We start from the raw sequence: 115,358 nt of genomic DNA, 5'->3' as shown, positions 1-115,358 counted from the left end.
GTCTGATTCAATCCTGGTTAAATTAATCTTGAATCTTTCACACAAAGTTATTTTCTAATGATTCAAGTCAACTCAAATCTGATGTGCTAAACTTTCCTCCCAGTCGTGTTTACAATCCCCTCAGTTTGAGAAGAACTGATTAAGGTCATGTCAATAATACTCATAATAAATGTGCTTTTACTGACTGTGCAAGTGTGCATTTATATATTTTTTCGAGTGGCAACATCTCAGTCCCGTTTTGTTGAGTCAGAATGTGGAAAAAATGAATATATAAATAAATAATTGTATAATAATTATAATAATAATACAATAATTCCATATCAAATTAGAAAGCAATATATTTTTTTCACACACACACAAATACCCTTCCCAAAGCCGTCTGCCTGAATCTTTCTGGCGTGAATTTTAATTAAATTCAATAAAGCTTTATTGGCGTGACTACAGGAGATCGCTGCTAAAGCCATGCACACTCAACTGCAAGCTGCACCAAATCACAGATATCAGTCTCTAAATATGTCTGATTTTTTCATCAAGATCCATGAATTATTCCTTGGGAAGAGGTGAAAATGAACTCCCTGAACCGAACTGCATCTTTCCACCAAGTTTCATGGAAATCCATCCTGTAGTTTATGTGGAATCTAGTTTACAAACCAAAAAAAACATTCTAAGCAAATGGAAGTGCAGAAACTGCTTAAACACAACCTGTCACAAGATCATACAGTTGATCAAAGTTATTTGAAAGAGAGAAAAATGTGAAGAGTCAAATTATCAGACTCTTTTATGCTTTTAATGAAGTTTTATATTCCACACGTTTTCCTGTTTAGAGGCCAAAAGGTCAACTGATCCATTTCACACTCAGATTTTTAATTTGGAGCCTTTACCATGTATATTATATAGTATATAATATTATTTAAAGGTCCAGGGTGTAAGATTTAGGTGAAATGGATTTTTGGCAGAAATTATATATATATATATAATCCTAGTTTTGTTTTCACTGGTGTGTTTCATCTAAATTGTATGAATTGTTGTTTTCTTTACCGTAGAATGGGCCCTTTATATTTAAAAACATATATTTAAAAACATATGTATATTTACATGGTGGGTGGGGGCCTTCTCTGTGGAGGCAGCCATGTTTTTCACTGTCGTCCAAACTGGACAAACTAAAACCTTTTGAGTTTTCATGACAAATAGAGTGGGGAGGGGAGGGTGAGATGAGGAGTATTCAGCTGCAACTTGTAACTTCACCTCTAGATGTCACTATATTCCACACACCTTTGACTACAGCTTATTGAAACTCTCAGCTTTGGTCATCGCCATTTGTTTTTATTCAAACTGTAGTTGGCCAATCAGAGGGCAACAGTGTGACATTAAAGCCACCTGCCTTTAAACTGTGTGGCAGCTTCTGTCTTCACAGTTTCTGTTGACACCAAAAGTGCCACTGCGAGCTAACGCTGCCACAATTTGTGCTTGCCGTTGCTAGTTTTGTGTAAATCTGCCCTGTTTTGGCTCCTTACACGTCAAACTTAAGTTAACCTGACACGTAACACGCTGTTGTTATTTCGCTTTCACACCAGGCCTGTGGGTTTTTTGTTGGCTTTCCCTGTGCCATTAATTGTCCTGAGACAATGTCGTGTGTTCATTACAGTTTTTTTTCCAAACGGGACTCCAGTGTAGTCACGTTCGATGGGCTGTACATAACCCTGCACAGACTGAGAAGGCAAATCATGGCCCAGGAGCGCCTCAAGGAGAGAAACTGCCACCTGCAGATCTCCAATGCGCAGACTCGTGAAGGTACAGTATGTTGTCAGCTGACAGGTGGATATGTGCATACATCAGCACGTGGAGGTGTTTGAGTCCCAGTCAACTATAAATCATTTCTCTAATTAGGAATAAACCTTCCTCTTGTGGGAACTCTCAGGTTAGACCTGCACTCCTGTATTTTAACGCTGGGGCCAGGGATGTAGCCATATCCGCGGTTTGATAACGTCACGAATTTCGCAACCGTTACAATTGTACAATTGTAAAAAAACCTTCCTCTCGGGAGTCACGCAATTAGTGTGTGAGAGTCACTGAGGTGAACTGGGAAGAGGGGACGGATGTCACGGCTTCATTCCCACCAACGCTGGTCGGAAAACTCCACCGCGAGAGGAGTTCACACAGCGAGAGGAGAAATCTTTGTTTACATCCGGTTTGTGACCGCAGCAACGGCTGACACACACACACACACACACACACACACACACACACACACACACACACACACACACACACACACACACACACACACACACACACACACACCTCTCCTCCTGTATGATCCATTTAAAATGGAGCCAGGAGTTTAATCCACCTACACGTGAGGTAGTAATCGTGTAATGAGGACATGGAGACTGTGGCTTGAACCAGAACAGTTCACCTGTTGATTTTATTACTCCCGAAACAGAACGACTGCCGCCCGTGACCCTTCATAATAAAGGTCCCATGCAGATACACTGCTTATGATGACAGGAAACAATATTCACTGACGAACCCCTCTACAATAAGGCAACTAAATAAAATAGCTCACATAATTTACTGTGGCACATTATGATGATAATACATATTTTAGTTCATTAGATATATTATTCACTTTATATTGTTTGTTGTGTGTCTTTTTCCTTCTATAGTATCAATAATCGTGGCACCAAAATGTCATACCATGACATCCCGTGTCATAACAGTGGTACATGGAGAGCCTAATATTTTCTGAGGTGGTACATGGTGTAGAAAGTTTGAGAACCACTGCTCTCAACAGTTTCATTTTCTTTTCAAAGTGGCTGTAGCATAGTTTACTGTCAATTGCTTGTTGAATCTCTTTACAGGGTTTCATCAAAGTTACTTATTTAATTGCTAGACACTCATGTCAAGAGAACAATACACATCTTAAATTCTGAGTATCAGCTGCTTATTTTAATTATATATATGAATAAATAAGTTTGAACAACTCTTTGCAAACCAACTTCATGCATCTGTTTAGTAACAAAGGCCTATCAATGTATTCTATTGAGCGAATGGTGATGTCATTGTAAGTGGTTGGTGTTTTTGTTTTCTAATGATTTGTTGCTTGTGTTTTGTAGAATATACAGATGATGAAGCCCACATCCCGAAACACTCCTCCGTGATTGTGCGCCGCATTCCGAGTACCAGAGTAAAGCCTGCTGGCAGGACGTTCATTGTGTATGTATTAAGTTATTACTGTTTTTTTACGATTAATCAGTAAAGTCACTGATGATTTTAAGTCACTGATTTGTTTCTATTAGATTTCCTATAGTTATACTTGTGAAGCTGGTCCTGTGTTCAGTCACAATGTTGGTAACTGATGGTTTATTTTTGTCCTGTGTGTTTTTGCAGAGATCGTTCTGACACAGCTGTGGTTGGATCATCTAGACCCGTATGTAAAACAAACCCAAAAACAACACTCTGTCCTCCTCTTCCTATCACCTCTCACTCTCTCCCCCTCTTTCTGGCTTTAGTCACCTTTCTCAAAAACATTCTGTCAACAATGATCGAGCTCTGTGTATCTTCTGTTGACCGTGTGTTGGCTACATTTGTGTTGAGATCTCAACCTCTATGTGTCTTATGATGTGTTTTTGGGGAGGGTTTCCTGGAGTCACCACAGCCAAAGTAGTTTGTTGTTTCTCTCTTTAGAAAATGGGTTTGGGTTTTGAAGTTTTAAATTCTTGCTGATTGAGATGAGGATGATAAGAGAAACAAAAGACTAGCCATTATTGTTTTTGAATGCTCTGAAATGCCAAATGTTAAACTGTTGCCACTTTATAATTGAGTGATAATTATTTATTATAATTATAATTAATAATTATAATTTAAACTTTTAGTGACTGTATTTCATATTGAAAGTCAAATGTATTTTAAAAGGTTTGTAAAAGGAAAACATGGTATTTTTGTATTGACCTTTATTGACCTGATTTTGGTGTGAAGACTTAAATGGCGTGAGGGACTGGACACAGATGTGCTGGGGAACTATCTGGGCTCTTGAGCTGTGTATAGCTTAGATGCTCTGTTAACAACTTTGTAATCTGTACTCTGATTCTCCTGCAGACGGATTCATCTCCTTCGATGTCACTCGCCCAACTCGCCAAGGTAATGTATCTGTACATGCTGGCTGAACTGCATGAAAATGTTTCCTATTTAGTTAAATAGATTTGTCTCTTTTTTAATTTTGTGGTGTTGACGTCCTACTTTTGTTGTTTTTAGACGGCCAACCTGGTCGATGCTAATGCATCAGAAGAAGACAAGATTAGAGCCATGATGTCACAATCAAACCACGAATATGAATCATTACAGTTAGTACACAAACATTTTGCTGTTGTATTTGCCCAAAGTCTTATTTTTGGAACATGAACAACATTCACTTATAGTTAGAAAAATAAGATTTACTTGTCTCTGTAGTTATTCCAAGAAGGCAGTTGGACCTCCACCTGCTCATTACACCTGCTATCGTTGTGGAAAGGCTGGTCACTACATCCGGCAGTGCCCCATGCTGATGGTAAGGATCCTGCATCATTACATTGTTTTTCTCTGTTAAGTTTATTTTTAAACATGTTAAATCTCAAATGAGTGATAATATTCTCTGTGAACCTTCAGATCCAGGACAAGAGTGTGGAGCGTGCTAAGCCAGTCAGGATAAGTAAGGGGATTCCTCTGAGTTTCATGGTGAAGGCAGAGCCTGGCACCAAAGGAGCCATGTTAACCAGCACTGGGGAATATGTCATACCTGCAATTGATGCGTACGTGAAGGATGTCCACAAATACACACTATACTACCTCCTCATGCAATGAAATTCAAACTAGTATCAACTTGTGTCATATTTATCTTTTTCCTTTTATGTCCTCTTTAAAAATATAAATATGAATGTGTTGATACAGGAAAGCATACGCACAGGGCAAGAAGGAGCGCCCTCCCTTTGTTCCACATGACCAGTCATCATCAGAGGATCATTCAGACCCTATCCCTGATGAACTCCTGTGTCCAGTCTGTAATGAACTCATGCAAGACGCAGCAATTATACCCTGCTGCGGAAACAGTTACTGCGATGATTGTAAGTCTTTTCTCTATATGCATTAGTAATAGAAAACCATCCTGGGCTATGTTGAATTGTTTCAAACTCGTTTGTGATGGTTTTCTTTGTGTTCCACTGTGTAATTGAGATATATATATATATATACACACACAGACTGGGCAGGTTGAGGGGAATTTATTGTCATCTGAAACATTTATTCTTATCATGAGAGTGTACAGACGGAGTGTGTTTTAATTTGTTAATCAAATGGATTATAGCTTTGAACTAAGGACTGTTTGTTTTCAGGTATCAGGACTGCCTTACTCGATTCAGAGGAGCACATCTGCATCACGTGCAAACAATCAGGTGTTTCACCTGACAGTCTGATTGCCAACACATTTCTTCGACAGGTAACACCCTTGAAACACATGCTTTTTGATGAATGTCATATTTGTCTGATCAGAAGTGTGAAGCAAATCTAAAACGTTTTTCTTCATGCAGGTTGTGAATAACTTCAATAATAAAACAGGATACACCAAACATGTACGCAAGCAGGTCCAACGTGCAGCACGGCCTCCACCTCGCCCCCCGTTGTCCAGACCACTGCACTCAAGACAGCAGGACCCACTGCTGGCCAATGTCACTCACCCACCCCCTGCAAGCGTACCCACTGTTGCACCTCAATCACAGGTCCAGCCTCCTGCACCTGCTCCTTCTGTTCCTGCTCCTGCTGCTGCTGCTGCTCCTACTCCTCCTCATGCTGCTGCTGTCGAAGGTCAAGATGTTTCTCCTGCACCTGTCCTGTAAGTTTAGTCCCATATAGTTTGTACTATGTCTATGGAACTATAAAATGTTTGTATTCTAATATGAATCAATGAATGTTTCTCTCCCTCTGAATCTTGTCCTACAGAGGTAGAGGAGACCACCCCCCCACCCACCTCCATACAGCTCCATCTCCTGGACCTGCTCCTCAGGTGTACCCTCCTCCATCCCTGTACCCGCCCCCACCACATCCTTACCCTCCTCCATCCCTGTACCCGCCCCCACCACAGCCCTACCCTCCTCCATCCCTGTACCCGCCCCCACCACAGCCCTACCCTCCTCCCTACATTTCTGGCCTTATCCCTCCTTCTTCAATTGGTTACCCACCCCAGCCAATTAATGCCCCTGGACCACCGGGACTTAACCCTCCCTGGATCCCTCCTGGTGTCCAGCCCCCTGTAGCCCACCTTGGACCCTCCTTTGGAGCATCTTATTCCAGGTAACTTAATTAAGAGGACATTTCCAAATTGGTTTTAGTTCTTACATTAATTACATTTGCATAATTCTTCAAGCCATTCAGTCAATTTATTACATAATCTGCTTCTTTCTTTTTTGGTTTCCTGATCATCTTCTCCATTCTTTCCTCTCCCAGGTCCCGGTCAAACAGTCGTTCTCCATTCAGCCGCTCTCCTTACACTCTCTCTAGATTAAGATCTAGATCCAGGTCTAACTCTTATTCCCCAAGTCGATCCCGCTCCCGTTCACGCTCTCATGGCCGGTCTTTTCCACGCTCCCCTTATTCCAGACACAATGGACGCAGTTACAGACGTTCACGGTCAAGGTCCCCTACCCGGTTTCATGGGTATCGCCACTCTGGCTCTGTGCAGTGTCCTCCTCCCCTCTGGGCAGGACCCTGGGAGGGAGCAGAAGGACAAGGACCCTTCAGGTACCGGTCTCGTTCCCCTGGGGGCTTCCGAAGCCGCAGCCCTGGTGGAAGGAGGCCACCTCCTCGGGAGCTGCCGCCGTATGAACTAAAGGGACACAAGTCCAGGTCCTGGAGGACATGATCACTGGGGGAGAGAAAGGTATCAACAATGGGAAAAGGAGTACACAGACTGTTACAACAAGTATTATAAAGATTATGACAACCAACATCCCTCACTACATCACAGAGGTCGTGGCAGCAGAGACAGGGGGAGGGACAGAATGTCTCCATTACCCAGAGATTACTCCCCTCAGGGCAGAGGAGGAAGAGGAAGAAAAGAGAGAGGTGCTCCCCCTCACCATCCTCCATCCTCTTCATCATCAGGGACTTTGTAAAAAAGATGTGTGCATAAATAAAAAAAGTGTTTTTGAAAAACTGCATCCATGTGAATTGTTGCTATAATCAAGGAAAAAAACAAACAAACATCAAATACGGATTTGATTGTGGTTTATTCCATATGCAGATAATTGATAAATACTATCCATGGTATGACATTTGAAAGCATCTTCATTGTTTCTGCTGGGGATGCAGCTCCTGTAAGAAAAGGCGATGACACAGTCTGACAACATGAAGAGGGGGCGTTTTATTGATCCTTTCATTCTTTACAGTTCATCAGTTACTGTAGCTATACATTCAGTGAACTCTTCTTATGGTCTCAGACTGGGTGAACTGTGTCCACACTGTGTCCACTCAGAAGATTACAGTGTCAAATTATCCTTGAAAAACAACTTCTGCCACACTTCCTTATTATTCCCCTGTGTAGTGCACATACAAAGGAATGGCTTCTGGGAAACTGAGGTGGACAGATTCATTCGTTTCACGGCCTTATTTTCTTTGATTTGGTACAAAAACCAGACTGTTCTTGCTACTTACGTACTTCATAATACAGATTCTATATGTTTATTATAACCATTCACCTTGTGCTAAAATCAATGCTGTGCTGTATTCAGTTAAAAAAATCTCAACATCAATAACATACAGGAGGATGAGTTTGCCTGTGTAGTTTATAGTTTAATGTTAACTGGTTTTACAGTGTTTTTAATGTCCCTGATTATCTCAAAACCATAGTTGTACTTTTTTATATATTACACAGAAAGAAAAGATTTGTCAGCGTGTGGTTTGTGTTACCGTGAAGTGGAAGCGTGCACTGTGTTTGTGTGTTTTTTCACTAAAGTCTGGAGAAACAGAGACATTTAAAACAGGGGATGTGATTATTTCTCATGAACAGAGCCACGTGGTAAAGATGTAAACAGCTCTTTTACACACATTATTACTCAGTCACTCGTTGGTTATATAGATGGGTGCTATGGTTTTCAATCACGTGTACGATAAAGAACGAAACACCACAGATATCAACACCAATCTCACTGCTGTCACACTACCTGCCAATTCTCCTCCTGACTGTCAGTGTGTGTGTATGTGCAGGATATCTGAACAATCTACAGGAGTATGAGGCAATCCGTTAATACATTAATAAACAACATAATCAATTAAAGTGATGATTGAAAGAGAACAAAACAAAGAAGAGACAATATATTCATTCTTTTCCTTTTTTTTCTCATCGTGGACGGGCACACAGAATGTTGAATATATTACATCGATGTGTGAACGGTCCGATCACGAACCAGACGAGCGCCTCAGAAGTTCAGTGTCTCTGACATCATCTTCCACCAGTCCATCAGCTCCTCCCGCTCCTCCTCCTTCCTCTCCATCAGAGACTCCAGCTCAAAGTCCACCTGAGACACAAGCAGAGCGACACAGACGTCAAACATTATACTGTTGTCTTACTGTGCTCTATCCAGAATACATGTAGAAATACAGAAATAAATTAATCTAAAAATATATAAATATATACATAAATAAATAATATAAGTAAATAAATAAAAACAAATATAGAAATGTATCAACAATTAAACTCAAAAATGTATGGATGAACAAACAACATATGGATGAACAAACATTTTTTGTTTGTTTATATCTCATTTCTGAATGCATTAAGCCAATGTACAAAGTTCAAGCCTCGTTCAGATTACAGCACGCGGTGTCCTCCCTGTTGGAGACGTCTCATCTCGGTGATAAAAATGCAACAAGTCGCCCTTTAGCCACATTCTGTCAGTGAGTCTTACCCTGGTTGCAGGGCTGTAGGGAACAGCCACCTTTTTGATGACAGTCAGGTATCCTGGAGCAGATGCGGCGACTTTGTAGTTTCCTGGAGCCAGCAGACGCCAATAATCTCCATCTTTGGCTGTGGAAGTGACCATAGAAAATGAGAAATAGTGCGCTACAACCAGAAGGTGGCAGTATTGCAACATCTTACACTCCAGGCCTCCTGTCCTTATAGTTTGTGTGTGTGTGTGTGTGTGTGTGTGTGTGTGTGTGTGTGTGTGTGTTTGTGTGTGTGTGTGTGTGTGTGTTACATCTTAATTTGCACTAAATGCTGATACCTGTCGTGATGTCGTGGTCGATACCCTCCACAGAGATGGTGGCATTGGAGATGGGGTTACCCTGGAGGTCACGCACGAAGCCCTTGACACCACGATGAACCTGAACAAATACACACAAAGAAAGGATTTAACTTTCAGATGCTAGGAAATTAATTTCTGACTGTTGTTTTAAAATGGTTCAGCTCTCTCTGACGATGAAACCCGTTTGGATCCTTTACTTTATTATGGTTTGACCAACTCCATTCACTGGTTTCTTGTCAAACCTCTTGCAGTGTTGACATTGTGGATTTTTACAGTTTTTTATTGAACTGCTTCCTGTTTTGGGCTCTGTGTTTCGTCTTGTCCCGTCATCGTGTTAGTTTGACTGAATCCCAGTGTTCCCCCTCAGGACTCAAACCCTGAAACCTCACAGACGTACTAAACATGAGCTGGTAAATGAGACGGCAGCAAGTTACACCATATTACATTTATATATATTTATACTTTCTTTACGTCAAAGGTGCTTGAGAGAGTGTAGATAACACTTTACTGTGTCATTGTGCAAAATTGTGAAATGAATGGGACAAATTACTATGCATATTCTTGCCATGATTCAGCTTGTTGGTAATGTTAGTTCCTCTTTCCCTTCAAGGAGATATTGCCTCAACTTCTACTAATTTGTGTCAGTTCACTAAACTTCACCAAACCTTCAGCTGCATCAAATACACCTTTATTAATGGATGACAACGTTGGAGTCTATTTTTCTAGAGCCGGTTTGCCGCCTACCTGCTCAATGTAGTTGACGAGTGAGTTGCGGTTCTGCTCCCAGTAGAGCTTGAGCGTGTCCTCGTTGGGGAACTTGTCGCAGCTGAGCTCCAGAGTGATCTCGAAGCAGTTGCTGCTGAGGTAGTTGAAATCCTGCATTCCTGTGACGGGCACAAGATGAAGGAGGAGAATGAATTTAATGAGTGGAAGCGACGAGAGCGCTGATGTTATAGAGATGACAATGATCTATTAAAAAATCAAGTCAACAGGATTAAACAAAATCAGGGAAAAATAAAATTCTTTTTACATTTTTCAACATTTTTACTAAATCCCCAGGGAAGAATTCATGGACCTCGATGAAGAAAATCAGGCACATTGAGGAGACTGATATCTGAGTGTGTGAAATTCTTTTTATCCTGTTTTTGTATTTGTATAGCACCTGCTTAACTTGTACAGCAGCTTTCAATCTGTAAAACTGCAATTCAAAGTGCTTTACAGGTGGTCGACAAAACATAGGATGTTAAAAATGAATAAATAAATTGGATTTAAATAAGTAAGGTAAGAATTGACACTAAAATGACAATAAAGCTAAATACAGTAAGATAAATAATAAGGATGAAAAATAAATATAAAACCATAAAATTATAAAACACTATATAAAAGTCAGGCTAAAAAGGCAGGTTTTTAAGTTACTTTTAAAAATATTACCTTTTTTTTTTTGACTCAGATTGGAGTCCAGTGACTCTGAGCTTAATGGCTGAAAGTGGCATCACTAAATGTTTTGGTTCTGCTTAGTGGAAATAAAAGGGCCAGAGGTTCTGAGGAGGCTTCTCGCTTCATAAACCAAGTATTTCTCATGAGTAGTCTGGCGTTAGTCCATCAATAAGCAGTGTAACATTCTAAAAGGGTTTGATTCGGAATGATTTTAGTCTCTTACCTCCTGGCACACTGTACCAGGCCCCTCCATTAGTGATGCCATCTTTGAAGCTGGAGTCGTCGTCGGTCTTGCGGCACGGGGCTCGGTGCTGGTCGGACATCACTGGGTTGTATATGGAGTAGGCTCTGGCTAGAGACTTGAACATCACATCATCCGGACTGGCGCTGTACTCGTGAGTGGATCCTTACAGGACAAACGAGGAGGAAGGGAACAAACCGTGTTTAGACAGTGGCTGCGATATAGTATTAATTAAACACCTGCAGCTGCAACACATTAAACCTGTGCTTACGCAAACACATGTTTTATTTACTTTGAGAATTGATGCACAGGAAGCCACAGCAGGAAAAAAAAATCCATCTGATTTGAATTAGAGTTACGACATTCTGGAAAAAACGGATAAATCGTTTGTTGTTTCAGTTATATGTCATTATTTCTATTGTGTAAACTGTGGAAACATTCTCATAATGGAGAACGGAACAGTTTATACACGACTGAACAAACCAAACACAGAGAGGAGGTGGGTGTGTTCGTGCGTGTGTTCATGTACCAGTGCGGGTCTCATCGTATGGGTAGTTGGCCACCACGTCTCCTCCGTGCAGGTTAGCCGACAGGACAAAAGGGATATCCATGATCCAGTGGATCACCGCCTTGGACTCTGGAGCCAGCTGGAAACACAACACTCACGTTACGAATATAGAAGAAGTCAAAGATACTTCTGCATCTAAAACTACAACTTACACACAGGGTTAGAAAAGAAAAAGAAGAAAATGCTAATAATGAGGATTTTTTCCTATTTTTTTTATCCATAGTTACCAGGAACTAATAATATGTGTTAATAAGCCCCACATATGTGACAAAAACAATACATATCAGCCTTTTGCTTTAGTCATTTAAATGTTTTTTATCTGTGATATGTCTGAGGCTCGCCTCTATTATTATTATTGGAACTATTATTAGTATTATTATTATCCAACACAATGTTTTATTTATATTATATTATATTTTTCACCCATTTATCAATGTATGAGCTGATAGCTAATTGATATTTAAGCTGTAATGTTGCAGAAAGTAATTTTGACTTTTATCACTTGAAAATCACTTTGAGATAAATATAATTATAATTATCATTATTATTATTATTATTATTATTATTCATCCATTTTCTGTACCTTGGTGTTTTCATCCACAGCCTTCTTCATGTTCTGCAGCAGGTGGTTGTTGGCTCCGCCTTCCCTCTCGTTGATGTAAATGATGCGGTCCAGATCGGGGAAGTTCCTGTTCAGATCCACACCCTGGGCGTTGCTGCGGCCCACGAACCAGTCCTTGATCTCTCCGGGCTGAGCAGGAAACAGCAGAGGACGATCACATCATGCTGGATTTGAATAATTACTATTTTTAAACGCAGTGTTTGTGCAATTTAAAGCCAGGAGCTGCAATTACTCACTGTTTTAGTCACTGTCTGTCATCTCATAATCTAAATAGGATCAGGTTTGTTTGTGTTCACCGTGTGTTTGTGTCGTGCTGTGTCATCACCTGAGATGCGGCCTTCTCGAAGCCGTCTGGGTTCATGGAGGGCATGAGGTGGATGCGGGTGTTGTGGACGAGGTCGATGATGGTCTCGTTGCCCTGCTGGTACTGGTTGCACAGGTACTGAGCCAGGTAGATCAGCAGCTCTCGGCCCACCGCCTCGTTGCCGTGCATGTTGGCGATGTACTTAAACTCGGGCTCACCTGCAGCGAACAAGGAGAAACTTGCTGTGTTACTGCGTCACACACGGCGCTGTAATTCGGCATTATGTATTCAACCTTCATCATCGAGAGGCTTGAGAGAATCTGAATGAGATTGATGAGCCAATCACACAGAGTCCTGAGGAGAAACATCCCTGTAAGCCCCCCCTATTGTACCAAGAGGTGGTTTTCATCTGTAGTCATGGAAACAACATTTCCTTTATCTCCTTTGGAACAAGAGAACGTCACTGATAACGCTTTCTGATTTGTTATGGACGTTACCCTGGACACACACACACACACACCACACACCACACACAGTGTAACAATGGACCTTCACACCTCAGCAGTGACAAACACACTGAGTCATCACATGAGGGATTAAACGGAATTGAACGCTGCAGCCCAGGACTCCATTTTGACAAAAATGAGTGGAGACGGTGGATTACTGGGCGAGACTGTCACAGACTGTTGTCACTGACTCGTGTTGGAGTGACAGGTCTAAGATCAGAGTGGACTTCATCACTGAGAGTTTAACTCCAGGACATTCTGCAACAAAATTAGGGATCCTCATTCCTCAGGGACACTGGCAGCCTATAAACCCAGCATTAGAGTAGAACAGTAGTTTATCAGTCTCTATCAGCCGTTAGGTCTGTTAGGTCAATAAAACATGATCATTAATTGTAACAATATAATTTCCATCAATAGATATAACGTAACCTCCCCTCCTTTCACATTAGGATTAGAATATTATAAGATTTAATTTAATATAAACAAGACAAATTCCCATTGCATAAATGATACCGACTCTTACTGTTGTGCAGAATGGTCACTAATTCCACAGAAGACTTTGTTTATAATTTACCAATAAAAACTCACATGCATGTGATTAAGAGATTAACAGAGAGTAGTGGATGGAAATGTATAATGTTCAGCTATTAGTGAATCATGTCTTTCAGTACATGAGCCACTCTGATTTTGGTGACTCTGGCTCTTTACTAATGGTTATGGTATTGCCCGTCACTAATGTACACCCACCCAAGGCTGGTAAATTTAGGGGAATGATATCTATGAGTCAGGGTAAGTTGATAAATTTAAGGGACTGTTGGATCTTCTATGGGCAATTTTTTACGAAAGTACTCTCACTGTTTTGTGGACAAACCTTTGTTGCCCATGTCACTGTATGGAAATAACTACTATCCATTTCCTTCATCCTGTAAATTAACGTTATATATCTCAGGTCCATTTATATCAGAATGTTTCACAGAGCTGTGTTTTAATGACTGAGGCTCCCACCGTCTGTGTCATATACTAATTAGCCTCGCTTCTCCTCTGTTCATTAGAAAACAGCACACAATGAAGACACATGCCAATAAGGAGCCATATAAAGTCTCTTCACAAAATCACAAAGAGTCTGTTCTTCTGAATAACTGCAAATCAGAGATTAGTGGCTTTGTGGCTGCACGACGACTAAGAACGTCTCTCGTCACGGAGGGGAAAAAGGCCCTTTTGTCCAGAACATGGACGAGTTATGAAATGTAGATCAAGATACACAGATGGTGAGGAATGTGTTCTGAACTCTACTTTGATTTAACTATTTTTGAGGCCTTATTTCTCCTTTTTACAGTTTAAACTTGAGCAAAACCAGTTTGTTATGTTAATGTACTGCAGAGTCATAATGTAAGTGTGCATGTGCCAATGTTTTGCATTTGCATCCTTTTTTAATTCATTTTTGCTGATTTTTGAGTTTTTGATGCATCTGTAAAAAGTCCAGTGGTTTCATAAGAAAGTAACGCATTCACACACACACACACACACACACACAAACACACACACACACTGATCAGCCCACATCTGGCAGTCAGGTTATTTTTAAACACTCAAATCTGGTTCCTCTAATGATTTCAAGACTACAATTAACTCTTTCCATCTTGACATTAGTGAATGGATTTTACAGGCTTCAGAGGCCTGACAGAGCTGTCAACCACACACACACCAGTTCAAACACACACACACACACACACACCAGTTCATATATACACACACTTTGAAGCTGGACTCTGCCAAAACGAGTAACAATGATTCAAGCTGTTACACAGATGCTCAGCATCCAGAGAATTCCTGTTCTCCCTGAAGAAACATGTTTCTGTGTTGTTGATGCTCATGTTCTTGTGGGACAGGAAACACAGCTGTACATGTTTCATACATGCAGAACAGTATGTGTGTATGGGCCAATGCATGTAGGTACCGATGATGTGTTTGAGTGAGTTTTGGTGTGTATGAGGGAGCTGATGATAATTCTCAATCATAATCAACACTTTGATTTAAATTATATAATTAATTATCATTTTTACAGAGACACACACCAGACACATTGTTGACAAGAGGATGCATGTTATGAGAAGGCGACTGTGATGTGTCACTGCAGAGCTGGAACAAATCAAAAGCTCTTTTCTCCTCTCAAGTCATCCATTGTTCTCTCCCTTCTTTTCCCAATTCAATCCTATTCTCTACAAAACTGCCTGTACCTCGCTGAGCTTTTATTCTTTAATACAGTTTCCTTTTGAAATGTAACTTTCCTATTAGCAAATTTCTGAGATTGTGTAAAAGAACATTTGAAAAGGGGTAAAAACACAAAAAGACGTTTTAGTCTATACATTCAAAGAAGAGTGACCCATGTGAGACACCAAGAGGAGATCAAGGGACGGAGCCTCGATAGCAAGTTCCTGCCAACACTCGCGCTCGACCAATCGTGACTCAGCATCATTCATGACGTTTCAACTTGTGTTTAAAGCATCAAATAACTAATGAAAACCAAATTTACTGGAAGAAGTTACAGTTCACAAACATCAGAGTGATAAGAACAACTCAAAATGAAAAATGTATTTGGCGTGTACTTAGTTTGGTCAAGTGCACCGTCACTAACATGGTGGAGGCAGGGTTTATGACCTGTACTGCTGCCAGCCACTAGGGGGAAATTGAGACACTTTGGCTTCACTTTAGAGGAGCCATCATGCAGTCCATCTTTAGATAGCATCTATGGTCGAAACAGACTGTATGCAGACACCTTTTGTAGGGCATCTTTAATATGTCCGTCTGAGTGTGTGTGACAGGCTGATGTAGCTCCTCCCTTTAACTCCAGCTGATGTCTTCTCTCCACAGGTCAATAAAACGTCTGACGTCGGCTAAACTCACTGCATCGTCCTCCACTTTGTCAGGAATGATCAAACTCGTGTGACGGGCGATCAATGCGGTCTCCGGGGCGACCACGCAATAATGACTGCAGCTGTCACGTCATCAGGGAAGCACCACATTATAGGGCTCTCTGTCGTCCTGGCAACCCTGACAGGGGCAGGTGCTCAGGCAGACGAATCCTCCGGGAGGCTGAGTAAACACACTCTCACTCTGTATATAACTAGTGTGTTAAGCTCTAAAGGACTCCCAGCTTTGTCGTCTGACATTACACCGACACAGTGAAAAGAATGGATAAATAAAACATTTCAAAATGCTGATGACATCTACAGGTGCTGTTTGGGATCATAACATTGCTGACACATGTATTATATGGAGCCAAAAAGTAATTTAGTAATTTAATCTAACATTTAATAGAGTATGTGACTTTCTAGAAATGCTATTATTGTGTTTTGTTTCTTCCAACGTTTTAAAAATATTATTTTAGATAAACACTGATATTTTTATGATTCCTTAATAAGAGGGTCTGATGATGGAGTAGTTTCTGGGATTTTATGCCACAGAACTCAAATCAGGTGAATTTTATATTCATACCACATTATGGTAGTTCACGATGCTTAACATCAGCATAAAGGCAAATCATCAACATCATACATAAATTTTAAAACAGTTAATAAAGGAATAAATAGTAAAGAATGAGCTGCTTGACTGCATTCACCATTATGATAATGTTTTAGATTCCAAAAACATATTTTCTCAATCAGCTTTTTACTATAAATGCTGTAATCCTACATGAATACACCAATTTCTACGTTCAATTCACTACTAAGTTCAAACAATTTGTGTGTTTCGTGTTCTTTTACTCATCTTGCTGGTTTGAAGTGGGCAGCTGGGTACAGGTGATGTCATGCACCAAAATCATTAAGCGTAACGTCAGACAGTGGAAAACGGCGAAGGTGATTAAATGTTTTCTTGTGTCCGTTATCTTTCGTGAGTGATCCGTCACTTGAATAATGAATTAATAGATTGATATTTCCAGCTCCGATATTGACTGAGAAGTCATTTTAACCCATAAAAAAACAACACTATTATGTTTTTTTTGGCATACAACACAAAACTTGGTGAACTGTCAAAGCCTTGTAGGAGATGAAGTTATACAGATTGTGAACACTGGAGTTACAGAAGCTGATGACAAAGAAAAGACGCAGTAATTTGACAGAAAATCTGATAAACATGTTTCAGCTTTTTCAGAAAAACGAATGAACGTGCACAAAGCAGAAGCCATTGTGCAACAGGCAAGAAAAAATGGTGAGACTTCTGCTGTCAACACACATCGTGACATGAAGACACGTCGCTCAGCGTGTTGAGGAACCAGAAGGTAACGGAGGATGTATGCGGGTGTGTGATGTATAATAAATGACTTCTGGCTGATGCCGTGGCCTTTCTCTCATCCTCTTTCCGTCTCTCTCACTCTCCCTCATTCCCTCTACATTCTTTCGCCATCCTCTCTCTCTCTCTTGTCACCCTCACGCTCCCAAACAATTCCCGTTTTTTCAATCATCATTCCTTCCTTTTTGTTTGGCCTCGTCTTTCAGCTCCTGCTTCCTCCTGAGTGACCTCTGCAGAATGGATTTCTCACAGGAAAAACTGTCCCTCCGCCAGGTTTACAATCTATTCTCCTCTATTTTCTACCTTCTATTAGAAACATGTTTCATTTTAAAGCCACTTTATATTCGATGTACCATATGTCTTTTAAAATGACATGGCCGCTGACTGCTATTCACTTTAACCAGGCATGTGTGTGCGTGCTCACTGGGGATTACACACTTCCTGTCGTCTGATAAAACAGTTCAGTGTGGAGTCTTATGACCGCATGACATAGTCTGCACCATATTGGATGGAGCAGGGCCTCATATACCGACATGATTTTTTTTTAACTTTCAGACAAAGTCAAACCCATTAGTAGAGATAGGGTTTCTCCTCCTATTAGGAATCTTGTAAATAGTTCCAGACAAGAGAGTCATAATAGTTTAGCCAGATCTCTTTTTACAGAGAAAACCCTCTTCTTTAGCTCCTGGACACTGAAATATGATCCAGCTGTGAGATGTAAACACCTCGTTCAAACGGAGAAACGTGTCACATATGGTGGAAGATGTTTTCAGGTCTTTTTCTTACTTAAGTAACATTTATGTGGCGGCTATTTTCATCAAAATGGAGCCTGAATAAAGTCTCACAAGAAAAAATACTCCAACATGTTAGTGATATGTTATTGCATATTTAACATTATTGAATAATGTGTGTAATGATAATGTGTAAGAAGCCTAACTGTGTTTTTTCATACTGCTGGCTGGTTTTAATTAGCTTCTCATGTGTTTTGTACTGTGGCCGAGGGAGCTCAACACACTGCCAATGAAGAAAAGTCACAACACATACAAATACAAAAACACATGCAAATACAAAAATGCAAACGATACAACGATGGCCTCTAAGGCGCACTCGCATCGTTATAGCTAATAAGTCGGATATCAATTTTTTGAAAGGGACAATATTTTCCACTTGGGACAAATCTGTGGCAAAATGGCTGTCTCCACTGGAAGTTGCGTCAAAACCAAATCAATTATTAACACTAATGTGATGACTTTATCTCATATTAAACAACGCTGTATACTGCTTCACATGTCAACAAACCACATACACAACAAAAGAATTTCTCCTGTTCTTTCCATTCTGCCAAGTCCATTATTAACTCTCTTTTTAGCTTTGTTTGGCTCTCCACCTGCTTGTTGCCTGCTAAATCTTCCATTTTCCTCACATACAAGTCACTAACTTTGTCCGTTATTTATTCCTGCTCCTCCCAAAGAGCTTTTTTACTATAAAGGTTTGCCTGCTGCATTATTTGAGGGAATGTCCTCAGTTACTTCCCAGCAGTCGTCCTACACAGTGAATTAATATGTAACCAGCGTGTTTACACTCTTGGCTATAGGCGTTTCCTGTGCTGCAGTGTATGACAGATGGCTGCTTACTGACAGATGCATGAGATCAAGACCGTGGTCCGCCGGCCGACCAGCCAACCACGAGCGGCCATTCAGCTCAATGCACTAAGCCGATCTGTTGTCCTGGCAACCGCTATTTTGGCTCCACCTTAAAGTTTCAACACATTTGCAGGGTCAGATCAAATATTAGGTCGGGCACCTCAGAGGGAAGCTTCGAAATGTCTCGGGCAGATTTCATTCCTCTTGTCTAACACACACTCATCCATCATTTCTCCTCCTTGCACTTAGAACCATCACCTCTTCTTTCCTTCACCCTGTCATTCTGCAGATCTCCCCTCTCTGTTGCCTTCTTGGTTTCATCCCCCCCTCCTTGCTGTGGATGTTTTGCTCAGCAGAGATGAAGGGAGACGAGGGGAGGGAGGAGGGGTGCTACCCCAGTTGGTGAGGCAGCAGCCTGGAAACTCATCTGGTAGTAATAAGGCCACTCCACATCGCTACCGTGACTCATGCCTGCGCACGCCCACCACACTATTACAGGCTTATTTAGTACGTACGCACGGTCATTAGGCCCTGTGACCATTTGAGCTGCATAACATACAAAACCTGTGGTGCACAGTGGAGACCACACAAACCAAGAGAAGAAAATACACCTTAACGAGACTTATAGTTGTTCCCACAAACTACATTGTAAACTACAGTAATTACAGGCGAAGTTTCTTCCTTCTTTTGAGGCCTCAGGATTAACTGTGATGAAATGAATCTCTTCCTGCAGCGACACGAATCACTGACCCGTTCCTGGAGGCTCCGCCATCTGAAAGGTTACATGTCCTGCAGGTCAATCCATTTAATGTTCCTCTCACTATCAGGGCTCTGGGTCGTGCTCTGATTTTTTATTGGTTTCAGAAGGATTGAGGTGATGTGATAAAGGGGCTCACAACCTGGAGAGCTGCTGGTTTGTTTACGTTTCAATATACATCGATACACAACAAATCAGACTTTGTCAAAGATTGGACAGTGAAGTTCTGGACTTATTCTCATCCCTGTCCGTGGTGTTTTAGTCTGCCGTTTATCAAGTTAGAGCGAGGTATTAAATATCAGATAGTAAGAAACAGATGCAGCTGAGAGGAAAGATTCAAAAGAAAATTCATCCATAAAACACAAAGGAGAAGAGGTGAAGGTCCCATCATCCATGGGTCCAGATGCTTTTCTTCTAAAAATGTGTATCGCCTGATGTCTTTTCAGTCTCCTGTTCTCTAGCTAACGTTTTGAATGAATTTCAAAGAAGTCTCTCTCTTAAAACAAGTGTTAAAATAACGTGTGAACTTACAAAAAGAAGAAGGTGCTGCAGAGAAAACAGCAGCAGCAGTGGTTTACCCACACATTTGCATTGCCTGTGGCCGGTGTTGAAACTGTCTCTTGAACTAAAAGGCCTCATACTTTTCGTCCCCTGTGGTTTGTTCAAGTCTGCAATCCAGTCCTGTCCCTGTGATGGAAACAGTGACAGACCCCATAAACATACAACTGACCAACACCTAGAGGTTAATTTAATATTCAGTCAAATGCTTCCTCCATGTGTGTCCCTCTGCTTATGTTGCAGCCCAACACTGCGGATGCATCTGCTTTTGCCTGGAAATGATCTTTAATTTAAAAAAAGAAAACCTGCACCCATTGAGCTGTGCCATGATGATGCCACCACCTTCGGGGTGTTTTCGCAGAAACACGAATCGAGATAAGCACGTAGAGATTCTTATCAACCAGCAAAATGGCGGCTTTGCGTGGCTGATCCCACAATCTATCATCTCGACTGCTCTGGAGAAATGCAGCAGGCCCCTGCATGCGCTCAGAGCCTTTTTTTTTACGCACGGCACGACACACCTGCGCGTCCTCCTCCGGTCATCTGAGCATCACCACTCAGGTTTCTCTGTTATCACTATTACCACCAGGCTGCTATGCGCCAAAAGTGCGTGATGTGTTTGTGTTATCTCAGCGGGTGGTGATGGAGAGAAAACTGAGGGGTGGGGGGGTGCGCGCACAACCGCCGCATTATGGAGCGGACTTTTTTTTTAATGTGTGCGTAAAAACTGACCAGCTTCGTGCGTCCCGGGGTTGTCGGACATCTCCAGCACCAGCAGCTCTCGGCCCTCGAAGCTCTCCCCGATGGTGTAGATGCGGGTGATGGTGGGACACTGCAGCCACACCGACACCAGCGCTTTCCGCAGCTCCTCGTAGCGATGGTACTCGAAGGAGATCTCACCGTCGGTACCGGCCGCGCGGACCAGGGCGACCGCCGCGGCCGTGAGGAAAAGCACCGACAGAAACAGCTTCATTTTGACGCGTCCTCTTTTCTCTCCTAAGCCCTGAGTGTGTGTCTGCCTGCGGCTCGGTCCAAGCCTTATCTCTGCTGCAGCTCCGGGCTATTAATATCTCTCCCTCTGCTCCCTCTCTCCTCCTCCTCTGTGATGCGCTGCTCCACCTGAGCCCGAGCTCCTGTCAACCTCCAACCGTGAAGCGAGAGACAAGGAGGACTCATGTCCGGGCAGGGCTTTCAAAATAGAGCAAACATATCTTTATTTATACAGAACATTTCATTCCAGGGGGGTCATGGGGATGAAATAGTAAAATATAAAATATTAGGATGGTTGGATTGAAAATAAAAAACAACCAAAAGAAGTTTTAATAAAAGATGAAATTACAATCGACACCGGTGGACCAGACATGTGAAGAGCACAGCTAAAAAAGAAGGTTTTTAGATCAGATTCAAAGATGGTAGTGTTAAAGAAAGATATTAACTGCAACAAGCTGTTGATTTCATATTTCTAAAGTCAAAGACAATAAGATCTTGTGAAGATATAGACCGTGAGTGAAAGACCGATATAGAATAATTGAACGGACTAAATTGAAGAATAATAGAATAACCATCAAATATGATATAAAGTGTTGTTTTATTCTGCTTGTTGTCACATTAATGGTTTATTGGATGTGTGTTTTTTACTTTTAAGCCTATTTTATGAAAATAAATCATTGTTCATGTTCAACTGGAGACGACCTGCAGTAAACTCTGTCATCATGAAAAGAATCAAATGTCTGTGGATATTCTACAGTTTGATTGATGATTAATAAATATATTAGTCTTATTTATTTCTTATCAGTTTAGTGTTTCATTTTCTTAATTTGATGCTCTGAGCACCAAAATAAATTCAGCTCATGCAATATGAGCTCTTGTTGTGTGGCTGCTTCCTGTTCGGTGTGGGCTGCTGCTGGTTGACTTGGTGCTGCTGTGTGCTGGATGGGGCTGGAGGGGTGTGACCACAGTGCAGCAGAGACACAGGGAACTTTGAGTGTGTGTAATCATCCACATCCTGAACAGCCCAGACCTAATGTGTGATCAGCACAAACATTCAGTGATTCAGTGAAAATGTGTCACTAATGAACAATATGATGAAACACAGTCTGATCACATACAGACAAATACATCTGCTCAACGCAACCAAACACAACCTGTTCAATGTAGTTCAAATGTTTTATTGTCATGTGACAAAAACAGAGAAACAAAACAAGCTCAAGATTTCTTTTAGTAAAAATTAAAACAGCATTTTATTGTTCTTACAGTCTTAAGAAGGCTTGATTATCCTGGAGGCTCCACATGGACAAATTTCATGTTTTTTTCTTCTTTTTCTTATGAAACGTGTCTGACTCGTTCCAGACGTCACTGAGTTTAGACAGTTCCTATTGAACTGCAGTTTTAAAGAGTTAAAAATTGTGTCATCGTGACTCAGTTCAACTCTCAGAGGAAGCGCTTAAAGTGCTGAAACATTCAGAGGTACACAGAGCAAGGTCGTGGTCAACGACAAAGCAACAAATCAAAATGAGGATGTTGATGGTTTTTATTCAGCGAGCGGCACACAACACTTGTTTTCACAGAGAGGCACAGAGGGTGGACTGAAGACAACAAGCAGTCTGATTCAGAATCAAATCACAGCAGAGAGAATTCATTTGAAGTACACCTTTAGTGTGTGTGTGTGTTTGATTTAGTGCACTGACACATACTGTGTGTGTGCTCACTGTGACTCACTCCCTCCTCCCGCCACACGAGGTGTGTGAGCAGTTTACTGCTCCTTCTTGAGTCCCTGTTTCACCAGGTGCTTGTTGTACTGGTTGTCCGTGTTCAGCAGCTTGTCCCACCACGTGAAGGTGGAGGCGTAGTTCCCCACGAAGTTCATGTGGTGGAAGTCGTGGAAACGGGTGCCGGCGTAGAATGGGATCAGGTGGAGAGGGTTCAGGGGGATGTCGTAGCCGCTGAGAGAAAAAGATGAGAAATACAGGTAAGTCACCTTTACAATCAAAAATAATAACAAAAACAAAAGACACATTACTAGCAGCTAAAATTACCGTAGGTATATATTTAGAAATTTTCCAACAGAAAAAAAGTTTGTTTAAAGTGGAAAATAATCAGAAATTTTATTTTTGAATTGACAATTTTGATAATAGTCATGAAATTCAGCACCAGTTTCTTATTGAACAAAAGGTCCAATCTTATCCTGTTCTTCTGCCTCTTTGAACACAGCTGCAGCACTGTACAATTCCACAGCCACGTGGAACAACAACATTACAGAACTGGTGTCATCGTGTAGAGCTATAGAGTTGAAGGCAGCCACTGCGGTGTCACACACAGCAGAAACGGCCTCTTGCAGTGCTACTGAGGAGTTGAACACAGCATCTGCAGCTTTGAAGAAGACTTCAGAAAGGTGGAACACAGCTGCAGTACCGGTCATATCCATGATGCTGCAATGTCTAACACAGCTGCTGCAGGTCCAATGTCCTCCTGTTCTTCTTTATTGATGAACAAAGCTGTGACAACTGGTGACCGAGGTGGAGAACTCTTTGCATCCACTGCTACTGTTACATCCGAGACACCTGCTGCATTTTCCAACAAAGTACGTTCAGGACTGCAGTGCTGCTGCATTGTACCAAGTTTCATCAGCACAGGGGAGTACAGCAGTAGATTGCGGTAATGTGATTGTGTGAAGCAGCAATGCACTGGATCAAGATCAGCACCGACACTGACCTTATTCAGTAGATGGTCAATATTATACAGTCAAGTGTTTCTGCTAAATTCCTTAAGTCATTGCAAGCTGCCGACTCGGGACTTCTTAAATGTAAAACATGACATCTGCTACAGCTGTAATGGAAGTTTTGTTGCCTGTGGATGTGATATTGCAGGAGCAGACGTGTATGTGGAAGACTGACCAAATTATTTATCTAAAAGGGCAACTTGAGGTTTGGCATATGTTTGGGATCTCACATCTGGGGTCTCACTCCAGGGGTCTTCCATACTGATAACAACTGATACAACCTGTGACTGTTGAGTCACTGTCCAAGTGATTTAACCAGTGATGCCCCCTCCTCTGTGTGAAAGCCCTGTGTGTGTGGGAAGAGACAGACCTAAGCTCTGGTGCAGCCCTCAAACAAATGGCTTTAAGTCCTATCAGTGACCGTGAGAATCCCTAGACTGTGCCTCTGCAATGCATTGCAGGCACACATAATAATAATTTCATACATCAGTGATAAAATATAAAAGCACAGAAAGACTCACTATTGAGTGGTTTAATTAATAAAGATAAGATAAATCCAAAACAATGTGTTAAATATACACATACTCAAATATCAAGTCTGATATTATCACACAATCAGAATCTGTGAACTTGGCCCGTGTCTTGTATGATTTTATAAAATTATATTTAATGTTGAATCAAATTTAAATCTCCAATATACATTTGTGCTATATTTATCAAAAAATACACCTAAATATAGTAACAATTATAAAAGGTCCATATTATGATAAAGCGACTCAATGTCCACCGATGGTACAATATATAATAACATCTGGTGTTCTCTAGCGCCCTCATGTGGTTGATATCACAAGCTACTGGCAAGAGCTTACAGGAACATGCAGGTTGGTGCAGGTTAAACGCAGTGATGCAACTGCTACTCTGTTTCTCGAGTGTTTTAAGTCACTTGTGTTACCATTTTGTTCCCCAGGGCAAATTCTATACTTTGTTGATCTTTCAGGTGGATAAAAGTAAACACAGCTCCTGCAGCAATCAGCCATTCAAAAGTTTAAATATGAAAACACACTGTGACAGAAAACTAACAGTGATCGTAGCTGTGAAAATGTTTGGACACCCTGGGTTGCTAAGCTGGACAGCTGCATGTTTCAATAAAATTCGGATGTGTCAGTGCACATGTGAGTGGAAACTTTTTTGGAACATACCTGTGGACGTCAATAGTCTCCAGCAGGCGGAAAGACACCCAGGCCCAGAGGAAGAACACGTGGTTACAGAAGATCATGATGCCGATGAAGAAACCAGCTCCCAGGATGAGGGTCTCAGCAGGATGGGCGTATTCGGCCTGCATTCCAAACGGAGCCTGAACGATGGAGGAGAGACTGTTGAGTACCATGATGTGTTTGCACTCACTGGTTGAAGCCGCTTGTCTAATAAATAACTGTACTGTTGAGAGATAAACCAGAAGGGGGGGTGTTTTTGTGTATTCATCTTATCACTTGTGCAGTTCACTCACAGTGAACTCATGGTGGACTTTGTGGATGTATTTGTAGATCCGGCGGTGATGCAGCAGGCGATGGAGGAAGTAGTGCCAGGTGTCTTCAACCATAGCGCAACCGAAGCACTGAGCCAGGACGTACGGCCTGGAGACAGAGGGAGGGAACGGAAAAACTCAATGAAATATTCTAAGAAAATATACAATATGATTCAAACAATAAGAGTTAGAAATATATGTAATAAACAAATTACGTATATTTATATACAAATATATAAACAGTCTCTATATCATAAATAAGTGCATTTTGAAACGTCCACAGAACACTAATATAACATAATATAACATATAACACAGAAAATGTGTACATTCACTGTTAATAGTATTTATTTTTAGATTTGAGCTATGCAGGAGCTCTTAGTGTTTTGCCGCTATTTCTAAAGGTTGGCAAATCTCAACACATATTTAAAGTTATATTCATTTATGTCTTTTACTTTTATTTTTCAAGATTGTTTTTGTTGATGTGGACCTTGCTTGAAAACGTTCTTGTTCTTTTTGTACACAGATCTCTATATTTTTCCAATTAAGTTGAAAATATATATATAAATATATAATTATATATATAAACACTGACCAGCGTGGCATGGAGTCCCAGTCATATGGGATGTTGAAGAATTCAGTGAAGTAGTACGTCCCACAGATCAGTGGCAGCTGGATGCAGAAGTGGTTGAACAGTAGCATCTTAAAACATCTCCACTGCTTCTCCCAGGTCTCTGGTTTGTCCTGCACACACAGTGGAGAGGCTTATTTAGACCAACCTCACACAGAGGAAATAACATTACCTCCAACAACCACACAAAACACACACCAACCTGCTGGATCTTGTATTTCTGCATGAAGGGCAAGAACTGGAAGATGAAACCAGGCATGCAAAAGAGGAAGTAGATGAACTCGTGGACGATGAGTGACCCCCAGGTGGCAATCTGAAACTTGGTGTAGTTGTCCAGCATGTAGCCCCACGCATGTTCCAGGGACGGCTGCAACGGGTTTTTAGGTAACACTGCGTCGACATACTCCACTGCGAGGTAGGCAGAGCTCAAGATGTCTGCCGAGCCGTTCACCATCATGATGGACAAAGGAAGGTGACTGCAGGTCTGGAGAGAAGACTGGAAAACAGGAACACATACACGTTACATACATGGAATGAAACACGCAACTCCACTGTGGTTTTCTCTATTAAACTCACATAAACAATGTAAAGAACAGACAAGCTACAGCAAGCTTTATATCTTTATCATATTAAGGCTAAAATAGAGGAAAAATCAAACACAAAATAAATTACATGAACTTCTCCAGAACAAAGAAATAAGTGAAAGGTATTTGGAAATACACATTATTAATTTAACATTTCATATTTCTGCCTTACAATAAATAATACAGACAGGTGTATCGCAATAATCATAAAAATCGACAGATGTGGAACGTGTTTAATCACTGAGCCCTTAAATGATTTAAAGTTCAAGTATAAACTCAGCTCCATCATGCAGAACTACATGTATCTATCTTCATCTCTTGTTACCACATCTCAACATCAGTATTTACACTTTTATTTTAGCATTTTCAACCATTAATTTCAAGCAGAATTAACGTGGTTCAATTTCCTGTAACACAATGTTGCCTAGAATATCAACTGCAACTACATTTAAATTCACAAGAATCTGAAACGACACTTACAACAGACTACTGGTGTAAATACTTTAACATTTCAATGCAACATGGTGATAAAAGACTTAAACAGCTGTTTTGTTGTCGTCTTCAGCAACGTAACCTGTCTGTGTCTCAGCCACGTTACATTAAAGTCATTAATAATTCCACCAGCGTCTCTTCTTCTTCTTCTTCTTCTTGCACATTTGTTTAATGGAGTGTTCATTAATTGAACTCCTCACAGGCCTGAAGATCTTTTACACGAGGCTGCACAGCAGCGTCCTGCCTCCATTACTGCTCAACAACAAGTTAGCATTAGCCTTCGCATGAGTTGTTCATGGATAGAATAGATAAAACAATAGAAGACGTTATTAAATCAAACTGAAATGATTAAAGTGTGTCCGAGGACATCGTCGGTGTCTCACCTTCCCGAGGAACCGTCCCGTTCACCTGAGCCAGAGGCGGAAGACCGGGCGTAATGTACAGGGAGATCCAACGCTGTGATTGGCCGAGCGGAGAGGAGACTGACGTCGCGGGGGCCGAGCGGCCTCTCTGATTGGTCCGCGGTGTGGAGCGATGATAGTGAGACTGCAGGTCTCCACAGCAACAGCCAATCAGCGGGCGAGCTGTGCTTTCATAACCTCCGCGGTGTTACATGATGAAGAGATGAGGTGGTTCCACAGCTTTGACTCACGCGCGTCCTGCAGCTGGAGTTTACTCTGCACCTTCAACTGTTGACTTACTTTCAATACTTTTCAACTATTATAATGTTCTGCACTCGCCCCGGACTGCTTCTGTCTATGTAAAGCAAAAGTAAATACGTCACTGTGTATTATAACTTATTAAACATTTTATATCTCAGACTTTGTAACTTGAGAAATTCAGTCATGACTTGGGCTGAATCTGAAATTTGGTAATAAATGCAATCAAAACAATCATTTTATGTGCTCCACAAAAGTAGTAGTAGTAGTTGAAGTACTTAATACGTTGAAGTACTTAATATGTGACATACTTATATGTTTCTGTCTACTTCTATATGTTTACACAAGGGATCAGAGAGAGACAGCATTTCACTCCTGTCTATTTCCTGTACATATGGCAGAATGGACTTTTTCTTTAACTTCACACAAAGTGCAGAAAAAAGCTTTTCCGAGCGAGAGAACTTCCCTCTGGTTCTCCCGTGGGTTTAAAGTGTCATAGTTTCTTTTGTCTCTTCATGTGATCCCAAACTGAGACTCTGTGGAGGCCCCACCATCTGTCGCAGGACTCTTTGTCCTTCTTGTTTCTGAAGATAGTTTATTCTTAATATGTCTGTGTTGTTGGGGTTCCTTGTCTCCCTGGTGGTTTAAGTTTAGGCTGGTTAATCGATGACAGTACATCATTTTGATTATTATTATTGATTATTAGTAAAGATGGGACATCGGCCAAGAAAACCTTTAGCATGGATCTAGACAAAAGGGTGGATCCATGTTTTCTTTTTTAACTCTTTCTTTATCATTGTTTTTTCACTAACTTCCCAGCGAACAATTCATGGACTGCTAGGCCTTGGCGGAGGTATGTGCTTTACTGAGAGGCATTCTAGTTGTGTCTAAAATAATACTCTGCTAAGTAACTTGTTAACTATAGCTGTCAAATAAATGTGCAAGAATAGACTAGCATAAAACAGAAGCACATCAAATTTCTACTTGAATACAGAACTTGTAAATGTGCTTAGCTGCGTTCTGAATGCAAGAAATTAAAAAAACTCCAATGTCAAAGGTCTAAACGTCGGCAGAAGAACAGCAGCTTTGCACAGATAAACACATAAAAACAGGCACATTTTAGATTTTGAAGTATAATTAGTGGATTAAAGTCTTGGCTGAGACAAGTATAAACTTGAGCAAACTAATGATGCCAGCGTTTGAAAAATTGTAACCAAGGACATGCAGAGGTTAAATAAGCTATGGTAAAATTATTAAAATATCACACACACAGATTCCATTTCAATGTTTTACTGATTTGGCAAAGTTTTAAAAACAGATTATATCATTTCACAGCTTTAAATACAAGAAGCATATTTATTAATGATAATATATAAAACAGGTAATGAAACGTTTTCAAAGTCATTAGCCTACATGACATTCCTCAATACACTGACAAGAAACAGCAGTACCAGTTACTATTATAGCAAGTTTTCAATAGTAGGAGGAAGAAGGAAGAGAAAGAGACTGAAGAGAAAAATCAAGAGTAGGTTTGGTCACTTTCCAGAAAGAGAGAACAGATCAGTAGAGTAATAAAGAGAGACAGAAAAAACAGAAAAAACATTGAAATTGGCACATTCATAGTACGTCAGGGTGTGCAGTAGTTTATAGGGTTGCTACACCAAAAGGAGAAGAGGATACTGTCGAAGGATACAAGGTTTAGGGACAGGGACCATGCAGTGAGTTCAGGCTGTTGTTGTCTTTAGTGGTTACAACCACGGTAAAGACGGCCGCCAGGTGACGGCAAAGCCCTCCTACATCCAACTGTGTGTCAGCTTCTCCCTCTGTCTGTCACTGCAAAAATCAAAACAAGGCTTCTCCATTTTCAGAAGAGTTCCAGTGAAAATCTTGGTTTTTCTTTCCTTTTATTTGTTTTAGAAGAAGAATAGTACATTTTCTGCATCTGCCTCTCAAATGGCTGTTCTGGATTCATGCGCACTAATGCAACCGCCACACCGACACTTTAAGTCTGCTCCCCAAATGTGTTTCTTTGTCGCAGAACAGGGGCCGAGTCCAGCTGCGCTCTGTCCGGTAACAGCGCTCGAGGCTAAACAACAGAGAAGAGAGGGGACTGGGGGGGGGCGTAATTTGACATTCAGGCACTCTTGAACAGCAACACTGCAAAACTGTAAAAGGTCAGAGGTCAGACGGAGTGCGCTCATGCGGCTTCACCACACAGATGCACACAAACACACACATGCTCACATGTGCAAGCAGTGGAGCACCTTTAAATGCAAGCACGCACACACACTCAAACACACGTCTCAGGAGGATAAAAAAACGAAGGAGAAACAAAGATTCTAGAGCCAAATGTTCGTTCTCTGCCTTCCTCTCCCTCGGATCAGATCAGTGGTCTTCCTCAGAGCCGGTCAGCATTAACATTCGTCATGTTAAAGTCACTTTGCTTGATTTCAGGAGCGTTTCAATGGCACTGCATTGGTACAGTGGTGCTTCAAACTGCTTTGTCCTGTCGCTGCTGCAGTCCTGCCAGGAGGGGATTAAAACATGGGTTCCACCCCCCTGTTAGTTACAGCTCCCCGCCGTTCAGGTAAGTGCAAAGATCTTTATCATCATCATCTTCTTCTTCATCATCATCTTCAACAACAACATTCTTGTCATTTCCTTCATCTGCGTCAGTGCCTGCCCAAATATCCAAGCATTGGCATCATAAACAGATCCAAGATCAGTATTCAGCAGAAGAATAGATTCTGCTCCGAGTCAGCGGCAGGTGTCAAGAGCAGTCATAAGGGCTTGTCAATCACAGTCACACCTGCAGGTTAAAACATTAATATTTATTATGATGGTCCATCACTGAAGCCACACATAACAAAGTTTTCATACATACCACACAAGGAATGTGTTCACACCTGCATAACTGCGTCCTGTGCTCATGCAGGTCGGCAGCAGCGTCCACTTGTCCGAGTTCGGATTGTAGAACTCCACAGAGGCCAAATTACAGCTGCCGTCATCTCCTCCCACCACATACAGCACGTTGTTCACGGCACACACACCTGGAAACACACACGTACACAGAACAAGGTTAAACAGGGGAGGAACATCTCACACCTCAGGACGTCTGATGGACAGACCGTCGTACTGACCTGCGTTACGTCGACACATGTTCATGTCTGCTACCTGTCGCCAGCTGTTGGAGGCCGGATCATACACTTCACAACTCTTTCTCACCAATGGACCGTCGTGTCCGCCCACAGCATAGAGTAAACCTTTTAACACACCTACACCTGACGACGCATTGGAAATATGGTCAATGGCACAATATACATCTTCTTCCCCTGTTTCCTTAATGTTGTTTAAATACGTAACTGTTACAGTATTTTTGTAATGTTTGGATAATATTTGAATCCGAATGTTTTACAACCCACCTGCTCCACTGCGTCTTGTGCCCATCTCAGCGATGTAGTTCCACGTGTTACTTTTTGGATTATAAGCTTCTACTGTACTAAGACACTGTCTGGTCGCTCCATCATAACCTCCGACTGCGTAGAGGACCCCTGACAATCACACACAGAAGATATGTAATATGTCAGAATGAGGCGGTGGGCTAAATACCAGAAATAAGTTAGAACAACAGCCACGAGGGGATTTACACTTTGTGGAGTTGTTGATGCCATAATGTTTGTTTTGACACAAGGTACTAAGGAAAGTCTTTACTTACACAAGGTAAGTATTTTGGTATTTGAGTTTTTCCTTTATGGATTATACATTTATTTCTCCTCATCTTATACTATATTGTCTGACACTTTTATGTTTAGGCTTTCCATTTTCTTCTGTAAAACCCCTCTGTAAATATCTGTTTTGAACAAAGCAAAAAAAAAAGTTACTCAGTGAAGTGTTTCCCCTTCTGTGTGTATGAATGTCCAGTTGGGATCATTTTTCTTGCAAATCTTTTGATTTACATACTGTTTTAATGTTTTTGTATTTGTGTAAAAATATACCTGCAATATAGACAAGGGAAACACAATGATAACTAAACACAGTAATCACAAGTTCACCAACATGAACAACATAATATTTTGGATAAAGTACTAGAAGGGGAGACCAAAGAAATCAATCCAATTAAGATTTGGAATTTTACTAAGTGTATAAATTATAGAGAAAAGTATACCCTATCATTATATTAGCAGAATTCCATCAACATCTCTGTGTCAAATAAAAAAAACACGATCTTACGCTTTAAGTTGTATTTATTAAAGTACTACAGTCCTATACCATCTCTATCTTTGTCTAAATGCTGACTGTAAAACCAAACCAGGAATCATACTCACCATTTACAACTCCCACTCCCACACTGCTGCGTCGGGTGCTCATGGGTAACACATGGAACCATTCGTCTGTCTTAGCGTTGTACGCCTCGATGGTGGACAGACCTGTAAAACCAGAGAAAACGACCACGTCTTCTATGATCCTCTGCCGTTACACACCTGGTTTAACATCACGTTTCAACATCACAGCCACACACTGACACAATCATACCTGTGCTGCCATCAAAGCCTCCCACAGCGTACAGGAGTCCGTTGAGCACCGCAGCACCGAGCGTTGATCGACGGTCTTGCATGCTGCTCACGCTGGTCCAGCGGTCAATCATCGGGTCGTAACAGTCGACTGTCCGTACACGTAAAGAACCGTTGAAACCACCGACTGCGTACACACAGCCACCCACGTACACCACACCTGAAGACACCAGCGGAAACATTAACCATTAACACAAATGTCTACAGACACACATTAACAGCCTGATTTAATAAGAGCAGAAGGAGCCTCGGTTACACAAATCATTATTAATGCCACCAGGTTATCAGGAAGAAGGTTCCCGGGTTGAATCCCAGCTTGAGTTTTCCTGTGTGGAGTTTGCATGTTCTCTGCGTGTCTGTGTGGGTTTTCTCTGACTTCCTCTCACAGTCCAAACACATGCAGATGGGAGTTAGTTGAATTGGAGACTAAACTGTCCGAAGGTGTGAATGTGAATAGTTGCATGTCTCTGATTGTGGGTCCTGAGATAAAATCTGTCCAGGGTGAACCCCGCCTCCCGCTCGTGTTCTAGATATTGGATGGATGGAAACGATCGGGTGATGCACCTAGAATCATGATTTAAAGGCTGATGAGAAACTGAAGAAGCAGCATTACTTTTGGTGAAGCCAAGGCGTGTTGTTTGGATGAAGGTAGCTAAAGCTTGAAGATCTTCTGATGGTTCCTCATCTATCTGTGATGTAACTTATATTATCGTTACTTAGGCTTTCCTACCTGCTCTGCACCTTCTGGTGGGGAGTTCAGCCACCTGGTACCATCGCTGCTCCTCAAAATCGAAACATTCAACACTGCGTATCGCCTTGGGAGCCTGGCCTCCGACCACCACCATCACCTAAAACAACCGAGAACACCAGTGACAATAATATGAGGGACTGTGGATCAGTTACCGCTTGGTTTCAGTCCTCTGCTCAGTAAGTGACTGTGTTGGTACCTTCGGACAGCAAGCTGGAGTCCTCATGCGTGTGCGTGCCGTCTTCATCAGAGCTCTCTGGTCGGCCGGCAGCAGGTGATACTTCATGGCCTCGATCAGGTAATCTTTACAGGCACTGCTATTCTTAATCAGACACTCCTCCTCCACCCGCTGACACAACCACACAGTGAGACAGGAACCAATCAGACAGCAGCGTTAACAAGGACATTCTGACTCTGCAGCTTTATTGCAATTGTGACACTTGAACTATAAGAAAATGAAACTCTGAACAGGATATAAACTGATTCTGTCTTTAGATTTTACCTGAACATAGTTGATGGTAAATGTTAGATTTTTATAAGACAAAGCATCCGGTGGTGCATTTGTGTTTGTAGAAGTGGAACTGGAAATAGATGAGGATATAGATGTCATGTAAAACACTCAACAGACAAACATCCACAACAAGGATTAAAGCTCGCACTCTTCTCCAACACCCATCCACTAACAATTGAATCAGACTCTTCAGGCCGACATGACACAAATAAAGATCACTGAGCACATGAAGAAGAGCTATATACTCTTCTTCATGTGTTCTTGATGCAGCTAAAAACTAAATTCCCCTGCAAGCAGTGAAGTTGTTGCCACAATGCTTCAACATGAATGTTGCTGCAAAAAAAAGTAACAAACACCAAAGCCAGGCAGCACAGAAGATCTGTATAGTTATTACAGTTCTGAATTATGGGTTTTGGAATAATGTGCAGAAAAGAAAGTGAACATTATATTGCCACAGTGAAGGTGACCTTTGACCCTTTAGGAAATGGAAAAGTAATCACTTCTCTGTCTGATGCTAATATCTGGTATCTATCTATTACTGAAATATCACCTTCACCAGAATGGGACAAAAAGACATAAAACTCAGAATGCCTCCGCCCACCACTGGCGACAGCATAAAAAGCTGACATGAGTTAAATAAGAGCTGCGGCAAAATCAGACGTAGCCTCTCGTACCTGCACCAGGTATTCTCTGGAGAGGAGCGGCAGGCGGACGTGCTCCATCAGGTGAGCCAAGTGTTCCTGGCGGACGTCCTTGTCATGGTTGACCCAGGCTATGACTGCTTCAAAAACCTGCACAAGAATGAAAACCCGTTCACCTTCAGCACATCAGAGACAGAAACAATAATTGTGGTCCATGGTGGTTAGGACACGCTGAGCAGGGTGGATGTGTGTGTACCTTCTCTTCCGTGGGGATGGTGAGTTTGTCGCTGGCGATCAGGCTGGACACTTGCTCCATTCCCAAATTAAGGAACTCTTCGCTCCCCACCACCTCAGTGAAATGTTGCTCTGTCAGCAATAGCATGAGATGGAAAAGAAATCTTCACGATTACAGATTTTGACTCCAGGTCACACACACACACACACACACACACACACACAAACCTCAGTGGAGCAATGAAAAGCAGTTATACACACAGACCTGCGTAGCTGTTGGCCTGTGCGAGCAGCTGAGAGCAGGCGTGCAGGTCAGCGAAGGCTCGAATTCCCAGACAGTTGGACGGATGAAGCTGAGAGCTCAGGAACTCACAACAGGCCTTTTTCACCTCGTTCAGCTGGAGCAGGCTCGCAGCAGGCAGCAACGCCTGACACACACACACACACACACACACACACACACACACACACACACACACACACACACACACACACACACACACACACACACACACACATTAAGTGGTAGTTATGGTACCGTATAGAGCAGATGATTTAAGTCAGTTGATCAAAGGTTCGATCGGGCCTCTACAGATTTCCTAAGCAAGACACAGAACTGTTCAACTCAAGGCTGCTGCTGTTGTCAAACCTGTTTTATAAAATACAGGTGGGGATCAGAGTAGGTCTGCGTCTGTACATGAAAATAACAAGAGTCTAACCCTGAAAGGACTTTTTGGTTTTGTCTTATTAACTTTCCAAAAAGACATTAGACAAGGAAAGAGTTCAAAAAGTAGAAGAGAGGTGCGTCAAACATCATCACTTAATTTTTAAGCAGCAACCTGATGTCAGTGCACTCACTTCTGCAGGAAACGCCCGATGACTTCACCACATACGCAACAGGTTTGGAAAGTCTGTTCAGGAAAAATTCCTCTATCATGCTGAAAATTGTTGTCTACTCCGACCAACCCTACATTGCAGATGGCTGCGATGGAATGAAATTAAACTAGCAGGAATAAAAATCCTGAAATTGAACAAGCCCAATATTTCGTTATTTAACGTGACACAGTTTGGGTTGTTCAGGAGTTCAGGAGATAAAGGTTTGATTCAATTATACAGGCAGATTTAGATTTTTTATAATGACATCATTTTGTGGAGTTATTTGTTAAACCTACTAATATTGAATTAGGTCACCACTTACGATGCACTGCTTTCCAGGAGGTTTAAATACCGGTTTCTTTTCTCATAACTGACCAGCTACAGGTCAATTACGAAGGTTTTAGCATCATGACAAGTAAATATTTTTAGACCTTGACCTCATGATGTTATATGCTCATTCTTTGTGTGCATGTAAACACAGCCATTAATGTGACAGAGCCTTGATGTAACAGCATTAATTCTAGGAAACCCAAAAAAAGGGGATCTGGAGTTAATTTATTATTCTGATATTTGTGTTCAAATAAATGACTGTGTGTCGATTGAGAGAGAGAGAGGTTTTGTGTGTGTGTGTGTGTGTGTGTGTGTGTGTGTGTGTGTGTTTACCTGCACGTTATCCTCTGTGACCTGTATCTCTGCTGTGTAGATGTAGTCGACCAGCAGGCCCAGGGTCCAACCATCCATCTCCTTTATCCTCACTCGTTTCGCCCTGCTCTCCGCCATCTCCCCTGTTAGTGCACAAGCAGACACACACATGCTTGTCATCTATTGCCACAAACATAATAACAGTGTACTGTGCTAATCATTGTTATAGGAACTAAAAACAACAGCGAGGACAGAAGCTCGTACTTACCCGTGAACATAGCGTGGAAGTAAGGGCTCCCGGCAGCCAGAACCACTCTGTGAGCAGCGATCTCTACGTCCTCCGCCACTATGGTCACATCACACAATAGATTCTGGCTGTGTTCACATGCAGGAGATAGAGACAGAGGGAGGAAACATGTCCAGTTAAAGTTCAGACAGAGGGACACAAAGGATCTGAGGACGACGAGACAAGAGACAGAATTGAAGATGGAGTTTGTCTCACCTGCGCAGCTCGTTCATGACTTTGAACGCCTTCCTCATGTGCCGGTGGTTGAACGTGATGGGACCTTGCCTCTCGACTCCTTCTTCTTTGTCCAGACTGTGTGGACAAAGTCTAGTGCACCTGGGAGGGACAGTGCAGACATGAAGCAAACACACAAACACGCACAAGAAGAGAATCAGTGCACACAGAGGTGATTGTGTTGCTACAGGACAAAGCAATAACACTGCTGAGCAACCATGGGTCACTCGAGATCTCCTGATACATGAAAAAAGGACATCTCAGAGTGTTTTGTTGTGTTTACAGCAGAAACTGTGTTTAAATTGTCGTCCTTTTTTCTGAATTATGTTTGTAATCATTTTAACTCTGCTTATATCTGCTTCTTTATTGTGAGCAGGTTGATCTGTCAGCAGCTGCAGCTCTGGATTCCTACAGTTCAATATTTGCTGTCTCTGATTTACAACAGTGGTTAAAGGGTTTTTCCCCCAAGTGACATCAAAAAAAAAAAACATGCGCACAGTGGCCACTTCATGGATTATCAATCAGACAGAGCCAGGAAGCTGCCTGGGAAACACAGACCCTCAGGTTAACTGTGTTTCAACTGGATTTGGTCCTTTGAATACTTATGGATCTAAAATCAACTAGAACTGTAAAATATCATGCCTCAATTATATTTCTTTGTCCTAAGGTTCTGATAATGACATTTAAGGAATCGTTGACAATTTTTTAAAATATCTTTTTATTTTCCAATATCGGCATCAGCCCCAAAAATCCATATTGGTCAGGCTGTAACTTAAACACATAAAACTGTCTTTGGGCATATAAAACGCCTGAAAAGATGCTCTGACTGACTGATTTAAATGTTCCAGAGAGGTTCGGCCCAAACAAGATAAATCAGCATGAAGTTCTGCGATACAGATTATTTTATATATTTATATATATATATATTTATTATTTTTAAGATTCTCTAATCTTAGATTTATTTTGTGGGTTACAGGTATGGATTTTTTTTTCATCATCATATCACATTTAATTTAGAAATGCCTGAAAACATGAAAACTGTCGAACTCACTTCCCAAGAGTCCAAGTTTACATGTTAAAAAACCTAATGTTTCTTTCTGACAACCCCAGAGACCCAAAGATATTGATTTTACTGTGGCATTCAAAAAGAAAAGTAGAAAAACTTTAAATCCGAGGGGCTGAAAACAGACATCTGTGGTCATTTCAGGTTGAAAGATGATTCCAAATGGTCACAGATAGCGTTTTGATTTATCGAATAATTGTTGCAGCTCTACACTGGATCATTTCAGCGTCATGAACACAGAGTTTAAATCTTTGAACTATTTAAAATACACCGCAGCACCTCGTGGGACAGTCTGTCTCTGATGAAGCAGCTTTCAGTGTGTGTGGGTCTGACTGAAAACAACCTTGACATATTACACATTGTTTCCATCTGTGAAAATCATGAATCCTCACAACTGCCACAGCTGTTGACACAGAACTGGATCAAATATTTAGCTGTGAAGGCTCTGAAGGGTTTTACCTTCCAAAATGAACACGTGACACATTCATCAAATTTAAAGGTTCGGTGTGTAGAATGTAGTGACTTCTATTAGTGAAGTTGCATGTTGCAGATGAACACCCCTCACCTCACCCTCCCCTTCCAAACATCAATGAGAACCTGTGGTAGACTTCAGTTGTTTAGTTTGTTCAGTCTGGGCAACTGTAAAGATCTCTTTCACCTGAATCTTACACGCTGGACCTTTAAAAGACTTTTTTATTTATTTATATTTACAATATATTGACTTGATGGGTTGTGATGTGATCTGCTCTTGGACTGAACGCAGGCTTACACTCATCCTGATTGACTCATTCAATGTGTGATTCTTGTTAGATGTGAGAAATGTGGGTATCTCTCACATTAACTACAAAGATAAAAAAAGAAGGGGTATATATGAGATTAGATTTTTTTTTTAAATGTTCTTCCTTTTCAAGCATGGATTTCCTTATTTTAATCTAAGGACTTATATGTCTGCTATGTTCTGCTCTTAGTGTATTCTGACTGTCAGGTGGCACAAAAGAGTTCCCTTTTACCTAGCGCGTGTATGATAATGTATGATTTCAAATATGCGCTGTATGTGGAGTTTAAATCTGAAAACTTCAGTCAAATTAGGACTTGACAATAAAACAATATCGGTAATTATCGCAGTTCAATTTTATGTTATCAAGTGTTTGTCATTCTCTCTCTATAAAGAAGTTTATAACCACAGCCTTCACCCAGGAGCAAAAATACGTCTTTAAACTTTAAAGAAATAACAACGTAATATCTGTCATGATAATTATTGATATCAACTGATGTGAACGTTTATATCTTAACATGGTTTGAGGTCAAATCACTAATATGTCAACTTAAAGAGTCAATAAAGATTAAGAATAATTAGATAAATATAAATGAAGTTAGGTAGAAGTGCAACATGGTAGAAAATGTAAATACTCAAGTAAAGTGCAAGTAACTCAATATTGTAAATGAACTATATTCCACCACTGTTCAGCACACACACACACACACACACACACAATAAAATCATTCATTTAATTATGTTGTTCATGTCAAAATCACGTGGCCCTTATGTTCTGCCACAAACACACAAACACACACACACATGGGCTTCATAGCTGTGAACACACATCCTCTCTACCGCAAACAAAACACCTCCAATGTCCCCAACAAACACCAGACACCCTCCAGCCTGCTGCAGCCTCCTCCTGGAGCCTGGAGCCTGGAGCCTGCACCGGCCAGGCTCAGTCCCCGGTCCCCGGTCCCCACCCCCGGGCAGGGAGCAGCCACACCGGCTGTCCGCTGTCTCTGTCAATGCGGCACCATCAGTCACAAGCAGCCACTGGGAAACGTCAACACACAACCAACACACACACACAGACACACACACACACTTACAGCGGATGACTGTCCATGATTCCGGTGTTGTTCAGAGGCTGCACACTTGGCCCAGCGGCATGCACCATTCCATATCCACCGTGTCGTCAGTGACCGGATCCGAACTCAGGCGTGAATCACGGGGACCATCTGTCCAGAGGCGGCGGCAGCGGCGGCGGCGAGACGGGCTGACTGCAGCCGCGATCACAGCGCTGCAGCCCGGCTCAGAGCAACACGCAGCCCGGTGATCACTGCGGTGACTCTCCGCACCAGCACGTTGCGATCCAACCCGGCTGCTGTACCCGGAGGACTGCTGCCTCTGCCCGCCACACACACACACAAACCACCGCTGCGAGGACGGAGCCAGCCGCCGAGAGACACCGGGTTTATTTTGATTCTGCTGCGGCGCCCCCACCTCTGTCCTCCCGGGTGTGTGTCTGTGTGTGTGTCTGTGTGTGTGTGCGGGAGACGGACAGACGAGGATACCTGTTATTTTCCAATCGCTGATTAAAACGCACAAACAAGGACATGACGGCAAAGACAAGAGCGGACAAGGTGTCCCACAAGAAACACTGTCTCCCTCTAGCTGTGGAAGACTGGCCGGAGAGGAGGCCAATAATAATACTACTAGTACTAATAATACTAATAATACTAATAATACTAATGTGACCACAATTAATAAGAATAAGTCCCAAAATATGTTCTATCTCTATCTTAGTGACTTATATGTTGAGGTAATATACTATAATTTTTTGCTTTATCAAATTTTGTTTACTGATTTTTAGTAAATCATTTCGACTCTTCTCATAATCTAATAACTTCTAATATACGTATATAGTTTGCATATACTGTATATTTGAAATAGGCCAAAATTATTTTATATATTTTTTAATAAATTGGACTAATTTTTATTTATTTGTTTAAAATCTTCTATCTTAGATTTATCTCATAATTACATTTTTTTTAAAACCATGCTTTTAATTTTCAACAATCTAACCATACAATGAACTATAAGATGGGTGTCAATATTCACACTATATATAATTGTGTTATCATAACTCCTAATAACTTATAAGTAATAATTTTGAGTTAGTGAAACAAATTCTACACATATATTGTGAATCAATAACATTTTTACTTAATATCTGACAATCTTGTGCCATGGACTCATGATTTTTTATATTGCAGGTCATTATTTCGATGTCTCTCAGCTTTTCACTTCACCTCTATTACAATTCCAAATCCAAACTTTATCATAACCCTGCCTCCAGAACATATTATTTTGGAGTCTGCTAATAAAAATGGTAATCTGTCAGGTCCCAGTTGGTTTCGTGTGAAGAATGTCGTTGTGTAGAAAACTTTGTCCGCAGAGTCAGTCTGTTATGATTTGTGTCTGGCTGTACTGTCAGCGTGGACAGGCGAGAGCTGTGAAGCTGGAGGAACAAGTCTGTTAGGGTGTGAAGACACTGACTGTATCAGAGACACCAGGCTGTCATAGGACCCAGTCATGGCTTCACTCAAGTCAAACATCTGTCATGGAATTAAAGCTACAAGCAGGTAGTTGTTTTTACTCACATGTGCAAATAAAGTTATCATTAAAAAAACATGCCTCTTAGTTATAATACTCAGTGACGCTTTTGCAGATATTTAGGAACAAGCCTTTGTGATTAGACATGTTTTTTTCAGTAAGTTAAAGCATATTTGGAAAAATCCAAATACACAGATTAAAAAATAAATCCATATATGGTTCAAGCTCTATAAAAAAGCACTACTTCCCATGATACACTATGATCCAGCATCCATTTCCTTCTAAGTGGCTGTGTCAGGATTTATTTTTAACCATACTTAAGAAAGGAGTTCCAGACCTTTTTCACAGTCTGGTAAACTGATCTTCATGTGTGAAATCGTTGGAATGCCCCTTTAAGAATCTACAGCCAGAGTTAGATCCTGTTTTCAGAGATAAAACTGTCAAAGAGTAGAAACAAGAAAACACCATTAAAGCTTTAGTCAAGATTCAAAATACTCACAATTTGTATTTTATTTTTACAGTATAAAAAAAATGTTGACAGCAGAAATATTTACATGGATCAAAATACTGAAGAAATGTTGAAGTAAAACAATGTGTGTGAATGAGTTCCCTGCACAGTAAACACCTCTTTAGTTTCCTCACAGGTTGACAGAGGGCATCACACGATGTTCATGGTGCTGAGTTCTTTCCTTGAGGTATTAGTTTGGCTTCAGAGGGGCGGGGGGCAGACTGGCAGAGGCCTGCTCCAGAAAGGCCAGTGGTCCAGGGGGAGGAAGGTCTGAGGGTTTGCGGTGTTGAACGCTCACATCCTCAAGCACTTGTTGCCAGTGGTGCAATTTGGACAAGTGCTTCTGAACCAGCAATTCTTTTCTCTGTAGCTCGTTACGTAACTCTGACACATCCTGAAGTGAGAAAAAAAATGGACATGTGAAGAGACAGATGATAATTGATAAACACTGAGAGCAGGTCTAAGAAATGAAGGCCACTAAAATCTAGATTTGACGCAGGTTGTGGACGTCAGTGAGGGTTTGAGAGTTTGTTTTGTGATTCGAAAATAGTTGGACAATCTTATGTAGTTTTTTTCAAAACCCAGGAGGAGGTTGAAAGGACCAAATCATAGAATGTCAGTCCAATTATTTACCTCTTTCACCACCTGCTCTGGTTTCTGCACAGATAACTGGAGCCGTTTCTGTAGGAAGAAGCACTCTGTCTGTCGAGCCACGTCCAGAAACTTTTGTATGCACTGATCAACACCTGCAGTCAACAGACACATACACAGTATTCAACAAAACTAAGTACAGCACTCTGCAATATCTTGGTTGAATGAAAACAGTTTTTCTTAATTATTGGTATTCAATTCAAGTTTAGGGTATTAGATCTTAGCGCATAATTAAAAAAAATTAACATAGCCTGAAAAACAGCTGCAGGGATGTTTGGGAGGAATAGGAAGAATCTATTTACATATTTGTTTATTGAATTGTATTAAATGGATGGCATTGTGTGATTGCACTTATATAATTATAAGTTACAAATATATATATATAAACTGAGCAGGGGTGTAAATAACTTTTTGTATATTGTAAACCTATATAACAAACAGAACCTTCAGGGCTTCACTCACCAGTTCGAATCTCCTCTTGGTCTGTTCCATTAACGTAGTCCTGACTCACCAGAGATGCAAAACATGCCTGTAGAAAAACCCCAGAGAGCAACGGTAGTAAATGTACCTTTTTCAGTCCTGCTGGCTGAGCACAGTCCTACAGTTAACTGACATTTGAGGACAGATGTCAAAAGATGTTTAGCTATGAGAATCTTTGCCCCCTTGAATAAAACTGGCTTAAAATATCCTTAAAGCATCCAAGATGTTAATGTGCTGCTATAACAGACCTCACTCTAATGGAGAAGGTTTTCCACAAGATTTTAAAACAGGACCAAAGAAATCTACAAGAGTGTACGTGATACTGAGACTGATGGGCTCAGTTTACATACATGTAGAGTTCCACAACTGCATGTGAGGAACCAGTGACTGTGACCTCGTCTGGCTATTCGCCCTTTTGTCTTTTGTTCTGCATCAATCACAAACAATCAGTCGTCAATTTGGTTCATTCCATTAGTTAAGGTCAGGGCTCTGGGCAGACCTATGAGGATCTTCTACACTAGCACTGCAGCTGACAATTATGACTGATCTTCTGTTTGATTTCTTAAATAACTGATTGATCATATTGTCAATAGTCAAACATTATACGAGGGACAGTGACCCATTGTTCAAGATGTTTTTAAAAGAAATTTGTACAAATCTTGTGATGAGTCATAAACACCAAAATATTCAGTTCACGCTTTTAGATAAAAAGAAATCCAGACTGTGGCTCTGACTCACAGAAATCAATTGTAGCAGATGTATTTTGCATACAGTGCTAATTCATAACCTTCATCATCTCATGGCACTTTGCATAGTGAGGCCCAGACCTTAAACAGGGGAGAGGAGGCTGGAAAAGAAAGTAAAAGTAATAGATGTTTGTTGACTTTACTTCTGTGGAAATGGGAAACATCTTGAAGAAACTTGAACACTGAACGCTATTGTGCAAAGTGTAAGAAACCAGAGGCAGCTGTGTTGGTATATTATATTTGTCTATGTAATAATAATAATAACGTCATCTGACAGTTATCATCCTAAATTTCCCTCAGGATCAATAAAGTATCCATCCATCCATCCATACATCCACCCACCCACAACCTGTGTGAGAGTCGTGTTGTGTTTATGCTAGCAGGGTTTAAGGAGGGCTACAATGTTTTGATGGCTGAAAATAAAAGGGGTAAAGCCTGGTGGTGACAGTAACTTAGCATTAATGCTAAAAACACGTAACATCTCGTTATGTGAGTATAAGTAGATGTGGAATAAGCTCAGATGTTTCCTAGCCCTGCATCAACACTGGGTAATCTGATTATCTGGCTAACAACAGTTAGCACACGCAGCTAACAGAAGCTACCACACAACAGTCTCCCACCTCGAACGAAGCCTCCAGTTCATCCACCAGCGTGTTGTTGCCCTGAGGCCGGGCAGCGGGCGCGGGGAAGCCCGGTTGGCCCGGTCCACCCGGACCCCCGACGGGATGAGCACCTGGCGGCTGCTGACCGGGAAACATCCCACTCATGGAGGACGCCATCTTGATCTGAGGGGGCTTCTTGCTGCTGCCCGGCTGCACATGCGCACTGGAGTCTAGTAGACTACGGAAGCCCATTGATGATTTAGTATCTCAAAATAAAAATGTGGGTATTTTCTTTAATTAATCTCTTTTAATTTCGGGGACAAACGTGACTTCCTGATTTCATAGAATTAATCTTTATTTTCTAAACCCAGAGAAGTTGAATGCATCACAGTGAAAAACAATGATTGTTCAAGCCTCAGTGAGTTTAAAGGCTGTCGGCCTAGTCACACCATATTTATCACAATTTAAAAAGTTGACCTTAGTGAGTCAGAGACTCTTTTTCAACATGTAGAAACTTTTCTTTAACGTTGACTCAACTTCAACCACAAAGAAACTTTTCATGTTAAATTAACAAAGATTTCTGTCTGTAAAAAAACAGAATTACAATATAAAGTCATGAGAAAAGTAAAAGTCTGAATGATAAAATAAAGAATCCAGAGATCAACAAAGAGACAATAACACTTTCAGGGATAAACCTACATCAGTTCAAATCTTTCTATTTCTCAGACTTTGAGCAGAGTGAACACAAAACAACACAAACAAGCTTTTCCTCCACTTGTGAAACATCTTCTCAAATATAAATATCTAGAAGAAGAAGAAGTAAAGAGACTGTTGGACTCAATGAATGTCCTCAGGAGAGAAGAGACTGAGATCAGCTGTTTGGAGACAGAGCTGCTTCTGGACCAGCTGCTGTGAGGCCATCTGTCCACAGGGAGGCGCCACCATGACTTCTGACAGGCTGCATAAGTGTATTTCTGTTTTACACACTTTCATCTAAAATTTTGTGTTAATTTAAGCACATTTCAACAAGAGTGGAGGCTTTTACAGCAACGTGTCAATACCTATTTGTTTTAGAATGATTGTCCAATGATCACATACTGTATGTTATGCTTGAGTCCAGGTACGTACTTACCTGGTGGTGAAAAACCATTGTGCATTGAGCCAAAGAATCAACAATCATAAAGACACACAGGCTCATATGCTTAAAGACATACAGAGTTTATTTATACAACATATAAATTATATTTAGTCAATACAGAGCTTCAACGTTTTTTCAGCTGAAGTTACAAGAGCCTGAAGAAGAAAATGTGCATTAAACAAAAGTCTAAAAATATCTTGTACTGATGAATCCGATGGATGTAGAAATTCAAAGATCCATCAAACCTTTATAAAATATTGGTATTATATATGTCTATAATTACTTCCAGCAGCAAAATTATACTGTTTAATTCTGTGTGAACTTTGACCCTTGGCTAGAGTGTCTCAGCCGTGATGTGCCAGCCCGGCAGCAAACTCCACCAGTGTACGTGTTGGTCTCCCGGACATGCCTTTCCTCAGATAAGGAACTTCATCTTTGTTACTCATCACACCAGCGATGTCCAGATGAGCCCAATGTGGAGCTGTGACAAACTCTCTCAGGAATGCAGCTGCTGTGCATGCGCCGCCAGAACTAGAAAAATATTGATGAGATTCAGTTAAATAAAGCCATGAATGGACTCCTCTGATCCTCTGATCCTCTGATGCCTCCAGCAGGAGCAGCGGGCGCTAACTGTGTGTGCTGTGAGATACGTACCGGCTGTACTTGCCAACGTTGTTGAGGTCTGCCAGCTGGCTGTCAGTCACCTGTCTGGTGTAGTGCTGGAACAGAGGCATCCGCCACACTCTGTCACCCGTCACAACGCTGGCCTGCAACACACCATTAGTCAACAGTGGAGCTGAGAGACAAAGACGTGTATGTGTCTATTGTGTTTAGTTTGCATTCGCTGGCTGCACCTTCTGCAGCTGCTCCCAGAGCCAGTCAGAATTTGTGAATACTCCAGTCGCTGCTGAGCCGAGCGCTACATCCATCGCACCTTGAAAACACAAGACGACACATTTCAACATGTACTCATTACACCTGCATACGTTGGATTTTATCATGCAGCGCTGCGGTGGAAGTACATTGTGAGGTATTAGTAGAGTGTTACCATCAGCCGGAACCAAATTTCTTGTGTGTGGTGACCCACTTGGCCAAATAAACATGAATCTGAAAATCATATTAACCGTAAAATTCGGTTTCAGCTTTGTTTTTGCACCAGAAAAACAAACAGCACCAGTCAGACAAGAACCAGCTCAAATAAACACCCAGACAGTATTTAATACATGAAATCCCCACCTGTTAGTGTAGCAACATTGACGATAGCTCTGGGGTTGAAGGTGTGTCCATAAGTGAGGGCGTCTGCTAGAATCAGTCTGCCCTCTGCATCTGTATTATCTACCTGAATGTGGAGAGAACAGTCAACTCATCTGTGACACACACACACAGACACACACAGCTTCTCATCAGGGCCTCACCTGGATTGTTTTTCCATTCTTGGCTGTGACAACATCACCTGGTTTAGTGGCCTTCCCACTGGGCATGTTCTCACACAGAGGAGCCAGACCTGATTTAATAAAATGAAACAGAGAGGCAGGGCGAGCGATTCAGTTTCACTTTAACAATGACAGAATTTCCTTTTGGGTCTCAGGTGTATGTAAATGACTAGAGCCTGGATGATATAGATTTTTTGGGGGGCTGATACCAATACTGATATAAGCAGGTAAAAAAAAAACTCACCAACAATGTTGACCGGCAGCTTCAGAGCTGCTGCTGTGACAATGGATGAACACACTGTGGCGGCACCGCCCATGTCAGCTCTCATTGCATCCATAGAAGCAGATGGCTTCAGAGAAATACCTCCACTACACACACAGACAGACACACACACACAGACAGACACACACACACACACACACACACACACACACACAGACACACACACACGGGACAGGTGAGCACAATGACAACACTGTATAGTATAAATGAAGCAGTAAGTGTGGTACATTACATAGAGAGTCTAATATTATGGTTTACGTGTCAAAGGTGATGCCTTTGCCCACTAAGAGCAGCGGGGCCTCTATGCTCTCTGGTGCACCATTGTAATGAAGCTCCAGGAAGACAGGGGGCTCCTCTGAGCCTTTGGACACGCTGAGGAAGGCTCCCATCTGTTGCTCCTCAATCCAGGCCTGTGATCTGCATAAAGACATAGAATATTAGATTATTAGATAACTCCTCTTTCACCACAGCCACTCTCTGGACATTGAGAGGGATATATTTATGTTCCCATCAAAAGGTGTAATGGAAGTAGCCCAACATCTGACGACAAAAACTTTTAAAAGTTTCCATATCTCAAATGTCCTTTAACAACGTGACAAAAGAATAATGTCTATACCTGAATACTGTCTAACATATTGCCAGAGATGATGAGTAATGATGATGAAGGTTTCACTAACCTCTTCTTTATTGTGACTCGTCCAGCATGTCCTGCTAGTTTCTCTTCAATGGTGCTGGCAAATACAGTCGGCGTTATGTGATTGGCCGGAGCTTCCATTAGCAGCCGTGCCAGGTTTTGGCCTTCGGCATAAACAACTCCTTTCTCCCACTCGACCGAGTCCGCACTGAGAGTAATAACACACACAAATACACAGTGATGTGAAACTGCGTCGATGTGAATTTCAGAAAGTCCCAGTTTTAGCTTACAGCTGTGGGTCTACCTTCCATGGAGCTGCGTTGTCACTTTCGTCTTCTTCTTGGATTTGAGTTGGTCGTAGTGAAACAGACCCAGAACAGCACCTTCAGCTGCCGACTGAGCGTCACCGCAGCCGTCAACCTCCACGTGGTTCACCTCCAGATCCTGAAGCGACCGGCAGCCAGCTGAGCACGTGCAGAAAACAGACATCAGCCAACTGCAGCCGATCCTTCACTGAGAGGAGCGGAGGTGACGCGTCTTACCTGACACTGCCTGTCTGATGTTCTCCTTGCCAGTGTCCCAGTTCTCTGCCCCACACACTCCTGCACTGTTCTTACCCAGTCCTACTACTGCTACACAGGGGAAGTCCTGGAGAGGACACAGAATAGATACTCAGATACTGTCATGTTATTTATTTTATTTAAATCTGATATCACACTTACCGTGTGGACTCCATAGAATATTCTGCTTCTGCCTTTCTTCAGCGCAGGTCCAGAGCTGGACAAGGAAACAAAAGTTAAATTAACAACAGACAAAAGAGACACAACAATTATTTTGTCTTGGTAAGACCTAAGTTGCGTCTTCATAAAGATCTTTATACTGAATAACCAGTTACTTACAGTGGATATTTCTTATTATTTGTGTTTTGTTGCTGGTTTTAAGTGTCGAAAAATAGCCTGTGTCCAAAACTTTGTCACACCGATTTGTATTTATTTATTCAGCTCGAAAGTGACAATGTTTGAATTTACAGTTTTTATGTTTTAACTTTCTCTAAACTTTTGCCAAAAACTGTATTTGATCAGTTTATAGTTGGGCTGGACGACACAGGCAGAAACGATATCTTTTATTACGTCTGATTTTCATTGATACTGATAATGTCACATTTTTATTTCTTTTAAGTTTAAAGAGAATCACTTGATAAACAGCAAAATATTTTGATAAATCTCAGGTAGATCAATTACATTATGAACCTCCTCACTGTGTTTGCACAATGCATAAGTAATATATATATATATCAGACTTTTGTTGTACAACTATTGATGGAGATTATAATGTGATAACTTTTGCTGTTGTTGTATAGCCGAGCCCCGGTGTGCAGATGATGGAGACTCACATGGTCAGCAGCTCAGAGAGTTTTCCTGACACTGTTTGGTCAAAGCCTGTCGCTGCCTCTGTCAGATGAAGACCACCCTCCTCTCCCTCCTTCTCAAACACCCCCAACACCAGACCCTGCACACACACACACACACACACACACACACACACACACAATGAGAAAAACACTCAAAGAAAAAACACTGTTGCTCACATGAACAAAATCAACAAACACAGCTCCCAGAGATGCACAGACTGAAACTTCTGACAGTCACTAATGTAGCTGTCTCTCTTTCTGCCAGATGTTAGCCAGGTGATGTTAGCCAGGTGCTGTTAGATGTTAGCCAGGTGATATTAGCCAGGTGATGTTGTGCAGGTGATGTTGTGCAGGCTTCTCACCTTCCTGTGGCTCAGGTGAGTGTGTGAAGCAGAAAACGATCTGCGGTGGCTCGTCCTCTGCACAGCTCTCCTCACAAGAAGCATCGTCACCTGCTGCACAAACACAAACTGACAGAACTGGAACAGCTTATCGTCTCATTCAGAGAAGTAAAGGTCGCACACATGTGCAGGACGAAGCCGAACGACTGGACACGGTCGCGTTTTTCCGACGTCACCAACAAGCGACGAACACGCGTCCTTGTCGCCACCTAGAGGCCGCTGTGGGTTAAAGCAGTAAATAATTGACTGGACGCTGGTTTCTTCTCTAAACAGTTGAATCATTAGTTTTCTGCTTAATAGAGAAATATCACAAGGAAAAAAATTATAATTTTAATTTTAAACCAAGAGACAAACCAATTAAAAAGATTAAGTGACGGTGAGTTCCTACAGAGAAAAGTTATTGTTGTTTGAGAGGTCTTTAAAAGATCATTGATAATATCCAGTAACTTTCCATCTGAAAAATAACTAAAAAAGTAACTAATATGAAGACATGTCAATTTACTGCAGCTTTTGAAACTACAAATCTTAAAGAAATTCAAACTGACGTCCGAGTTGAAATCTCAAAATTCAACTTCAGCTGAGATCTGCTTATTTTTTAAAGAACAGACAATATTATGTACTGTACAGATATGGTGTATATAAAATATCAATGAGCAAAGCCAATGCTCATGGCCCCAGAGGGTCATACATCTAATCAAACACACTAATAAGAAAAAATGTGCTGTGTAAATAATTGTTTATTTGTTTGTTTCACAGTTCATTATTGTTTGACAGAGATTTGTTCATTTCCAGCTCGTTTCCCTGAATATGAGAAAAATCTTGAAGAAAATACATGAAGACATTAATTGGACTCATCACAGGAGAGTGCATTTTTTCCATAGAAACAACAACACAACTGATTATTTGCACAGATTTTTAGAATGTGCACAAAATCTGTCTTCAGATGTGAGCAACTCTTACGACCAAGTTAAATTAAATGAAAACTCAAAGATCTTTACTTGGACAGTTTCATCTAAACATGATTAAATATATACACCCTTCTCTCACTATGAAATGTATGTTCAAGCCTTACAACCAAGTTCCTGTAAAGATTATTACTCAAACACTGACTTCTGACTTTATTCTAAGAAATGTGACAAATCTGTTACTGACATTTTGAACATATGAAGAAAAACTAATCGTGTATTTACACATGCAGCTATAAACAGAATATACAGCACAGGATGCTCAGACACTTTGAATCCAGTAATGCAGACGAGGATCATTCAGTTCATTTATAACTCCTGCAAAAAAGAAAGAGTTCTGTATTGTTTGAGACTGCAAAGCCATAACTGTATAATTGTTGCAATTGGTCATAAATAGTGTAAAATCCGTACACAGGTGCTCTGGCACAGTGTTTGTTTCCACATGGAAAACATCATACGTGATGCTGACATGATGCTCCTTGTTTGGTTCTTTAGTAGAGCAGGTCCAGAGCAGAGATGGTGGGCTCCTCCGGTTTCTTGACTTCTGGTTTGGGCAGCTTGATCCGACTCATGGCGACGACTCCGCAGACAGCGAAGTGAGTCGCGATGCTCCCCACACCCAGCCAGAAGGACCAGTCCAGGCCGTCGTCCAGGACAACCAGGACGAAGAGGTTCTCCTGGTAGTTTGCCACCCGCTCTGTCAGACTGTGGTGTCTCAGGGCCGCCAGGAAACACAAAACACCTAGGGCACCGAAAAGAGCTGGAAAATACAGAACATGGGGAGGAAATGCAAAGAGAGAGATAAAAACGCCCAAGAGGAAAAATTTAATGCAAAATGAAAAGCAAACCAATATTTGATGGAAGTCTTGAGGAAAGACAGAATCCACTCCCATACCAGCTATTAAGTTCCACAGGTAGAGTCCTTTGTGCCCCTTGATGCTCTGGTAGGGAACCTTGCGTGCGTTGTAAATACAGAAAGAAAGACTGACCAGAGCAAAGCCGATGGCCACCAGCAGGAAGAGGATCACCATCATGTGAAGGCCGCTGTTCAATGTTCGCACAAGCTTTGGGAAAACTGAGACAGAGGAACAGACACATAATCAGCTCAGACAGGATGAGGAAAGAAAACAACACATTCTGCAGCCACCAGACGTTCGTCATTCTGTACTGAATATTCTGGATTAAACAGAGATGTTGGGTGGTTTACATGCAGTCTTAAACTTTATTGAATATTCTGGATTAAACAGAGATGTTGGGTGGTTTACATGCAGTCTCTGACTTTACTGAATATTCTGGATTAAACAGATGTTTGATGGTTTACATGCAGTCTCTGACTTTACTGAATATTCTGGATTAGACAGATGTTTGATGGTTCACATGCAGTACTACATTTTACTGAATATTCTGGATAAGACAGATGTTAGATGGTTTACATGCATCTTTTGACCTTACTGAATATTTTGGAGCGCCTCCTCCCGAGCCCGCACCTCTTGCTCTTCCCTCCCTGGAACAAACCGAAGTAAATGTCCCCAACGAACTGCTCCAGCTCCGGGTGGGATGCGTTCACTATTTCCGCCCCTGTTTTACACAGGATCCGCCCGATGACCCAGCGCTCCGTGGCCAGGGCCACGACCAGGAGGACCACCGAGCCGACACAGAGCACCGAGGCCACCGAGAACGTTATCCGTTTCCACAGAGAAGGCATTTTACGAGCCCATGGTGCCCCGGGGAAGGTAACACGACGCCGGGCAGCGACCGCGGTGCGCACCTGACAATCACCATGAGTTTACTATATAGATTGAAAAGTAAAAATAAATCATGATCCCACAGAAGAGTGTTGTTCCTCTTGGTGAAATGTTGCGTGTATAGTGTCACAGGGGAGGAGAAACAGAATCTATGGTGGTCAGAGAGATCTCTTACAGGGAGAAACCCAATCCCTTCCCTGCTGTGCTGCTGCTCCTCTCTCTCCCTCTCTCTCTCTCTCACACACACACACACACACACACACACACACACACACACACACACACACACACACACACACACACACACACACACTTTAATCAGGGGTTGAATTAACCTTTTAGACTTGGCATTTGGATCTGGAAAAGTAACATTTAATTGGTGACCTTAATGCAGCAGTAAAAATCATGTAAGAAGAATTAATTGTGTTAGAATGACATGTGGTTCATTTTAACACACACACCAAAGGTCACTCCATGTCAGCAATCAGTTTAGCCTTCAGTGTTTAGGCCTTGTGGTCCCAAATCTCATTTCCTGCTCCATACATGGTCCTAAATCTTATATCCCGCTCCATGCATGGTCCCTTATCTCATGTCCTGCTCCATGCATGGTCCTAAATCTCATGTCCTGCTCCATGCATGGTCCCTTATCTCATGTCCTGCTCCATGCATGGTCCTAAATCTCATGTCCTGCTCCATGCATGGTCCCTTATCTCATGTCCTGCTCCATGCATGGTCCTAAATCTCATGTCCTGCTCCATGCATGGTCCCTTATCTCATGTCCTGCTCCATGCATGGTCCTAAATCTCATGTCCTGCTCCATGCATGGTCCTAAATCTCATGTCCTGCTCCATGCATGGTCCCTTATCTCATGTCCTGCTCCATGCATGGTCCTAAATCTCATGTCCTGCTCCATGCATGGTCCCTTATCTCATGTCCTGCTCCATGCATGGTCCTAAATCTCATGTCCTGCTCAATGCATGGTCCCTTATTTCATGTCCTGCTCCATGCATGGTCCTAAATCTCATATCCTGCTCCATGCATGGTCCTAAATCTCATATCCTGCTCCATGCATGGTCCTTAATCCGAATTTGTAGTCAGGAAGTGAACATCAAACACCAAAATTTTTAACAACACACAAGATTTCATTATTTTATCTTGTTATCTTAAACAATGTCTAATACTGTATTTTAAGTCTAATGTGTGCTTGGTAATATAAACATGTTTATGTGTAATTTATATAACCGTATATATTCATTTTTTATATATTTTTTTAAATAGCATGTATTTGCATGTGTAAGACATAAGACAGAAACACATAAGGGCCCACAATGTTTAATATTTTATTATATTATTTTTTAAAGAATGAACAGAAATGTACGCATCATAACAGTAATTAATAATAACACAGTTATCAAAACCTTTAATAAAAAACTTGAAGGTTTAAACTTTGATTAAGTTTTAGTTTAAAACTGCAGTTCCCCTCCACACCAGTTGGTGGTGGTAGTTTATGCACGCTGTTTTTACTAGAAGAAGAAGAAACTGAATATGTTACCCGGAAGTTAAACTTCACAACAAAAAAATTGCCGGGAAATCTGCTCCGAGAAACCGAGTGAAGCAGCGGATGGACTTTTTACTTTAGTTGAAAGTGTGTTTGTCTCCAGACTTGTGTCAAACCACAGTGTCTCTCATCGCGTCTCTAACATGGACGAGTATGACGAACTGTTCGAGGTCCAGGATGATTTCGAGGATCAGTTCGCAGACGAGCTGGAGGTTCTGGCTCAGATGGAGGGTGAGTCCCCAACAGGCTGCTCCCATGTTTTTATCCACATCCTCAACAGTTAACGATAAATAACCGAGCAGATGTACATCCTAAATATAAAATATAATATATACTTTATTTTCAAAACCATCCATTTAAGGTCACACGCGTTTTATTGCTGTTTCTGGTTGAATGTGTTTATGAGTCTTTACTCTGTGCAATAGAAATTATTGTTTTTTAATTAAATCAATCATTTTAATTATTGACTCATCTCATGATTAGATTTTCTAATAAATCCATAAAAGCATTAACACACTCATAAATATCAGTCCCTGGTATTTATGAGTCAGGTTTTTTTCATCAGGATCTCTGCATTATCTCTCTCAGTAGTTTGTGCATAATTCTACTAAAAGACAAACAGCAATGGAAACATAACCTCCATGACAGAGGTAATGACTCTGTAGGGTGGGAAAATACTGGTTAAAGTTTCCCTGATTAAAGTTAATGCATCCAAATTACTTATTTTAATACATATTAAAACAGCACATTTACACATGGGAGAAGATGGAATCTGCAAATGTTTGAAAAATGAATTTGTTCTCAAACGTGTAGTTAGTTTTGTTGTTAGTGTTTCATCAGCTGAGCATGTCTAGCAGTAATAACCATTATATAAATGTGTATGTGAATGGCCCAGAGGAACCTTCCAAGGCGAGCAAACACCAGACTCAGGCTCAAGGAGAAGACATTTCAGACATAGAGCACCTGCTGGATGATCAGCCCATCAGTGAGTTCACTCTGTTCATGTGCGTTGCTGTGTGCACTTGTTTTTCTTTGTCGTTACTTTGTACTTTAAATCGCATCTTTTCCTTTTAGCTCCAAAGTCAAAGCGGCAGAAGCAGGATCAGGGTGTGGTCAAGCGACTTTTCAACACGTCACAAACTCAAGAGAACAAAGTCCCATCGCAGAATGCTGACGTCACACCTCCGTCCTCTCCAGAGCAGTATGAACCATCTCACACCTTCAGGTAGGGGAGAGGGATGATGGAGATTAGGAATTCAGATAGCTGTTAGCTGTCAAATAGAGTTTTGCTTGTTATAAGCAATTTAAAAACCTGACTTTGCCGATTGGAATCTTCTAAACTATGTTTGTTTTCTAGGTCTACTCCTGCTGTGTTGGACATCAGTGGCTTTGCTACTATCCCAGAGTCGCCCAGACGACCTCCCACAGCGGTGCCAGCATCATTGTGTGTGTTGAAGCGACCTCCTTTAGAGGGAGAGTACATCAGTGTAACAGACTCATCAGGGAGTCGGGTCTACCTCAGACAGAAAGAGGAATCAGGGACAAAGGTTAAACTCCTCAGCAATCACACAAACACAGTTACACACAAACCCCTCATAGTACCTCGTCATAAAACACTCATTAACTCTTACAAACCTCTGGTGTCCAGTATATATTCATTTCTCACCTGTTTGTTGCTCCAGGTAGTGGATACCAGAGTGGCACCAAACTCCCAGGGTGCACTGGGGCTGCTGGCAGTGCCAATAAGTGTGCTGAGAGAGCAAGAAGCTGAGAGGGTGAGTAATGCAGTGTTGTTGTATGTGTATTATCTGTGATGTAGTTTGCACTGCATCACACATTTGATTCTTATTGGTCACAGTTGCGAAATGTTCATTAGTTTCCCTGATGAATTAATTAATATTTTCAATTAAAGACCGGAGTTTATATGTATATCTATTTCATTTTTATTGATATTATAAAGAGGACGTGTCTTCTTTTTGAGACCAAAAAAAACTGTACACAATAATTAATTGTATATAAGTCATCTACCTGTTCAATGTACTTCGATCATTTTAATTAAAAAACTTCTATACTTTTCCACATGTTTTCCTTCCTTTGTTTTAAATCACAGCGTCATCAGCAGATTGTGGAGGAATCTCAGCGCCTCACAGAGCTGCTGGCCAGGTAGCACCACCTCTTTTATTTCAAATACACAAACACAAGATGAATATGAATACATTCATTTCTTGCTGTTTCTGTTCAATTACAGCAGTGTGAACGATGGGCTTGTTGAGGCTGAAAGCAGAGAAGATGAGGAGAATGAAGATCCTGAAGACACAGAAGGGCGAAGCTCACGTCTCTGGGTGGACAGATTTTCTCCCCGACACTACACAGAGCTTCTCAGTGATGATGTAAGTTGTGTTTCTGTTCAGCAGAACATGTCTGTGTTTGTAAGTAAATGAAAAGCGTTTACACATAAATCTAAGTCTTTTTCTGGACACTGCTTGAACACCAGATGTGTGTGACTGCTTTGTTTCAGTTTACCAACCGCTGTCTGCTCAAGTGGCTGAAACTTTGGGACACTGTTGTGTTTGGAAGAGAGAGGAAGTCCCGCCCTGTCCGCTCTGACAGACAGGCTGCCCACCAACACTCGTTCAAACCCAACCAAGGCAACCAGAATCCAAATCGCTTCAAGACCAAGATAGAGATGACTGAGGAGATACTGGAGGCTGAACTCGATCAGTACAAACGGCCCAAATACAAGGTTGAACATCTGCATAATCGTGTCAGTAGAATCACCTTCAGTTGTTATAGAATTTACTTATTTCTCTTTGTCCCTCTCTAGGTGACATTGTTGTCTGGTCCTCCAGGTTTGGGGAAGACCACTCTGGCTCATGTTATCGCCAAACACGCAGGATACAATGTCGTGGAAATCAATGCCAGGTTAGAAAACTAAATCAGCACTTAACATTACAATGCCAGTAACTTAACAAGAATCAGTTTCGCTGTAATCTTCCTGTAGTGACTCCAGTGGTATGGTTCATGTTTTTACAGTGATGACCGCAGTGCAGAGGTTTTCCAGAAACGCATCGACACAGCAACTCAGATGAAGTCAGTGCTGGGAGCCAGTGAGAGACCAAACTGTCTCATTATTGATGAGATCGATGGAGCACCAGCGGTACGATCAGGGCACCAGCAAAATAACCTGATAATATTAATGTGATGTCTGTGCGCTTCAAATCTGCATAATATCTCTGCTCGACAGGCTGCCATCAACATTCTGTTAGCAACACTGAACAAGAAAGACGGACGTGGCGGCGAGAGTGGTACAGAGACCGCGAAGAAGAAAAAGAAGAAGGAGTCCATCCTGCTTCGACCAATCATCTGCATCTGTAACGACCTGTAAGAGAGACTGTCGTTTTCAACAGCAGCAGCATCAAAAAACTTGTACATGCTCCACTTCTACATTCTGATGGCCTCTGTTCCCTGTTAGTTATGTTCCAGCGCTCAGGCCTCTCAGGCAGCAGGCCTTCCTCCTGGCCTTCCCTCAGACTCAGCCTTCCCGCCTCGCACAGAGACTGGCAGAGGTCAGCACACACAGACAGGAAAAGAAAAACAGAGTGTCACACCAATGCTGCTTTTTGCTGTATGACTTTATTTTTTATTTTTTGCAGATTTCGCTCCATCAGGGGATGAAGACAGACACAGGCACTCTGATGTCGCTGTGTGAGAAGACAGACAACGACATCAGGTCTTGCATCAACACACTGCAGGTGGGTGGCAGCACTGCGAAGGAGGGCCTAGGTGTCGGTGAGCATCTGTCTAGTGGTGATTGTGATTTAAATGTTTCGCTGTATCTGAGCAGTTCCTCCACGGTCGTGGCCACAAACAGCTCGACACCAAGATGATCCAGTGTGTCTCTGTGGGACAGAAGGATCAGAACAAAGGCTTGTTCCATCTGTGGCAGGAGATCTTCCAGTTACCACGTACAAAACGGTACCGTTATGTTCCTCTTGTCAAAGTATGTGTCATGCAATCATAAACATTTTGCTGTATCTGCTGGATGCAGATCCCTACTGGTTTTCATTCATGGCTTTTATCTTTGGTCTGATGGTAGATTTTATTTTGTAGCATGTGGTTTAAAAAAAAATAAATCTTGATCTTCACTTTGTGAACCTGCAGAAAATGAAGCATAATCACAACTAGAAAACAGGCATTTGTCTTCTTTGTCCCTCGCTTAGTTGTTGTTGATCATTTGTCCTGATTTGTCCTTTAAGGAAACGTATCGGGGAGGGGTTTGAGGAGGCACCAGGCTCAGGAGGGGGAGCTCAGAGGTTCCAGCACATTCTACACTTGTCTTCATCCAGTGGAGAGTATGAAAAGGTTTCTCAGGTAATGAACACATTTTTATCTTTATTCTTCAGAAATCATCACAGGCCCACGCTGAACTTGCATCTGTCCTTTCTCTCAGGGTCTGTATGATAATTATCTGTCCATGCGTGTGAGGGACCCCAACATGCAGAGTGTGTGCGAGGCTCTGGATTGGCTCTCGTTCTCAGACCGATTAAACCGACAGATTCTGCACAACCAGAACTTCTCCCTGATGAGATACCTGCCCTTCCTGTCCGTCACATTCCACTTCCTGTTCGCCCACACACACGTGCCCCGCATCAGCTACCCCCACAGCCAGTACGAGGTACGGTTTCTGTTCAACTACACACTCGAATGTGGAGCTGTGTGACAAATAACATAGGAACCAAACAAAGCAAAGTCAGAACACGTACATGACATACTTTAAGCTGGTGCGTCATCATCCTTGTGTCCTCTACAGGCCACCTCACGTCTCCTCAGCAGTAGGAACGCCTTGTCCTCCATGTTGGCTGATATCCCAGCATGCATCAGAACCAGGATCAGCCAGCTCACTCTGACTCTTGACTTTCTCACGCTGCTCCTCAACATCATCAGTCCAAAACTACGGCCTGTGAGTAAAAACAACATTATGACTTGATATGTGTCTGTATTTTTATATAGTAAGTGGAATCCCTTTACACAGACTCTAAACAGCACCATGTTAATATATTGTTCTATGGCACTGGCTTTGGAGGAAAACATTGATCAGTTTCAGTAAAATTGTCAGTGACTCACGTGCTGTTCTCTCATCCAGGTGAATCCGCAGCTTTTCAGCAGCAGAGAGAAGGAGCAGATGCGTGAGTTGATCAACACCATGTTGGCCTATAACCTCTCCTACAGGCAGGACCGTACACCCGAGGGCCAGTACACATACCTGCTGGAGCCGTGAGTACACACTCACACACACTCACCTGTATCCCGCTGTGTGTTGCATGTGGACACATGTAGAGCAGATGTGTTTCTGGGATGTTGAAGGTCACTTCTGTTGTCTGCACTGTGGGTCTCTGCATGAAGGCTTAGAGAATAATCCCTTTGGCACCTAGTGTTTGCGTGTGTGATGGTGTGGGAGCCAGGTTGCAAAAGACTCACCAGTTGGGTGGATGCAGGGGGATGGACAAACGGGTCAAAGGATGACGAGGATGAAATAGGTTTTGAAAAAGCTGGAAAATATCAACAAAACAGAGGAATATTAAATCAAAAGACAGAACTGGAAAGAGCATTAGTGGAAACATTTTGTCTCAACCTGGGAAACCTGTTTATTTGGATCTTATTTTTTATGACAAGTGAGGACAGTGGAAACTCGGTGTAAGTTGAATGGGATAAGTAGTCGGTCACTTCAGCCATGCCGGTCGTGGAGCAGCGGAATGTTCGGGGGGGCTCCTTCCTACAGGCTCGCTGTGACAAGGTGCTGGTCACCAACGACTGGTGCCTGCCTCTGGTGTTATCTCTGCTGCTGCTTCTCCTGCTCTACACCTTCCTGTACCTGCCGTCGCTCGCTCACCACAACAACACTCTCTGAGGCCTCATGGGTAAAAACTTTTGAACATCACAGACAGTGGATACGCCCATTCCCAACAGGTTTATTTAATTAGATGCTGTTGTTGATTGGTCGGACTCCACCAAACCAAAATAACAGGTGCCTCGGACCACGGTTTAGACCAATGATCCAAAATTGAGGCCAACCAGAGGATGGTCATAGTCCGGATCAAACCGAACCATGACTGGGATCGTTTGAAGTGTAAAACCCTTCTTTCAATAGTTCGACCTTTTGAACCAATTGCAGGAGGTTGAGACAGAATGAAACAATAGAATAAGAAAGGTAAGAAGCAGTTTACAGGATTGCTTGAAGACTTCACCTCCGATGATGTGCTTCTCATTTGCTACTTTTCATAGTTATCTATGACTCTCAGTTACATTATCAAAGTGGATATTTAAAACAAATTGAACTAGTTGCAGAAATCCATTATGAAAATATTTTTTTACTTGCAGCTGTTAAGTTATTTATAGCATATTTCACCTGAATGAAGTTTTTGTGTTGTGCATAACTTACTTCTTGTGTTTACATCTCTCACTGCTAAACTGATTAAACTACCTAATATTTACTGAAGTGTTAAGTGTATAAAGCAGTATGTTACAAGGTAAGGATGTGTGAAATGACCAAAGCTTCATATTCCAATATAATGATGCATATACACATAAATATCCACATTTTCTGTAAATTCAATGAATATATATTTTATACAAACTAACTACGTGCAGAGGCCTAGTTCTTATAATGTATTCAACACACTATATATGCAATAAATTATAAACATAAATAATATAAATGTAATTTTTTCAACTATATTGCAAAATAAAGTGTTGATACATTCAGAAATATGAATACCAAACATGCTGTAATACTGACAGAAGCTCCCCGTTCTGTGTCACAGCCACTCTCCTCCATCCTTGTTTGTGTTGCCCTCATGAAAATTCACCGCCTGCATCTGAGCCGTGTAGACGAACACAAAGTTTTGTCCACGTGATGTGAAAATACGGCTGTAAAGAGTGTGAATGAAATAAACGATGGAGCATAATATATATATTCATATCACACAGCCATGATCGAGGGCAGTTTCAGACATTGATGTGAGTGAGAGTTGAAAGTGTGTGTGTGTTTGTGTTAGATTGAGATCAGTGTTAAGAGGATTAAGGTTTTAGATGCTGCAAATTCAGAGTTTAACTATAAAAAAACATCAGCCATGGCACAAAAGCGTTTAATTATTCTAACAGGGTTCACCTCTGTGTCACCTGCCTCATGATTAAAGTGTTAATGTGTGAGCTGTGTGTGATTTTTTTTTTTTGTGTAGAGGTATTTATTTATTGTGTGTGTGTGTGTTTTTGCAGGCGTGTGGAGGAGGTGGTGAGGTTTACAGGCCTGCCACCACATCGCCAGCTGACTTATCAGGCCAAACAAACCATCAGCCGAGAGATGGAGCAAGAACGGATGAGGAGAGCTGAGCAACTGATGCTGCAGCGTAACCCTGCAGCGGTGAGATGTCAAAATGCAAAACACGATTTATCCAAGAGATTTGGGGTTTGTTTTATCTGCAGCACAGCCTGTAGACAATCAGGCCTCTGTGTGTGTGTGTTAATATTCTAATGTATTTATAATCCATTGTGACTGTCTGGTGCAGAAAGAGGAAGGAAAAAAGAGAGCTGGTCCGAAACCAATCAGTAACCATCAGCAGAGGCTGGACAACATTGTCAAACAGACCACAGTGGAGACCAGGGTGAGTCCACACACTCACACCCACACTCACACTGACACACACCCACACACACACCCACACACACACACGCTCAAAGTGCAGATGTAACAACACCCAAGACGCATTCAATCACTCCGTTCACATTAGGAGGTTGTCTGGGATACATGTGTCCACATTCTTTGAGTCTAAAAAATCGTGAAATTCAAATTTAGTTAGGTCTTAATACAAATACACGATGGGTCACATTTTTAATTTCCTATTTTTCCACAAGGGTAATTTCTTATTTAAAGCTACATGCATTGATTCACTTCCTGGCTCCACTCTCTCTCTCTCACACCGACACACATGGACAACAGAAATGTCTGTATACGCAGACTGGCTGGCAACAACATCATTTGCTCTTTGCAAGTGTTTTTGCATGTGTATTTGCATGCAGAGTGGGGAAGTGAGATCTGATCATAAGTGAGATCTGAATATTAGTGTTCACTGGCGACACATTCAAAACACATTCTAATACCAGTTGTGAACTGACTACTTGTCCACTTGTGATTGAATCTCTCAGGACAGATGAAAATACCAGGTCTGATTTATTTATAACCGTTGCGTACGCACAAAACATGGCCACAGAACCGAACCATCCCAGTACAAACACAAGCATATAAAAATAATTCTGTTGAATTTGATAGATTGTTGACATCACAGCTGCTCTAAGTTTAATAATCCTGCAGTTTTGGAAGATTAAAATACGACGTTTTCTCACATTCAGTGTGGAGCGATTCATTTTTTAAAAAAAAAAGAGAAACCTGTAGGTGGAGCCAGAGAGGAGCTGCCGGCAGCTGTTAGCCCTGAACATCGGATTCTGTTGGAATGAGCTCAAGTGTTTAAATAGCTCCGTGATGAAGAGACGGAGCCTCTAGGGGGCAGAAATGAGGATAATGAGAAGGCACTGGGTTACGGTCCCCAATGATGAAACTGGAAAAATAGGCTAATGAGAGAGTGATTGTGTGTTTGCTCATTGTTATTGACCTTTTTATGGAGGACAGTGTTGAACTTCCCATTGAAATTCTTCATCCTCCTTTTCACCTCCTTGTTTGTGTCCCGCAGCCAGAGGTGGATTTCTTCGGTCGTGCCGTTGCGCCCAAACCTCAGAGAGTTCAGCCGTCCTCAGACACAGGTACTGTAAGAGTGCTCGGTAACATTACTGAAGCTTTGTTTAACCCCCGGGTTACCCCGGGGTGCATGAGGTCCAAACATACCAGAGGTGAGAAACGATGTGTGTTATGTAACGTTTCTAATTCAGAGCTCCTGAGGCAGACAGGAGATCTGGACTGTCAGCAGCACTGCAAGCATAATAATGGTCGTATCATATTTCTATTATCAACAAGAAGGTTGTGACACGGCCTGATCTACAGACTCCTTCTTATATTTGGACAAAAGCAGAATAAAACAATCTTTTTATATGTATTTATTTTTTATTTCAGTGTTTATACCACCTAAAATAAAGTCTAATATTCAATGTAGCTCCAGAAACCTAACAAAAGCACCAAGGCCCAACAGTCCCCTATGAAACCATAATGAAATCCACTTGATCTGGATTTTAAATTTGGATCTAAACCAAATACACACACTGATAAATATCATTCCCCTTACCATGCCAGTTTTTTTTTTTTTTGCATCTCACAATGTTAAAGAATGATTCCTTAATCTGGATCTGGATTCTTCCATCGCCCATATCCCAAACTTCTGCTTAGTTTAGTGGAAACCGGTGCAGTTGTTTTTGTGTAATCTCGCTTACAAACAAACCAACAAATGACATTTTTTATCATTGAAAATGTCTAATACGCAGAAACAATAGATATAAATAAACTGAATTGCGTAATTTGTCTTTTCTCCTTCTGCATGACATCTGGTATCAATATTTTTGAAGCAGATTTTCCACTTTTGCTGCAGTTTGGGCATTTTACCCTCTGTAAACTATAATCAAGTTCCAGACGTCCAGTTGTTGCTGTTCACGAACATTGAGTTCAAGAGTCTGAGTCTTTAACAGGGATTCAATCTGCTGTATGTTTTTATTCAGTTGCAGGCCTGGATTCAGCAATTAAAAGGGGGCCCATTAAAAAACCGACCTTACGGAAAATGATGCATCCCGGTAATTGATCAGCAGGGTGATGAGGGTAGAAACACAGGAGAGCCGTGGCTGTTTTTAGGTCAGAGCAGCTAAGTCCTGTTGACTAAAAGAGGCACAGCTCTAAATCTGTGTCCTGATCCCTCCGCTGAATACCTGGACGTCAGTGTGAGAGTGAGTGGCTGGAGATGATCGACGTTATTCGTTAGTTGCTCTGAGATGAGGCATCAGTGAAGAAAACGTTCGAGAACCATTGAAGACGTGAGCCTTTAGCATCACACATCACGCAGACTGTCGTGGTGACATAGGGCGTTCGACTTGGCAGAGGTGTGCGCTCTCAGTTGTATCTGTAGATTTAACACTTGTGTTTTTATCAACGTCTGTTTATCAGTCTGCTGTTTATTTTTCAGCAAGGTTCGGAATAAAGTTCTTAACATTGCGAGATCTGGTATTTCTCCGTACATAGTGTATGGATCAGATCTTGATGAAAAACAACGTCTGTGTTCCTGTATCCTGATGTGATGACTTGTAGGATTGTTTGGCCTTGGAGCTCTGTGCTCCAGTGAGTCTCATTCTAGTTAAACTTGTTATCGGTCACTTCCTTGTCCGTTAACTATTAGATTACGTGACTAATGTCTCAAGCAAAAGTCACAAGGTCGTGTGGGAGCAGCCTGAGGAATATTCTCTCGACCTTTGTTGAACCATGTTGTGTAGTGATTTATCGTTGATTGCTCTTTTTCCTCTTGTTCTAGGTGAGAAATGTCCGGTTCTCGCGATGGGAACCGCCGTGGGAAACAGTGACGTGTGGTTCCGGTTCAACGAGGGCATGTCCAACGCTGTCAGGCGAAATGTTTACATCAGAGAACTACTGTAACGCACTGGCATTACACACACACGCACACACATCTTTTTTTATTTTTACCTTTGTTGTATTTACGTTTTTGAATGAATCCAAAAAATCCATCTGTTAAATTCAAAACAGTCTTTATTTTTGATTGACAGTGTAAAGAGCCAATAAAAACGTGGTGTTGAACATTTCTCAGCAGTCCGTCAAAACTAACCTCCATAGAGCTACTCAGTGCTGTACACACACACACACACACACACACACACACACACACACACACACACACACACACATACACACACACATACACACATTCATACACAGAGTAATCTAAACATAAATGAACAGCATTCAGGAGTATCCAAATAAATAAACAAGATAATAGCATTAATGTGTGTGTATGTGTGCCAGTGAGTGTGTGAGAGTGAGTTTAGTGCAGCATGACTGTGTGGGAGTGCGTGATTCTTAAGTTTATATGCATCCGTGATTTTGTGTGTGGGTGTGTGTGACCATTAGAGGATCACACACTTGCCCTTCTCCACCCAGGGGTTGGCTCTCATCAGCTCAGGGTTTAGGAACGGATCTTCACAGACACAACCCTCGATCCACTTCACCAGCCTGCACGACAAACACACACCATCAGCACCAACCGGATATTCTGCACTTACACAGTGTGTGTGTGCGTGCGAGAGAGAGGGAGTTGAGGGTGTCCAGTACTCACTCGGTAACAGTGATGGAGGATTTCTCTCTGTTGATTGCCAGCTGATACTGAAGGCTTTCCACTTCTCTCCTCATCTGTGGGACGTCGAACTCCTCCATGATGATACTTCTACACACACACACACACACACACACACTTGAGTACACATCTAATTCACTTTTACTTTAGAATGGACAAGAACAGTAAAATAACCAGAATGTTTGTGTTAGTTTTGTCCAGTCAAGATGTTAATTATTTCACTTTTTCACCTTTTAAATGAATCAACTTTAGTTTGCAAAAAAAAACTCCTCACTAGTTGGTGGTTGTGACAAATTCAACCAAACAGCAGTTATCTTTGCTTTATTTAAAAAATGTTAATCTCAAGAGTCAAAGTTACACTAAGGCTTCAACTGTCTGTAATATTCATCAGGCACCATTTTGTCTCTAAAAATCTATACGGCGACGTCTTCTATTGTCTTGTTTTTGTCCAACTGTCTGTCCCACACTCAAAGACAAAATGGGAATACCATTACCATACCATAACAGAGATGCTCCACACTGCACAGAAATGAACTGAGATGATACGACTGGTGTTATGATGGTGTATTTCCGGTCATTGTGGTTTGATAATCTCTCAATTCTGCCATCCCCCATCACACAGAGGGCTACATGTGCCCATAGCGAATTGTCGTGTACAGTTGAGCATCCTTTAGATAATACTGCTTAATAAACAACCGGATCCAAAGCTTATTTCTTAAAGTTGAAACCGACTGGCATCATAAAAGAACAGGAGGACGGAGCATATCCATTTGTCAGTTTTATCAAGGGCGTGGAATCATCAAGAGCTTGTTTCATGTGTAAAATATTTATACACATGCAGTTTAAACTTGTTATGCACTCTGCTGTGTAGTTAGTAGCATTCAGATGAATGTAGTCAGTGGAGGAAAGTATGTGCTGTTCTTAAGGGCAGTTTTAGGTACTTGACGTATACTTGTGTATTTTTCTGCTTCGCATATACATTTATATAAAACTGAAGCTACTAGTTTAATTTCTGATTCAGGTGGATAACACTAAATATAATCAAACACAATGTGCTGTATTTTTATAGGTAAATATAAGAGCTGTTATTTATAATGTATGGTAGCTTATAGAAAATATAATAATTATTTAAAATTACTGAACAGTATTTAAAATATCCCCCATCATGTCCAGTTGCAACATAAAAGGAATGTGCACATAAATGGATCAGTACTTAATCCAGTATTTTGATACACATTACTCCTCAATGTTAAAGCAGTATTTATTGGTGCGTTTCCTTCACTGGATGTAGTGGGGATAAAAAAAAAAATCAACATACACAGAATAGTAAAGTACAATTTAAACGTATTTATACTCAATTACAGGACTTGAGGGAATGATCTTTGTTTTTACAAGTTAAATGTTTAAAAATAACCTGAATGTAACCCAACATATGTGATGCGGCCTTTTCTTGTGTTTTATTTCTATTTATTGTAAAACCTGCCCCACCCTGCCACAGGCCACATTACAGCAGGAAGAGAGAGAGAGACAGAGAGAGACAGAGAGAGAGAGAGAGAGAGGGCCCAGATGAGAGTTGAGTCCACTCTATTGGAAACTGTCTCTCCCTCCTCCTCCTCCTCCTCCTCTTCCTCCTCCTCTTCATCTCTTTAATGGCTCTAAGTAGGTCGGCCTCCCGGTGCCGGTTTCCTCCACCAGCATCCATCCAGCTGTGTCTCCCAGCATCCAGATGTTCCATGATAACACCCAGGGCCTTTGTGTTTGAATGATTACAGTGAGTGTCTCAGTCTCCATCACTGCAGTCCCTCATGTCTCCTCTCACATTATATATCTCTGCATATTCGACACGGACGTGTTCGACTACAGATTCTCACCCTGAGACAAAAAGACGATCAGCTCCAGCGCAGATGTGTCGTGATGAAATCTGGATGAAAACACCGACACTTCCCCACCCCCCATACAAACAACCGCTCTTACCGTCAGGCCTACCGGGGGGAGGACCGCTGATCGATTCCGTGCGCGGCCGGATGAAGGAGGGCGCAGACTGGGCTCGAACCGCCGAGGAGAAGCGCTTGGAGTGAGGGTGAGTCGGTGGAGTTTATCCCGGCGGATGGGTCCCGGCTTCAGTTAAGTAGAGGAGGAAGAAGGAGGAGGAGGTGGTGGAGGTTGTGTGTGTGTGTGTGTCGGCGGTGCAGGACACTCCCCTGCGCTCCTCTCTGATAGCGACTGGATGCGGGAGGCGCAGGGCGGAGAGACGCAGCTCCGCCGCCTGGTTTGACAGTCAAATGACGGCTGCAGCTTCAGGACGCACCTGCATGGAAATCTGCAGGAAACACGCAAACGAGGACGGAGATGCCCGGAGACGAGGAGGGTTTGTGGGTCACGTGCTTTGTGAATTACTCTTTAAGTTCATCAAAACGAGTTAAGAGTGAAATGTGATGGGACAAAACAGACATCACATCTCCAGTGATTTTTATTGTTTATTGCTGTCATCTCTACTTTGCATTGGTGGAAAACATTTTCACGTCTTTGTTTAATTCAGTATTAGTTTGATTTGTATAAGATCAAAACACTTATAAATACAATTAAAAGAGAAACCCAAACATCAGATTCAGTGTGAGCAGACACGTGCCTTGGAAGTTGGGGTGAGCAAAAATAAGTGACCAGAAATAGTTGTGCAACAGTCAAATAAAAGTTATATCCCCAAGTTGGGAAAAGAGACATATCAAACCTCACCTGATCCCCCAGGTTATTTATTCAATTATATTTTTATCATTAGACGTTAAGTGAATCACTGTTTATTCAACAAATGCAACTTGCAAACACATATTTGCTCCCATCATCGTGTTCTTTATTAAACATTACAATTTGTATTTTCTTCATTCAGGTTTGTTGTGCAGCTCGTCAGCAGGTGTCTTCTGGCCGATGAGTATATTTGCATGTTTTGTTTGTGGAAACCTGAAAGAGACAAATACAAATTAAAACAATGTTTTGTGACGAGCGGAAAAACAAAGATAATCCATGGAAGCCTCAGATTTATAAAAAAGTTAGAATCAGGAGCTGTCAGCTCTCATATGAGGTGTCAGAAATTATTAGGTTGTCATCACCGGCTGTACCATGAATATTCAACATATCCACATACTGACTTACCTTTAAAGAAAACCAGATCAGCACCATCAAGACTCTTAATCAGCTGTGTTGAGTCATGAACGTGCCTGTAAACAGAAGAGCTCAGTTTTAACCCACATCAAGAAAACTACTCACATCTTGATCCATATTTACTTTATGAGCCTCAGGAAAAAAATGTAGAATCAGGAGCTGGAGTTCAGCTCTCATAGTAGGTGTCAGAAAATAATTTGATTGGTCATCACCGGCTGTATCATGAATATTCAACATATCCACACTCCGACTCACCTTTAAAATAAATCAGATCAGCAGCTGTCTGTCACCAGCAGCACCATCAGGTCTTTACGAGCTGTGTTGAGTCATGAACGTGCCTGTAAACAGAGGAGCTCAGTTTAAACCCACATTCAAGAAAACTACTCACATCTTGATCCATATTTACTTTATGAGCCTCAGGAAAAATGTAGAATCAGGAGCTGGAGTTCAGCTCTCATAGTAGGTGTCAGAAAATAATTTGATTGGTCATCACAGGCTATTAAAGTGTTCAAATACCAACACGCTGTATGAACTCACCGTCCGTCAACCAACAGTGTTCGCCTGGTCAAACACACGGTGGTTTGTCCCGTCAGATCTGAAGCCTCCTCACTCTCACCTGTGAACTGGTTTAAAATTTAAAAATGAATTTAGAGAAAAGTGAAAGTTTTGAGGTGAAGACTGTTGCTGTACTGAAAACAGAGCCTCAGAATAAAGTTTGAATCAGTAGCTGGAGTTCAGCTTTCATAGTAGGTGTCAGAAAAGTTTATTGAGTTTGTCATCACCGGCTAAAATCATTTGAACACAACCAACACAGACTCACCAGCTGCACACGTGACGAGGTCCCGTTCAACCTCAATCTTGACACGTCACATTGTCCCTGAAGGATTTAGTTTGGTCGGTTCCCAGAATGCACCATTCACCTCCCTGTTCTCATTGGTTTCTGTTAGTGTAAAGGAAATATGGATTATTAGACACGAAAACACAAAGAAGACTGCACCTCACACACTGCTGTCTGTTAACAGCAGATGCCATTTTCTTTAAACATTAGCGAGGTTTTAAATTTAAATCTCTCAATTAGATGAGGTCGTATTTTAGGGGCTCATAACAAGTTGTATAGATTCATCATATAATCTACCATCATAATCATGCACATGTGTCCCAGAAGAAACTATTCTTGGACAACGTATGTTAAAACTGCCGTCTTCAGACAGACCAACAATAAGTCCAGTGTTAGAGACAGTTTCACTAGATCAGGTTTTGACATCAAGTTATTTTGAGGTGTTAGAGGCAAAATATTGTTATGGACAGAAGATTGAGGTCTGACTCGAGGACAATGCAAATATGATTTCTTTTCAGTGACAGACAAATGAGCACTGACTGAGCTGTTCTATCTAACATGATGATCATTTCAGTTCTGTCTTCATCTGATTGTAGGAACGTTTGTAGCATCCAGCCACTACTTCTGGTAAAGATTGAATAATAGATGTACAAGAATCAAACTTTGACCTTGCTCCCTGAAGTATAAGTACTAACTGATAAGAAGTAGTCTGTCCTGAAAGTAGGACTTGAATCACTTCAGGAAAGTGATTTACTATGAAACAGCAGAGGTCTGATCATAGATAAACGGAGTGGGAATATATATTGTCTGGGTGTAGAAAACGCAGCGGGTTCTTCTCAACTCGAGCTTTTCTTCACACCACGTGTTGCTGCAGAGAGCAACATGGCCGCTGAGCTCCTCCACGTGTCAACAACACGAACTCACCTGTTTGAGAAGCTTCTCCGGAGCAACACGGAAACACTCCGCGACAGAAAACTGGAGATTTGCAAAAAGTTGAAGATTAAACTGATCACACTTCATCTTGGCTCCGTCCACATGCACGAGCAGCGAGGAAAAGACTGAGAAGCGGGGATCATATCCGGTTCTGGTACAACAGAAAGTCCCTCCCACTTCCGGGCCGTGTATAGTTTTAGACTTTCTGATTGGCGGAGACCTTGGTACAGGACTTCCGGGAAACGTTTCTTCCAATGCCAGTGCCGCGTGAAACACGGAACAACTACATCTCCCATGAGTGTTAGGTTCGGAACCACACCCAAAGCCTCATGGGAGCTGTAGTTTATAAATAGAATAGTAAGCTGAAGCGTCATTGCAGAGGCTGCAACAGAGATCAACCCGCACACATGCATTCATCAGCAGACACAAAATACAAAATAAATAAGTTCCAGATGAAATGATCGTGTGTTTATTGTATTTGAATAAACGATAAAATAAATGTGATGATATTGTTACTGGTTTAAAAAAGAGCATCATGAGGTGGAGAGCAGTGTAAAGTTATTGTGGGGGGGGGGGGGCGATCAAGGTGAGAGCACCTCAGCAATTAAGAGGCTGATGGAGGACAGGTGTGTGTGTGTCCACGTGTCCTCTCAGTGAGTCCAACCAACTCTGTGTTTTAGTAGAAATGTGGGATCGTTGTAGTAAAGCACCCTGAGGTATTAGGTATTTAATGTAAATGCTGAATGTGTTGGCCTGATTTGTGGTTATTATCATTTGTGGTTTGGAAAGAGGGTTTTACATGTGATAGTTACTCACCAGTGGAAAACCTCCAGTGCACCAGCCTGCTGATTGGTGTGGCACACCACCGTGGCAAGATTATAAATTAACTTTTTTATAAACCGGCTTCTTCTGGCACTTTGACCCACACCGACTGTTGGCTTTAACATTGAAGGTCGTCTGTACTTACGTTTAAGTCTACAAATTGTTTCAGAATAATAATCTTTTATTAGATGAGACACAAAATAAACACACTCACAGAACCGGGCTCAAGGTTTAATTTACACATTTATTCTGATCACAGCTGTACAGGAATGCATCATCATCACCACAGCAGAAACACAACCTAAACCCAACCATGGCACAACAGCCATCACAACACATCCAGAACTCAACCAGAAATGCACAGGCTCAATCAGCTCACCTCGATTCAACATCTAGAATTACCATTTATTATCATTATTATTTTAATTATTATTCACATAGAACCATCTGTCTCTCAAATATATCTTTGTTTTCAAAGAGCATAAAAATACACGTAGACTCTTCATTGGGATGAACACCGGTGGCTGATCCACTGTCGGGCCTACATGTGGGACCACTGGAAACTGGGGAGCCGAGCAGGAGCAGAGCCGACTTCTAACAGCGCACAGCAGGGCTTACATGGGCTCAAACATGGCTTCTCAATGGCTACAGGAGGACTTCAGACAGGGCGACTGAATTCAATGATCATATACTGAAGGATTCACAAGTCAAACTATAAAGCTACAACACAGACAAACAAGGAGCGAGGGTTTTGTGAGGAAACCGAGAAAATCATTAAAGGTTTTAAGAGAGGAAAACGTATAAAATATATTTAGAACATACGAAAGAAAACTACCAAGGCACACAAAGATGCAGAGTTAACGGACAGGACACAAAGGGAGATTAAAAAGAAGGGACGAGACAGAAGGGGGGCAGATTAGAGGCAGTTTCACTAACCAACACTAGAGGGAGCTCTAAAAGCTCAAATACCCAGATATATTATAAACTCTATGTATGTATGTTTACTGGATGTACTATAGAAAGCATTGAAATATAGGATTAATTTTTAAAAACACTGTTCACTGCAGCAGGACGAAGGGATACACCGCATGAGTGTGCTTGTATAAATGTGTGTCTGTCAGTCAGTATTTAGTGTGTGTGTGTGTCAGTCTTTGTAATATGTGTGAGCCAGTATTACATGTCTGTGTGTGTATCAGTCTTTGTAATGTGTGTGTGTGTGGATTCATTTCCAAGCAAACCTCCATAGGTGGAGTTAAACACCAACAGAACACCAGCGAGATTACAAAAAATTTAATATGTATGTGTGTGTGTGTATATGCGTGTGTATATGCATGTGTGTGTCCCCAAAAAATCCTGGACACACATCTATGTCGTCGCTCTGATCATGAGTACAACTACTGTACGAGTGGGAGGACACTGACATGAGCATCAGGGAAATACACACACACAAACACACACACAGACACACACACTCTTTTAAAGACAACAACGATAACAACAGCAACAACGGCAACATGAACGGAGACAACACACAGCTCAGGAAGTGCAGCTACCCACAATCCTCCACTCACACAGAAGAGAAACAGAGGCTACGATTCATCTGGAAAATTGCATCCTGTTGACATCGCAGGAGTGAGACAGACTCGGAAAGCAGCCTGTCTGCTTCCATGTGCTTTTAAAAATTCTCATCTGTATGCATATTGTCTGTCTGTCTGTTCATCTGCCTGTCTGTCAGTTTATGTGCTTATTTTTCAAGCAATGTGCTTATAGGCCTGTCTCCCTGTCTGACTGGGTTAGCGTCTCTGTCCTAAGCCAGAGTCTGTAGAGTTTCAAAGGATGAGGGGAAATGATTGTGCTTCTCGGTCCACGCCGCTCCTGAGGCCAGGGTGGCGACGGCGGCGGCTCGCTGGGCTGCAGAGGTCAGAGGTTGTGTGGGAGCGGCCTCCTCGCACCGGGAGGTGAACTACAGAGCTACTGCACCAGGTTAGGAGGACTCCCTCCTCAGTTTTACTGTACAAGGCTACATGAGAAGCGCTCGCACCAGAGGGACACGCTCTCAAACACACACGCTCTCGGAGCACCAGCGTCGAGCCGTGGGAGAGCTGTCTTGATGTACCTACACATGGAGGAGGGGGAGAGGGGGAAGGGTTTGTTGGAGATGAGGCGTGGGCAGGGGATCAGTCGAGCATTGCATCCAGTTGGTCCGCCAAGTCGTCAAACATGCTGCCGATGTCGTCCAAGATGGAGACTGTCGACTTTTTGCTGGAGAGAGAGCTGTTGGATGAAAAACAAGGAGTTTAGTCGATAACGAGGCAGAAAACATTCATGTTTTTTTTTTTACTGTGAATCAGAATCTAAAAAAATGTCTTCCAATGGAAGCCACAATGTTCCTCAAACTGATTCTAACAGTGACATGTAATCATCGTATCTTAACATCGATGAGCAGACAGCAGTGGTGGAAAGTTAATAAGTACTTTTTTTGAGTGCTGAACTTAAGTAGAACTCTGAGGTACTTGAAGTCGAGTATTTAATACTATAAACTCAAAAACTACTCAACCAACTTCCATGAAATTTGGTGAAGGGGTGAGACAGGATCCAATGAAGAACCCACTAAATATTTAAGTGGATCGGGATAAAGGGGTATCCAGGATCTTTGCTTACTCTTAATACTTTTATTTAGCCAATGTATGGTATACCTGTATGTTATATTCGTAATTATGAACTATGATAGATCAAACTACCATGAAGCCTATAAAGCACTGTATGTAAATTTAGGAAACAAATCAGAGTTCTTCTTCCACCATTGACAAACAATTACTGATTTACACATCCAGTATTTACAAAGCAACATGAACATTGGTTTGAATTTGTGTTCCTGGGAGAAACATCTGGGTTTTCAGCTGCTCAACTGCTCCACTGTTCACCGGTGTGTTGCTAACTGTGTGTGGATGCTGTTTGGTGCCGAGCAGTTGGTTTACAGTGGGTTCGGTAACAGCTGCGTGAATCATCGTGATCCAAAACGGTAAAACTGATTAACAGCTAAACAATGAGCAGAAACTCTCTTTGAATAATCCATTGTAGATTCATCACTGGAACCAACACATACATTTTATACATTCCTATCCTGAGATCAAATCTCATTCATTGTCAGCACCACATTAAAAGTATTTACATCCAGTAATTATCTCTGCTTTTATTGGTAGTGACACAGTCTGGCATTTTCACACATTAGTGTTTTATCTAATGTCAAACAGCTTGACGGCCTCCTGTTCTCTCTCTTTACACCTCATCACCGCTGCATTAAGTCTCTGTTTATGCAAACTGAACACTTCCTTCTGCTGCTTCACATAAAAATGATTACAACACAGGGGGACTTTTATTGTGAAGCTGCCGCAAGAAATTTAATGTAGCTGCTGTTACCACGGTAAACAAAGATGTCGAGGGATTTAAACTGTGACTAACTTTAAGGTTGTGTCATGCAATAGGTGAGATATATTCATTTATTCCACCCTGTTCGTTAGGGGTGAGGAATTAGGCCCAGAATATCTCAGTGCACGTCAGCCTTAGCAACCGTTGCTATAGTAAATGTGCCAGCCGGAGGCACGAGTGAGAGCTGTGGTAAATTTAAACCAGTTTATTGCTGCAAATGAGGACGAAACACTGCACCACTGACCCAGAAGTCCAAATGTTCCTCCAGCTGTGGAGACAGAAAACTTTGGCAACAGTAAACCAGAGTGAGCGCCAGCCGGCTGCACACTCAGTGACTGAACGTTTCTTGGGAGATATAATAATAGACGCTTCCACTTCCTCCCACTATCCAGAAATGAAGCCAAATTATTCCTATGAACGCTGCCATCTTGCGCCATTTGGAGCCAGCGTCTGCACAGTAGTGATTAAGGTGTGGAGCGGGGGTACCAAAGTCCCACCCACATACATCCTCAGCTGTCACTCGTGCAAACTTACAGAAACACACTTGAACAAACATCAGTGTGATAAGAACCATAATCATGAAAATGTTATTTGATGTGTAATTTCTCTTTTTGGTTTGGGTCATGTCCCATCCACTAACATGGACAGGATGGGGTTTATGATATGTACCGCAACCAGCCACCAGGGTGGCGATCAAGATGCGTTGGCCTCACTTTTAAAGAGCTGTCGTGTGTCTGTGGCAAAATATGATGATTAACTTCAGAAATACTCACTCATTTTGTGCATCCTCCTCTTTGATTTTATGCTCCACAGCCTGAAGAGCTGCAGCCAAGGAGGCGCTGGTCTCCTCCAAACGATGCTGCACCCCCTCCTCCTCCGGCTCCACTCCCTCCACTTGACTCTCCACTTCTTCTCTAGCGCCTTCTTCCCTCGAGGGCTTCTCCTCGCTCTGACTCTCTTCCTCTACTCTCTTCTTCTCCTCCTCTTCCTGCTCTTTGTACCTCTTATGTTCCCTCTCTCTGCTCCGCTCTTCCTCTTCCCTCTTCCTCTCCTCCTCCTCCTGCACTCCCAGCAAGTCGATGGAGAGGCCGGCGATGGAGGAGCGGGGAGGTTTGATGGGGTGTGGTGATGGGGTGGAGGGACTCTGGGCCGGAGAGGGGGATGTAAGAGGGAGGCCTGGAGAGAGGGATGAACCGGAGGGGGTGTCGGGAGCTGGAAGCGGGGCAGTGGAGAGTGGAGAGGAGGGTTTGGGTGCCGGGGTGGGGCTGGTGGCCGCCGAGCCCGGGCTCATGGTCGCCGAGGCTACTATTGCTTTGCCTGGTTTGGGTGCTGTTGGAGGTCCGCGGGGTTTTGGAGATACAGGAGGAGGAACTCGCTTCGGCTCTGGCCAGAGAGAGAGATGGTGCTGTTAGATATTTCATATACAAAGTATTGCCACTTTGACATTTTTCTGTCTGTCTGTAACTTATAGCTCAAGAACTGTTCAACTTATCAGCTTCACACTTGGCGTGTGTTGTTGAGAGCCTAAAGAAGTGCAGAGTCAATTCTGGTACAGTTTGTGATATGTTCAATATTCAGGGTTTTGAGAACTGAGTCCTGCAGCCGATTACGATTTCAGAAAGAAAAGCTGCAACCAGCATCACCACAGGCCAAACAAACAGTCCACTCCCAACAGGCGGCACGTTTTATAACTCTCAGTGAATAACTCATGATTGTTGATGGGAAAAAAGCATCTGCTCTGTCCCACATTAACTCAATGATTAAATAAGAGTGTGTGTGTGTGTGTGTGTGTGTGTGTGTGTGTGTGTGTGTGTGTGTCTCTCACCAGGGCTCTGTGCCTTCTCAGCGTGATCGGGCCCGGGTATGGGGACTCTGCGTGTTGGTGTTGGGGGTTCAGCTTGTGTCTTTCTCAGGGCCACTGTGGATGGTTTGGGTGAGACAGCTGGCTTCAGAGACTTCCTGGCCTCCATCCACTCACAGCTCTCACTGTTGGGCTCCGTCCTATCAGAGACCTGAGACACGGGCCTCTGCCTCAGGACCACGCCGCCGTTGTGCTGCACCTCATCTCCATTTTTCCGGCTACCATCAGTGTGACTGCTCAGAGAGTCCGATTGGTGATTGCTTTGAACAGCATTTTCTGTGTGGTCGGACTTCCGTGGTCTCCTGCGTATGGTTTCTGACGCAGTTGCCATGGTAACAACAGCGGTAGCCTCTGATACTGGAGCTTTAGACTCTGTTGCCGGGGGATGCGGCTTCCTACGGAGTGTCACCGTGCCGTCTGTGATCTCTGATGCTGAGGTGACCATGGTGGAGCGGGGCCTGGGCTCTGGACGCGGCTGTGCTGGTTGCCGAGGTAACAGGTCAGCTTCATCACCAGGGATACCTTCTGGTCCGCTGATTGTCCTGCGGCGACTTATGGCGTCATCATCCTCAGATCCAAGACCTCCTGCACGTGCCTGGCGACGGAGTACAGGCGGACTCACCTGAGGATCACACGATTGTTACACATGAATATTTACAGTAAAAAAACAATATACACTTCTCAGTCCATGACACCCACCTGTAAGTAGTTGGTGCCGCCTCCCAGATTCTTCGGCAGGGTTTTGGCTCCACCCACCATGGAGGTTTCCAGCATGGCAGCCAGGCTGCGAACACTCCCCGAGGCCCCCTCTGATCTCTCCAGGCCTCCTGACTCCTGGGCTCTTAAAGCTGATCCCAGGCTGCCGCAGTCACTGGCCCGACGCTCTCGATAGGTTGGCAACCCAAGCAGACCCTCCCCCTGCCCTTCCCCTTCCCCGTCCCCCCCAGTAATGGAAGAACAGGACCGTTTAGGTGGTGTTGGGGGCCGACCTTTCCGACGGGGGCGGAGGGTGACAGATGATTGGCTGCGGTTGACCGTGACGTCATTGGAGGCAGCAGTACGTGCGGAGCTGCTGCGGCACACGGTGGCGTATCTAGAGTCTGATTCTGAGCCAATAAGACTGTGAGTTCTCCGTCGCTCTTCCTCCTCGCTGGGCAGCCGAAGCAGCGGCACTGAGGAATCTACCGCAGCCACCTGGGTGGAGGGGCGCGGCCGAGCCCTTGGGGAGGCCTGCTGGGTTCGGGCATGTGGTGGGGTTTGGGGTGGGGTTTGTGTCTGAGTTTGAGGAGGGGTCTGTGCTTGCTTTAGACCTGGGCGAGGTTTGGCCAGTGGGCTTGGGGCCCCGTCCCTCTGCTTCCTGGCCTCCCTCCGTGGCTCTGAGCTGCTGCTGCCACCTGGGCTGGACGGAGGCGTGGAGGGACTCTGAGGAGGCTCAGAACCACTTTCTCCTTTCTGCAGCTCCTTCAGTCGCCTCACTCCCAACATCAGCTTCTTCTGATGGCCTGAGGGGGGCGGCAGTTAAAAGTTAAAAACACATTTAGACAGGAGGAGGGAAGAGCCCAATACAGTTTGGTGTGGATCTGGAGGAAATGTTTCTATCGGGCTGTGAGCACATTTCAATTTGGCAAAAAGCTAAACAATAATTATTACTCTTACTATTAACGACTATATCAGAGAATTATATATACAATTATTGTGTTTCATTTACATGCAGTGAAAATGTAGATTTTGATTTGTGTCCGTTTTCTAGAAAGATAATTATCTTAAAATGTTTATTTTATTTGTCTTATATTGAACTATGACAGTTCAATCCATTGTTCTGTGGTTGATGGCAAATACTCTACTATCACCACACTCTAAATAAATTGAGACCTAAAACTTATATAGCATTTGAATTTTTGAAGGATTTTGTTAAGTGGCACAGAACGTTAGGGAAGTTTTGTCAATTGTGCTTGAACAACATCAACAGCTCTTTACCTCTGGTTGCTCTGTACGATCATATGTCGCTGTGACTCACCGAGCTTAGTGATGCCGATCTCCTGCAGATCTTCAAGGCTGATGTCAGAGATGAAGTCAGTGTTTTCATATCCATTCTGCACCAGAACCTGGTAGTACTGACTGAGACCCAGGTGAGACAGCCACTCTGCCAGATTGGCCTGAACAAAAAGAGTAAAAAAAGCCCATAAAATACAGAATACAATTCAAACTGACAGAACTGCATGTGTTCATGCTTCTGTGCGTGCAGCTACTAAAACTCAACATCTCTCTGTTTCTCAACACGCGTGTGAGTCTTACAGGCTTGTGGTCTAGCAGCCAGTCTGTGGACGGCAGCTTGCTGATCTCTGATGTTAACTTTTTCCGATGTCCAGGCTTCATGACCCCAATCGCCGTCAGGTCCTTTAACGCAAAGCACATTTAGTCACATCAGAAGGTCAACACAGCAACTGTAGGTGTTTTTTTTTTTTAATGTAAACCAATTTATGCCAAGGTTTGACATTTGTACGTGAGCTGTGTGTGATCTGCCTTCAGGAATAGTTTAGCTTTGAAGTGTCCCCCGCCCTCAGGGGGTTCACGTCATACCACTGTGTCTGCTTCAGTACACACACACACACACACACACACACACACACACACACACACACACACACACAGGGACTGGACACACACTCAAGGACAAACACAGGGAAGCATTTAGAGCACGGGCTGGAACACGTGGCCATGTGTGAACACAGGTATGTAAATGAAGCAGACGGAGTATGAGAAGTGACTGGTTGAGGCTCAGGACTCACACCGGGGGGGTCAGGTGACAGAGACAGGAGGGTTCATGATGACATCATCCAGGTCAGTGAGGAGCTGATTTGAGCTGGACGGAGCCTTGACAGACAAGGGGCGGGGCGTGAGGGGGTCAGGGGTCATGACCTTACCTCAGGGGTCATGCAGCTAATGGTGTCTAGATCATATCCCGCGGTGAGGAAGTGGGTGGTGTAGAACTGCAGCTGAAACTCACCCAGCCACGCCACTACTGCCTGCTTCTAGAACACAGAACACAGAACGATACTGCCGGCTCCTAGAAGAGCCCACGAGGTTCTTCTAGAGCAGAGAACACACACATGCTGGCTCTAGAACACAGGAGAGGAGACTGTCTCGAAAAACAGCAGGGAAGCATCTGCAGTAATTCCGGAGTTTATCCGTGTTCTACAACAAAATCTAGAAAGTGTTTACACATATCAGAATAAAAAAACAGAGCGACAGCTTGTCTTCATTAATGCTCCAATAACAATTACAACTGCCACTAAACAGTAAGGAATATTGTTATTTATTTATTTTAGAGTGGGTTTGTTTAAATAGCAAGACACAAACTGGAGAATAAAGTAAAGAATTAAGTGACCCATTTTACATAGTGATAAGCGGCCATGCAGATTTATTTGCAGAAGCTTTGAGATCTACCACTGAGACTTCTGCACCCTCCTGATACGGTGAATGTACGAGTTTCATTCATGGTGCTCAAAGCAAAGAAAACATTCTATTTGAAAAGCAAATATTGTTTCCAAACATTGTATTTATTTGGTTGATAATATATATATACAGTGTATATATAGTGGATTGGATACTTGTAGACAGAAGGAGCTGGGGAGTGAAAAACTGATATTGACCTTCTTATTATTTGGGTTATTTCACTTGTCGTTAACTTTCTTTATGGGGACAATAAAACTAGAGTGGAGTGTTCACAGCAGGGGTTGTGAAGCCTAAAGTTTCAGTTTATGGAAGGAGTTTATTTTCTCCGATTGAGCACCACACAATAAATATCCATTGACCTGTATTGTTTGCAGTGGAAGCAGAAACCACAGTGGAGAAGATCTCACAATGAATGCAAACTAGAAATGAGGCTACACCTGCGCTGCATTCTGCTTTAAATAGTCAATATGTGCTACACCCTTAAAATGTTTAAGTATCACAACAAATGTAAGAATTATTATAATCGAAACATATATATATATATATAAATGATTTCTTGATTTAAGAAATAACACCTTGATAATCCCACTGTAAATGAGACTGTAAGAACTGATCGTAATATATCATTGAGTCACGTATTATTTGGGTTTCATGCTTTCTGGATCATCTTGTCAACTGTGTTTCTGAGTTTAAACTTAACAAAGAGTCACATATTGATTATTAAAGACACGATGCAGCGTGGTTGTAGCATCTCTGACTACATTTCTAGTTGCGAATGACTGCCAGAGAATGTTGAATGAAAACGACCGATGACGACCGACTAAGAACTGCAGCTACTTCCATATTGTAACGCTGCTGTTGCCTGGCAACTAGTAAATACTTGATTCTAGTTCACACAGACAGAGTTTAACCGTCAGCTTCACAGGACACACGGAGCTGCTGGCAGGTTCTAGAGCAGAGCGGCAGCATGGGGGTGTCTGAGTTTGGTGTGAGGGCAGGGGGTGGGTGAGGAGACAGAAGGCAAGACAGCAACGGATTTGTGTCTGTCTCTCTGCCTGTCTCCATGACGACACACTTTTTCAGGCCCCATCCTCAGGGTGTCATCTGTTCAGGTGCAGGAGAACCGACTGCCTGAACCTCACCCGTGTAGATGTCGTGCTCTCAAACCAAAGGGCTGGTTGAGAGGAAACAGAAGCAACAACAAGAGGAGTCCACAGAGCGAACCAATCTGCACTCCAAAAACTCACTTTCCCATCATCCTCCTCTGCCTTCCGCTCAAACGGACGCTGTTCATGAACTGTGCCACTGGAAGAGCCTTGGAGTGAACAGAGGAGACAATGAAAGAAAGACGAGAACAATGACATATGTTATTTTTCTTAATTAAGGAAAATGTAGTTAATTAACTTGTTGCACTTAAAATCTTATATTTTCTTATTTTCAACTTTAGCCCTCTGTAAGATCTACACAGCAACATCACACGACAGATTGGTCCTGTAAAAAATGGATTATAGTTCAAATGGATAAATAACCTCTTTATTGCAAATTGAACTTCTTCACTTATTAATCACTTGAGCTCCTCTTAAATCAATTCTCACAGGAACTCTAGAAATTCTAGAACATAATGAAGAAACCAAGAAAACCGGAAATTAAATTATCCATAATTCTTTGCTTCGTAAAATGCTGCGAAGCCTGGAATTGGTGCTGTCTTGTCGATTAAATCTTTCATAATAATGTGGAAACAGCTTTAAAGCTTTGCTAGCTGTTTCCCAACATATCACTTAAACAGATTAGACAGCAGCAGATTACAGCAGATTAAAATATGCTCATAATGGTGCTTCCAAATTATTTTATTTCAAAGTGAGATAAGTAAATCAACAAACCCAAACACCTTATAAACGTCCACACAATAAACTGTATGTGTATATAAATATATTAAAACTGGGTGTTTTATGGACACATTATAACCATGACCTTTTGAAGGCCCGGATTCCAGCTGCTTGCAGTAATTTAAACTTCTAAATACCTTGTGAGAATTTAAAATTACAAATCGAACCTGACATAATATACAATAATTAATAAAGGTCAGTTAAACTACGTGTAGGTCTTGGTTAATCTAGGTATGTTAAGTGCTTTTCATTCTAAGGCCATTTTTATTCATATTATCATAAGCAAATCTTTTTGTGAAGAATCATACAAATTGCTTTGTTTTTAAAACAGAAAATAATACGTCCCAAGAAAGTGCGACCTGTCCCTGGCTGTTTAGAGTAACTGTTATAAATAAGGCATAACTTATATATTGATGGGGGTAAGAAATGCTGCTTGTGTCGGATATGAGCAGACAGGTGTTGTGTCTAAAAGCAGCAATCGAAACAAACCCTTAAAGCACTTGCTGTAACGCTTCCTCTGTATCTATTTAAATAGTTTCAGTCACCTGATTAGTGGTTTAAATTATTTTATTGGCACGACCTTTAACTCCGATGAAAAATGTCCTTTCAAATAAAGACGTTGCCTCCATGTTGTGTGTGGGTGAGTTTGTGTGCTTACTCGCTGACTGCTCAACAGACTGCGACTGCTCCAGGAGATGCTCCTTGGCTTTAACCGACTGGGAAAGCACAGTGGCCAGGAGCTAGAACACAACAACACACAAGAATACACTCATACACACACCCATACACAGGGGAACACGCACAAACGCACACTCAAGCATAATCACTCAAAACCCAGAAGTGCCTTGTGACTCAGCTGAGTGCACATGTAACAGGCAGATTCTGGCTCCTTCTGGAGCAGTTTCTTGCAATTGACTGATTCTGGCGTCACAGAAATACCTCCGCCAAGAGTCGCCTTTTGAAAACACATTTCAATTCACTAGATTATTCTCTGAGAAATCAAATGAAATTGAGATCTGAGTGTGTGCAATTTGGTGCAGCTTGATTTAATTTAAGGGGACTGCTGGGACTTAGCGGGCCGTGTTCTCCTGAGTGCCATGGCACACAACTGGACCAGTTATTTTGAGTGATAAAACTAAATTAAGAAAGCACTCAAGAGATCGGACCTGCAGGGTGCAGGATATCTTAGATTATAAAATGAAACTACACAAGATCGAGGGAAACCTGCAATCAACAATGCTACAAGCTGTGTCTCTATCACTTCACCATTTTGACCCGAGCTAACAAGTGGGTGATGTTCATTTGCTGTTCAAATGTGTCACCACTGTCTCACTGCACCTGGGCTTGTGCTGAACAGAAAGAGAATCTGATCTCTCCGACGGAAAAACAAACCAAGCAGGAAACAGACTTGCGGTTAACTGAAGAGTTTGTGTTTGTTTCCTTTATTGTTTCCCAGAAAGGTTGTGCTTGTTGTTCTGTAAAACTCCAATAGCAACATAAGGTGCATGCATACACAGATATATACAAGGCATCTCATACCTTTACCCCCTCAGCTTGTGCGTGCAGGCCCGGAGCGTTAAGGCCATGTGTGTTGACTCCCGTTGTCGACTGGGTGCAGGGAAGTGGACTGGGTGCAGGGGTGGTGAGAACGTGTGTGTTTCCAGAGCTCTGCAAACTGTTTGATGATCGAACACTGCCGAGACTGCCCACGCTGCCGCTGCGCTCGCCACCTCCGTACACAAACACACACATTTCAGCATCATTTCTCAAATACACACTTTCACATTTTCACCCACAATAAAAAAAATTTTAATAAACAGTTTACCTGCCAGAGGTTTACGCAGCACCCAGATATCCTCACTGGTGCTGCTTTGGTGTCCCAGGGTTGGAGAACCTTGAGGACTCGGTTCTGCAGTTCGCGAACCTGTCACACACACACACACACACACACACGCACACACACACACACACACACACACACACAATTTGTTATGGCCTGACAATTTTTTTAAATCTATTTTTCAAGGACGTTCTTAAAATCTAAAAATGCAGTAATTAATTTGACTTATTTGATAATATGTGCATTGAAATTTCATGTTTAAACGTGTTTGACTCTTAAATAAACAACATCAAGCACACAAAGACTCACAGAGAGACACTCACTCACCTGTGCTGTCATGAAAACATTAGTCAAAGTGGTTGAAAAACCTCTTATAGACTACAGATCCTGAGGCAGGTTCATATACTAACAAATTCTGTCTACTTAAATCATAGTGACTCTTTTTGAAATAAAACATCATCTATATGGTTCTTCAGGCAAATTATAGTAAAATGTGTATAAAGTGGTAAAAAATGCTTTGATTTCAATATTTGAGTTTGAAAAGTCAGTTCACACAATTAACTTTTAAGATTTGCTACAACAATAGGAGGCTAATGGAATTTCTTTCAAGGTCATTTCTTCAAAATATCATTTAAAAATGACAGCAAACAGAAGCATATCCTGGTTAATTAGAAAAGATTTTAAAGAGATCTTTGATGGAAAATTGTTCCTAATGAAATAAATTGCAGGTGTAAATGTATCTACACCTCAGTGAGTGAGTGAGAAAATAAATGTCTTAGGTGAACTGATCCTTAGAAACAGAACTTATACAGATGCCCCCTTGTTATGTCGTATATTAAATAAAAAATTTCTGCAGATCATAAATGTGTATCCATGTGTTCAGTGAGGTGCTGGAACAAACAGACAGATAATATATTCTATATGTGTTCTTGTGAAACAGTGTAGAAAGGATGCTTATCTGAGATTCAGAGTGCTACTACAGTATGTACCTGTCTGACTCTGCTGCTCCTGAGAAGTGGAGAGAGGAGGAGGAGGAGGAGGAGGAATGGACAGTTGTGGAGTGGAAAGAGAAGGAGGAGAGATGGGAAGAGGAACGTACCCGAAGGAGGAGAACCGAGGGGGGGACTGTGTGTTGGGGTGAGGGGCGGGTGGGGAGGGCAGATGCAGGGGGAGGACTTTAGTGGGAGGGTATGAGTGTCCGTTGACTGAGGCAATGGGACAGGGGTTGGGCCTGCGGAGCAGGAGGGTGTGGCACTGCTGGGAGGGGGAGTGGCCTGGACATGAGCCAGGTGGAGGGAGGTGCAAAACAACAACAACAACAACAACAACAACAACAACAACAACTGATCAGTCAACTTGAAACAAAACAAATCTAATCAGAGAAATAATCAAATCAAATAACTGATTAAAATGAAAATATGAAAAAAGAATACATCCATATATCCACAGGGAATATATCTCTATAAATTAAAATATAATATCAGTACGGCAATAAATCAAACAATATGGAAAAAAGCATCACAATCTAGTGGAGCAGGCAGGATAGAGTTATTAGGGAGGGGGAGGGGGGTGACAGAGGGAGGGAGGAGGGTCAACAGCCAACAGGAGGAAGTATTTGATCAATGGAGGTGATTGACAGGTTGGGAAAACAGATGGGCGGCCTAGGGAGGCCGATGATGCTGCAGCTATCTACGACTAATGATCAGCTATAGCTACAGAACAGCTGCTGAACTCACACGCATGCGAAAGCGCACACACACTCACACAACCTCCCACCCGCACACAGACACACACAGCTGTGATGTGGGTGGTCACCTGCCCTCTTGATGACTTCCACCATGTTGGAGGGAAAGTAGCCCACGCGGTCATTTCCTGTGCGGTTATCGTGAATACAGCCCTTCCACCGACCGTCCGAGTGCTGCTCCAAAACCTGCCAGTGCACACAAACACCTTTCAAACATTTATCTGGACTGGGCTCCACTAGCATTACTGAGATTGTGTGAAGTCCTTTCTAAGTTGATAGTAGCTTAGCGTCTGAAGAAGGGGCCTTGTTTACTTCAATTGCATTGGATTTGGCTGCAACGCTGTTTACCCCTGAGACTCCAAAAGTGTCTCAAGTGACTCAAACACTTCACCCACCACCTCCATCGGCATCGAGGTGAATAGATAATGAGTGAATTTTCATTTTTCGGTGAACTATGCCTTAAAAATAATAATTATTGATCTAAAGTTATCAACAATGTTAAATCATTTACTGAATCTATGTTAATTTATAGTTAATGTGAATTAATTAGTTTTGCATGAACAGAAACAGTTTGTTAAACACGTAGCACTTTGAGAACAGGTTGGGTATTATGTACCGTGATAATATCTCCGGCTTTAATGTTGAGGCTGGTTAGGTCGTAGTTGTTGCAGTAATCCTTCAGTGCTCGCACTTGCATTGCAGCTGAAGCATCTACAAGATAAGAGTGAAGTCAGAGCGAGCAGCAGAGATGAATGAGGTTAAAAGCAGCGGGCAAGAGCAGAGACTTTCAGCACGGCAGAGCAGAAATGAGGCAGGAAGAAGAAGAGCAGTGGAGGAGAAGAGGTTGAAAGATCGATACTTAATGCATCAGCACTACTTCTAATAGTCTTATTTTGTGTATAAATACAATTCATTCATGAATACCTAAAGCAAAAAACCCAGCTCTACCTCAGGTTAGTTTATATTCTAGGCATCAAGAATGGAAATGCACCACTGTGTTAAATATATGCGTAGTACTTCACTCAATGTGTCAAACGTGTCACATGCAATAGTGTGTTTGTGTTTATGCACTCGTGTACCCACCTCTCAGTAGTTGCTTGATCTCTCGGCTGGCCTGTGTGGTGGTGAACTGGTTCACGATGTCCAGGGCGGTTTGACTCAGAGTGTTTCTCACTCCTGCACTGATGCCGCTCTGGAAGGAAGTGGACGAGAAATGAAATTTCAAAACAAAGAAATATGAGAGCGAGCGTTCTGGAGGAATTTGTCACTGCTTAACCTTTAAAGCTGCAATGTAACAGTGAGCTCATCATATGGATATATTGTGTATTTGGTGCATGGATGGATATTGGGAAAATAGGCCCCTCGGCACAGACAAGTTAAAGAACCCTCAACCCTGTGAAGGAACCTCAGACTAGAAGAGGCCCACAAACAAGATTTTTGGTCAATTTGGGACTTTTTGGTTCTTATGTGTGTCTTTGTAGTTTACTGTTGGTTCATTTTGTGGTTGTTTAGTGTTTCTATGTGGTCAGTCTTTGTTTCTTTTCAGTCATTGTCACTCCTCATTGTCATTTTCTCACTTTTTTGATAGATAATCTTCTCTTTTTGATCGTTTAGTGATTCTACCGTTGTTATGGGTCTGTTTGTAGTAATTTTATGTCCCTTTGTTATTATTTTGTCTCCTTGTTGTCGTTTTGCGTCTCTTTATCGCCATTTGGTGTCTTCTTACTGCAGCTCTATAGTAAGAAATATTAACAGTCACTTCACACAGAGGCTCTGGCCCAAGGGCCCCCAGCCTGTGTCTGGTGGAAGCTGCTTGATAATCCACCCATGATTCACTGTCAGTCTAGCTGTGCGGACCTGCCTGCTGCTAACATTTCTTGTGTGTGCTGCCTCAGCAGTAACATCAACAAAACATGAAATGCAGCAGGATGAGAGAGAACATGGAGAACAGGCCCCGACAAAACGCAGGGTTAAGCATCAGCAGTCTTATTCCACTGAAGTCGACAAAAAGACTGAAGAACAAATCTGAGCTGGTTTGAAATATCACACGACAGGTAGAACACAAGACACTCGGCTACAGCTTTATGAAACAAGTGAACGTAACTCACACGCTTCATCACACAGATCAGAAAGACACACACACACACACAGACTGACAGACAGAGTGACTGACAGACTTACATCCAGCAGCAGGCGTACTACCTCTGTCTTCCCACAGAGGGCAGCCTGATGTAGCGCTGTGCCAGACTCGGACTGTCTGTTGATATCTATACCAGCCTGAATCAGCAACCTGCAGCACAAAATAATGACCGCACAAACTTTTTCAATATAGAGTCTTTCATGAAACAAATGTATAAAATAACACAAATGAAAAACAAAAGTCTATAAAACCAATTGTAGAATCACAAACCTTCTACATGAATAATAAAACCTACACCTCCCTCAGACTGCAACAGATGCTTAATTCACAGTGGTGACCCTGAAGTTAAGGTTACACTAGATCAGGCAGTCAGAGGACATATGACTGACTGACAGACACATACTGAGGGGGGACACACTGAAAGGACAAGTCTTACCGTATGACATCAATGTGTCCGTTCTTGGCAGCGAGATGCAGAGGTGACACTCCGTTGGGATCGGAGGGTTTCGGTTCTAGCATGGCTGCACACATGTTACTGCTGAGCAGGAGCTGCACCACCTTAATGACAGAGAGACACACAGTATAAGTTATACACCAGCTGCAGCGACTAGTTTCAGTACATACAGTGCACGGCCACTTCTGAATGAGATATGCAGCAAAATTTAAAGCTTAAAAACTGCAGCACAAACTGTGTCTTCTGTTTTATGGCTTTATGTTTTTTTTAATGTTTTTTTTATTGTTCAGTAATAGGTATTCAAAATATATTTGCATCATCTGGCACTGTAGAAAAATATATATTTAACATTTGAAAATTTCTTGTTAAATAATAGTTAAATGCAGTTAAATTTAAACATTTGTTTGGTTTCAGATAAATCGACTCACTCCAACACGTCCAAATTCACAGGCAAGGTCCAAAGGTGTTTTCCCAGCTGCATCTGAGATGCACGGGTTGGACTGGTGTTGCAGCAACATCTCCGACTGTAACACACACATACACATACACACACACACATACACATACACACACACACACACACACACACACACACACACACACACACACACACACACACACACACACACACACACACACACATCTCACTTTATTCTGTGGCTTGTAACAACAACGAATCGTGTATGCATCATCAAGCAAACATAAACACTCCTCACAAAAAACACATGGCCACTTTCAACATTCCAACACTCCAAAACACACACACACACACACATACACACACACAGACACACTTACACACATACACGCACAATTACCCCATCATAGTGTCCATGCTGAGCTGACAGGTGAAGAGGGATCTGTCCTTCATCTGACTGTCCGTTGACTGACGACCCGGATTTCAGCAGCATTTTCATTGGTTCAGTCTTCCCCTGCCAAGCAGCATAATGCAGAGGACGCATCCCTACACACACACACACACACACACACACAATTGGTCTCATTTCTAATTTTCTCTGGTGTGCCAATTATAGCTTAAGAACTAATTAAACTCCAAGTGTTGCCCTTGAAATTGAAAAGAAACGTATAAACCGACATATAAACAGACTTTTAGACCAAACTAGATCTATGCATTAGTATTGAATACACAGAAAATGCGTCAGTAACGGTGAAGGTTGTTTTTCAGTATTAGACTTTAGGACTGTGGGTTGGACATTTTTGGACGTCATCCTTGTCTCTGTTTTTTTGTTTATTTTTGCAACTGTGTCACGATCCATAAACTAAATATAAAACTGAAAACAATCAGTAGATTATTTGATGACGACAATAACCGTAATGTTTGTTGTTATGCAGCAATAGATTTAGGCACAGATCCAGTCCCAGTGTCCCTCCAGGAAATGCACTCTTATTGTGTTTGACACGCTTGTGATCCTTCGTGACCCTGGGCATATTGCAAGCATCATACTCTCGGGACGTCCAAGACAAAATTCTTTCAGAGAAAGGGCAACACAAAGAAACCCCAATAAGTAGCTTAACTATACCTCAGAGAACGTTACAGGGGACTGAACAGAACAGCTCAATCCTGGATGACGCAAAGCTCAGGTAAGAACAGCACAAGAACACACAGCAGCATCATCACCAGCGCCTCTGACCAGAAGACATTAAACACTTTGTCGCAGTGGCTGCAAGGAAGAGTGAGCGTGTTTCTCATGGCGGCAACCCAAGGCCCCCGGCCCTGATACCAGTGATGAGCCACATTGTTGAACTGACTAAAGAAGCCCCCCCCCCTCCAGGCTCGGTTGGCATGAGGGAGTCCTGACTCATAAAAGAGGTACTGGCAGTAGAGAGAGGCGCAGCAGCTGCAGGGGTTACAGAAGCTCAAGTCTGAGTGTATGAGGAGATGTGAGGGCAAATGAAAAGAGCTTCCACAAAGTGCTTTGGTGATTCGCTAAGATAAGAGAAAAGTTCACCAAAAACCGTGCATTCTGGATTTCAGTTGTTGAGTCATACGTCCCGTGTGTATATCAGGAATAGTATTTTGTTTGGCATGCGGCAGCGGTCATGGACTTTAAGGAGGGGAAATGTGAATCATGATCTGGTTGTATTTGATAGTTTCCCACAGAAGCTTGATGTTCACAGTTCAAATGATTGGTCTGGTTTTAGAAATTCCCTTAACTGTGTCCCAAGTTTACATAATTAGCCTTTAAAGAGGTTCCTGTTGATGTATTTTTTTGAAAAGGGTATCAGATACCGAAGTCCAGGCCTGCAGGACGTCCACGGTTTTTGGCCCTGCATGTCACAAGGGTCTTGTAAACACAATCATGACTCATAAGCTTTCATATCTAACTTTCAAAACATTTATCAGTTCACGCATCTGGCGGAGAGGAAAGAGCATTAGCGTTTGGGGTCGTGTTTCTGTCGACCTGATGAACGCAAGATGGATATTCACACTCTTGTATCTCTGTTTTGGTCTCTACCAGCTCCCAGGAAATGATTTGACAGCACAGCTTCTAAATATTCAACCAATTACTTGCTGACGTTGCTTGTGTTTCGCACTGGGGAGCTTGTGAGGAGTCAGCCCAGTATTGCCTTTATAACTTAAAGGTACAGTGTGTAGAATTTTGTGATATCTAGTGTTGAAGTTGCATGTTGCAGCTGAACACCACTCACCTCACCCTCTCCTTCCAAACATGAAAAAGAACCTGTGGTAGCTTTTAATTGTGATAAAAACTCAAAAGGTGTTTAGTTTGTCCAGTCTGGACTAATGTAAAAAAACATGGCGGCCTCCGTAGAGAGGGTCCCCTTGATGTAAATATAAAGTATTTAAATATAAAGGAGCTTTTCTGGGGTGAAGAAAACTACAAGTCATACAATTTAGATGAAACAAACTAGTGAAAACATCATGAGGATTATTCTACATTAAATTTCTGCCAATAGTTCCCTTTCACCTAAATCTTACACACTGGACCTTTAAAGGTGGAAGACTCAGGACAAGTGTCTGGGTGTCATACAGCCCCTTTCATCAGCAGGAGCCAACCCAGACTATACCATCCTCGCTAGCCCCGCCCCCTCTGGAAACAGGAAGGTTTAGCAAAAGTTATCTTTAAAAATGCCTGTACTGCCTGCACCTGTCCCCAAGCTTACATTTGGCAGCTTGACTGAAACCCTAAACACCAGAAAAAAGCAAAAAAGAATTTATAAAACCTACTGCACCCCCCCTCACACATGGTTGCTCTCAGTGACATCACTGCTGATGTCACCAAAGGTGTAAATACAGGAAGTGTTTGGCCACTTCCTCCTGTAACACATGGTGGGAAAGGTGAGTTTCAAAGAAACGGAAATGAATGAAAAACTGAACTTGTAAACACGAACTACTGTACTTTTCATTAAAACTAATGGTACATGGGCTGTAACATAATGCTAAAGAAAAATAAACCGGGATAGTTTGTGTCTGCTGGCTGCAACTTTAGGTGATAATATGGTTCAAACTATTAACAAGCAAAGTATGGCCTCTGAAAAAAGGGACAAATGGTGAGTTCTCATCTACTCTGTCACACAGATGCAGGTTAAAGTCCAGTTCTTTCTCTTTCCATGTTGTCTAATGATTCTCTTGTATCTAATCTTAAGCCCTGTCCACACAAATGAGGATATTATACTAAAGCTAAGATTTTTAGAGGGCAGATTTTTTTAAAATGTGTATATTTGTACTTATATGAGTATTTGGGAAAACGATGATGTCACAGCTTATTGTGTGCATGCCCATTGTTGCTGTGTGTAATGATACACCACAAACAATGTCCGCCATGTACCAGTGGACAGGAGAATGAGCTCAGAGAGAACGCTCACATTCTTATGGATTTGACAGATCGTTGATAGATTGATTCTTTACTGATCCCGAGAGAAATCTAGGACTCGCCACCTACTGGCCCGGGATGCTTGTTTGGACGTTTAGTGGTTTTGTGTTCTCATCCCAACCAAGACATTTTTAAAAATGGAAAGATATCCGTTCACATAGAGTCATTCGATCCTTTGTTAATATAAATATGTTGGTTATAGCAGCACTGAACTGTAGTGAAGCCAAATTCTCCCAGTGCTCATTATGACCTTCAGTCAGATACTGAAATGATTGGAGCTTTTCTCTTTACTGACACGGAGAGAAACCCATCAAGGAGGCAGGACCCACTGGTAAGGATGCCTGCCAGGTGTGTGCCTATATTTAGAGACATACTGGGCACCACTGACTGGGAGTGTAGAGAGATGCAGCACCACATCCTGGTGGGATTACATCTCCCATCTGCCCTGAGATTTGCTACTCTGGATTCTGCCAGTGTGGAACTGGGATATTTTCCCAAGGAAAAAAGGGAAATCAGGGCTGCTCCACTTCCACCTGGCTCTCCTTCCTGCAGCCATGAAAAATGCCTCTTCCATTGTCTATTGTTTGCTGTGGACATAAATATGTCACCTCTCATAAAAACTGTACACTACCCAGGTTTATTTTTATTGCATTTCCAACAAGCTCACCTTTTGCTTCATAAGAGGGTATTATTGGTCACGCAGGGGGAAGCCAGATGTATTTGTTTTGCTGTTTTCTATGATTGTTTTGTGTTCCAGGCCATCTTGTGTGTTTGTACCTGTTTCATAGTAACATCATGAATTGTGAGGACACTGACAAATGTGTGTATATCTTTACCTTTATTGTCTTTAATATCCACGGCAGCCTGGGCCTCCAGCAGCAGAGAGATCAGCTCCTTGTTGCCGCTCAGAGCAGCATGGTGCAGCGGTGACAACCTTCACACAGATTATGTATAAAAATACACATATTCATAAATGTGGTGTAAAACCAGTGGATAACTTTGCTGAAATAATCTTCAGCGTATATAGCAGCTCCGCCCCTACGCTCTGTTTGAGCGACGGGAGGGGGCAAATGACCTACTTCCATTAATAAGCAATCTCTCTACCCCCGAGCTGAGCGTACTCATAGCGCGCCTGTGTGTGAGTGTGTATGTCGCTAATGGATCCCTGGTGAATATTTGAGGGCCAGGCCCCGCAGTCAAATCAACGAATCAACAGACATTACACAAAGAGTTGGGTCCAATTATCTGATTCCAATCAACATTATAAAAAGATCTTTGTAATCTGATGAAGCCAAACGCAACATCATCGCAAACCAAGCATGTGCACACACAAAAAAGCTCAACCAATCGTGAGTCTATAAATAGCCAAAATCCATAGTTGTCCATTCAGAGTTAATGCTGGAACAGTTCTGAGCAAATTAAAAGCTGAGAAATGTTGGCTTTGCTTTAAGGTAATAAGTCTGCAGATTTGAGCTCCTCGGCTGGCGTCATGTTTCAAAGACCCATTTAAGCAGCGGATAATTTGTATTGTGATACGGTTGATTTGGTTTATTGAGCATAAACAAAGATTTCTTTTTCAGCCTGGCCCTGTCAGTTGGACGATCAAAACGTGGCTCAGCTGCAGGAAAAAAAAAAATCTCCTGGATTCATTGGAGTTTGCTGAGTTTTGAGGATGTTTCTTATCTTGTGGATTAAATCCAGGATCTCTGTTGGAGGGACGGGTCTTTAACACCAGTGGTTCCCAAACTCTCTTTTTACTCTTAATCCTTTAAAATGATTCGACGTCTACTTGTGACCTTATCTCGCGTCAGTTGGACGACAGTGGTTGTGACCTTTGCCCTGATCACACAGAACAACCCATTTTTTTCAGTCTCTGGTTTTATCTAAAGGATTTTTAGAGGATGGGAATAAATATTATTTATCATCGATTCATTTCCTGCATCAAACAGTTTGGGAACCACTGCCTTAAACATTGTTCCCTACATAACTCCATCAAATGAAATAGTGGGTACAAGTCTAATGTTATATTAGCTTAAAGATCCAGTTGAGAAGTCCTAGAAATTGTAGTAGTAAAACATTTATCAAGATATGAGCGATAAAGCCAGAAATTATATCACATAAAAATATTCGTATCGATTCAGACTGATAATTATTACAATCATTTTTTTAATAGACAGATTTTTGCTCCTGAGGGAAGGTTTTAGTTTTAAACTTTATAAACATAACAACACTTGATAAATATTCAATATATAAATCTGAGGTAGATCCATTTTGTGTATTGATATATTTTGAACCTTTGCTATGTAAATTATATCAGGATGATTATTGATTCTGTTTTGTTGCCCAGCCCTAGTTGAACATGATAACTTCTTAAATTGCATTGCAAATTTCATTGTACTAATAAAATGGACCTCATAAAAAGCTTTCATTCAGTTTTTATAATCACTTATTTAGTAGAATTTATTAAAAAATATTAAAAATAAATAATGTAGCCCTTAAATCCTCATAATGAATAGAGTAAAAAGGATGTGGATTGTTGGCAGGAGAACAATTAATAAAAATGTTGTGGTCCCTCACCCATCTGCATCCTGGATATTGACGTTCACCCTCTTTGCTGCTCCAAGGAGCTCTGAAACAGAAAGAGGAAACAGAGAATGAGAGGATTAGGAGGAGAAACTAAAGTCCTTACAGTCCAAATTTAGACCTCATCAGAATTCAGTGATTAATGTATTCTGTCCTTGTTTTCTAATATTTCACTTCCTGCAGGTGGGGTTGACAGCTACGCTTGTACACCTGTGAGCGCTCACGAACAACCCGCTGCCTTCAGACCGTTTCTTCACCGCAACAGCAAAAAAGGTCGAGACGTGACAAGGTAAAGGAGACAAAGAAAAGTCATTCTGGCAAACTCAACAGGAGGAGGCACACACTGACATTCTTTTTACCATTCAAATTTGAGATATACTGTAGCAGCAAACAAAATTAGTTGCATAAAAATATCATTCTTTTATTCTTAATTTGTACTAATTGAGATTTACTCCTGTAAACAAACCACCAACAAAAACATGAATGACTGATTTAATAGTTGTTTGATTCCCATTTTAAAATATTCATCGGTACGTTTAAGAGATTTAGGAGGTTGAAGTTGACGTCAAACAATTTAGTTAAAATTTGAATTTCAAATACACGTAATCAAACACTGGAGTATTAATCTTGTGTATTTGTTAAAAAGGTTGAACTATTGTACAGAGGTTAGCTTTAGCATTTTTTTTTTTGCGGTCTTGTGTACATTTTAGACTTTCTTGCTCTTTTCTTTACATCTGCATCAGTCAGAGTTTTCAGATTTCAGATTATTATTATAATTAATATTCATGAGACAATGAATTCTCCATTAAATTCAGCAATTCGTGGAGAACCCAAGTACGTTTGTGCATAAAAATCACAAACAATTAGTTCATTGTAATTTCAGATTCCTTTTTATCAATGTTTATCAATTAATCGATCGACCGTTGCAGTTTGAGCTCTGTCATAAATCACTGGGATTGTAGGATATGTATATTTATACCATGTTTGGGTGTGATTATGCAAACGTGCACGTGATAACCTTGATCTTTGACTGAAGCGTCAGAAAGATGAAGACGCCAGACAACAGGAGGAAGAACACACACAATAACACATTACGACACAGTCGGAAAATGACACAGAGAAAGCAGCTTGTTTGTCTCTCTTCCACCAGTTTTTTTTTTATTTTGGTCAAACCCTCATAATCCACAGGCCGTAATCTGTAGCTGTCCTGTAATCTGGGGAAAAGCTCCTCTTTCTCTCTGCAGCATCTATCTACACTTCATCCCTTCATCCTTCTCTCACACTCTAATTTCCCCTGTAATTTGCTAAAGAGTGTGCGCTGATTGGTCGTTCAGCTTGTTTCTGTTTACACTGTGACATCGTTCCGCTGCGTGTGTGCGTGTTTGTGTGGACGTGTAGGTTTCCCCTATCTGTCTTGGATTAAAAATAAGAACCGTCCGTCCCTCCCCCGGCGGATGAATCAGTGAGCACAGATATGTGTGTCAGCATCAGACTATCACAGAGCCACATGAGCACAAACCCGCACAAAACAAAACCCAACACCCACAATTATTCCACTGTTTCCTTTAAGATTTTCCTCCTCTTACTACCAGAAGTCTGGATTGAGACATAATTTAATAATGCTCCCCTTCTGACCCAAAACCGTGATATGTATATTTAATGAAATACTAGCTGAGGGAGGCAACTCACAGAAACCAGCTCACTCTGCTCTTAAACTATTCATCCTTTCCTTCGGTTTGCGAGTCACACTGATTCATGTCGGAAAAGATTTTCACATTAAAAACACATTTAATTCACACTAAACTCTGATTCTATCACTGTCTGAATGCGGTGCTTAAAATTCCAGATTTAATGATTCTCCCTCTCTGTCACACACTGTTCATTACCATAATGTTTATGCGATGGGGTTTATATTTTTTAAAATTTCAGGCATTATACTGCAACTGAGCCCATGTTACCATGGTAACCCCCAAATGTGCCATTCTCACAGACTATCAATCACTTAGAGTGAAAAACTATTTCCCTCGTGTTTTAATCTGTTTCACAAATTATTGGGACATGAGATTGCATCATTCACCTTCAAACTGAAACCTTTCAAACTTAATATTGGAGAGAATTAAATAACAGGTTGTGAGCTACTGGCTGACAAAGAAGCCTTCAGTGTAACAGAAGAATCCCAAATCTCACAGGAGGTGAGACGGAGGATTTTTTCAAAGAACATTACCAGACAAGTCCAGTTCCCATCACCTCCGACTTTGCCTGTAGCTGAGTTTCAGTGAGAAGAAATGAAGAAACGCAGCGACATGTATTTTCTCCTCCTGTTTTCAGGCGAATGCACACACATGTTGAAGTGACTCAGGTTAAGAGAAAGTATAAAGCATGAAATGACCAGCTTACGATAATACAATCTCATATAACATGGATAGCTGCAGCTGAGAAAGAGCAGGTCGTACACAAACCAGAAGATCGGAGGCTGTGAATAGTTTGTGATGGTGTGTGATGGGGTGTGTGTGTGTGTGACTTGTGGGGTAAAGTGCTTTGAGTGGTTGTTAAGATGAGAAAATGAGTGATTGGCAGTCCATTTAATATCATGTAGTCTTTTGATTTTCTGCTAATAGTTTGTGGTGATGAAAATTGAGTAATCAAATTGCTGGTGACCGCAACTTTTCATTTCTCAAAGCACTTTGACTTATGTGGACAGTTTATTAAACATCAAACTTTAAGACGTTAAGTATGTAGAAACTGAAAAACAGTCTCTTTATACAGGTGCAAAAGATGACATGTTTGTGTTCATACCGTATGAATATGGCATGTAACTGATTTGAGGGACACCTTTATACCTTTCCATCTCGTTCCAGTACAGACTTCGAGCTGTGCCAGCTGTTGCTCGTCTTTGAGCGTTGACAAAGACTGAAGCATTTTATAAAATACTTCAGTTGGTTGCAACATAAAAGAGATGCAATTATGATAAGAATATTTCTGTATCTTGAAGATAGAGAGTTTCGCTTTCAACAGAGCTTACGATAAGGAAACCATTACCAAATGGTCTGGGAGTGTCTCTTTCTTTTATTTTAAGCAGGCACTGGTTTCTAATGGCGTCTGTTTAAAGTGTCTCGAGGCGTTTTTAAGACACGACCTGCAGGTAAAATCCGGACCCGCAGTTTTCCTTTCACACATGCACAACACAGCGAGAGGTTCTCTGCACAGACGCAGCAACAAATTCTCCACATTTCTCAGGCGAGAGGTGGAGCAGGCGGGTGCAGCAAACAGAGGCAGGAAGTGACGTCTTACTGTAACTCCGCTGGGGAGATCACGTGACAACACAGACACCGTCATCAGCTCTTATCACCACAAACTCTCTAGACATGTTCACCGGGGTCTTCTATTAATTTTCATTGTTCGGGTCAGACGCATTCACAACAATAGGTCAATGCCCAGGATATTGAGGCGAGGGGTGGGGTGGAGCATGTAAGAGCACATCGACCCTGGCATTGACCCTTCTCCCCGAAAGCTCTGGAATCTCATCTTCACAGCGGCATATTTGTATTCTTTTGGTTTTTTTCAGTTATAAATCCATCACTGTAGGAAACGCATCAACACGCCCACTTGCTGCGCATTTTCCTGTTGTATTCTCACAGGGGCTCAGTGGGAAATTTTACTTTTCCAGCTGCAGCTCCTGTTTGACCCTCTGGAAAATGGCTTCAGGACATCTGGAGCAAAAAATATTTTATTACCAGCATATTCCCAGATTTGATGGATTGTTGTGGAACCATTTAATAGTAATTTTCAACATTTACAGGCAGCTGATTAACTTTTGCTGACAGCTTGAGAGAGCCATTACACACGTGACTGAAAATTAAAAACATGGCGCCCTTTGTCATTGACTTTCTAACATTTTTAAGTTCAGTTTTAATGATTTCAGCGACGAATTTATGTGCTAGTGAAATGTCATGTTGAATCTGGCAACCCAGGAGTTATCACCTCCACTAAGGAGGTTTTGATTGTGCCCCTGTTGCTTGGGCCTGAAATTGATTTGGTCGATGGGAATTTTGTTCAACTTACTTATCATTGATTTGGTGTTTTATTTTAATTTTTTTACAGCTTCACAAATGTCCCAGGGAATAATTCATGGATATTGTTGAAAAAAAAACTAAACAAGCACATTTATGAGCGTGTGAAATTTGGTGCAGCTTGATTGAAAGCAAACGGACAGTTTGGTGGAATGGGTTAAATGTACAATATGTAACTTCAGCCTATAAATCGATGATGGTGTGGCGCAGCGTGGCATCATGGGAGTTTTTGTCTTTACCACCATTTGCGAACGTTGTAAAGTAAATGTATTCATGTTACGCTGCAAACGGCGATGAATAATGATTACAAGTGACCAATAGAAGCAAGGGTCAAGTAGATATGATGCAATTAAAAGGCGACAATGAAACGTTCCATAGCCCTGAATAAAACTGTGGATTTCTAATACATAACATTTTACCAGCAATAAAGTCGTGTGTTACGTCGTCCCGTCAACCACTTGAGTCCTGTTAATACTTTTCATTGAATCGTGACATTTTGACAAAGCAACCAAACAGCTAGAAGACCTCCGTGTCACCTGCCAGGCTGCTGCTCCAGCACCATTAACATAGTGTTAGTAATACAAACACAGGCAGCAGCCACATGACTAACACCTCATGTGTCAAGTGTATTTCTGTGCATGCTCTCCTGTGACTCTGTGTGTGTGTGTGTGTGTGTGTGTGTGTGTGTGTGTGTGTGTGTGTGTGTGTGTGTGTGTGTGTGTGTGTGTGTGTGTGTGTGTGTGTGTGTGTGTGTGTGTGTGTGTGTGTGTGTGTGTGTGTGTGTGTGTAGGCAGCGTTTATCAAGCAGAGAAACCTGGCTTCCTGCTTAATTATTCAAACACAAACCTGGGTACACACACACACACACACACACACACACACACACACACACACAGCCAGACTCACACACAGAGACACACACACACACACCACACACACACACACACACACACACACACACACCCTCTCTAACTCACCCTTTAACCTCTCCCCATCACTTCCTGTCTCTTTATCTTCCCACATCCATATCTCAGTGTCCCCCCCTCCTGTCCTGCGCTCCTCTCTCCCTCGTTCCTCACCCTCGTCTCCCTCATCCTCACCCTAGCCCTCCACCCACCTCCCCCTTTTTGCTTTGTCAGTGTGCAGTGGACTGAGCGCTCAGAGCTGATCTGTTCTGGCATTTGAGGAGAAGCATTTTTCTTTTCCATGGCACTGCTGGAATGTTCAGAGACAAACACGAGAGGAGAGGATGGAGAGACTTTATAGCTGAGGAGAGCAGAGGAGGTGAGAGGGGAGGTGCAAGCAAGGCAAGGAGATAGAGGGGAGAGGAGAGGAGGAGGGAAAAAAAGAAGAGTGGGAATCATATAAGGGAGGAGGGCAGATAGGAAGTGAGGGGAGAAAACTGGAGGAAAAGAAAGGGCAGGTGATCAAAGAGGAGGAAACGAGTAAACAGGAAAAGAGGATGAGAGGAGAGGAGAGGAGAAGAGGCCTTGTGGTGAAATGGAAGAGGAGGAGAGCGGTTTCTAGGCTGTAATTGAAATCTAATTATCACCTCAAGTCCCAGCTGACTCCACGTCAAACACACATGCATGTGCACGAGCTCGAGTGCTGGCCACGTATGTGCACGCATGCAAATATCTGCACGTGCACAGTCACAGACAGTCATCACATTATTACCACCAACATCTGGCATCTTCACACACCAATAATCCCCCTGTCCCGAGAGCAGTGTAGGACCTTCCACCTCTCTCTCTCTCTTTCTCTTTCTCTCTCTCACACACACACACACACACACACACACACACACACACACACAGACAAATACACACTCACTAATGCACACGTCCTCTCTGGCGTGCACACCCACATTTTTGTGCATCCCTGCACACTTAGGCTGCACACAACTGCAGTGAATTGTGGGAAATAGGGTGACAAGCATTCCTAATTTCTAATTACATTTTGCTGACTGCTCTCACACACGTGCAACGTCATCACTATCACACTCTCAACGTCATAGCACAGAAACAAGCACACACACACACACACACACACACAGAGACACACACAGAGACACACACAGAGACACACACAGAGAGACACACACACACACACACACACACACACACACACACACACTTTCCCTGTCCTCATATTATCTCTGTCTTATTAACCTTTAAGATGTTGATGAAAATATCAACACGTAGTCACATAGAGGAGAGAGAGAGAGAGCGAGAGAGAGAGAGAGAGAGAGAGAGAGAGACACATGCAGTGCATCATTTAGGCTGAATGGCATCACATCAGATTGAGGCAGCACTGTCCTGACCTGGCTGTGCGCGTGTGCTTGTGCGCGCCTGCACTCCTGCACATCGTGTGTGTGTGTGTGTGTGTGTGTGCGCGCGCGTGCGTGTGTCAGGAGGATGGACAGATACTGACTGGCTTTCCCCGGCCGTGGTCTCTGTAGGAGCCGCTGGGCTGTCAGCAAGTCCTCGGTCTTCACGGCCTGGAGCAGCTCCTGGTCCTTCCCCATGTCCCCTCCGTCCCGCCGCAGTCCCGCTCCCCGGTCCCGCTCTCTTCCTCTGAGCGCCCCTCTCTCCTCCGTTAATCCGCTGCTACATCCTGCCGCCGCTCCGGGGCCGGGCCTCCCGCTGGAGCTGAGGCGCGGAGGGACAGGATGCTGCTGCCCGGGGGGACCGTGGAGGGATGCTCCGATTCGGCCAGGAGGTCCAGCGCACAGCGTCCCGCCTCTGCCTCCCTTACGCCCGGTGCCACACCGACCACCGACCGCTCCTCGCGCTCTGTCGGGATGATGCTAGAACAGATTCCACGGATCCGATCCGCGTGACGGTTTCACCGGGTCTACGTGCGTTCCGTTCCGCTCCGTGCGCGAGGAGTGGAAAAAGAAGGATGGAGCTCGAGCGCCCTCCTACATGTTGGGTCAAATCTGAAATCTCACGAGCGCTCAGTCTGCCGCCGCGGACCAGCTCGCGCCAGCTCCAGAGCGCGTGCACACACACGCACGCACACACACATACACGTGCACGCTCACACACGCACGCTCAATGTCACACAAGATGACATCACATCAACACGAGCTGCTCGTGCACTCCAGTTGTTTTAATCCCGGTGCGCGTGTCGTGCGCGCGTGCAGGAGAGGTCGTTTGACATGGTCATAATCATGTCGCGTGCAGGGGGGGGGGTGTACTCACAGCACGGGACAGTGGAAGACAAACGGGACTGCGGATCTGAAATAATCATACAAGTACATTTCTAAACAATATTAGTGAAAGGTGAATGGACATATTCTGTATTTGTGTCTTATTCATTCATTCATTTGCCTTTTTTATGATTATTATTCTCATCTCCTTCACTCTGAAGTGTTGGATCAAAAGTCTTTTCTTATAATGGTTTAAATCACTTCTATTAATTTTTTTCATATGTGCACTAAAGAGGGAAGACAATATAAGATAGATGATTTATTCCCAAACTCATACTCTTTTATTTCAATGTTTGTATTCATTTCAGCCCAATTTTGCAACCTTGGTTTTTTTTTTTCATATATATGTTAGAATATATAATAATGTCTGTCTATATCTCTCTCTCTCACCTCGATATGTGTCTTAAAGGTTAATGAGACAGATAATATGAGGACAGGGTGTGTGTGTGTGTGTGTGTGTGTGTGTGTGTGTGTGTGTGTGTGTGTGTGTGTGTGTGTGTGTGTGTGTGTGTCCCTGGTGCTGGGATAATTTAAACTAAAGGGGCCACTACCAGTCACATTTAGAACAGGAAGTAGAACACGTGACAGACAAAACAATTTGTAAACATGCAAGTTTAAACTTTATAGGCTGGATGAACCCAGGGCCCAAATGAATGGTGAGCCCCAATTTAGTCCCCCTTACTTAACTTACTGATACATTAATTTGAGGCTATGACCCAAATCCACTGAAACAATTGAAACAGAGTGATGTACCGATGCTATAATCAAAAAAACAGTAAAAGCAAATGAGTTGATTTTACACCTTTGCAATTCAAGTCGTATTGTACTCATCACAGCGGGTCAACAGAAATTCTGGCCAGCGGTGATCTGCTCAATGCCGCTCTATCATGGACTGTATGATAGAGGACATTTCTCCCTCAGTTGTACAAAAGTGCAGCAAAATATCCAGGATGTGGGCGTTGCCATCTTGTGGTTTTTATGTCCTTTGGAGCCAGGTCGTGATCACAAGTCAGTCTCTGTTCATTCACTCTTGTTATTATATATATATATATATATATATATCAAATAACTCACTAAAACTAGAATTATTACGAACCATCTAAAAAAAAAAACATTATTAGTTGTGTATTTGGACTATTTCGTTTGGTTAATGTCCAACTGACTAACACATCCATCTATACATATAGTCTATGCATGTGTCATGGAGGCACTTGTTTCCTATATATATGCACATGATGAAATTCTGACAGAATGTATAGAACTAATAAAAGAAATAATCACATAAACTTCCATGCCATTACATGTGCAAAAAGAACTCTTGAGCAACTTACACAGGCAACAAACTTTCTATACTTATAATTACAAAAAAGCTTAAATAACACAAATACATATATAACATCTATACCTCTGGTCCCTTGAGGGTCGTGAGCCAATCCAAGCTGACGTTGAGCGAGAGGTGGTTTACACCCACAGAGAAAATACAAACTCAGAGGCAATGACCAAACCACACTTTAAACCTCTACTTTTTTCACTGTGAGGCGAGGGTGCAAACCACTGCACTTCATTGCTGACACAAATGCAGAATGTTTTTTTTTTTAATGTACAAAACACATGTTGCTGCAGGTACACGTGCGTCTATGTAGAGTGCGGGTACGCGTGAAGATAGTTTCTAACTTGATGGGTCAGTCCAGGTAAACTGCCAATATTCTCTGCTCCGTACGTACGAACAAACGCCCTCCTGCACGTCTGCTTCAGTTTCTCCGGACGCTGCCGCCGATAGGGCACAGTCAGCTTACAGGATGAGCTGGTGTAGTAGGTGAGCAGAGCGAACAGAGATGGGTACTTCTTCTGGCTGCCGTGCAGACTGAAGAGCAGGTCGGTCAGCTGGACGCGGACGCTAGTCGGGCCGTCTTCGCTCTGGTAACTCAGGGTGAAGAAAACATCCGGCTGGCCGCTGTCTCTGAAAGAAGACGCCACCACACTGTCACTCTGTGCACATTTACTGTAGTTTATTCTGAATGTGCAATGCTGCTTATTACAGCCGCCAAGGAGGTTATGTATGGATCCAGTATGAGTCAGGGAAGAACCCACTAAAATGTGAGTGTGGATCCAAATGAAAGGGTCAGGACTTTTTATAACACTTTCTTTATAACTGTAAGATGGGGTGTTTTTCTGCATTTCACCTTTTTTCCTTGATTGAATTTAAGGAGACATGTAGAAGAGGAAAATATATGTATAACTTAAATATGGGTAGAGAAGGAGAAATAAAGTTTTTTTTTTATTATCTAGTTTGACAGTCAGAACTGAGAAAGTAAAGGAATACACAACAATGACTTCATTTAAATAGCTGTTAAAGTGCACGTTTTAGTTTTTACTTGTGTGACATATTTCCAAATTGCTGACCTTTTAGCGGTGGCTTTTGATCCCCAAGAAGTGATTTCCGAGAAAAGAAAACTGTTGCTCTAACAGAAGGGGTATCGGATTGGTACATCAGTTGTGTACACGCTGATGCTTAACCCTGTATTTTCAACATTATCAGAAGGATTTCTGATGTTTGTATCAGTGTGGGAACATCTCTTTGTATTAATACAATTATTAATCAAATTATATATATATATTAGAACGTGTAAATAATTTACTACCTTTTAAAGTCCATGTTTTTCTGTTGAACTGTTGCAGTAACTGTGAATCTGGTTCACACTCCAACATAATACTGATTAGTTGTAATTGTATTTGGGTTGAGCAAAACCTCTCTCTCTCTCTCACTCTCTCTCACTCTCTCTCACTCACTCTCAGAGGGGGAGGTGCATCACAGTAACAGCTGGTTATGGATTACAGCGTTTCCTCTCTCTCTCCCTCTCTCTCCCATTGACCGTCCATTCGTTTGGAATTAGGGCAAAAGTTTTGTTTCCAGATTAGACCGGACTCTGCCTTTCCTCTCTAACACCGGACTGGTTGTGACTGTAAACAGGGGAAACTATAACAGGAAGAAAAACCTGTTTGCATGATCATGTGTATCTAAGGTTAAAAAGTCTCATTAGGTTTCTGTAACATTGTTCAAATAACAGTACCTGCAAATTTTCTCTACGCTACAAATATTTTACATCATAAATGGATGGCAATTTCACTTTACTTTAAAACATTTTACATTATTTTATTTATATTGGATTAATTTAACCAAACAAGTCTATTTTTAGCTGGGCAGCCTCTTTTGCACAGGATATCTGGGCAATGGACGAGCATAAGAAATTAACTTTACAAGCAGCCGAAGAGATAAAACTGCTGTATAACTCTGAAATAGGATTGTGTAAGTTGTGAATTACCTGATGAGGAAGGTGCCCACTAATGAGTGTGTCAGTATTTCGTGCGCCTCCTCCATGGTCATCGGCCCCCAGTAGAAGCCGCTCTGTTGGAGCTGCTGGTACGTGCTTTTCACCAGTTCATACTCTGCCTGGCTGCAGAACGGACGCAGGTGTGTTGGTAGGCTGTCGGCGTCGCCTCCAGTCATCAGCTGCAGGAGAAGAGGAAGTGAATAGTCGGCATGATAATAATCAACACGTACAGACTGCACAGTGAAAGCACTAAACCAGTTTAACCTCTCAGGCTCCATACAGACGTTATCAGGGATGGAAAAAGTAGTGCAATTTTTTTTCTTGATTTTTACTAAAATGATGCTCGAATAGAATAGAAAGTTCCCGTGTGAACCTCAGAGTCCAACGATGAACTCAGATATTCAACTTTTTTTTGGGCTTATTTTCTGACACAGAGGTCATCACATCACAGACATTTTGTCTTGAAGGCGTCTTCTTATGACAACAAAATTATAGAATAAGTTACCATTATGCTATAGCAGTACATATAGTAGTTAATTCTTATTGGGAGTTGTGAGGTACTTTTGGTACTTTAACTAAATCTTCATGTTTATACTTCTAATGAAATATATATTTTGTATTTCCACACCAAGGAGTAAAATATCTGAACATTTCTTCCATCACTGGATAATAAGTTCAAAATGAAAATGAAATCTAGGTGAATCATTTCTGACTTAACTCGCTCCAGACTTCTGCCCACTCTTAAAGAAAGAGCGTTCACTCACTGACCTGGAACCATGGTTCAGGTTCTTCCTCTCGGCTGTTCCACTGCAGTGGATCAAACTTCCTCTCCGTCAACGGTTGGCGGTCTGATCCGACACTCTCTGGTTTCTGTTTGGGGCTGACAGGTTCTTCAGGGTGTTGACTTTGTCTCTGTGTCTCCGCTGCGCACTTATCTTTTTGGTTTTGTTCAACTGGTTTATCCAGTTTGGCTCTGACCATCCTACACAAGAGAATCCTTCTCTTGACCACTGGTTGCACCATTTTCTCCACTTCTTGGCGACAGAGCCTCCATCACTGGCACCGTCCTGGTTGGTCATCTGCCACTCAGTCTGCTTTGAGACTCCATGTTGTTTGAATGACAGCTTCAGATTTTGAATCAGGATTGATCAACATTAGCACAAAGTGCCGGAGTGAAGCAGAGGCTGAAAAAGCTTCATCTGTTCACAGGAAAGAAAACAGACAAGCAGTCAAAATCTATTTTTACTTAAGTTATTATGTTGAACTTATTCCCACTTTGAATCATATCCACTCTCATCAAGCTGTTTTACTTGGGATGAATCTATTTCCTGTGTTAAACACTTCAATGTGGTCAACAGCTTGTCTCTGACTGTGTCTGTCTGTAGTTTTGCACTGACCAGGCAGTGCACACTGAGACTCTTCACTAAAAAACAGACGTTTCCTTGAAGCTCAATAGATTTATTGATTGATTAATAATTTAGTCTCTAAAACAAGAGAAAACTATGAAAATATGGCACCTGTATTAGAAAAATGATAAACGATTATCAAAGTAGTTGCAGATTAATTTTCTTTAGATGTCTTATCAGTTATTTGACTCTGATACTCAGTTCTGCATTGAGCCAAAACTCTCTTCTAATTAAAGCTGCACTGTTAAAATAAAGTTTAAGCCTGTGTGCGTGTGTGTCTGTGTGCGTGTGTGTCTGTGTGCGTGTGTGTCTGTGCATGCATTTGCGTGTCTAAAGCAGACAGTCATGTGGCTGGCCATAACCCACATCAAAGCCAACGTATCATTACAACGATTATAAAACACTTTCACTTTCTCATTCTCTTCACAGGAACCACTAAAAGAACAGACGTAAAATACAAATACAATTTATGAGTGTAAAAACAAGTGGGTAATAATAATATGTATCATATATAAGTGGTATAAATTTTGAAGAATGTTTTTTGTTTGTCGTATAATTTTTCAGTTTTTATGCACTCTGTCAATCTTTTTGCTTTATGTTAGTTTTATGGTTACAAAAAGAGAGGATTCTTTCTTTTACTGTCTTTCTGGATTCTTAAAGCTCGTTTTATTTTAACGTTTAGTTTTATCTTCTCTTTTAAATAAGGAGAGCATGTAAATATCAGCTCCTGTTGAAAAACAGGTCTAATATTTTAGTGTATTATTCTTGTAATTTCCCCGTCTCAACTAAAACCATTAACTGTTGTCAGTTCAAACTTGGTTGTGTCAATTCTCTTAATTGGCTGAGTGCTGCTGTCAATACCGTTAAAGTGGATTTTCTGTTGTTATCATTCTTTTATCAAGATAACGCTGGAATAGAAGGGAACCTTTGTCTGCAGTGCTGACTTGTTGTTGAGTTGTGGAGCAGCAGCAGGCTATAGATCCCTGTGCAGCTGAAATCCAGATAAACTTCAGAAACACAGACACTTTGAGAAATGCATGAGTTTCACCAATATTGACGACATTTCTGGATTAAACTGTCATTATTCTTCTTTTATAAAACTTTCACATATTTTTAAATTATTGCTATTATTTAATACTAACGCCCAATGATACAGGGACTGGTATAATACAAAATATATGAGTTGATGTAACTGAGGTTGTCATAACTTTCCACATCTGTATTTGTCATAAGAATTCACATCTGTAATTTCTCTTTGCATTTTACTTTTCTTTAAAAACACACTTCAAACTCACTGTGGCCAGCAACAGGTTGTTTTTTTAAACTGTGAGAAGAAAACAACTTATATATATATATATATATATATCATTGCAATCTGGTTTTAATGATTGCTGTGCTAGCAGAGTCCAGTTCAGGAGAACAGTTTGTGGTCCTGGGTAGAGACATTTGCTCCTTCTGAGGATCAGTGGCGGAGAAACATTTTGACACCGCTGCGTAAATTGGCACAAACATACATTTGTGCATTAACGAATGAATGAAACCAGAACAAACCTGAGAGTCGGAGCCTGGCTCAAGGTCATTCAGCAGCTCCTCTCCTCCACAGACTCCTGGTTCATTTGGGGAACAAGCAATTCTACTTTCTCTTTGCCTGAGGAGGAGCAGGAGCAGGAGACGGGGCCACGCCCCCACGCGAATCCTCGCGAATGATTCGACACAAGTTATTGCTGAAGGCGCGCGTGCTCGTGAGAAGCGTACACGCGCTCTGCAGTTTGCTTTCACTCTTTCAGGATTCTCTTAAATCACGTGATCTGCAAGCAGCGCGTGTGTGTGTGAGGCCTTATTCTATCTCTGTGAGGACCAGTGTCAGTTTCACACACACACACACACACACACACACACACACACACACACACACACACCTGGGTTTACAGAGTTCAGTAAAAGAAAAAGAGTTTACATATTCTTTGTAATTTGTTAAGTGCAAATAAATAGACTGAAATGCACTCAAGTAAAAGCACTTCTCTACTTTCGACATAAACGATGTAAAAGATCATTAACTGTGTCCACTGTTTATTCTATTTTAATTCAGAATACATTATTCTTTTTAACATTTTTACGAGCACTTCCTTTGTATGGATTCCAATACAGACACTGTCATGTTAAAGGTCGGTTCCAAAACACGTTTTATCTTTTTGTTTGGAATCCTCCTCACTGTTGAGGATTTTTTGTATATCCTCACAAATAACTATTTATGCCACTATATACAGTATTATGTATATATATAGTGTATGTTACATTATATCTGTAAACCATTAGGAGAACAGTGCCTGGCTGATTCCACAGATGCTCCCTTCTCTCTTTTAAGCAGTACCCAAGGTCAGGTTATAGTAAAGGACCAACCAACAGAGCATTCTAGTGTCTACGCTTAGAGTTTCATACCTAACACAGATGCCTCAGACAGAGAAAACAACTTCAACTCTTTTGCATATAACACGAGTGGCAAGACGTAAGATTGCAATGTGGTTTATGAATGAATATTTAGACTTCACTATCCAATAGGATGTGAACATGTATCTGAGATGTGCTGTTAGAAATTTAAAAAAAAAAAAAAAAGTAATAAAATGATCCCTTTAATAGCTTGAGAGAATGAAATACTTCGTGGCAGCAGCAGTTGTTGGTGTTGATGGTTACCGGGAGCTGGGAGGAGGGGAGTCTCATTTTCATGCATCAGGGTTTTCTTATTAAAGAGGAGGAAAACGTTTTTCCTTTTCAGAATAAAGTCAAAACATTCAAGATAAAGTTGAAATACTATTTCATGAATAAAGTGGAAATGTTGAGGATAAAGTCGTGTCCTCTGGTCTGTCACATTGAGTTAGAGGAGTGACGGAAGTGGTGCACATGTATACTTGCTGTAACTGATAGCTGTATCATGTCTATTATTAAATCTCACTCCTTTGTATTTAACGTTGATTTGACAAACATGAAGTTCTGTGATTAATCTTAATTCGACTTCATTCCCATCATTTTGATTCTTTTTTCTTGATGTTCTGACTTTATTCTTGAAATGTAAATGGCAAAAAATGTTGCTCGTATGCTTCAGGTTCTCTTCTGTAGTTTCCACTTGGCTGATTCATATCACAAACAGAAACATGTCTAAGTATCAATCTCTACAAGCTCAGACATGACGTTTGTTGTTAACTGAATTATTCAAAATTCTTGGGACTCAGAGTGTTGCTGTGATTCTGATCATTCGACAGCACGACTCGTATGTGAGTCTTAACTCGTTGCATGATTTTTGTCGATAGTCTAGCTCTCACTCGGCTCCATGCAACAGGAGAAGCAGATAATAAAATGAGGTTTGGTTGCAGTTTCCTCAGCAGAGAATGGTTTGTGTGTAAACAATTTAACACACACACTATGATGCCATGGTTCCCAACATGACTTTGAATCATAAAACTGAATATTGATAAGATAGCACCGAGCAATGACATTCATTTAATACATTTTTAACAAAAAGATAAGCTGTCCATGCTTTCACTTTCAAAATGAGTGTAGTTTCTTGCAGTAAACTGAATTGTCACGGTGACAGTTCAGATCTTTTATGCAGTGGGGCTGGACGTTTCTCTTTTGCTTTGTCTGTGCATCATGTAGGCTGCTGCTGTCACGACCAAGACTCCGTACGTAGCCAAGACGCACTGGAAGAGAGCAGAGATGGACACAGATTTGACTCCATATGTGAACACTATATCACATGTAACAGAGCGTGTGTATGTGCGCGCTGCATACATTTCTCCGTCCCTGCAGCGTGTAGCTGTTGAAGTATTTTCTCCAACCAGTCAGCTCTGCAGAAGCTGGGGCCTCGATGCCAAACAGCTGTCTCTGAAACACAAATACACACAAGCAATAAGAGGAAGCACAAAAACATGTGTGATGTTTATCACATTTTCCTGGAAGTGAAACGACGAAAATAGAGACGAGCGATAATAAGAATCCAACACGAAAAATGAGAGAAAAAAAACATTCAACCACAAAAACAGACAAAAGATAAATTAACCACCTAGAGTTACCTGCAAGCTAAAATGAAAGTGAAACCATCCACTTTAATTTATGGGAACATGGTACTTTTACTCTAAACAATCTCATTGTTCTTTATACGAGTGCCTGCTCTCTGTCGTTTTATAAAAATACTAAACATAACCAATCAAAACAAACCACATTTTCCTCTGTTATACTAATATATGTCAAATTTTCTCTTTTATACTAAAATATAACCTGCAATGAAGATTTAGTAAGTTTTGTTTCTTACTTTTGTTGTTATATTTGGAATGTGGTTTCTTCCACACCCCACATGCATTTTTAACATTTCATTCATGTAATTTGTATTCATGTTCTGTAGAGTAAAGTCAAGTTTGACTGAGCAGCATCATGACGAAGCAGCAACATTCTGGTTAATGGTCGAGTCACATTCAAAACATCCTCTGACTGAGATTAAACTGAATTATTCATCCACCGGAACTGGGAGCTAATCATCCGCACACTAAGAGAGCTGCATTCTTCTCCAGCTCACCAAAGCATTTCTGTGTGATAAAAGCTTGAAGCTGTAATTCCCTTATAAATTTTTTTCTTTTCGATGCATAAAATGCAAAAGCTATTAACAAAATATCTTAATTCTCCAACTGGTTGACTTCTTTCCCCTAAATTGCTGATGGGACATTTTTACTTTTTTATGACACTGACAGCATTTTAATTATTTTAATTCAAGTCTTTAAAATGAAAAAATGTATTTAAAAAAACCTATGTTGTTTTAATGGTTTAAAACTGAGGTCAGATAATAAAAGAAATAATCTTTATTTACAAAGCACTTTTATTATCAAGTTTTATTCTTCTAGAAAACACAGCAATAAACAGAAATAAATTAGAACTGAAGTAGAAGTGATCCGTCCATCCATCCATCCGTCCATCCATCCGTCCATCCATCCATCCATCCATCCATCCATCCATCCATCCATCCATCCATCCATCCATCCATCCATCCATCCTTCCTTCCTTCCCTCCTTCCTTCCTTCCATGCATCATTAGTTTCTTTCTTCCTTCCTGTCTATGTTGCGTTAACAGCTTGTTTCTACTGCCCCAACTGGCCAAAATAAAAAAATCAAGCAGTTGCAGGTTTCATGGTTAAAGTATATTTAGACTTGATATGGAATAAAATAAATAAATAAATCCATCTATACCACAAAGTAAACTACCTTTTAATATTGAATTCTGAAATTACTTGAAATTAACGTCCTTATGTCTGCTCACATATATTTGCACATCAAATTGCAAATTGCACAGATCATACACATTACGTATGTTCTAATATGGCAGCATTTTATATTAGAATTAATATAAAATGCAGCCATTGGGCCAGAGAACGTCTCTTTTTTCTTACTGAGTTGTATTTATTCTATTTAGATGATTTATTAGTTTCTTACTGTGCTGCAATGTCTGACTTTCCCTGAGCAGAAGTTATATCCATTACTTAATCTACTGTAAATAATTTGACTGAATAAAGGTTTATAATTTGATCGTGTATTTCATTTGTAAAATCTTAAAGACAGCTGTCTCCTGAATGTTGTGCAGTACATATTCGGCTACAATATTCATGTGGAGTAGTCTATTAATGTATACAAAGCAGGAAAACATTTTGAAAAACAGTACTATTACCACTTTGTATAAAATTATAGACTTCTACTTCTTTTTTAACCTAAATATTTTTATTGAGATTCTTTAAAGCTTATTCTTTACATCCTCGATCCATGTCATTATTGTTTTTTGAAAATTATAAATAATAAAATACTGTCAATACTGTACTTGAGGAAGAGTACTAAGAGATAATACGAGATAAGATAATCCTTTATTAGTCCCACAATGGGGACATTTGCAAAATTACAGCAGCAAGAGTCAACAATGGACATCAGTAAGTGATATTAAGTAAAATTCAATACCAACGAGGAAGGATAATAATATTCAAGTGTAAGGAAAGAGTAAAGAAGATATGAATGGAATAAAAACTGGTATATACAGTGTAAAAACAAGAACACATATGTACAGTGAATGTATAAACATATGTAGAATGAATATTGGACAGTTCACTTTGCTTTATAAGGGTATAATCAGGGTATAACGTCATGTTTAAGAGATATATAAAACAGAGAACTGCACGTGATGTGTTATTTAAGGTGAAAATGAATGTATTAGTCTATTTAAACATATTGGACTGACAGCATCCACGGTTTGGTTTTTAATTTGACTCAGTGATCAGGTGACCTCAGCTGGTCTCTGCAGACTGCATCAGGTTTGTGATCTTACCTTCACCTCAGCTGGTCTCTGCAGACTGCACCAGGTTTGTGATCTTACCTTCACCTCGGTGATCAGGTGACCTCAGCTGGTCTCTGCAGACTGCACCAGGTTTGTGATCTTACCTTCACCTCAGCTGGTCTCTGCAGACTGCACCAGGTTTGTGATCTTACCTTCACCTCGGTGATCAGGTGACCGAAGCTGGTCAGAGGGATCCTCGTTTTCACGGGAGACGTCGGCATCTCTGGGAACAGTTTGAATGAGAGAAACGTTCAGAGGCTGCAGGCTGAGCTTCGCTGGTGTTTCACTGAAGGACGAGACACTTACACAACGCTGTCACGTGTGGAGACGTGTGTTCTGATAGGAAGTACGTCCTGGCCAATCGTGTGTCTCCATTCACAGCGCTGACCAATGGGCTGTGGGCTGGTGGGTGGGACTTTTTTTTACGTCAGTTCTCAGCGCCTGTGAGTGGTTCACTTGTTTATCCACTAGAGGGCGCTAGATTAAAGTTTATCATACAGGGAACGTCAGCTCTTGTAAAACTGTTTCATTGATTTTAAAAATAAAACAGATTTATCATGTTTGTTGTTTTAGTCGATCAGCAAATAAGTTATAGTGGGTTTATAAAAATTATGTTAAAAAATAAATGTGTCCATTTTACCCAGTTGATTATTTTTCACCATTCTTCACTCAGATAAATTACCTTTTCCTCTGTTTGGCTTCGTATCTGTGTGAATGCAAATCAGTCATAATATTGAAATCAGTAAGTTCATAGATTGATTCACAATTTAATACATTTCAAGTCATAATCAATTATAGTCAACTTCTGCCACATGTGCAAGACATAGACGGGACTGAAATGACATCGTAAACATACAAGTAGACATATGAGACCTCAAGATATAAGTAGATGGATAGATAGATAGATAGATGGATGGATGGATAGATGGATAGATGGATAGATGGATAGATAGATAGATAGATAGATAGATAGATAGATAGATAGATAGATAGATAGATAGATAGATAGATAGATAGATAGATACTTCTTGGGGAAAATCAGATATCCAGTAGCCCACACAAAGAGACACAAATAAGACAGAGAGACACACATAAGACAGAGTACTCAAGTGGCATGTACTGTAGATACACAACATAGTACTCAGTAAAAAGACACAGGGTAGGTAGGATATGAGTGGTGCAAACCGGAATAGTGAAAAAATAGATTTGACATTGTTTGATTGAAAGGAGGCTGAACATAAAGAAATCAGTAGAGTTTAAAAACAAGACGACAGCAACTGAGTTCTTTAAAGGTTAAGAGGTAACGTCCTGTCCATCAGGATGTTGGACCTTGTGCTGCAGTTCTTTCCTATGCAGGATGACAACTTTGAAAAAAAAAATAGATATTTTAGACTTACACATAACAACCAATGGAAAGTCAGTTAGTAAATTTAGCTTTAGTTGGAGCTGAGGCGAGCTGTACGCATTGTGGCGTGCAAGCTTTCACTCAACCCAGCCCTCTGATTTCACCTGTGTAATTAGCTGTGACTCAGAGTGCAGTTAATGCGGTGGCATGAGGAGTCCTGTTGCAGCTTATGAAGAGAACAGATACAAGTGTTGCTCTTGCCTATTGGGTCCATTTTGTTGTCACCGGAAATATAAAAAACTGAAACGTCAGAGAGTCACAGAAAGTGGCCAAATACGTAGCGGGATTTTATCTCTGTAGAGCTGCTGTAGTCAACATGAACACATACTAATTCAGCCATTAACCAGGGAATAGAAACATGTCCTCCACTGTGTCCCAGCTGCTTTACATAAATAACAACAAAGAAGCTCCTGTTCGATCAGAAAGATTCAGGTTTGCTCTGTGAGCTGCATGCGACAGAAACATGACTACGGAATACGGGTCAAGAAAGAACCCATTGAATTTGGAAACAGATTCACTTTCTGTCACATTGTGAGATCTTTGTAAAAAATGTATCCACCAATTTCATGGACCTGGATGAGAAACAAAATCTGATATATTTAGGTGACTAATATATATAGAGTGTGCGTAATTTTGTGCAGCTTGGTTAAATCTAAGTGGACTGTTGAGATTTGACAGAGGTGTGTGCTCGACTGAGTGCAACTCTGGCTCATGCAGTTATACAGTCAATGCAGTATAATGCATAAACTCATGCAGAGACAGGTCAGGAGCTTCAGTTAATCTTCTCATCAATCATCAGAATGGAGGAAAAATGTGATCTGAGTGACTTGATTGTGGCACGAGTGTCGGTGCCAAACAGGCTGGAAGATTCATACACAACAGTCTCTGTAGGTTTTACTGTGGTGAATGTTCAGACTTTGAGGCAGATGAGCTACAGCAGCAGACAAACCACATCTTGTTCCGCTCAAATCAGGAAGGAGCAGAAATCTAAAGCTGCAGTGGACACAGGTTCAGTCGAAAGAAACAGCTGAAGACTGAAAACCTGTATTTGGTCCCCTTGCAGGGGAGGCTGGTGATAGAGTCAGATTGAGACATTGGCGGCATGAATCTATGAACCCAACCTGCCTGGTGTCAACAATCTGTGATGTGTGGAATGTTGTCTTGGCACACTTTGACAACCTGACACAACAATTCATCATTTGAATGTCACAACCTATCTGAGTACAGTTGCTTAGTGTGTGCATCACAAATCTCTGCTTGGCTGACTGACACCTCTCAGTGGACGTCCGCACACCAATTCAAAATCAACCTTGACGAGACTGAGCTACTTTTCCTTCCAGAGAAGGGCCATGACCTCACTATCACCATTGACAACCCCACCCAGACTGCAAGGAACCAGGGTGTGACACTCGACAGAAGAATACATCCACTTCTGACTCAGACGACGGCACAGGCTCTGGTCCAGGCTCTGGTCCAGGCTCTGGTCATCTCACACGTAGACTACTGCAACTCTCTCCTGGCTGAATGCAGCAGCTCGACTGGTCTTCAATCTTCCTAAGTTCAGTCACGCTCTCTTCACTGGTTATGGATCAGGCCCAGTCTACATCCAGGACATGGTTAAAACTTACACCCCAGCTCGTCCACTCTGCTCTGCATCGGCCAGTCGGCTTGCTGCTC

At 41.8% G+C, this 115,358-nt stretch overlaps 11 protein-coding genes, 1 long non-coding RNA gene and 4 other non-coding genes across 26 annotated transcripts; 2 read left to right on the top strand and 14 right to left on the bottom strand.

The window, feature by feature from the left end:
* Positions 1–1,482: 1,482 nt before the first annotated feature.
* On the top strand, positions 1,483–7,187 carry LOC109638260 (E3 ubiquitin-protein ligase RBBP6-like). Its single transcript, XM_069529411.1, has 13 exons — positions 1,483–1,791; positions 3,117–3,216; positions 3,391–3,430; positions 4,099–4,140; positions 4,255–4,343; positions 4,450–4,546; positions 4,645–4,787; positions 4,927–5,099; positions 5,367–5,470; positions 5,562–5,863; positions 5,971–6,321; positions 6,475–6,907; positions 6,995–7,187. Exons 1-12 carry the CDS (start codon positions 1,626–1,628, stop codon positions 6,887–6,889), a joined length of 2,022 nt encoding a protein of 673 aa, XP_069385512.1. The 5' UTR covers positions 1,483–1,625; the 3' UTR covers positions 6,890–6,907; positions 6,995–7,187.
* A 180-nt stretch (positions 7,188–7,367) lies between these two features.
* Positions 7,368–21,761, bottom strand: cpe (carboxypeptidase E). Its single transcript, XM_069529782.1, has 9 exons — positions 20,931–21,761; positions 12,466–12,662; positions 12,102–12,269; positions 11,480–11,597; positions 10,933–11,115; positions 10,017–10,156; positions 9,252–9,351; positions 8,934–9,052; positions 7,368–8,543 (listed from the first exon to the last, which is right to left on the bottom strand). Exons 1-9 carry the CDS (start codon positions 21,169–21,171, stop codon positions 8,445–8,447), a joined length of 1,365 nt encoding a protein of 454 aa, XP_069385883.1. The 5' UTR covers positions 21,172–21,761; the 3' UTR covers positions 7,368–8,444.
* Positions 21,762–22,350: 589 nt separating this feature from the next.
* Positions 22,351–27,910, bottom strand: msmo1 (methylsterol monooxygenase 1). Its single transcript, XM_020101178.2, has 6 exons — positions 27,532–27,910; positions 26,275–26,568; positions 26,037–26,185; positions 25,424–25,550; positions 25,116–25,270; positions 22,351–23,140 (listed from the first exon to the last, which is right to left on the bottom strand). The coding sequence occupies exons 2-6, from the start codon at positions 26,527–26,529 to the stop codon at positions 22,951–22,953; spliced, it is 876 nt and encodes a 291-aa protein (XP_019956737.1). The 5' UTR covers positions 26,530–26,568; positions 27,532–27,910; the 3' UTR covers positions 22,351–22,950.
* A 1,171-nt stretch (positions 27,911–29,081) lies between these two features.
* klhl2 (kelch-like family member 2) lies at positions 29,082–39,978 on the bottom strand. The gene is made up of 15 exons (XM_020101175.2): positions 39,486–39,978; positions 36,533–36,652; positions 36,299–36,405; positions 36,052–36,173; positions 34,778–34,940; positions 34,535–34,644; positions 34,312–34,428; positions 33,326–33,475; positions 33,109–33,226; positions 32,341–32,538; positions 32,133–32,234; positions 31,230–31,358; positions 30,948–31,088; positions 30,714–30,857; positions 29,082–30,616 (listed from the first exon to the last, which is right to left on the bottom strand). The coding sequence occupies exons 1-15, from the start codon at positions 39,551–39,553 to the stop codon at positions 30,588–30,590; spliced, it is 1,818 nt and encodes a 605-aa protein (XP_019956734.1). The 5' UTR covers positions 39,554–39,978; the 3' UTR covers positions 29,082–30,587.
* A 1,493-nt stretch (positions 39,979–41,471) lies between these two features.
* On the bottom strand, positions 41,472–44,205 carry med28 (mediator complex subunit 28). The gene is made up of 4 exons (XM_020101184.2): positions 43,998–44,205; positions 42,614–42,680; positions 42,134–42,246; positions 41,472–41,894 (listed from the first exon to the last, which is right to left on the bottom strand). Exons 1-4 carry the CDS (start codon positions 44,154–44,156, stop codon positions 41,691–41,693), a joined length of 543 nt encoding a protein of 180 aa, XP_019956743.1. The 5' UTR covers positions 44,157–44,205; the 3' UTR covers positions 41,472–41,690.
* Positions 44,206–45,181: 976 nt separating this feature from the next.
* Positions 45,182–49,461, bottom strand: lap3 (leucine aminopeptidase 3). Its single transcript, XM_020101176.2, has 13 exons — positions 49,241–49,461; positions 48,861–48,976; positions 48,190–48,244; positions 48,010–48,115; positions 47,772–47,931; positions 47,511–47,675; positions 47,092–47,250; positions 46,795–46,919; positions 46,533–46,621; positions 46,354–46,456; positions 45,972–46,051; positions 45,772–45,884; positions 45,182–45,648 (listed from the first exon to the last, which is right to left on the bottom strand). Exons 1-13 carry the CDS (start codon positions 49,322–49,324, stop codon positions 45,462–45,464), a joined length of 1,542 nt encoding a protein of 513 aa, XP_019956735.2. The 5' UTR covers positions 49,325–49,461; the 3' UTR covers positions 45,182–45,461.
* Positions 49,462–49,998: 537 nt separating this feature from the next.
* clrn2 (clarin 2) lies at positions 49,999–52,220 on the bottom strand. The gene is made up of 3 exons (XM_020101182.2): positions 51,697–52,220; positions 51,140–51,319; positions 49,999–51,004 (listed from the first exon to the last, which is right to left on the bottom strand). Exons 1-3 carry the CDS (start codon positions 51,947–51,949, stop codon positions 50,736–50,738), a joined length of 702 nt encoding a protein of 233 aa, XP_019956741.2. The 5' UTR covers positions 51,950–52,220; the 3' UTR covers positions 49,999–50,735.
* Positions 52,221–53,558: 1,338 nt separating this feature from the next.
* Positions 53,559–64,482, top strand: chtf18 (CTF18, chromosome transmission fidelity factor 18 homolog (S. cerevisiae)). The gene is made up of 22 exons (XM_020101172.2): positions 53,559–53,778; positions 54,443–54,532; positions 54,622–54,772; positions 54,905–55,094; positions 55,230–55,322; positions 55,658–55,710; positions 55,796–55,937; positions 56,066–56,290; positions 56,372–56,469; positions 56,581–56,704; positions 56,792–56,928; positions 57,020–57,113; positions 57,201–57,299; positions 57,392–57,522; positions 57,804–57,918; positions 57,998–58,222; positions 58,358–58,507; positions 58,691–58,821; positions 60,823–60,967; positions 61,113–61,208; positions 62,292–62,361; positions 64,065–64,482. Exons 1-22 carry the CDS (start codon positions 53,691–53,693, stop codon positions 64,184–64,186), a joined length of 2,769 nt encoding a protein of 922 aa, XP_019956731.2. The 5' UTR covers positions 53,559–53,690; the 3' UTR covers positions 64,187–64,482.
* On the bottom strand, positions 64,280–67,123 carry LOC109638281 (guanine nucleotide-binding protein G(I)/G(S)/G(O) subunit gamma-13-like). The gene is made up of 3 exons (XM_020101186.2): positions 66,873–67,123; positions 64,881–64,988; positions 64,280–64,777 (listed from the first exon to the last, which is right to left on the bottom strand). Exons 2-3 carry the CDS (start codon positions 64,976–64,978, stop codon positions 64,672–64,674), a joined length of 204 nt encoding a protein of 67 aa, XP_019956745.1. The 5' UTR covers positions 64,979–64,988; positions 66,873–67,123; the 3' UTR covers positions 64,280–64,671.
* A 601-nt stretch (positions 67,124–67,724) lies between these two features.
* LOC109638283 (uncharacterized) lies at positions 67,725–70,013 on the bottom strand. Its single transcript, XR_002203318.2, has 6 exons — positions 69,817–70,013; positions 68,875–68,994; positions 68,592–68,677; positions 68,310–68,392; positions 68,046–68,110; positions 67,725–67,853 (listed from the first exon to the last, which is right to left on the bottom strand). It is a non-coding gene; the product is annotated as an uncharacterized lncRNA (long non-coding RNA).
* On the bottom strand, positions 67,921–68,007 carry LOC138411318 (small nucleolar RNA SNORD60). Its single transcript, XR_011243959.1, has one exon. It is a non-coding gene; the product is annotated as a small nucleolar RNA SNORD60 (small nucleolar RNA).
* Positions 68,183–68,271, bottom strand: LOC138411320 (small nucleolar RNA SNORD60). The gene has a single exon (XR_011243961.1). It is a non-coding gene; the product is annotated as a small nucleolar RNA SNORD60 (small nucleolar RNA).
* LOC138411316 (small nucleolar RNA SNORD60) lies at positions 68,466–68,552 on the bottom strand. Its single transcript, XR_011243957.1, has one exon. It is a non-coding gene; the product is annotated as a small nucleolar RNA SNORD60 (small nucleolar RNA).
* On the bottom strand, positions 68,753–68,841 carry LOC138411317 (small nucleolar RNA SNORD60). Its single transcript, XR_011243958.1, has one exon. It is a non-coding gene; the product is annotated as a small nucleolar RNA SNORD60 (small nucleolar RNA).
* An 858-nt stretch (positions 70,014–70,871) lies between the features above and the next one.
* LOC109644128 (caskin-1) lies at positions 70,872–100,995 on the bottom strand. 4 transcript variants are annotated; one of them, XM_069529776.1, is made up of 22 exons: positions 100,398–100,995; positions 93,889–93,940; positions 92,148–92,245; positions 88,276–88,421; positions 87,886–87,981; positions 87,440–87,561; positions 87,045–87,153; positions 85,947–86,055; positions 85,480–85,574; positions 84,935–85,049; positions 84,109–84,393; positions 83,105–83,203; positions 82,819–83,009; positions 81,938–82,019; positions 80,641–80,708; positions 78,862–78,969; positions 78,233–78,334; positions 77,955–78,093; positions 76,637–77,439; positions 75,902–76,559; positions 74,850–75,459; positions 70,872–72,921 (listed from the first exon to the last, which is right to left on the bottom strand). In XM_069529776.1, the coding sequence occupies exons 1-22, from the start codon at positions 100,489–100,491 to the stop codon at positions 72,825–72,827; spliced, it is 4,278 nt and encodes a 1,425-aa protein (XP_069385877.1). In that variant the 5' UTR covers positions 100,492–100,995; the 3' UTR covers positions 70,872–72,824. The 4 variants fall into 4 exon arrangements, with proteins under 4 accessions (XP_069385877.1, XP_069385878.1, XP_069385879.1 ...); XM_069529777.1 differs by having other exon boundaries at positions 82,825–83,009; XM_069529778.1 differs by lacking the exon at positions 78,862–78,969.
* A 780-nt stretch (positions 100,996–101,775) lies between these two features.
* LOC109638276 (suppressor of cytokine signaling 1) lies at positions 101,776–112,619 on the bottom strand. 8 transcript variants are annotated; one of them, XM_069529789.1, is made up of 8 exons: positions 112,429–112,619; positions 109,703–109,795; positions 107,468–109,611; positions 107,212–107,240; positions 106,842–106,907; positions 105,279–105,709; positions 104,502–104,689; positions 101,776–103,138 (listed from the first exon to the last, which is right to left on the bottom strand). In XM_069529789.1, the coding sequence occupies exons 6-8, from the start codon at positions 105,531–105,533 to the stop codon at positions 102,814–102,816; spliced, it is 768 nt and encodes a 255-aa protein (XP_069385890.1). In that variant the 5' UTR covers positions 105,534–105,709; positions 106,842–106,907; positions 107,212–107,240; positions 107,468–109,611; positions 109,703–109,795; positions 112,429–112,619; the 3' UTR covers positions 101,776–102,813. The 8 variants fall into 8 exon arrangements, with proteins under 8 accessions (XP_069385890.1, XP_069385891.1, XP_069385887.1 ...); XM_069529790.1 differs by lacking the exons at positions 109,703–109,795; positions 112,429–112,619 and having other exon boundaries at positions 106,778–106,923; positions 107,468–107,825; XM_069529786.1 differs by lacking the exons at positions 109,703–109,795; positions 112,429–112,619 and having other exon boundaries at positions 106,842–106,923; positions 107,468–107,825.
* Positions 112,620–115,358: the final 2,739 nt, after the last annotated feature.

The sequence above is a fragment of the Paralichthys olivaceus genome, chromosome 8 (genome assembly GCF_024713975.1).
Source record: "Paralichthys olivaceus isolate ysfri-2021 chromosome 8, ASM2471397v2, whole genome shotgun sequence".
Classification (NCBI taxonomy): Eukaryota; Metazoa; Chordata; class Actinopteri; order Pleuronectiformes; family Paralichthyidae; genus Paralichthys; species Paralichthys olivaceus.
The sequence above is the reverse complement of the archived record's forward strand: the minus strand, read 5'-3'. Positions and strand labels throughout refer to the sequence as shown.

What these genes read in the sequence shown, in the direction of transcription:
- LOC109638260 (XM_069529411.1), top strand. Translation starts at nt 1,626, where the DNA reads ATGTCGTGTGTTCATTACAGTTTTTTTTCCAAACGGGACTCCAGTGTA. An exon ending in GGCAGTGCCCCATGCTGATG is followed by an intron (nt 4,547 to 4,644) that starts GTAAGGATCCTG and finishes GTGAACCTTCAG; the next exon opens with ATCCAGGACAAGAGTGTGGA. An exon ending in GTTTCTCCTGCACCTGTCCT is followed by an intron (nt 5,864 to 5,970) that starts GTAAGTTTAGTC and finishes CTTGTCCTACAG; the next exon opens with AGGTAGAGGAGACCACCCCC.
- cpe (XM_069529782.1), bottom strand. Translation starts at nt 21,171, where the DNA reads ATGAAGCTGTTTCTGTCGGTGCTTTTCCTCACGGCCGCGGCGGTCGCC. An exon ending in CCCCGGGACGCACGAAGCTG is followed by an intron (nt 12,663 to 20,930) that starts GTCAGTTTTTAC and finishes TGTTCGCTGCAG; the next exon opens with GTGAGCCCGAGTTTAAGTAC. An exon ending in CGACCACGACATCACGACAG is followed by an intron (nt 9,053 to 9,251) that starts GTATCAGCATTT and finishes TCACTTCCACAG; the next exon opens with CCAAAGATGGAGATTATTGG.
- msmo1 (XM_020101178.2), bottom strand. Translation starts at nt 26,529, where the DNA reads ATGATGGTGAACGGCTCGGCAGACATCTTGAGCTCTGCCTACCTCGCA. An exon ending in AGAAATACAAGATCCAGCAG is followed by an intron (nt 26,186 to 26,274) that starts GTTGGTGTGTGT and finishes CTGTGTGTGCAG; the next exon opens with GACAAACCAGAGACCTGGGA. An exon ending in TGGGACTCCATGCCACGCTG is followed by an intron (nt 25,551 to 26,036) that starts GTCAGTGTTTAT and finishes CTCTGTCTCCAG; the next exon opens with GCCGTACGTCCTGGCTCAGT.
- klhl2 (XM_020101175.2), bottom strand. Translation starts at nt 39,553, where the DNA reads ATGGTGCATGCCGCTGGGCCAAGTGTGCAGCCTCTGAACAACACCGGA. An exon ending in CACAAGACGCAGTGGAGCAG is followed by an intron (nt 31,089 to 31,229) that starts GTGGGTTGTAAA and finishes ATGCGTCGTCAG; the next exon opens with GTGTAGGTGTGTTAAAAGGT. An exon ending in CACAGGACGCAGTTATGCAG is followed by an intron (nt 30,617 to 30,713) that starts GTGTGAACACAT and finishes TTTAACCTGCAG; the next exon opens with GTGTGACTGTGATTGACAAG.
- med28 (XM_020101184.2), bottom strand. Translation starts at nt 44,156, where the DNA reads ATGGCGTCCTCCATGAGTGGGATGTTTCCCGGTCAGCAGCCGCCAGGT. An exon ending in AACTGGAGGCTTCGTTCGAG is followed by an intron (nt 42,681 to 43,997) that starts GTGGGAGACTGT and finishes GTTTTTCTACAG; the next exon opens with GCATGTTTTGCATCTCTGGT. An exon ending in CCAAGAGGAGATTCGAACTG is followed by an intron (nt 42,247 to 42,613) that starts GTGAGTGAAGCC and finishes TGTTGACTGCAG; the next exon opens with GTGTTGATCAGTGCATACAA.
- lap3 (XM_020101176.2), bottom strand. Translation starts at nt 49,324, where the DNA reads ATGCTTCTTGTGAGGAGAGCTGTGCAGAGGACGAGCCACCGCAGATCG. An exon ending in CTCTCTGAGCTGCTGACCAT is followed by an intron (nt 48,245 to 48,860) that starts GTGAGTCTCCAT and finishes TTCCTTGTCCAG; the next exon opens with CTCTGGACCTGCGCTGAAGA. An exon ending in CAATGTTGCTACACTAACAG is followed by an intron (nt 46,052 to 46,353) that starts GTGGGGATTTCA and finishes TGTGTTTTCAAG; the next exon opens with GTGCGATGGATGTAGCGCTC.
- clrn2 (XM_020101182.2), bottom strand. Translation starts at nt 51,949, where the DNA reads ATGCCTTCTCTGTGGAAACGGATAACGTTCTCGGTGGCCTCGGTGCTC. An exon ending in GAGGCGCTCCAAAATATTCA is followed by an intron (nt 51,320 to 51,696) that starts GTAAGGTCAAAA and finishes CCTCTGTCTCAG; the next exon opens with TTTTCCCAAAGCTTGTGCGA. An exon ending in CCTGTGGAACTTAATAGCTG is followed by an intron (nt 51,005 to 51,139) that starts GTATGGGAGTGG and finishes TGTATTTTCCAG; the next exon opens with CTCTTTTCGGTGCCCTAGGT.
- chtf18 (XM_020101172.2), top strand. Translation starts at nt 53,691, where the DNA reads ATGGACGAGTATGACGAACTGTTCGAGGTCCAGGATGATTTCGAGGAT. An exon ending in CAGAGCTTCTCAGTGATGAT is followed by an intron (nt 55,938 to 56,065) that starts GTAAGTTGTGTT and finishes GCTTTGTTTCAG; the next exon opens with TTTACCAACCGCTGTCTGCT. An exon ending in TACACATACCTGCTGGAGCC is followed by an intron (nt 58,822 to 60,822) that starts GTGAGTACACAC and finishes GTGTTTTTGCAG; the next exon opens with GCGTGTGGAGGAGGTGGTGA.
- LOC109638281 (XM_020101186.2), bottom strand. Translation starts at nt 64,978, where the DNA reads ATGGAGGAGTTCGACGTCCCACAGATGAGGAGAGAAGTGGAAAGCCTT. An exon ending in TCCTCCATCACTGTTACCGA is followed by an intron (nt 64,778 to 64,880) that starts GTGAGTACTGGA and finishes TTTGTCGTGCAG; the next exon opens with GCTGGTGAAGTGGATCGAGG.
- LOC109644128 (XM_069529776.1), bottom strand. Translation starts at nt 100,491, where the DNA reads ATGGGGAAGGACCAGGAGCTGCTCCAGGCCGTGAAGACCGAGGACTTG. An exon ending in GGATATTAAAGACAATAAAG is followed by an intron (nt 88,422 to 92,147) that starts GTAAAGATATAC and finishes GTGTGTGTGTAG; the next exon opens with GGATGCGTCCTCTGCATTAT. An exon ending in GCTGCGTAAACCTCTGGCAG is followed by an intron (nt 83,010 to 83,104) that starts GTAAACTGTTTA and finishes TTGTGTACGGAG; the next exon opens with GTGGCGAGCGCAGCGGCAGC.
- LOC109638276 (XM_069529789.1), bottom strand. Translation starts at nt 105,533, where the DNA reads ATGGTGCAACCAGTGGTCAAGAGAAGGATTCTCTTGTGTAGGATGGTC. An exon ending in AACCTGAACCATGGTTCCAG is followed by an intron (nt 104,690 to 105,278) that starts GTCAGTGAGTGA and finishes CTTCTCCTGCAG; the next exon opens with CTGATGACTGGAGGCGACGC. An exon ending in GTGGGCACCTTCCTCATCAG is followed by an intron (nt 103,139 to 104,501) that starts GTAATTCACAAC and finishes GTCTTCTTTCAG; the next exon opens with AGACAGCGGCCAGCCGGATG.